We start from the raw sequence: 135,898 nt of genomic DNA, 5'->3' as shown, positions 1-135,898 counted from the left end.
GCCGGGCCTCTCGCACTCGCGACCTCTGGTGACGAGCCGCCAGCGCGCGCGCATCGCCCGGCTGTCGAGGTGTCTGCCCCGCCCCCCCTTTCCTCACTCTGCCGCCGAGCTGGCGGTGCCCGCGTGTCCACCTGCCGGCCGGGCCTCCCCCACTCGCGACCTGTGCCGCCGAGCCGCCGGCGCGCGCGCATCGCCCGGCTGTCAGGGAGTCTGCCCCTCCCCCCCTCCTTCCCCAACTCGGCCGCAGAGCCGCCAGGAGCCGCGGGTCGACGAGCCCGACGGGGCTCTATCCCCTCCCCCCACTTCCCTGACTCTGCCGCCGAGCCGGCGGTGCCCGCGTGTCCACCTGCCGGCCGGGCCTCTCGCACTCGCGATCTCTGGTGACGAGACGCCAGCGCGCGCGCGTCGCCCGCCTGGCTTGGAATCCGCCCCTCCCCCTCCTTCCCTCACTCTGCCGCCGAGCTGGCGGTGCCCGCGGGTCCACCTGCCGGCCGTTGCTCCCCTACACGCGACCTCTGGTCACGAGCCGCCGGCGCGCGCGCGTCGCCCGGCTGTCTAGGTGTCTGCCCCTCCCCCCCCTTTCCTCACTCTGCCGCCGAGCTGGCGGTGCCCGCGTGTCCACCTGCCGGCCGGGCCTCCCCCACTCGCGACCTGTGCCGCCGAGCCGCCGGCGCGCGCGCATCGCCCGGCTGTCAGGGAGTCTGCCCCTCCCCCCCTCCTTCCCTAACTCGGCCGCAGAGCCGCCAGGAGCCGCGGGTCGACGAGCCCGACGGGGCTCTATCCCCTCCCCCCACTTCCCTAACTCTGTCGACGAGCTGCGGGTGCCCGCGGGGCCACCTGCGACCGGGGCTCTCCCACTCGCGACCTCGCCCGCCGAGCCGCCAGCGCGCGCCCGTCGCCCGGCTGTCAGGCTGTCTGCCCCTCCCCCGCTCCTCCCCTCACTCTGCCGCCCAGCTGGCGTTGCCCGCGGGCACCTGCCGGCCGGGCCTCTCCCACTGGCGACCTCGCCCGCCCAGCCGCCAGCGCGCGCCCGTCGCCCGCCTGGCAGTGCCCGCGGGTCGACCAGCCGGACGGGGCTCTATCCCCTCCCCCCCTTCCCTAACCCTGCCGACGAGCTGCGGGTGCCCGCGTGTCCACCTGCCGGCCTGGCCTCTCGCACTCCCGACCTCTGGTGACGAGCCGCCAGCGCGCGCGCGTCGCCCGGCTGTCGAGGTGTCTGCCCCGCCCCCCCTTTCCTCACTCTGCCGCCGAGCTGGCGGTGCCCGCGTGTCCACCTGCCGGCCGGGCCTCCCCCACTCGCGACCTGTGCCGCCGAGCCGCCGGCGCGCGCGCATCGCCCGGCTGTCAGGGAGTCTGCCCCTCCCCCCCTCCTTCCCCAACTCGGCCGCAGAGCCGCCAGGAGCCGCGGGTCGACGAGCCCGACGGGGCTCTATCCCCTCCCCCCACTTCCCTGACTCTGCCGCCGAGCCGGCGGTGCCCCCGTGTCCACCTGCCGGCCGGGCCTCTCGCACTCGCGACCTCTGGTGACGAGCCGCCAGCGCGCGCGCGTCGCCCGGCTGTCGAGGTGTCTGCCCCGCCCCCCCTTTCCTCACTCTGCCGCCGAGCTGGCGGTGCCCGCGTGTCCACCTGCCGGCCGGGCCTCCCCCACTCGCGACCTGTGCCGCCGAGCCGCCGGCGCGCGCGCATCGCCCGGCTGTCAGGGAGTCTGCCCCTCCCCCCCTCCTTCCCCAACTCGGCCGCAGAGCCGCCAGGAGCCGCGGGTCGACGAGCCCGACGGGGCTCTATCCCCTCCCCCCACTTCCCTGACTCTGCCGCCGAGCCGGCGGTGCCCGCGTGTCCACCTGCCGGCCGGGCCTCTCGCACTCGCGATCTCTGGTGACGAGACGCCAGCGCGCGCGCGTCGCCCGCCTGGCTTGGAATCCGCCCCTCCCCCTCCTTCCCTCACTCTGCCGCCGAGCTGGCGGTGCCCGCGGGTCCACCTGCCGGCCGTTGCTCCCCTACAGCGACCTCTGGTCACGAGCCGCCGGCGCGCGCGCGTCGCCCGGCTGTCTAGGTGTCTGCCCCTCCCCCCCTTTCCTCACTCTGCCGCCGAGCTGGCGGTGCCCGCGTGTCCACCTGCCGGCCGGGCCTCCCCCACTCGCGACCTGTGCCGCCGAGCCGCCGGCGCGCGCGCATCGCCCGGCTGTCAGGGAGTCTGCCCCTCCCCCCTCCTTCCCTAACTCGGCCGCAGAGCCGCCAGGAGCCGCGGGTCGACGAGCCCGACGGGGCTCTATCCCCTCCCCCCACTTCCCTAACTCTGTCGACGAGCTGCGGGTGCCCGCGGGGCCACCTGCGACCGGGGCTCTCCCACTCGCGACCTCGCCCGCCGAGCCGCCAGCGCGCGCCCGTCGCCCGGCTGTCAGGCTGTCTGCCCCTCCCCCGCTCCTCCCCTCACTCTGCCGCCCAGCTGGCGTTGCCCGCGGGCACCTGCCGGCCGGGCCTCTCCCACTGGCGACCTCGCCCGCCCAGCCGCCAGCGCGCGCCCGTCGCCCGCCTGGCAGTGCCCGCGGGTCGACCAGCCGGACGGGGCTCTATCCCCTCCCCCCCTTCCCTAACCCTGCCGACGAGCTGCGGGTGCCCGCGTGTCCACCTGCCGGCCTGGCCTCTCGCACTCCCGACCTCTGGTGACGAGCCGCCAGCGCGCGCGCGTCGCCCGGCTGTCGAGGTGTCTGCCCCGCCCCCCCTTTCCTCACTCTGCCGCCGAGCTGGCGGTGCCCGCGTGTCCACCTGCCGGCCGGGCCTCCCCCACTCGCGACCTGTGCCGCCGAGCCGCCGGCGCGCGCGCATCGCCCGGCTGTCAGGGAGTCTGCCCCTCCCCCCCTCCTTCCCCAACTCGGCCGCAGAGCCGCCAGGAGCCGCGGGTCGACGAGCCCGACGGGGCTCTATCCCCTCCCCCCACTTCCCTGACTCTGCCGCCGAGCCGGCGGTGCCCCCGTGTCCACCGGCCGGCCGGGCCTCTCGCACTCGCGACCTCTGGTGATGAGCCGCCAGCGCGCGCGCATCGCCCGGCTGTCGAGGTGTCTGCCCCGCCCCCCCTTTCCTCACTCTGCCGCCGAGCTGGCGGTGCCCGCGTGTCCACCTGCCGGCCGGGCCTCCCCCACTCGCGACCTGTGCCGCCGAGCCGCCGGCGCGCGCGCATCGCCCGGCTGTCAGGGAGTCTGCCCCTCCCCCCCTCCTTCCCCAACTCGGCCGCAGAGCCGCCAGGAGCCGCGGGTCGACGAGCCCGACGGGGCTCTATCCCCTCCCCCCACTTCCCTGACTCTGCCGCCGAGCCGGCGGTGCCCGCGTGTCCACCTGCCGGCCGGGCCTCTCGCACTCGCGATCTCTGGTGACGAGACGCCAGCGCGCGCGCGTCGCCCGCCTGGCTTGGAATCCGCCCCTCCCCCTCCTTCCCTCACTCTGCCGCCGAGCTGGCGGTGCCCGCGGGTCCACCTGCCGGCCGTTGCTCCCCTACACGCGACCTCTGGTCACGAGCCGCCGGCGCGCGCGCGTCGCCCGGCTGTCTAGGTGTCTGCCCCTCCCCCCCCTTTCCTCACTCTGCCGCCGAGCTGGCGGTGCCCGCGTGTCCACCTGCCGGCCGGGCCTCCCCCACTCGCGACCTGTGCCGCCGAGCCGCCGGCGCGCGCGCATCGCCCGGCTGTCAGGGAGTCTGCCCCTCCCCCCCTCCTTCCCTAACTCGGCCGCAGAGCCGCCAGGAGCCGCGGGTCGACGAGCCCGACGGGGCTCTATCCCCTCCCCCCACTTCCCTAACTCTGTCGACGAGCTGCGGGTGCCCGCGGGGCCACCTGCGACCGGGGCTCTCCCACTCGCGACCTCGCCCGCCGAGCCGCCAGCGCGCGCCCGTCGCCCGGCTGTCAGGCTGTCTGCCCCTCCCCCGCTCCTCCCCTCACTCTGCCGCCCAGCTGGCGTTGCCCGCGGGCACCTGCCGGCCGGGCCTCTCCCACTGGCGACCTCGCCCGCCCAGCCGCCAGCGCGCGCCCGTCGCCCGCCTGGCAGTGCCCGCGGGTCGACCAGCCGGACGGGGCTCTATCCCCTCCCCCCCTTCCCTAACCCTGCCGACGAGCTGCGGGTGCCCGCGTGTCCACCTGCCGGCCTGGCCTCTCGCACTCCCGACCTCTGGTGACGAGCCGCCAGCGCGCGCGCGTCGCCCGGCTGTCGAGGTGTCTGCCCCGCCCCCCCTTTCCTCACTCTGCCGCCGAGCTGGCGGTGCCCGCGTGTCCACCTGCCGGCCGGGCCTCCCCCACTCGCGACCTGTGCCGCCGAGCCGCCGGCGCGCGCGCATCGCCCGGCTGTCAGGGAGTCTGCCCCTCCCCCCCTCCTTCCCCAACTCGGCCGCAGAGCCGCCAGGAGCCGCGGGTCGACGAGCCCGACGGGGCTCTATCCCCTCCCCCCACTTCCCTGACTCTGCCGCCGAGCCGGCGGTGCCCCCGTGTCCACCTGCCGGCCGGGCCTCTCGCACTCGCGACCTCTGGTGACGAGCCGCCAGCGCGCGCGCATCGCCCGGCTGTCGAGGTGTCTGCCCCGCCCCCCCTTTCCTCACTCTGCCGCCGAGCTGGCGGTGCCCGCGTGTCCACCTGCCGGCCGGGCCTCCCCCACTCGCGACCTGTGCCGCCGAGCCGCCGGCGCGCGCGCATCGCCCGGCTGTCAGGGAGTCTGCCCCTCCCCCCCTCCTTCCCCAACTCGGCCGCAGAGCCGCCAGGAGCCGCGGGTCGACGAGCCCGACGGGGCTCTATCCCCTCCCCCCACTTCCCTGACTCTGCCGCCGAGCCGGCGGTGCCCGCGTGTCCACCTGCCGGCCGGGCCTCTCGCACTCGCGATCTCTGGTGACGAGACGCCAGCGCGCGCGCGTCGCCCGCCTGGCTTGGAATCCGCCCCTCCCCCTCCTTCCCTCACTCTGCCGCCGAGCTGGCGGTGCCCGCGGGTCCACCTGCCGGCCGTTGCTCCCCTACACGCGACCTCTGGTCACGAGCCGCCGGCGCGCGCGCGTCGCCCGGCTGTCTAGGTGTCTGCCCCTCCCCCCCCTTTCCTCACTCTGCCGCCGAGCTGGCGGTGCCCGCGTGTCCACCTGCCGGCCGGGCCTCCCCCACTCGCGACCTGTGCCGCCGAGCCGCCGGCGCGCGCGCATCGCCCGGCTGTCAGGGAGTCTGCCCCTCCCCCCCTCCTTCCCTAACTCGGCCGCAGAGCCGCCAGGAGCCGCGGGTCGACGAGCCCGACGGGGCTCTATCCCCTCCCCCCACTTCCCTAACTCTGTCGACGAGCTGCGGGTGCCCGCGGGGCCACCTGCGACCGGGGCTCTCCCACTCGCGACCTCGCCCGCCGAGCCGCCAGCGCGCGCCCGTCGCCCGGCTGTCAGGCTGTCTGCCCCTCCCCCGCTCCTCCCCTCACTCTGCCGCCCAGCTGGCGTTGCCCGCGGGCACCTGCCGGCCGGGCCTCTCCCACTGGCGACCTCGCCCGCCCAGCCGCCAGCGCGCGCCCGTCGCCCGCCTGGCAGTGCCCGCGGGTCGACCAGCCGGACGGGGCTCTATCCCCTCCCCCCCTTCCCTAACCCTGCCGACGAGCTGCGGGTGCCCGCGTGTCCACCTGCCGGCCTGGCCTCTCGCACTCGCGACCTCTGGTGACGAGCCGCCAGCGCGCGCGCGTCGCCCGGCTGTCGAGGTGTCTGCCCCGCCCCCCCTTTCCTCACTCTGCCGCCGAGCTGGCGGTGCCCGCGTGTCCACCTGCCGGCCGGGCCTCCCCCACTCGCGACCTGTGCCGCCGAGCCGCCGGCGCGCGCGCATCGCCCGGCTGTCAGGGAGTCTGCCCCTCCCCCCCTCCTTCCCCAACTCGGCCGCAGAGCCGCCAGGAGCCGCGGGTCGACGAGCCCGACGGGGCTCTATCCCCTCCCCCCACTTCCCTGACTCTGCCGCCGAGCCGGCGGTGCCCCCGTGTCCACCTGCCGGCCGGGCCTCTCGCACTCGCGACCTCTGGTGACGAGCCGCCAGCGCGCGCGCATCGCCCGGCTGTCGAGGTGTCTGCCCCGCCCCCCCTTTCCTCACTCTGCCGCCGAGCTGGCGGTGCCCGCGTGTCCACCTGCCGGCCGGGCCTCCCCCACTCGCGACCTGTGCCGCCGAGCCGCCGGCGCGCGCGCATCGCCCGGCTGTCAGGGAGTCTGCCCCTCCCCCCTCCTTCCCCAACTCGGCCGCAGAGCCGCCAGGAGCCGCGGGTCGACGAGCCCGACGGGGCTCTATCCCCTCCCCCCACTTCCCTGACTCTGCCGCCGAGCCGGCGGTGCCCGCGTGTCCACCTGCCGGCCGGGCCTCTCGCACTCGCGATCTCTGGTGACGAGACGCCAGCGCGCGCGCGTCGCCCGCCTGGCTTGGAATCCGCCCCTCCCCCTCCTTCCCTCACTCTGCCGCCGAGCTGGCGGTGCCCGCGGGTCCACCTGCCGGCCGTTGCTCCCCTACACGCGACCTCTGGTCACGAGCCGCCGGCGCGCGCGCGTCGCCCGGCTGTCTAGGTGTCTGCCCCTCCCCCCCCTTTCCTCACTCTGCCGCCGAGCTGGCGGTGCCCGCGTGTCCACCTGCCGGCCGGGCCTCCCCCACTCGCGACCTGTGCCGCCGAGCCGCCGGCGCGCGCGCATCGCCCGGCTGTCAGGGAGTCTGCCCCTCCCCCCCTCCTTCCCTAACTCGGCCGCAGAGCCGCCAGGAGCCGCGGGTCGACGAGCCCGACGGGGCTCTATCCCCTCCCCCCACTTCCCTAACTCTGTCGACGAGCTGCGGGTGCCCGCGGGGCCACCTGCGACCGGGGCTCTCCCACTCGCGACCTCGCCCGCCGAGCCGCCAGCGCGCGCCCGTCGCCCGGCTGTCAGGCTGTCTGCCCCTCCCCCGCTCCTCCCCTCACTCTGCCGCCCAGCTGGCGTTGCCCGCGGGCACCTGCCGGCCGGGCCTCTCCCACTGGCGACCTCGCCCGCCCAGCCGCCAGCGCGCGCCCGTCGCCCGCCTGGCAGTGCCCGCGGGTCGACCAGCCGGACGGGGCTCTATCCCCTCCCCCCCTTCCCTAACCCTGCCGACGAGCTGCGGGTGCCCGCGTGTCCACCTGCCGGCCTGGCCTCTCGCACTCCCGACCTCTGGTGACGAGCCGCCAGCGCGCGCGCGTCGCCCGGCTGTCGAGGTGTCTGCCCCGCCCCCCCTTTCCTCACTCTGCCGCCGAGCTGGCGGTGCCCGCGTGTCCACCTGCCGGCCGGGCCTCCCCCACTCGCGACCTGTGCCGCCGAGCCGCCGGCGCGCGCGCATCGCCCGGCTGTCAGGGAGTCTGCCCCTCCCCCCCTCCTTCCCCAACTCGGCCGCAGAGCCGCCAGGAGCCGCGGGTCGACGAGCCCGACGGGGCTCTATCCCCTCCCCCCACTTCCCTGACTCTGCCGCCGAGCCGGCGGTGCCCCCGTGTCCACCTGCCGGCCGGGCCTCTCGCACTCGCGACCTCTGGTGACGAGCCGCCAGCGCGCGCGCATCGCCCGGCTGTCGAGGTGTCTGCCCCGCCCCCCCTTTCCTCACTCTGCCGCCGAGCTGGCGGTGCCCGCGTGTCCACCTGCCGGCCGGGCCTCCCCCACTCGCGACCTGTGCCGCCGAGCCGCCGGCGCGCGCGCATCGCCCGGCTGTCAGGGAGTCTGCCCCTCCCCCCCTCCTTCCCCAACTCGGCCGCAGAGCCGCCAGGAGCCGCGGGTCGACGAGCCCGACGGGGCTCTATCCCCTCCCCCCACTTCCCTGACTCTGCCGCCGAGCCGGCGGTGCCCGCGTGTCCACCTGCCGGCCGGGCCTCTCGCACTCGCGATCTCTGGTGACGAGACGCCAGCGCGCGCGCGTCGCCCGCCTGGCTTGGAATCCGCCCCTCCCCCTCCTTCCCTCACTCTGCCGCCGAGCTGGCGGTGCCCGCGGGTCCACCTGCCGGCCGTTGCTCCCCTACACGCGACCTCTGGTCACGAGCCGCCGGCGCGCGCGCGTCGCCCGGCTGTCTAGGTGTCTGCCCCTCCCCCCCCTTTCCTCACTCTGCCGCCGAGCTGGCGGTGCCCGCGTGTCCACCTGCCGGCCGGGCCTCCCCCACTCGCGACCTGTGCCGCCGAGCCGCCGGCGCGCGCGCATCGCCCGGCTGTCAGGGAGTCTGCCCCTCCCCCCCTCCTTCCCTAACTCGGCCGCAGAGCCGCCAGGAGCCGCGGGTCGACGAGCCCGACGGGGCTCTATCCCCTCCCCCCACTTCCCTAACTCTGTCGACGAGCTGCGGGTGCCCGCGGGGCCACCTGCGACCGGGGCTCTCCCACTCGCGACCTCGCCCGCCGAGCCGCCAGCGCGCGCCCGTCGCCCGGCTGTCAGGCTGTCTGCCCCTCCCCCGCTCCTCCCCTCACTCTGCCGCCCAGCTGGCGTTGCCCGCGGGCACCTGCCGGCCGGGCCTCTCCCACTGGCGACCTCGCCCGCCCAGCCGCCAGCGCGCGCCCGTCGCCCGCCTGGCAGTGCCCGCGGGTCGACCAGCCGGACGGGGCTCTATCCCCTCCCCCCCTTCCCTAACCCTGCCGACGAGCTGCGGGTGCCCGCGTGTCCACCTGCCGGCCTGGCCTCTCGCACTCCCGACCTCTGGTGACGAGCCGCCAGCGCGCGCGCGTCGCCCGGCTGTCGAGGTGTCTGCCCCGCCCCCCCTTTCCTCACTCTGCCGCCGAGCTGGCGGTGCCCGCGTGTCCACCTGCCGGCCGGGCCTCCCCCACTCGCGACCTGTGCCGCCGAGCCGCCGGCGCGCGCGCATCGCCCGGCTGTCAGGGAGTCTGCCCCTCCCCCCCTCCTTCCCCAACTCGGCCGCAGAGCCGCCAGGAGCCGCGGGTCGACGAGCCCGACGGGGCTCTATCCCCTCCCCCCACTTCCCTGACTCTGCCGCCGAGCCGGCGGTGCCCCCGTGTCCACCTGCCGGCCGGGCCTCTCGCACTCGCGACCTCTGGTGACGAGCCGCCAGCGCGCGCGCATCGCCCGGCTGTCGAGGTGTCTGCCCCGCCCCCCCTTTCCTCACTCTGCCGCCGAGCTGGCGGTGCCCGCGTGTCCACCTGCCGGCCGGGCCTCCCCCACTCGCGACCTGTGCCGCCGAGCCGCCGGCGCGCGCGCATCGCCCGGCTGTCAGGGAGTCTGCCCCTCCCCCCCTCCTTCCCCAACTCGGCCGCAGAGCCGCCAGGAGCCGCGGGTCGACGAGCCCGACGGGGCTCTATCCCCTCCCCCCACTTCCCTGACTCTGCCGCCGAGCCGGCGGTGCCCGCGTGTCCACCTGCCGGCCGGGCCTCTCGCACTCGCGATCTCTGGTGACGAGACGCCAGCGCGCGCGCGTCGCCCGCCTGGCTTGGAATCCGCCCCTCCCCCTCCTTCCCTCACTCTGCCGCCGAGCTGGCGGTGCCCGCGGGTCCACCTGCCGGCCGTTGCTCCCCTACACGCGACCTCTGGTCACGAGCCGCCGGCGCGCGCGCGTCGCCCGGCTGTCTAGGTGTCTGCCCCTCCCCCCCCTTTCCTCACTCTGCCGCCGAGCTGGCGGTGCCCGCGTGTCCACCTGCCGGCCGGGCCTCCCCCACTCGCGACCTGTGCCGCCGAGCCGCCGGCGCGCGCGCATCGCCCGGCTGTCAGGGAGTCTGCCCCTCCCCCCCTCCTTCCCTAACTCGGCCGCAGAGCCGCCAGGAGCCGCGGGTCGACGAGCCCGACGGGGCTCTATCCCCTCCCCCCACTTCCCTAACTCTGTCGACGAGCTGCGGGTGCCCGCGGGGCCACCTGCGACCGGGGCTCTCCCACTCGCGACCTCGCCCGCCGAGCCGCCAGCGCGCGCCCGTCGCCCGGCTGTCAGGCTGTCGGCCCCTCCCCCGCTCCTCCCCTCACTCTGCCGCCCAGCTGGCGTTGCCCGCGGGCACCTGCCGGCCGGGCCTCTCCCACTGGCGACCTCGCCCGCCCAGCCGCCAGCGCGCGCCCGTCGCCCGCCTGGCAGTGCCCGCGGGTCGACCAGCCGGACGGGGCTCTATCCCCTCCCCCCATTCCCTAACCCTGCCGACGAGCTGCGGGTGCCCGCGTGTCCACCTGCCGGCCTGGCCTCTCGCAGTCGCGACCTCTGGTGACGAGCCGCCAGCGCGCGCGCGTCGCCCGGCTGTCGAGGTGTCTGCCCCGCCCCCCCTTTCCTCACTCTGCCGCCGAGCTGGCGGTGCCCGCGTGTCCACCTGCCGGCCGGGCCTCCCCCACTCGCGACCTGTGCCGCCGAGCCGCAGGCGCGCGCGCATCGCCCGGCTGTCAGGGAGTCTGCCCCTCCCCCCCTCCTTCCCCAACTCGGCCGCAGAGCCGCCAGGAGCCGCGGGTCGACGAGCCCGACGGGGCTCTATCCCCTCCCCCCACTTCCCTGACTCTGCCGCCGAGCCGGCGGTGCCCGCGTGTCCACCTGCCGGCCGGGCCTCTCGCACTCGCGATCTCTGGTGACGAGACGCCAGCGCGCTCGCGTCGCCCGCCTGGCTTGGAATCCGCCCCTCCCCCTCCTTCCCTCACTCTGCCGCCGAGCTGGCGCTGCCCGCGGGTCCACCTGCCGGCCGGTGCTCCCATACACGCGACCTCTGGTCACGAGCCGCCGGCGCGCGCGCGTCGCCCGGCTGTCTAGGTGTCTGCCCCTCCCCCCCCTTTCCTCACTCTGCCGCCGAGCTGGCGGTGCCCGCGTGTCCACCTGCCGGCCGGGCCTCCCCCACTCGCGACCTGTGCCGCCGAGCCGCCGGCGCGCGCGCATCGCCCGGATGTCAGGGAGTCTGCCCCTCCCCCCCTCCTTCCCTAACTCGGCCGCAGAGCCGCCAGGAGCCGCGGGTCGACGAGCCCGACGGGGCTCTATCCCCTCCCCCCACTTCCCTAACTCTGTCGACGAGCTGCGGGTGCCCGCGGGGCCACCTGCGACCGGGGCTCTCCCACTCGCGACCTCGCCCGCCGAGCCGCCAGCGCGCGCCCGTCGCCCGGCTGTCAGGCTGTCTGCCCCTCCCCCGCTCCTCCCCTCACTCTGCCGCCCAGCTGGCGTTGCCCGCGGGCACCTGCCGGCCGGGCCTCTCCCACTGGCGACCTCGCCCGCCCAGCCGCCAGCGCGCGCCCGTCGCCCGCCTGGCAGTGCCCGCGGGTCGACCAGCCGGACGGGGCTCTATCCCCTCCCCCCCCTTCCCTAACCCTGCCGACGAGCTGCGGGTGCCCGCGTGTCCACCTGCCGGCCGGGCCTGTCGCACTCGCGACCTCTGGTGACGAGCCGCCAGCGCGCGCGCGTCGCCCGGCTGTCGAGGTGTCTGCCCCGCCCCCCCTTTCCTCACTCTGCCGCCGAGCTGGCGGTGCCCGCGTGTCCACCTGCCGGCCGGGCCTCCCCCACTCGCGACCTGTGCCGCCGAGCCGCCGGCGCGCGCGCATCGCCCGGCTGTCAGGGAGTCTGCCCCTCCCCCCCTCCTTCCCCAACTCGGCCGCAGAGCCGCCAGGAGCCGCGGGTCGACGAGCCCGACGGGGCTCTATCCCCTCCCCCCACTTCCCTGACTCTGCCGCCGAGCCGGCGGTGCCCCCGTGTCCACCTGCCGGCCGGGCCTCTCGCACTCGCGACCTCTGGTGACGAGCCGCCAGCGCGCGCGCGTCGCCCGGCTGTCGAGGTGTCTGCCCCGCCCCCCCTTTCCTCACTCTGCCGCCGAGCTGGCGGTGCCCGCGTGTCCACCTGCCGGCCGGGCCTCCCCCACTCGCGACCTGTGCCGCCGAGCCGCCGGCGCGCGCGCATCGCCCGGCTGTCAGGGAGTCTGCCCCTCCCCCCCTCCTTCCCCAACTCGGCCGCAGAGCCGCCAGGAGCCGCGGGTCGACGAGCCCGACGGGGCTCTATCCCCTCCCCCCACTTCCCTGACTCTGCCGCCGAGCCGGCGGTGCCCGCGTGTCCACCTGCCGGCCGGGCCTCTCGCACTCGCGATCTCTGGTGACGAGACGCCAGCGCGCGCGCGTCGCCTGCCTGGCTTGGAATCCGCCCCTCCCCCTCCTTCCCTCACTCTGCCGCCGAGCTGGCGGTGCCCGCGGGTCCACCTGCCGGCCGGTGCTCCCCTACACGCGACCTCTGGTCACGAGCCGCCGGCGCGCGCGCGTCGCCCGGCTGTCTAGGTGTCTGCCCCTCCCCCCCCTTTCCTCACTCTGCCGCCGAGCTGGCGGTGCCCGCGTGTCCACCTGCCGGCCGGGCCTCCCCCACTCGCGACCTGTGCCGCCGAGCCGCCGGCGCGCGCGCATCGCCCGGCTGTCAGGGAGTCTGCCCCTCCCCCCCTCCTTCCCTAACTCGGCCGCAGAGCCGCCAGGAGCCGCGGGTCGACGAGCCCGACGGGGCTCTATCCCCTCCCCCCACTTCCCTAACTCTGTCGACGAGCTGCGGGTGCCCGCGGGGCCACCTGCGACCGGGGCTCTCCCACTCGCGACCTCGCCCGCCGAGCCGCCAGCGCGCGCCCGTCGCCCGGCTGTCAGGCTGTCTGCCCCTCCCCCGCTCCTCCCCTCACTCTGCCGCCCAGCTGGCGTTGCCCGCGGGCACCTGCCGGCCGGGCCTCTCCCACTGGCGACCTCGCCCGCCCAGCCGCCAGCGCGCGCCCGTCGCCCGCCTGGCAGTGCCCGCGGGTCGACCAGCCGGACGGGGCTCTATCCCCTCCCCCCCCTTCCCTAACCCTGCCGACGAGCTGCGGGTGCCCGCGTGTCCACCTGCCGGCCGGGCCTGTCGCACTCGCGACCTCTGGTGACGAGCCGCCAGCGCGCGCGCGTCGCCCGGCTGTCGAGGTGTCTGCCCCGCCCCCCCTTTCCTCACTCTGCCGCCGAGCTGGCGGTGCCCGCGTGTCCACCTGCCGGCCGGGCCTCCCCCACTCGCGACCTGTGCCACCGAGCCGCCGGCGCGCGCGCATCGCCCGGCTGTCAGGGAGTCTGCCCCTCCCCCCCTCCTTCCCCAACTCGGCCGCAGAGCCGCCAGGAGCCGCGGGTCGACGAGCCCGACGGGGCTCTATCCCCTCCCCCCACTTCCCTGACTCTGCCGCCGAGCCGGCGGTGCCCCCGTGTCCACCTGCCGGCCGGGCCTCTCGCACTCGCGACCTCTGGTGACGAGCCGCCAGCGCGCGCGCGTCGCCCGGCTGTCGAGGTGTCTGCCCCGCCCCCCCTTTCCTCACTCTGCCGCCGAGCTGGCGGTGCCCGCGTGTCCACCTGCCGGCCGGGCCTCTCGCACTCGCGACCTCTGGTGACGAGCCGCCAGCGCGCGCGCATCGCCCGGCTGTCGAGGTGTCTGCCCCGCCCCCCCTTTCCTCACTCTGCCGCCGAGCTGGCGGTGCCCGCGTGTCCACCTGCCGGCCGGGCCTCCCCCACTCGCGACCTGTGCCGCCGAGCCGCCGGCGCGCGCGCATCGCCCGGCTGTCAGGGAGTCTGCCCCTCCCCCCCTCCTTCCCCAACTCGGCCGCAGAGCCGCCAGGAGCCGCGGGTCGACGAGCCCGACGGGGCTCTATCCCCTCCCCCCACTTCCCTGACTCTGCCGCCGAGCCGGCGGTGCCCGCGTGTCCACCTGCCGGCCGGGCCTCTCGCACTCGCGATCTCTGGTGACGAGACGCCAGCGCGCGCGCGTCGCCCGCCTGGCTTGGAATCCGCCCCTCCCCCTCCTTCCCTCACTCTGCCGCCGAGCTGGCGGTGCCCGCGGGTCCACCTGCCGGCCGGTGCTCCCCTACACGCGACCTCTGGTCACGAGCCGCCGGCGCGCGCGCGTCGCCCGGCTGTCTAGGTGTCTGCCCCTCCCCCCCCTTTCCTCACTCTGCCGCCGAGCTGGCGGTGCCCGCGTGTCCACCTGCCGGCCGGGCCTCCCCCACTCGCGACCTGTGCCGCCGAGCCGCCGGCGCGCGCGCATCGCCCGGCTGTCAGGGAGTCTGCCCCTCCCCCCCTCCTTCCCTAACTCGGCCGCAGAGCCGCCAGGAGCCGCGGGTCGACGAGCCCGACGGGGCTCTATCCCCTCCCCCCACTTCCCTAGCTCTGTCGACGAGCTGCGGGTGCCCGCGGGTCCACCTGCGACCGGGGCTCTCCCACTCGCGACCTCGCCCGCCGAGCCGCCAGCGCGCGCCCGTCGCCCGGCTGTCAGGCTGTCTGCCCCTCCCCCGCTCCTCCCCTCACTCTGCCGCCCAGCTGGCGTTGCCCGCGGGCACCTGCCGGCCGGGCCTCTCCCACTGGCGACCTCGCCCGCCCAGCCGCCAGCGCGCGCCCGTCGCCCGCCTGGCAGTGCCCGCGGGTCGACCAGCCGGACGGGGCTCTATCCCCTCCCCCCCTTCCCTAACCCTGCCGACGAGCTGCGGGTGCCCGCGTGTCCACCTGCCGGCCTGGCCTCTCGCACTCGCGACCTCTGGTGACGAGCCGCCAGCGCGCGCGCGTCGCCCGGCTGTCGAGGTGTCTGCCCCGCCCCCCCTTTCCTCACTCTGCCGCCGAGCTGGCGGTGCCCGCGTGTCCACCTGCCGGCCGGGCCTCCCCCACTCGCGACCTGTGCCGCCGAGCCGCCGGCGCGCGCGCATCGCCCGGCTGTCAGGGAGTCTGCCCCTCCCCCCCTCCTTCCCCAACTCGGCCGCAGAGCCGCCAGGAGCCGCGGGTCGACGAGCCCGACGGGGCTCTATCCCCTCCCCCCACTTCCCTGACTCTGCCGCCGAGCCGGCGGTGCCCGCGTGTCCACCTGCCGGCCGGGCCTCTCGCACTCGCGATCTCTGGTGACGAGACGCCAGCGCGCGCGCGTCGCCCGCCTGGCTTGGAATCCGCCCCTCCCCCTCCTTCCCTCACTCTGCCGCCGAGCTGGCGGTGCCCGCGGGTCCACCTGCCGGCCGTTGCTCCCCTACACGCGACCTCTGGTCACGAGCCGCCGGCGCGCGCGCGTCGCCCGGCTGTCTAGGTGTCTGCCCCTCCCCCCCCTTTCCTCACTCTGCCGCCGAGCTGGCGGTGCCCGCGTGTCCACCTGCCGGCCGGGCCTCCCCCACTCGCGACCTGTGCCGCCGAGCCGCCGGCGCGCGCGCATCGCCCGGCTGTCAGGGAGTCTGCCCCTCCCCCCCTCCTTCCCTAACTCGGCCGCAGAGCCGCCAGGAGCCGCGGGTCGACGAGCCCGACGGGGCTCTATCCCCTCCCCCCACTTCCCTAACTCTGTCGACGAGCTGCGGGTGCCCGCGGGGCCACCTGCGACCGGGGCTCTCCCACTCGCGACCTCGCCCGCCGAGCCGCCAGCGCGCGCCCGTCGCCCGGCTGTCAGGCTGTCTGCCCCTCCCCCGCTCCTCCCCTCACTCTGCCGCCCAGCTGGCGTTGCCCGCGGGCACCTGCCGGCCGGGCCTCTCCCACTGGCGACCTCGCCCGCCCAGCCGCCAGCGCGCGCCCGTCGCCCGCCTGGCAGTGCCCGCGGGTCGACCAGCCGGACGGGGCTCTATCCCCTCCCTCCCTTCCCTAACCCTGCCGACGAGCTGCGGGTGCCCGCGTGTCCACCTGCCGGCCTGGCCTCTCGCACTCCCGACCTCTGGTGACGAGCCGCCAGCGCGCGCGCGTCGCCCGGCTGTCGAGGTGTCTGCCCCGCCCCCCCTTTCCTCACTCTGCCGCCGAGCTGGCGGTGCCCGCGTGTCCACCTGCCGGCCGGGCCTCCCCCACTCGCGACCTGTGCCGCCGAGCCGCCGGCGCGCGCGCATCGCCCGGCTGTCAGGGAGTCTGCCCCTCCCCCCCTCCTTCCCCAACTCGGCCGCAGAGCCGCCAGGAGCCGCGGGTCGACGAGCCCGACGGGGCTCTATCCCCTCCCCCCACTTCCCTGACTCTGCCGCCGAGCCGGCGGTGCCCCCGTGTCCACCTGCCGGCCGGGCCTCTCGCACTCGCGACCTCTGGTGACGAGCCGCCAGCGCGCGCGCATCGCCCGGCTGTCGAGGTGTCTGCCCCGCCCCCCCTTTCCTCACTCTGCCGCCGAGCTGGCGGTGCCCGCGTGTCCACCTGCCGGCCGGGCCTCCCCCACTCGCGACCTGTGCCGCCGAGCCGCCGGCGCGCGCGCATCGCCCGGCTGTCAGGGAGTCTGCCCCTCCCCCCCTCCTTCCCCAACTCGGCCGCAGAGCCGCCAGGAGCCGCGGGTCGACGAGCCCGACGGGGCTCTATCCCCTCCCCCCACTTCCCTGACTCTGCCGCCGAGCCGGCGGTGCCCGCGTGTCCACCTGCCGGCCGGGCCTCTCGCACTCGCGATCTCTGGTGACGAGACGCCAGCGCGCGCGCGTCGCCCGCCTGGCTTGGAATCCGCCCCTCCCCCTCCTTCCCTCACTCTGCCGCCGAGCTGGCGGTGCCCGCGGGTCCACCTGCCGGCCGTTGCTCCCCTACACGCGACCTCTGGTCACGAGCCGCCGGCGCGCGCGCGTCGCCCGGCTGTCTAGGTGTCTGCCCCTCCCCCCCCTTTCCTCACTCTGCCGCCGAGCTGGCGGTGCCCGCGTGTCCACCTGCCGGCCGGGCCTCCCCCACTCGCGACCTGTGCCGCCGAGCCGCCGGCGCGCGCGCATCGCCCGGCTGTCAGGGAGTCTGCCCCTCCCCCCTCCTTCCCTAACTCGGCCGCAGAGCCGCCAGGAGCCGCGGGTCGACGAGCCCGACGGGGCTCTATCCCCTCCCCCCACTTCCCTAACTCTGTCGACGAGCTGCGGGTGCCCGCGGGGCCACCTGCGACCGGGGCTCTCCCACTCGCGACCTCGCCCGCCGAGCCGCCAGCGCGCGCCCGTCGCCCGGCTGTCAGGCTGTCTGCCCCTCCCCCGCTCCTCCCCTCACTCTGCCGCCCAGCTGGCGTTGCCCGCGGGCACCTGCCGGCCGGGCCTCTCCCACTGGCGACCTCGCCCGCCCAGCCGCCAGCGCGCGCCCGTCGCCCGCCTGGCAGTGCCCGCGGGTCGACCAGCCGGACGGCGCTCTATCCCCTCCCCCCCTTCCCTAACCCTGCCGACGAGCTGCGGGTGCCCGCGTGTCCACCTGCCGGCCTGGCCTCTCGCACTCGCGACCTCTGGTGACGAGCCGCCAGCGCGCGCGCGTCGCCCGGCTGTCGAGGTGTCTGCCCCGCCCCCCCTTTCCTCACTCTGCCGCCGAGCTGGCGGTGCCCGCGTGTCCACCTGCCGGCCGGGCCTCCCCCACTCGCGACCTGTGCCGCCGAGCCGCCGGCGCGCGCGCATCGCCCGGCTGTCAGGGAGTCTGCCCCTCCCCCCCTCCTTCCCCAACTCGGCCGCAGAGCCGCCAGGAGCCGCGGGTCGACGAGCCCGACGGGGCTCTATCCCCTCCCCCCACTTCCCTGACTCTGCCGCCGAGCCGGCGGTGCCCCCGTGTCCACCTGCCGGCCGGGCCTCTCGCACTCGCGACCTCTGGTGACGAGCCGCCAGCGCGCGCGCATCGCCCGGCTGTCGAGGTGTCTGCCCCGCCCCCCCTTTCCTCACTCTGCCGCCGAGCTGGCGGTGCCCGCGTGTCCACCTGCCGGCCGGGCCTCCCCCACTCGCGACCTGTGCCGCCGAGCCGCCGGCGCGCGCGCATCGCCCGGCTGTCAGGGAGTCTGCCCCTCCCCCCCTCCTTCCCCAACTCGGCCGCAGAGCCGCCAGGAGCCGCGGGTCGACGAGCCCGACGGGGCTCTATCCCCTCCCCCCACTTCCCTGACTCTGCCGCCGAGCCGGCGGTGCCCGCGTGTCCACCTGCCGGCCGGGCCTCTCGCACTCGCGATCTCTGGTGACGAGACGCCAGCGCGCGCGCGTCGCCCGCCTGGCTTGGAATCCGCCCCTCCCCCTCCTTCCCTCACTCTGCCGCCGAGCTGGCGGTGCCCGCGGGTCCACCTGCCGGCCGTTGCTCCCCTACACGCGACCTCTGGTCACGAGCCGCCGGCGCGCGCGCGTCGCCCGGCTGTCTAGGTGTCTGCCCCTCCCCCCCCTTTCCTCACTCTGCCGCCGAGCTGGCGGTGCCCGCGTGTCCACCTGCCGGCCGGGCCTCCCCCACTCGCGACCTGTGCCGCCGAGCCGCCGGCGCGCGCGCATCGCCCGGCTGTCAGGGAGTCTGCCCCTCCCCCCCTCCTTCCCTAACTCGGCCGCAGAGCCGCCAGGAGCCGCGGGTCGACGAGCCCGACGGGGCTCTATCCCCTCCCCCCACTTCCCTAACTCTGTCGACGAGCTGCGGGTGCCCGCGGGTCCACCTGCGACCGGGGCTCTCCCACTCGCGACCTCGCCCGCCGAGCCGCCAGCGCGCGCCCGTCGCCCGGCTGTCAGGCTGTCTGCCCCTCCCCCGCTCCTCCCCTCACTCTGCCGCCCAGCTGGCGTTGCCCGCGGGCACCTGCCGGCCGGGCCTCTCCCACTGGCGACCTCGCCCGCCCAGCCGCCAGCGCGCGCCCGTCGCCCGCCTGGCAGTGCCCGCGGGTCGACCAGCCGGACGGGGCTCTATCCCCTCCCCCCCTTCCCTAACCCTGCCGACGAGCTGCGGGTGCCCGCGTGTCCACCTGCCGGCCTGGCCTCTCGCACTCGCGACCTCTGGTGACGAGCCGCCAGCGCGCGCGCGTCGCCCGGCTGTCGAGGTGTCTGCCCCGCCCCCCCTTTCCTCACTCTGCCGCCGAGCTGGCGGTGCCCGCGTGTCCACCTGCCGGCCGGGCCTCCCCCTCTCGCGACCTGTGCCGCCGAGCCGCCGGCGCGCGCGCATCGCCCGGCTGTCAGGGAGTCTGCCCCTCCCCCCCTCCTTCCCCAACTCGGCCGCAGAGCCGCCAGGAGCCGCGGGTCGACGAGCCCGACGGGGCTCTATCCCCTCCCCCCACTTCCCTGACTCTGCCGCCGAGCCGGCGGTGCCCCCGTGTCCACCTGCCGGCCGGGCCTCTCGCACTCGCGACCTCTGGTGACGAGCCGCCAGCGCGCGCGCATCGCCCGGCTGTCGAGGTGTCTGCCCCGCCCCCCCTTTCCTCACTCTGCCGCCGAGCTGGCGGTGCCCGCGTGTCCACCTGCCGGCCGGGCCTCCCCCACTCGCGACCTGTGCCGCCGAGCCGCCGGCGCGCGCGCATCGCCCGGCTGTCAGGGAGTCTGCCCCTCCCCCCCTCCTTCCCCAACTCGGCCGCAGAGCCGCCAGGAGCCGCGGGTCGACGAGCCCGACGGGGCTCTATCCCCTCCCCCCACTTCCCTGACTCTGCCGCCGAGCCGGCGGTGCCCGCGTGTCCACCTGTCGGCCGGGCCTCTCGCTCTCGTGATCTCTGGTGACGAGACGCCAGCGCGCGCGCGTCGCCCGCCTGGCTTGGAATCCGCCCCTCCCCCTCCTTCCCTCACTCTGCCGCCGAGCTGGCGGTGCCCGCGGGTCCACCTGCCGGCCGTTGCTCCCCTACACGCGACCTCTGGTCACGAGCCGCCGGCGCGCGCGCGTCGCCCGGCTGTCTAGGTGTCTGCCCCTCCCCCCCCTTTCCTCACTCTGCCGCCGAGCTGGCGGTGCCCGCGTGTCCACCTGCCGGCCGGGCCTCCCCCACTCGCGACCTGTGCCGCCGAGCCGCCGGCGCGCGCGCATCGCCCGGCTGTCAGGGAGTCTGCCCCTCCCCCCCTCCTTCCCTAACTCGGCCGCAGAGCCGCCAGGAGCCGCGGGTCGACGAGCCCGACGGGGCTCTATCCCCTCCCCCCACTTCCCTAACTCTGTCGACGAGCTGCGGGTGCCCGCGGGGCCACCTGCGACCGGGGCTCTCCCACTCGCGACCTCGCCCGCCGAGCCGCCAGCGCGCGCCCGTCGCCCGGCTGTCAGGCTGTCGGCCCCTCCCCCGCTCCTCCCCTCACTCTGCCGCCCAGCTGGCGTTGCCCGCGGGCACCTGCCGGCCGGGCCTCTCCCACTGGCGACCTCGCCCGCCCAGCCGCCAGCGCGCGCCCGTCGCCCGCCTGGCAGTGCCCGCGGGTCGACCAGCCGGACGGGGCTCTATCCCCTCCCCCCATTCCCTAACCCTGCCGAAGAGCTGCGGGTGCCCGCGTGTCCACCTGCCGGCCTGGCCTCTCGCACTCGCGACCTCTGGTGACGAGCCGCCAGCGCGCGCGCGTCGCCCGGCTGTCGAGGTGTCTGCCCCGCCCCCCCTTTCCTCACTCTGCCGCCGAGCTGGCGGTGCCCGCGTGTCCACCTGCCGGCCGGGCCTCCCCCACTCGCGACCTGTGCCGCCGAGCCGCCGGCGCGCGCGCATCGCCCGGCTGTCAGGGAGTCTGCCCCTCCCCCCCTCCTTCCCCAACTCGGCCGCAGAGCCGCCAGGAGCCGCGGGTCGACGAGCCCGACGGGGCTCTATCCCCTCCCCCCACTTCCCTGACTCTGCCGCCGAGCCGGCGGTGCCCGCGTGTCCACCTGCCGGCCGGGCCTCTCGCACTCGCGATCTCTGGTGACGAGACGCCAGCGCGCTCGCGTCGCCCGCCTGGCTTGGAATCCGCCCCTCCCCCTCCTTCCCTCACTCTGCCGCCGAGCTGGCGCTGCCCGCGGGTCCACCTGCCGGCCGGTGCTCCCATACACGCGACCTCTGGTCACGAGCCGCCGGCGCGCGCGCGTCGCCCGGCTGTCTAGGTGTCTGCCCCTCCCCCCCTTTCCTCACTCTGCCGCCGAGCTGGCGGTGCCCGCGTGTCCACCTGCCGGCCGGGCCTCCCCCACTCGCGACCTGTGCCGCCGAGCCGCCGGCGCGCGCGCATCGCCCGGCTGTCAGGGAGTCTGCCCCTCCCCCCCTCCTTCCCTAACTCGGCCGCAGAGCCGCCAGGAGCCGCGGGTCGACGAGCCCGACGGGGCTCTATCCCCTCCCCCCACTTCCCTAACTCTGTCGACGAGCTGCGGGTGTCCGCGGGGCCACCTGCGACCGGGGCTCTCCCACTCGCGACCTCGCCCGCCGAGCCGCCAGCGCGCGCCCGTCGCCCGGCTGTCAGGCTGTCTGCCCCTCCCCCGCTCCTCCCCTCACTCTGCCGCCCAGCTGGCGTTGCCCGCGGGCACCTGCCGGCCGGGCCTCTCCCACTGGCGACCTCGCCCGCCCAGCCGCCAGCGCGCGCCCGTCGCCCGCCTGGCAGTGCCCGCGGGTCGACCAGCCGGACGGGGCTCTATCCCCTCCCCCCACTTCCCTAACCCTGCCGACGAGCTGCGGGTGCCCGCGTGTCCACCTGCCGGCCTGGCCTCTCGCACTCCCGACCTCTGGTGACGAGCCGCCAGCGCGCGCGCGTCGCCCGGCTGTCGAGGTGTCTGCCCCGCCCCCCCTTTCCTCACTCTGCCGCCGAGCTGGCGGTGCCCGCGTGTCCACCTGCCGGCCGGGCCTCCCCCACTCGCGACCTGTACCGCCGAGCCGCCGGCGCGCGCGCATCGCCCGGCTGTCAGGGAGTCTGCCCCTCCCCCCCTCCTTCCCCAACTCGGCCGCAGAGCCGCCAGGAGCCGCGGGTCGACGAGCCCGACGGGGCTCTATCCCCTCCCCCCACTTCCCTGACTCTGCCGCCGAGCCGGCGGTGCCCCCGTGTCCACCTGCCGGCCGGGCCTCTCGCACTCGCGACCTCTGGTGACGAGCCGCCAGCGCGCGCGCATCGCCCGGCTGTCGAGGTGTCTGCCCCGCCCCCCCTTTCCTCACTCTGCCGCCGAGCTGGCGGTGCCCGCGTGTCCACCTGCCGGCCGGGCCTCCCCCACTCGCGACCTGTGCCGCCGAGCCGCCGGCGCGCGCGCATCGCCCGGCTGTCAGGGAGTCTGCCCCTCCCCCCCTCCTTCCCCAACTCGGCCGCAGAGCCGCCAGGAGCCGCGGGTCGACGAGCCCGACGGGGCTCTATCCCCTCCCCCCACTTCCCTGACTCTGCCGCCGAGCCGGCGGTGCCCGCGTGTCCACCTGCCGGCCGGGCCTCTCGCACTCGCGATCTCTGGTGACGAGACGCCAGCGCGCGCGCGTCGCCCGCCTGGCTTGGAATCCGCCCCTCCCCCTCCTTCCCTCACTCTGCCGCCGAGCTGGCGGTGCCCGCGGGTCCACCTGCCGGCCGTTGCTCCCCTACACGCGACCTCTGGTCACGAGCCGCCGGCGCGCGCGCGTCGCCCGGCTGTCTAGGTGTCTGCCCCTCCCCCCCCTTTCCTCACTCCGCCGCCGAGCTGGCGGTGCCCGCGTGTCCACCTGCCGGCCGGGCCTCCCCCACTCGCGACCTGTGCCGCCGAGCCGCCGGCGCGCGCGCATCGCCCGGCTGTCAGGGAGTCTGCCCCTCCCCCCCTCCTTCCCTAACTCGGCCGCAGAGCCGCCAGGAGCCGCGGGTCGACGAGCCCGACGGGGCTCTATCCCCTCCCCCCACTTCCCTAACTCTGTCGACGAGCTGCGGGTGCCCGCGGGTCCACCTGCGACCGGGGCTCTCCCACTCGCGACCTCGCCCGCCGAGCCGCCAGCGCGCGCCCGTCGCCCGGCTGTCAGGCTGTCTGCCCCTCCCCCGCTCCTCCCCTCACTCTGCCGCCCAGCTGGCGTTGCCCGCGGGCACCTGCCGGCCGGGCCTCTCCCACTGGCGACCTCGCCCGCCCAGCCGCCAGCGCGCGCCCGTCGCCCGCCTGGCAGTGCCCGCGGGTCGACCAGCCGGACGGGGCTCTATCCCCTCCCCCCCTTCCCTAACCCTGCCGACGAGCTGCGGGTGCCCGCGTGTCCACCTGCCGGCCTGGCCTCTCGCACTCGCGACCTCTGGTGACGAGCCGCCAGCGCGCGCGCGTCGCCCGGCTGTCGAGGTGTCTGCCCCGCCCCCCCTTTCCTCACTCTGCCGCCGAGCTGGCGGTGCCCGCGTGTCCACCTGCCGGCCGGGCCTCCCCCACTCGCGACCTGTGCCGCCGAGCCGCCGGCGCGCGCGCATCGCCCGGCTGTCAGGGAGTCTGCCCCTCCCCCCCTCCTTCCCCAACTCGGCCGCAGAGCCGCCAGGAGCCGCGGGTCGACGAGCCCGACGGGGCTCTATCCCCTCCCCCCACTTCCCTGACTCTGCCGCCGAGCCGGCGGTGCCCCCGTGTCCACCTGCCGGCCGGGCCTCTCGCACTCGCGACCTCTGGTGACGAGCCGCCAGCGCGCGCGCATCGCCCGGCTGTCGAGGTGTCTGCCCCGCCCCCCCTTTCCTCACTCTGCCGCCGAGCTGGCGGTGCCCGCGTGTCCACCTGCCGGCCGGGCCTCCCCCACTCGCGACCTGTGCCGCCGAGCCGCCGGCGCGCGCGCATCGCCCGGCTGTCAGGGAGTCTGCCCCTCCCCCCCTCCTTCCCCAACTCGGCCGCAGAGCCGCCAGGAGCCGCGGGTCGACGAGCCCGACGGGGCTCTATCCCCTCCCCCCACTTCCCTGACTCTGCCGCCGAGCCGGCGGTGCCCGCGTGTCCACCTGCCGGCCGGGCCTCTCGCTCTCGCGATCTCTGGTGACGAGACGCCAGCGCGCGCGCGTCGCCCGCCTGGCTTGGAATCCGCCCCTCCCCCTCCTTCCCTCACTCTGCCGCCGAGCTGGCGGTGCCCGCGGGTCCACCTGCCGGCCGTTGCTCCCCTACACGCGACCTCTGGTCACGAGCCGCCGGCGCGCGCGCATCGCCCGGCTGTCTAGGTGTCTGCCCCTCCCCCCCCTTTCCTCACTCTGCCGCCGAGCTGGCGGTGCCCGCGTGTCCACCTGCCGGCCGGGCCTCCCCCACTCGCGACCTGTGCCGCCGAGCCGCCGGCGCGCGCGCAACGCCCGGCTGTCAGGGAGTCTGCCCCTCCCCCCCTCCTTCCCTAACTCGGCCGCAGAGCCGCCAGGAGCCGCGGGTCGACGAGCCCGACGGGGCTCTATCCCCTCCCCCCACTTCCCTAACTCTGTCGACGAGCTGCGGGTGCCCGCGGGGCCACCTGCGACCGGGGCTCTCCCACTCGCGACCTCGCCCGCCGAGCCGCCAGCGCGCGCCCGTCGCCCGGCTGTCAGGCTGTCGGCCCCTCCCCCGCTCCTCCCCTCACTCTGCCGCCCAGCTGGCGTTGCCCGCGGGCACCTGCCGGCCGGGCCTCTCCCACTGGCGACCTCGCCCGCCCAGCCGCCAGCGCGCGCCCGTCGCCCGCCTGGCAGTGCCCGCGGGTCGACCAGCCGGACGGGGCTCTATCCCCTCCCCCCATTCCCTAACCCTGCCGACGAGCTGCGGGTGCCCGCGTGTCCACCTGACGGCCTGGCCTCTCGCACTCGCGACCTCTGGTGACGAGCCGCCAGCGCGCGCGCGTCGCCCGGCTGTCGAGGTGTCTGCCCCGCCCCCCCTTTCCTCACTCTGCCGCCGAGCTGGCGGTGCCCGCGTGTCCACCTGCCGGCCGGGCCTCCCCCACTCGCGACCTGTGCCGCCGAGCCGCCGGCGCGCGCGCATCGCCCGGCTGTCAGGGAGTCTGCCCCTCCCCCCCTCCTTCCCCAACTCGGCCGCAGAGCCGCCAGGAGCCGCGGGTCGACGAGCCCGACGGGGCTCTATCCCCTCCCCCCACTTCCCTGACTCTGCCGCCGAGCCGGCGGTGCCCGCGTGTCCACCTGCCGGCCGGGCCTCTCGCACTCGCGATCTCTGGTGACGAGACGCCAGCGCGCTCGCGTCGCCCGCCTGGCTTGGAATCCGCCCCTCCCCCTCCTTCCCTCACTCTGCCGCCGAGCTGGCGCTGCCCGCGGGTCCACCTGCCGGCCGGTGCTCCCATACACGCGACCTCTGGTCACGAGCCGCCGGCGCGCGCGCGTCGCCCGGCTGTCTAGGTGTCTGCCCCTCCCCCCCCTTTCCTCACTCTGCCGCCGAGCTGGCGGTGCCCGCGTGTCCACCTGCCGGCCGGGCCTCCCCCACTCGCGACCTGTGCCGCCGAGCCGCCGGCACGCGCGCATCGCCCGGCTGTCAGGGAGTCTGCCCCTCCCCCCCTCCTTCCCTAACTCGGCCGCAGAGCCGCCAGGAGCCGCGGGTCGACGAGCCCGACGGGGCTCTATCCCCTCCCCCCACTTCCCTAACTCTGTCGACGAGCTGCGGGTGCCCGCGGGGCCACCTGCGACCGGGGCTCTCCCACTCGCGACCTCGCCCGCCGAGCCGCCAGCGCGCGCCCGTCGCCCGGCTGTCAGGCTGTCTGCCCCTCCCCCGCTCCTCCCCTCACTCTGCCGCCCAGCTGGCGTTGCCCGCGGGCACCTGCCGGCCGGGCCTCTCCCACTGGCGACCTCGCCCGCCCAGCCGCCAGCGCGCGCCCGTCGCCCGCCTGGCAGTGCCCGCGGGTCGACCAGCCGGACGGGGCTCTATCCCCTCCCCCCCCTTCCCTAACCCTGCCGACGAGCTGCGGGTGCCCGCGTGTCCACCTGCCGGCCGGGCCTGTCGCACTCGCGACCTCTGGTGACGAGCCGCCAGCGCGCGCGCGTCGCCCGGCTGTCGAGGTGTCTGCCCCGCCCCCCCTTTCCTCACTCTGCCGCCGAGCTGGCGGTGCCCGCGTGTCCACCTGCCGGCCGGGCCTCCCCCACTCGCGACCTGTGCCGCCGAGCCGCCGGCGCGCGCGCATCGCCCGGCTGTCAGGGAGTCTGCCCCTCCACCCCTCCTTCCCCAACTCGGCCGCAGAGCCGCCAGGAGCCGCGGGTCGACGAGCCCGACGGGGCTCTATCCCCTCCCCCCACTTCCCTGACTCTGCCGCCGAGCCGGCGGTGCCCGCGTGTCCACCTGCCGGCCGGGCCTCTCGCACTCGCGATCTCTGGTGACGAGACGCCAGCGCGCGCGCGTCGCCCGCCTGGCTTGGAATCCGCCCCTCCCCCTCCTTCCCTCACTCTGCCGCCGAGCTGGCGCTGCCCGCGGGTCCACCTGCCGGCCGGTGCTCCCATACACGCGACCTCTGGTCACGAGCCGCCGGCGCGCGCGCGTCGCCCGGCTGTCTAGGTGTCTGCCCCTCCCCCCCCTTTCCTCACTCTGCCGCCGAGCTGGCGGTGCCCGCGTGTCCACCTGCCGGCCGGGCCTCCCCCACTCGCGACCTGTGCCGCCGAGCCGCCGGCACGCGCGCATCGCCCGGCTGTCAGGGAGTCTGCCCCTCCCCCCCTCCTTCCCTAACTCGGCCGCAGAGCCGCCAGGAGCCGCGGGTCGACGAGCCCGACGGGGCTCTATCCCCTCCCCCCACTTCCCTAACTCTGTCGACGAGCTGCGGGTGCCCGCGGGGCCACCTGCGACCGGGGCTCTCCCACTCGCGACCTCGCCCGCCGAGCCGCCAGCGCGCGCCCGTCGCCCGGCTGTCAGGCTGTCTGCCCCTCCCCCGCTCCTCCCCTCACTCTGCCGCCCAGCTGGCGTTGCCCGCGGGCACCTGCCGGCCGGGCCTCTCCCACTGGCGACCTCGCCCGCCCAGCCGCCAGCGCGCGCCCGTCGCCCGCCTGGCAGTGCCCGCGGGTCGACCAGCCGGACGGGGCTCTATCCCCTCCCCCCCCTTCCCTAACCCTGCCGACGAGCTGCGGGTGCCCGCGTGTCCACCTGCCGGCCGGGCCTGTCGCACTCGCGACCTCTGGTGACGAGCCGCCAGCGCGCGCGCGTCGCCCGGCTGTCGAGGTGTCTGCCCCGCCCCCCCTTTCCTCACTCTGCCGCCGAGCTGGCGGTGCCCGCGTGTCCACCTGCCGGCCGGGCCTCCCCCACTCGCGACCTGTGCCGCCGAGCCGCCGGCGCGCGCGCATCGCCCGGCTGTCAGGGAGTCTGCCCCTCCCCCCCTCCTTCCCCAACTCGGCCGCAGAGCCGCCAGGAGCCGCGGGTCGACGAGCCCGACGGGGCTCTATCCCCTCCCCCCACTTCCCTGACTCTGCCGCCGAGCCGGCGGTGCCCCCGTGTCCACCTGCCGGCCGGGCCTCTCGCACTCGCGACCTCTGGTGACGAGCCGCCAGCGCGCGCGCGTCGCCCGGCTGTCGAGGTGTCTGCCCCGCCCCCCCTTTCCTCACTCTGCCGCCGAGCTGGCGGTGCCCGCGTGTCCACCTGCCGGCCGGGCCTCCCCCACTCGCGACCTGTGCCGCCGAGCCGCCGGCGCGCGCGCATCGCCCGGCTGTCAGGGAGTCTGCCCCTCCCCCCCTCCTTCCCCAACTCGGCCGCAGAGCCGCCAGGAGCCGCGGGTCGACGAGCCCGACGGGGCTCTATCCCCTCCCCCCACTTCCCTGACTCTGCCGCCGAGCCGGCGGTGCCCGCGTGTCCACCTGCCGGCCGGGCCTCTCGCACTCGCGATCTCTGGTGACGAGACGCCAGCGCGCGCGCGTCGCCCGCCTGGCTTGGAATCCGCCCCTCCCCCTCCTTCCCTCACTCTGCCGCCGAGCTGGCGGTGCCCGCGGGTCCACCTGCCGGCCGGTGCTCCCCTACACGCGACCTCTGGTCACGAGCCGCCGGCGCGCGCGCGTCGCCCGGCTGTCTAGGTGTCTGCCCCTCCCCCCCCTTTCCTCACTCTGCCGCCGAGCTGGCGGTGCCCGCGTGTCCACCTGCCGGCCGGGCCTCCCCCACTCGCGACCTGTGCCGCCGAGCCGCCGGCGCGCGCGCATCGCCCGGCTGTCAGGGAGTCTGCCCCTCCCCCCTCCTTCCCTAACTCGGCCGCAGAGCCGCCAGGAGCCGCGGGTCGACGAGCCCGACGGGGCTCTATCCCCTCCCCCCACTTCCCTAACTCTGTCGACGAGCTGCGGGTGCCCGCGGGGCCACCTGCGACCGGGGCTCTCCCACTCGCGACCTCGCCCGCCGAGCCGCCAGCGCGCGCCCGTCGCCCGGCTGTCAGGCTGTCTGCCCCTCCCCCGCTCCTCCCCTCACTCTGCCGCCCAGCTGGCGTTGCCCGCGGGCACCTGCCGGCCGGGCCTCTCCCACTGGCGACCTCGCCCGCCCAGCCGCCAGCGCGCGCCCGTCGCCCGCCTGGCAGTGCCCGCGGGTCGACCAGCCGGACGGGGCTCTATCCCCTCCCCCCCCTTCCCTAACCCTGCCGACGAGCTGCGGGTGCCCGCGTGTCCACCTGCCGGCCGGGCCTGTCGCACTCGCGACCTCTGGTGACGAGCCGCCAGCGCGCGCGCGTCGCCCGGCTGTCGAGGTGTCTGCCCCGCCCCCCCTTTCCTCACTCTGCCGCCGAGCTGGCGGTGCCCGCGTGTCCACCTGCCGGCCGGGCCTCCCCCACTCGCGACCTGTGCCGCCGAGCCGCCGGCGCGCGCGCATCGCCCGGCTGTCAGGGAGTCTGCCCCTCCCCCCCTCCTTCCCCAACTCGGCCGCAGAGCCGCCAGGAGCCGCGGGTCGACGAGCCCGACGGGGCTCTATCCCCTCCCCCCACTTCCCTGACTCTGCCGCCGAGCCGGCGGTGCCCCCGTGTCCACCTGCCGGCCGGGCCTCTCGCACTCGCGACCTCTGGTGACGAGCCGCCAGCGCGCGCGCGTCGCCCGGCTGTCGAGGTGTCTGCCCCGCCCCCCCTTTCCTCACTCTGCCGCCGAGCTGGCGGTGCCCGCGTGTCCACCTGCCGGCCGGGCCTCCCCCACTCGCGACCTGTGCCGCCGAGCCGCCGGCGCGCGCGCATCGCCCGGCTGTCAGGGAGTCTGCCCCTCCCCCCTCCTTCCCCAACTCGGCCGCAGAGCCGCCAGGAGCCGCGGGTCGACGAGCCCGACGGGGCTCTATCCCCTCCCCCCACTTCCCTGACTCTGCCGCCGAGCCGGCGGTGCCCGCGTGTCCACCTGCCGGCCGGGCCTCTCGCACTCGCGATCTCTGGTGACGAGACGCCAGCGCGCGCGCGTCGCCCGCCTGGCTTGGAATCCGCCCCTCCCCCTCCTTCCCTCACTCTGCCGCCGAGCTGGCGGTGCCCGCGGGTCCACCTGCCGGCCGGTGCTCCCATACACGCGACCTCTGGTCACGAGCCGCCGGCGCGCGCGCGTCGCCCGGCTGTCTAGGTGTCTGCCCCTCCCCCCCCTTTCCTCACTCTGCCGCCGAGCTGGCGGTGCCCGCGTGTCCACCTGCCGGCCGGGCCTCCCCCACTCGCGACCTGTGCCGCCGAGCCGCCGGCGCGCGCGCATCGCCCGGCTGTCAGGGAGTCTGCCCCTCCCCCCCTCCTTCCCTAACTCGGCCGCAGAGCCGCCAGGAGCCGCGGGTCGACGAGCCCGACGGGGCTCTATCCCCTCCCCCCACTTCCCTAACTCTGTCGACGAGCTGCGGGTGCCCGCGGGGCCACCTGCGACCGGGGCTCTCCCACTCGCGACCTCGCCCGCCGAGCCGCCAGCGCGCGCCCGTCGCCCGGCTGTCAGGCTGTCTGCCCCTCCCCCGCTCCTCCCCTCACTCTGCCGCCCAGCTGGCGTTGCCCGCGGGCACCTGCCGGCCGGGCCTCTCCCACTGGCGACCTCGCCCGCCCAGCCGCCAGCGCGCGCCCGTCGCCCGCCTGGCAGTGCCCGCGGGTCGACCAGCCGGACGGGGCTCTATCCCCTCCCCCCCTTCCCTAACCCTGCCGACGAGCTGCGGGTGCCCGCGTGTCCACCTGCCGGCCTGGCCTCTCGCACTCCCGACCTCTGGTGACGAGCCGCCAGCGCGCGCGCGTCGCCCGGCTGTCGAGGTGTCTGCCCCGCCCCCCCTTTCCTCACTCTGCCGCCGAGCTGGCGGTGCCCGCGTGTCCACCTGCCGGCCGGGCCTCCCCCACTCGCGACCTGTGCCGCCGAGCCGCCGGCGCGCGCGCATCGCCCGGCTGTCAGGGAGTCTGCCCCTCCCCCCCTCCTTCCCCAACTCGGCCGCAGAGCCGCCAGGAGCCGCGGGTCGACGAGCCCGACGGGGCTCTATCCCCTCCCCCCACTTCCCTGACTCTGCCGCCGAGCCGGCGGTGCCCCCGTGTCCACCTGCCGGCCGGGCCTCTCGCACTCGCGACCTCTGGTGACGAGCCGCCAGCGCGCGCGCATCGCCCGGCTGTCGAGGTGTCTGCCCCGCCCCCCCTTTCCTCACTCTGCCGCCGAGCTGGCGGTGCCCGCGTGTCCACCTGCTGGCCGGGCCTCCCCCACTCGCGACCTGTGCCGCCGAGCCGCCGGCGCGCGCGCATCGCCCGGCTGTCAGGGAGTCTGCCCCTCCCCCCCTCCTTCCCCAACTCGGCCGCAGAGCCGCCAGGAGCCGCGGGTCGACGAGCCCGACGGGGCTCTATCCCCTCCCCCCACTTCCCTGACTCTGCCGCCGAGCCGGCGGTGCCCGCGTGTCCACCTGCCGGCCGCGCCTCTCGCACTCGCGATCTCTGGTGACGAGACGCCAGCGCGCGCGCGTCGCCCGCCTGGCTTGGAATCCGCCCCTCCCCCTCCTTCCCTCACTCTGCCGCCGAGCTGGCGGTGCCCGCGGGTCCACCTGCCGGCCGTTGCTCCCCTACACGCGACCTCTGGTCACGAGCCGCCGGCGCGCGCGCGTCGCCCGGCTGTCTAGGTGTCTGCCCCTCCCCCCCCCTTTCCTCACTCTGCCGCCGAGCTGGCGGTGCCCGCGTGTCCACCTGCCGGCCGGGCCTCCCCCACTCGCGACCTGTGCCGCCGAGCCGCCGGCGCGCGCGCATCGCCCGGCTGTCAGGGAGTCTGCCCCTCCCCCCCTCCTTCCCTAACTCGGCCGCAGAGCCGCCAGGAGCCGCGGGTCGACGAGCCCGACGGGGCTCTATCACCTCCCCCCACTTCCCTAGCTCTGTCGACGAGCTGCGGGTGCCCGCGGGTCCACCTGCGACCGGGGCTCTCCCACTCGCGACCTCGCCCGCCGAGCCGCCAGCGCGCGCCCGTCGCCCGGCTGTCAGGCTGTCTGCCCCTCCCCCGCTCCTCCCCTCACTCTGCCGCCCAGCTGGCGTTGCCCGCGGGCACCTGCCGGCCGGGCCTCTCCCACTGGCGACCTCGCCCGCCCAGCCGCCAGCGCGCGCCCGTCGCCCGCCTGGCAGTGCCCGCGGGTCGACCAGCCGGACGGGGCTCTATCCCCTCCCCCCCTTCCCTAACCCTGCCGACGAGCTGCGGGTGCCCGCGTGTCCACCTGCCGGCCTGGCCTCTCGCACTCGCGACCTCTGGTGACGAGCCGCCAGCGCGCGCGCGTCGCCCGGCTGTCGAGGTGTCTGCCCCGCCCCCCCTTTCCTCACTCTGCCGCCGAGCTGGCGGTGCCCGCGTGTCCACCTGCCGGCCGGGCCTCCCCCACTCGCGACCTGTGCCGCCGAGCCGCCGGCGCGCGCGCATCGCCCGGCTGTCAGGGAGTCTGCCCCTCCCCCCCTCCTTCCCCAACTCGGCCGCAGAGCCGCCAGGAGCCGCGGGTCGACGAGCCCGACGGGGCTCTATCCCCTCCCCCCACTTCCCTGACTCTGCCGCCGAGCCGGCGGTGCCCGCGTGTCCACCTGCCGGCCGGGCCTCTCGCACTCGCGATCTCTGGTGACGAGACGCCAGCGCGCGCGCGTCGCCCGCCTGGCTTGGAATCCGCCCCTCCCCCTCCTTCCCTCACTCTGCCGCCGAGCTGGCGGTGCCCGCGGGTCCACCTGCCGGCCGTTGCTCCCCTACACGCGACCTCTGGTCACGAGCCGCCGGCGCGCGCGCGTCGCCCGGCTGTCTAGGTGTCTGCCCCTCCCCCCCCTTTCCTCACTCTGCCGCCGAGCTGGCGGTGCCCGCGTGTCCACCTGCCGGCCGGGCCTCCCCCACTCGCGACCTGTGCCGCCGAGCCGCCGGCGCGCGCGCATCGCCCGGCTGTCAGGGAGTCTGCCCCTCCCCCCCTCCTTCCCTAACTCGGCCGCAGAGCCGCCAGGAGCCGCGGGTCGACGAGCCCGACGGGGCTCTATCCCCTCCCCCCACTTCCCTAACTCTGTCGACGAGCTGCGGGTGCCCGCGGGGCCACCTGCGACCGGGGCTCTCCCACTCGCGACCTCGCCCGCCGAGCCGCCAGCGCGCGCCCGTCGCCCGGCTGTCAGGCTGTCTGCCCCTCCCCCGCTCCTCCCCTCACTCTGCCGCCCAGCTGGCGTTGCCCGCGGGCACCTGCCGGCCGGGCCTCTCCCACTGGCGACCTCGCCCGCCCAGCCGCCAGCGCGCGCCCGTCGCCCGCCTGGCAGTGCCCGCGGGTCGACCAGCCGGACGGGGCTCTATCCCCTCCCCCCCTTCCCTAACCCTGCCGACGAGCTGCGGGTGCCCGCGTGTCCACCTGCCGGCCTGGCCTCTCGCACTCCCGACCTCTGGTGACGAGCCGCCAGCGCGCGCGCGTCGCCCGGCTGTCGAGGTGTCTGCCCCGCCCCCCCTTTCCTCACTCTGCCGCCGAGCTGGCGGTGCCCGCGTGTCCACCTGCCGGCCGGGCCTCCCCCACTCGCGACCTGTGCCGCCGAGCCGCCGGCGCGCGCGCATCGCCCGGCTGTCAGGGAGTCTGCCCCTCCCCCCCTCCTTCCCCAACTCGGCCGCAGAGCCGCCAGGAGCCGCGGGTCGACGAGCCCGAAGGGGCTCTATCCCCTCCCCCCACTTCCCTGACTCTGCCGCCGAGCCGGCGGTGCCCCCGTGTCCACCTGCCGGCCGGGCCTCTCGCACTCGCGACCTCTGGTGACGAGCCGCCAGCGCGCGCGCATCGCCCGGCTGTCGAGGTGTCTGCCCCGCCCCCCCTTTCCTCACTCTGCCGCCGAGCTGGCGGTGCCCGCGTGTCCACCTGCCGGCCGGGCCTCCCCCACTCGCGACCTGTGCCGCCGAGCCGCCGGCGCGCGCGCATCGCCCGGCTGTCAGGGAGTCTGCCCCTCCCCCCCTCCTTCCCCAACTCGGCCGCAGAGCCGCCAGGAGCCGCGGGTCGACGAGCCCGACGGGGCTCTATCCCCTCCCCCCACTTCCCTGACTCTGCCGCCGAGCCGGCGGTGCCCGCGTGTCCACCTGCCGGCCGGGCCTCTCGCACTCGCGATCTCTGGTGACGAAACGCCAGCGCGCGCGCGTCGCCCGCCTGGCTTGGAATCCGCCCCTCCCCCTCCTTCCCTCACTCTGCCGCCGAGCTGGCGGTGCCCGCGGGTCCACCTGCCGGCCGTTGCTCCCCTACACGCGACCTCTGGTCACGAGCCGCCGGCGCGCGCGCGTCGCCCGGCTGTCTAGGTGTCTGCCCCTCCCCCCCCTTTCCTCACTCTGCCGCCGAGCTGGCGGTGCCCGCGTGTCCACCTGCCGGCCGGGCCTCCCCCACTCGCGACCTGTGCCGCCGAGCCGCCGGCGCGCGCGCATCGCCCGGCTGTCAGGGAGTCTGCCCCTCCCCCCTCCTTCCCTAACTCGGCCGCAGAGCCGCCAGGAGCCGCGGGTCGACGAGCCCGACGGGGCTCTATCCCCTCCCCCCACTTCCCTAACTCTGTCGACGAGCTGCGGGTGCCCGCGGGTCCACCTGCGACCGGGGCTCTCCCACTCGCGACCTCGCCCGCCGAGCCGCCAGCGCGCGCCCGTCGCCCGGCTGTCAGGCTGTCTGCCCCTCCCCCGCTCCTCCCCTCACTCTGCCGCCCAGCTGGCGTTGCCCGCGGGCACCTGCCGGCCGGGCCTCTCCCACTGGCGACCTCGCCCGCCCAGCCGCCAGCGCGCGCCCGTCGCCCGCCTGGCAGTGCCCGCGGGTCGACCAGCCGGACGGGGCTCTATCCCCTCCCCCCCTTCCCTAACCCTGCCGACGAGCTGCGGGTGCCCGCGTGTCCACCTGCCGGCCTGGCCTCTCGCACTCGCGACCTCTGGTGACGAGCCGCCAGCGCGCGCGCGTCGCCCGGCTGTCGAGGTGTCTGCCCCGCCCCCCCTTTCCTCACTCTGCCGCCGAGCTGGCGGTGCCCGCGTGTCCACCTGCCGGCCGGGCCTCCCCCACTCGCGACCTGTGCCGCCGAGCCGCCGGCGCGCGCGCATCGCCCGGCTGTCAGGGAGTCTGCCCCTCCCCCCCTCCTTCCCCAACTCGGCCGCAGAGCCGCCAGGAGCCGCGGGTCGACGAGCCCGACGGGGCTCTATCCCCTCCCCCCACTTCCCTGACTCTGCCGCCGAGCCGGCGGTGCCCCCGTGTCCACCTGCCGGCCGGGCCTCTCGCACTCGCGACCTCTGGTGACGAGCCGCCAGCGCGCGCGCATCGCCCGGCTGTCGAGGTGTCTGCCCCGCCCCCCCTTTCCTCACTCTGCCGCCGAGCTGGCGGTGCCCGCGTGTCCACCTGCCGGCCGGGCCTCCCCCACTCGCGACCTGTGCCGCCGAGCCGCCGGCGCGCGCGCATCGCCCGGCTGTCAGGGAGTCTGCCCCTCCCCCCCTCCTTCCCCAACTCGGCCGCAGAGCCGCCAGGAGCCGCGGGTCGACGAGCCCGACGGGGCTCTATCCCCTCCCCCCACTTCCCTGACTCTGCCGCCGAGCCGGCGGTGCCCGCGTGTCCACCTGCCGGCCGGGCCTCTCGCACTCGCGATCTCTGGTGACGAGACGCCAGCGCGCGCGCGTCGCCCGCCTGGCTTGGAATCCGCCCCTCCCCCTCCTTCCCTCACTCTGCCGCCGAGCTGGCGGTGCCCGCGGGTCCACCTGCCGGCCGTTGCTCCCCTACACGCGACCTCTGGTCACGAGCCGCCGGCGCGCGCGCGTCGCCCGGCTGTCTAGGTGTCTGCCCCTCCCCCCCCTTTCCTCACTCTGCCGCCGAGCTGGCGGTGCCCGCGTGTCCACCTGCCGGCCGGGCCTCCCCCACTCGCGACCTGTGCCGCCGAGCCGCCGGCGCGCGCGCATCGCCCGGCTGTCAGGGAGTCTGCCCCTCCCCCCCTCCTTCCCTAACTCGGCCGCAGAGCCGCCAGGAGCCGCGGGTCGACGAGCCCGACGGGGCTCTATCCCCTCCCCCCACTTCCCTAACTCTGTCGACGAGCTGCGCGTGCCCGCGGGGCCACCTGCGACCGGGGCTCTCCCACTCGCGACCTCGCCCGCCGAGCCGCCAGCGCGCGCCCGTCGCCCGGCTGTCAGGCTGTCTGCCCCTCCCCCGCTCCTCCCCTCACTCTGCCGCCCAGCTGGCGTTGCCCGCGGGCACCTGCCGGCCGGGCCTCTCCCACTGGCGACCTCGCCCGCCCAGCCGCCAGCGCGCGCCCGTCGCCCGCCTGGCAGTGCCCGCGGGTCGACCAGCCGGACGGGGCTCTATCCCCTCCCCCCCTTCCCTAACCCTGCCGACGAGCTGCGGGTGCCCGCGTGTCCACCTGCCGGCCTGGCCTCTCGCACTCCCGACCTCTGGTGACGAGCCGCCAGCGCGCGCGCGTCGCCCGGCTGTCGAGGTGTCTGCCCCGCCCCCCCTTTCCTCACTCTGCCGCCGAGCTGGCGGTGCCCGCGTGTCCACCTGCCGGCCGGGCCTCCCCCACTCGCGACCTGTGCCGCCGAGCCGCCGGCGCGCGCGCATCGCCCGGCTGTCAGGGAGTCTGCCCCTCCCCCCTCCTTCCCCAACTCGGCCGCAGAGCCGCCAGGAGCCGCGGGTCGACGAGCCCGACGGGGCTCTATCCCCTCCCCCCACTTCCCTGACTCTGCCGCCGAGCCGGCGGTGCCCCCGTGTCCACCTGCCGGCCGGGCCTCTCGCACTCGCGACCTCTGGTGACGAGCCGCCAGCGCGCGCGCGTCGCCCGGCTGTCGAGGTGTCTGCCCCGCCCCCCCTTTCCTCACTCTGCCGCCGAGCTGGCGGTGCACGCGTGTCCACCTGCCGGCCGGGCCTCCCCCACTCGCGACCTGTGCCGCCGAGCCGCCGGCGCGCGCGCATCGCCCGGCTGTCAGGGAGTCTGCCCCTCCCCCCTCCTTCCCCAACTCGGCCGCAGAGCCGCCAGGAGCCGCGGGTCGACGAGCCCGACGGGGCTCTATCCCCTCCCCCCACTTCCCTGACTCTGCCGCCGAGCCGGCGGTGCCCGCGTGTCCACCTGCCGGCCGGGCCTCTCGCACTCGCGATCTCTGGTGACGAGACGCCAGCGCGCGCGCGTCGCCCGCCTGGCTTGGAATCCGCCCCTCCCCCTCCTTCCCTCACTCTGCCGCCGAGCTGGCGGTGCCCGCGGGTCCACCTGCCGGCCGTTGCTCCCCTACACGCGACCTCTGGTCACGAGCCGCCGGCGCGCGCGCGTCGCCCGGCTGTCTAGGTGTCTGCCCCTCCCCCCCCTTTCCTCACTCTGCCGCCGAGCTGGCGGTGCCCGCGTGTCCACCTGCCGGCCGGGCCTCCCCCACTCGCGACCTGTGCCGCCGAGCCGCCGGCGCGCGCGCATCGCCCGGCTGTCAGGGAGTCTGCCCCTCCCCCCCTCCTTCCCTAACTCGGCCGCAGAGCCGCCAGGAGCCGCGGGTCGACGAGCCCGACGGGGCTCTATCCCCTCCCCCCACTTCCCTAACTCTGTCGACGAGCTGCGGGTGCCCGCGGGGCCACCTGCGACCGGGGCTCTCCCACTCGCGACCTCGCCCGCCGAGCCGCCAGCGCGCGCCCGTCGCCCGGCTGTCAGGCTGTCTGCCCCTCCCCCGCTCCTCCCCTCACTCTGCCGCCCAGCTGGCGTTGCCCGCGGGCACCTGCCGGCCGGGCCTCTCCCACTGGCGACCTCGCCCGCACAGCCGCCAGCGCGCGCCCGTCGCCCGCCTGGCAGTGCCCGCGGGTCGACCAGCCGGACGGGGCTCTATCCCCTCCCCCCCTTCCCTAACCCTGCCGACGAGCTGCGGGTGCCCGCGTGTCCACCTGCCGGCCTGGCCTCTCGCACTCCCGACCTCTGGTGACGAGCCGCCAGCGCGCGCGCGTCGCCCGGCTGTCGAGGTGTCTGCCCCGCCCCCCCTTTCCTCACTCTGCCGCCGAGCTGGCGGTGCCCGCGTGTCCACCTGCCGGCCGGGCCTCCCCCACTCGCGACCTGTGCCGCCGAGCCGCCGGCGCGCGCGCATCGCCCGGCTGTCAGGGAGTCTGCCCCTCCCCCCCTCCTTCCCCAACTCGGCCGCAGAGCCGCCAGGAGCCGCGGGTCGACGAGCCCGACGGGGCTCTATCCCCTCCCCCCACTTCCCTGACTCTGCCGCCGAGCCGGCGGTGCCCCCGTGTCCACCTGCCGGCCGGGCCTCTCGCACTCGCGACCTCTGGTGACGAGCCGCCAGCGCGCGCGCATCGCCCGGCTGTCGAGGTGTCTGCCCCGCCCCCCCTTTCCTCACTCTGCCGCCGAGCTGGCGGTGCCCGCGTGTCCACCTGCCGGCCGGGCCTCCCCCACTCGCGACCTGTGCCGCCGAGCCGCCGGCGCGCGCGCATCGCCCGGCTGTCAGGGAGTCTGCCCCTCCCCCCCTCCTTCCCCAACTCGGCCGCAGAGCCGCCAGGAGCCGCGGGTCGACGAGCCCGACGGGGCTCTATCCCCTCCCCCCACTTCCCTGACTCTGCCGCCGAGCCGGCGGTGCCCGCGTGTCCACCTGCCGGCCGGGCCTCTCGCACTCGCGATCTCTGGTGACGAGACGCCAGCGCGCGCGCGTCGCCCGCCTGGCTTGGAATCCGCCCCTCCCCCTCCTTCCCTCACTCTGCCGCCGAGCTGGCGGTGCCCGCGGGTCCACCTGCCGGCCGTTGCTCCCCTACACGCGACCTCTGGTCACGAGCCGCCGGCGCGCGCGCGTCGCCCGGCTGTCTAGGTGTCTGCCCCTCCCCCCCCTTTCCTCACTCTGCCGCCGAGCTGGCGGTGCCCGCGTGTCCACCTGCCGGCCGGGCCTCCCCCACTCGCGACCTGTGCCGCCGAGCCGCCGGCGCGCGCGCATCGCCCGGCTGTCAGGGAGTCTGCCCCTCCCCCCCTCCTTCCCTAACTCGGCCGCAGAGCCGCCAGGAGCCGCGGGTCGACGAGCCCGACGGGGCTCTATCCCCTCCCCCCACTTCCCTAACTCTGTCGACGAGCTGCGGGTGCCCGCGGGGCCACCTGCGACCGGGGCTCTCCCACTCGCGACCTCGCCCGCCGAGCCGCCAGCGCGCGCCCGTCGCCCGGCTGTCAGGCTGTCTGCCCCTCCCCCGCTCCTCCCCTCACTCTGCCGCCCAGCTGGCGTTGCCCGCGGGCACCTGCCGGCCGGGCCTCTCCCACTGGCGACCTCGCCCGCCCAGCCGCCAGCGCGCGCCCGTCGCCCGCCTGGCAGTGCCCGCGGGTCGACCAGCCGGACGGGGCTCTATCCCCTCCCCCCCTTCCCTAACCCTGCCGACGAGCTGCGGGTGCCCGCGTGTCCACCTGCCGGCCTGGCCTCTCGCACTCCCGACCTCTGGTGACGAGCCGCCAGCGCGCGCGCGTCGCCCGGCTGTCGAGGTGTCTGCCCCGCCCCCCCTTTCCTCACTCTGCCGCCGAGCTGGCGGTGCCCGCGTGTCCACCTGCCGGCCGGGCCTCCCCCACTCGCGACCTGTGCCGCCGAGCCGCCGGCGCGCGCGCATCGCCCGGCTGTCAGGGAGTCTGCCCCTCCCCCCCTCCTTCCCCAACTCGGCCGCAGAGCCGCCAGGAGCCGCGGGTCGACGAGCCCGACGGGGCTCTATCCCCTCCCCCCACTTCCCTGACTCTGCCGCCGAGCCGGCGGTGCCCCCGTGTCCACCTGCCGGCCGGGCCTCTCGCACTCGCGACCTCTGGTGACGAGCCGCCAGCGCGCGCGCGTCGCCCGGCTGTCGAGGTGTCTGCCCCGCTCCCCCTTTCCTCACTCTGCCGCCGAGCTGGCGGTGCCCGCGTGTCCACCTGCCGGCCGGGCCTCCCCCACTCGCGACCTGTGCCGCCGAGCCGCCGGCGCGCGCGCATCGCCCGGCTGTCAGGGAGTCTGCCCCTCCCCCCCTCCTTCCCCAACTCGGCCGCAGAGCCGCCAGGAGCCGCGGGTCGACGAGCCCGACGGGGCTCTATCCCCTCCCCCCACTTCCCTGACTCTGCCGCCGAGCCGGCGGTGCCCGCGTGTCCACCTGCCGGCCGGGCCTCTCGCACTCGCGATCTCTGGTGACGAGACGCCAGCGCGCGCGCGTCGCCCGCCTGGCTTGGAATCCGCCCCTCCCCCTCCTTCCCTCACTCTGCCGCCGAGCTGGCGGTGCCCGCGGGTCCACCTGCCGGCCGTTGCTCCCCTACACGCGACCTCTGGTCACGAGCCGCCGGCGCGCGCGCGTCGCCCGGCTGTCTAGGTGTCTGCCCCTCCCCCCTTTCCTCACTCTGCCGCCGAGCTGGCGGTGCCCGCGTGTCCACCTGCCGGCCGGGCCTCCCCCACTCGCGACCTGTGCCGCCGAGCCGCCGGCGCGCGCGCATCGCCCGGCTGTCAGGGAGTCTGCCCCTCCCCCCCTCCTTCCCTAACTCGGCCGCAGAGCCGCCAGGAGCCGCGGGTCGACGAGCCCGACGGGGCTCTATCCCCTCCCCCCACTTCCCTAACTCTGTCGACGAGCTGCGGGTGCCCGCGGGGCCACCTGCGACCGGGGCTCTCCCACTCGCGACCTCGCCCGCCGAGCCGCCAGCGCGCGCCCGTCGCCCGGCTGTCAGGCTGTCTGCCCCTCCCCCGCTCCTCCCCTCACTCTGCCGCCCAGCTGGCGTTGCCCGCGGGCACCTGCCGGCCGGGCCTCTCCCACTGGCGACCTCGCCCGCCCAGCCGCCAGCGCGCGCCCGTCGCCCGCCTGGCAGTGCCCGCGGGTCGACCAGCCGGACGGGGCTCTATCCCCTCCCCCCCTTCCCTAACCCTGCCGACGAGCTGCGGGTGCCCGCGTGTCCACCTGCCGGCCTGGCCTCTCGCACTCCCGACCTCTGGTGACGAGCCGCCAGCGCGCGCGCGTCGCCCGGCTGTCGAGGTGTCTGCCCCGCCCCCCCTTTCCTCACTCTGCCGCCGAGCTGGCGGTGCCCGCGTGTCCACCTGCCGGCCGGGCCTCCCCCACTCGCGACCTGTGCCGCCGAGCCGCCGGCGCGCGCGCATCGCCCGGCTGTCAGGGAGTCTGCCCCTCCCCCCCTCCTTCCCCAACTCGGCCGCAGAGCCGCCAGGAGCCGCGGGTCGACGAGCCCGACGGGGCTCTATCCCCTCCCCCCACTTCCCTGACTCTGCCGCCGAGCCGGCGGTGCCCCCGTGTCCACCTGCCGGCCGGGCCTCTCGCACTCGCGACCTCTGGTGACGAGCCGCCAGCGCGCGCGCGTCGCCCGGCTGTCGAGGTGTCTGCCCCGCCCCCCCTTTCCTCACTCTGCCGCCGAGCTGGCGGTGCCCGCGTGTCCACCTGCCGGCCGGGCCTCCCCCACTCGCGACCTGTGCCGCCGAGCCGCCGGCGCGCGCGCATCGCCCGGCTGTCAGGGAGTCTGCCCCTCCCCCCCTCCTTCCCCAACTCGGCCGCAGAGCCGCCAGGAGCCGCGGGTCGACGAGCCCGACGGGGCTCTATCCCCTCCCCCCACTTCCCTGACTCTGCCGCCGAGCCGGCGGTGCCCGCGTGTCCACCTGCCGGCCGGGCCTCTCGCACTCGCGATCTCTGGTGACGAGACGCCAGCGCGCGCGCGTCGCCCGCCTGGCTTGGAATCCGCCCCTCCCCCTCCTTCCCTCACTCTGCCGCCGAGCTGGCGGTGCCCGCGGGTCCACCTGCCGGCCGTTGCTCCCCTACACGCGACCTCTGGTCACGAGCCGCCGGCGCGCGCGCGTCGCCCGGCTGTCTAGGTGTCTGCCCCTCCCCCCCCTTTCCTCACTCTGCCGCCGAGCTGGCGGTGCCCGCGTGTCCACCTGCCGGCCGGGCCTCCCCCACTCGCGACCTGTGCCGCCGAGCCGCCGGCGCGCGCGCATCGCCCGGCTGTCAGGGAGTCTGCCCCTCCCCCCCTCCTTCCCTAACTCGGCCGCAGAGCCGCCAGGAGCCGCGGGTCGACGAGCCCGACGGGGCTCTATCCCCTCCCCCCACTTCCCTAACTCTGTCGACGAGCTGCGGGTGCCCGCGGGGCCACCTGCGACCGGGGCTCTCCCACTCGCGACCTCGCCCGCCGAGCCGCCAGCGCGCGCCCGTCGCCCGGCTGTCAGGCTGTCTGCCCCTCCCCCGCTCCTCCCCTCACTCTGCCGCCCAGCTGGCGTTGCCCGCGGGCACCTGCCGGCCGGGCCTCTCCCACTGGCGACCTCGCCCGCCCAGCCGCCAGCGCGCGCCCGTCGCCCGCCTGGCAGTGCCCGCGGGTCGACCAGCCGGACGGGGCTCTATCCCCTCCCCCCCTTCCCTAACCCTGCCGACGAGCTGCGGGTGCCCGCGTGTCCACCTGCCGGCCTGGCCTCTCGCACTCGCGACCTCTGGTGACGAGCCGCCAGCGCGCGCGCGTCGCCCGGCTGTCGAGGTGTCTGCCCCGCCCCCCCTTTCCTCACTCTGCCGCCGAGCTGGCGGTGCCCGCGTGTCCACCTGCCGGCCGGGCCTCCCCCACTCGCGACCTGTGCCGCCGAGCCGCCGGCGCGCGCGCATCGCCCGGCTGTCAGGGAGTCTGCCCCTCCCCCCCTCCTTCCCCAACTCGGCCGCAGAGCCGCCAGGAGCCGCGGGTCGACGAGCCCGACGGGGCTCTATCCCCTCCCCCCACTTCCCTGACTCTGCCGCCGAGCCGGCGGTGCCCCCGTGTCCACCTGCCGGCCGGGCCTCTCGCACTCGCGACCTCTGGTGACGAGCCGCCAGCGCGCGCGCATCGCCCGGCTGTCGAGGTGTCTGCCCCGCCCCCCCTTTCCTCACTCTGCCGCCGAGCTGGCGGTGCCCGCGTGTCCACCTGCCGGCCGGGCCTCCCCCACTCGCGACCTGTGCCGCCGAGCCGCCGGCGCGCGCGCATCGCCCGGCTGTCAGGGAGTCTGCCCCTCCCCCCCTCCTTCCCCAACTCGGCCGCAGAGCCGCCAGGAGCCGCGGGTCGACGAGCCCGACGGGGCTCTATCCCCTCCCCCCACTTCCCTGACTCTGCCGCCGAGCCGGCGGTGCCCGCGTGTCCACCTGCCGGCCGGGCCTCTCGCACTCGCGATCTCTGGTGACGAGACGCCAGCGCGCGCGCGTCGCCCGCCTGGCTTGGAATCCGCCCCTCCCCCTCCTTCCCTCACTCTGCCGCCGAGCTGGCGGTGCCCGCGGGTCCACCTGCCGGCCGTTGCTCCCCTACACGCGACCTCTGGTCACGAGCCGCCGGCGCGCGCGCGTCGCCCGGCTGTCTAGGTGTCTGCCCCTCCCCCCCCTTTCCTCACTCTGCCGCCGAGCTGGCGGTGCCCGCGTGTCCACCTGCCGGCCGGGCCTCCCCCACTCGCGACCTGTGCCGCCGAGCCGCCGGCGCGCGCGCATCGCCCGGCTGTCAGGGAGTCTGCCCCTCCCCCCTCCTTCCCTAACTCGGCCGCAGAGCCGCCAGGAGCCGCGGGTCGACGAGCCCGACGGGGCTCTATCCCCTCCCCCCACTTCCCTAACTCTGTCGACGAGCTGCGGGTGCCCGCGGGGCCACCTGCGACCGGGGCTCTCCCACTCGCGACCTCGCCCGCCGAGCCGCCAGCGCGCGCCCGTCGCCCGGCTGTCAGGCTGTCTGCCCCTCCCCCGCTCCTCCCCTCACTCTGCCGCCCAGCTGGCGTTGCCCGCGGGCACCTGCCGGCCGGGCCTCTCCCACTGGCGACCTCGCCCGCCCAGCCGCCAGCGCGCGCCCGTCGCCCGCCTGGCAGTGCCCGCGGGTCGACCAGCCGGACGGGGCTCTATCCCCTCCCCCCCTTCCCTAACCCTGCCGACGAGCTGCGGGTGTCCGCGTGTCCACCTGCCGGCCTGGCCTCTCGCACTCCCGACCTCTGGTGACGAGCCGCCAGCGCGCGCGCGTCGCCCGGCTGTCGAGGTGTCTGCCCCGCCCCCCCTTTCCTCACTCTGCCGCCGAGCTGGCGGTGCCCGCGTGTCCACCTGCCGGCCGGGCCTCCCCCACTCGCGACCTGTGCCGCCGAGCCGCCGGCGCGCGCGCATCGCCCGGCTGTCAGGGAGTCTGCCCCTCCCCCCCTCCTTCCCCAACTCGGCCGCAGAGCCGCCAGGAGCCGCGGGTCGACGAGCCCGACGGGGCTCTATCCCCTCCCCCCACTTCCCTGACTCTGCCGCCGAGCCGGCGGTGCCCCCGTGTCCACCTGCCGGCCGGGCCTCTCGCACTCGCGACCTCTGGTGACGAGCCGCCAGCGCGCGCGCATCGCCCGGCTGTCGAGGTGTCTGCCCCGCCCCCCCTTTCCTCACTCTGCCGCCGAGCTGGCGGTGCCCGCGTGTCCACCTGCCGGCCGGGCCTCCCCCACTCGCGACCTGTGCCGCCGAGCCGCCGGCGCGCGCGCATCGCCCGGCTGTCAGGGAGTCTGCCCCTCCCCCCCTCCTTCCCCAACTCGGCCGCAGAGCCGCCAGGAGCCGCGGGTCGACGAGCCCGACGGGGCTCTATCCCCTCCCCCCACTTCCCTGACTCTGCCGCCGAGCCGGCGGTGCCCGCGTGTCCACCTGCCGGCCGGGCCTCTCGCACTCGCGATCTCTGGTGACGAGACGCCAGCGCGCGCGCGTCGCCCGCCTGGCTTGGAATCCGCCCCTCCCCCTCCTTCCCTCACTCTGCCGCCGAGCTGGCGGTGCCCGCGGGTCCACCTGCCGGCCGTTGCTCCCCTACACGCGACCTCTGGTCACGAGCCGCCGGCGCGCGCGCGTCGCCCGGCTGTCTAGGTGTCTGCCCCTCCCCCCCCTTTCCTCACTCTGCCGCCGAGCTGGCGGTGCCCGCGTGTCCACCTGCCGGCCGGGCCTCCCCCACTCGCGACCTGTGCCGCCGAGCCGCCGGCGCGCGCGCATCGCCCGGCTGTCAGGGAGTCTGCCCCTCCCCCCCTCCTTCCCTAACTCGGCCGCAGAGCCGCCAGGAGCCGCGGGTCGACGAGCCCGACGGGGCTCTATCCCCTCCCCCCACTTCCCTAACTCTGTCGACGAGCTGCGGGTGCCCGCGGGGCCACCTGCGACCGGGGCTCTCCCACTCGCGACCTCGCCCGCCGAGCCGCCAGCGCGCGCCCGTCGCCTGGCTGTCAGGCTGTCTGCCCCTCCCCCGCTCCTCCCCTCACTCTGCCGCCCAGCTGGCGTTGCCCGCGGGCACCTGCCGGCCGGGCCTCTCCCACTGGCGACCTCGCCCGCCCAGCCGCCAGCGCGCGCCCGTCGCCCGCCTGGCAGTGCCCGCGGGTCGACCAGCCGGACGGGGCTCTATCCCCTCCCCCCCTTCCCTAACCCTGCCGACGAGCTGCGGGTGCCCGCGTGTCCACCTGCCGGCCTGGCCTCTCGCACTCCCGACCTCTGGTGACGAGCCGCCAGCGCGCGCGCGTCGCCCGGCTGTCGAGGTGTCTGCCCCGCCCCCCCTTTCCTCACTCTGCCGCCGAGCTGGCGGTGCCCGCGTGTCCACCTGCCGGCCGGGCCTCCCCCACTCGCGACCTGTGCCGCCGAGCCGCCGGCGCGCGCGCATCGCCCGGCTGTCAGGGAGTCTGCCCCTCCCCCCCTCCTTCCCCAACTCGGCCGCAGAGCCGCCAGGAGCCGCGGGTCGACGAGCCCGACGGGGCTCTATCCCCTCCCCCCACTTCCCTGACTCTGCCGCCGAGCCGGCGGTGCCCCCGTGTCCACCTGCCGGCCGGGCCTCTCGCACTCGCGACCTCTGGTGACGAGCCGCCAGCGCGCGCGCGTCGCCCGGCTGTCGAGGTGTCTGCCCCGCCCCCCCTTTCCTCACTCTGCCGCCGAGCTGGCGGTGCCCGCGTGTCCACCTGCCGGCCGGGCCTCCCCCACTCGCGACCTGTGCCGCCGAGCCGCCGGCGCGCGCGCATCGCCCGGCTGTCAGGGAGTCTGCCCCTCCCCCCCTCCTTCCCCAACTCGGCCGCAGAGCCGCCAGGAGCCGCGGGTCGACGAGCCCGACGGGGCTCTATCCCCTCCCCCCACTTCCCTGACTCTGCCGCCGAGCCGGCGGTGCCCGCGTGTCCACCTGCCGGCCGGGCCTCTCGCACTCGCGATCTCTGGTGACGAGACGCCAGCGCGCGCGCGTCGCCCGCCTGGCTTGGAATCCGCCCCTCCCCCTCCTTCCCTCACTCTGCCGCCGAGCTGGCGGTGCCCGCGGGTCCACCTGCCGGCCGTTGCTCCCCTACACGCGACCTCTGGTCACGAGCCGCCGGCGCGCGCGCGTCGCCCGGCTGTCTAGGTGTCTGCCCCTCCCCCCCCTTTCCTCACTCTGCCGCCGAGCTGGCGGTGCCCGCGTGTCCACCTGCCGGCCGGGCCTCCCCCACTCGCGACCTGTGCCGCCGAGCCGCCGGCGCGCGCGCATCGCCCGGCTGTCAGGGAGTCTGCCCCTCCCCCCCTCCTTCCCTAACTCGGCCGCAGAGCCGCCAGGAGCCGCGGGTCGACGAGCCCGACGGGGCTCTATCCCCTCCCCCCACTTCCCTAACTCTGTCGACGAGCTGCGGGTGCCCGCGGGGCCACCTGCGACCGGGGCTCTCCCACTCGCGACCTCGCCCGCCGAGCCGCCAGCGCGCGCCCGTCGCCCGGCTGTCAGGCTGTCTGCCCCTCCCCCGCTCCTCCCCTCACTCTGCCGCCCAGCTGGCGTTGCCCGCGGGCACCTGCCGGCCGGGCCTCTCCCACTGGCGACCTCGCCCGCCCAGCCGCCAGCGCGCGCCCGTCGCCCGCCTGGCAGTGCCCGCGGGTCGACCAGCCGGACGGGGCTCTATCCCCTCCCCCCCTTCCCTAACCCTGCCGACGAGCTGCGGGTGCCCGCGTGTCCACCTGCCGGCCTGGCCTCTCGCACTCGCGACCTCTGGTGACGAGCCGCCAGCGCGCGCGCGTCGCCCGGCTGTCGAGGTGTCTGCCCCGCCCCCCCTTTCCTCACTCTGCCGCCGAGCTGGCGGTGCCCGCGTGTCCACCTGCCGGCCGGGCCTCCCCCACTCGCGACCTGTGCCGCCGAGCCGCCGGCGCGCGCGCATCGCCCGGCTGTCAGGGAGTCTGCCCCTCCCCCCCTCCTTCCCCAACTCGGCCGCAGAGCCGCCAGGAGCCGCGGGTCGACGAGCCCGACGGGGCTCTATCCCCTCCCCCCACTTCCCTGACTCTGCCGCCGAGCCGGCGGTGCCCCCGTGTCCACCTGCCGGCCGGGCCTCTCGCACTCGCGACCTCTGGTGACGAGCCGCCAGCGCGCGCGCATCGCCCGGCTGTCGAGGTGTCTGCCCCGCCCCCCCTTTCCTCACTCTGCCGCCGAGCTGGCGGTGCCCGCGTGTCCACCTGCCGGCCGGGCCTCCCCCACTCGCGACCTGTGCCGCCGAGCCGCCGGCGCGCGCGCATCGCCCGGCTGTCAGGGAGTCTGCCCCTCCCCCCCTCCTTCCCCAACTCGGCCGCAGAGCCGCCAGGAGCCGCGGGTCGACGAGCCCGACGGGGCTCTATCCCCTCCCCCCACTTCCCTGACTCTGCCGCCGAGCCGGCGGTGCCCGCGTGTCCACCTGCCGGCCGGGCCTCTCGCACTCGCGATCTCTGGTGACGAGACGCCAGCGCGCGCGCGTCGCCCGCCTGGCTTGGAATCCGCCCCTCCCCCTCCTTCCCTCACTCTGCCGCCGAGCTGGCGGTGCCCGCGGGTCCACCTGCCGGCCGTTGCTCCCCTACACGCGACCTCTGGTCACGAGCCGCCGGCGCGCGCGCGTCGCCCGGCTGTCTAGGTGTCTGCCCCTCCCCCCCCTTTCCTCACTCTGCCGCCGAGCTGGCGGTGCCCGCGTGTCCACCTGCCGGCCGGGCCTCCCCCACTCGCGACCTGTGCCGCCGAGCCGCCGGCGCGCGCGCATCGCCCGGCTGTCAGGGAGTCTGCCCCTCCCCCCCTCCTTCCCTAACTCGGCCGCAGAGCCGCCAGGAGCCGCGGGTCGACGAGCCCGACGGGGCTCTATCCCCTCGCCCCACTTCCCTAACTCTGTCGACGAGCTGCGGGTGCCCGCGGGGCCACCTGCGACCGGGGCTCTCCCACTCGCGACCTCGCCCGCCGAGCCGCCAGCGCGCGCCCGTCGCCCGGCTGTCAGGCTGTCTGCCCCTCCCCCGCTCCTCCCCTCACTCTGCCGCCCAGCTGGCGTTGCCCGCGGGCACCTGCCGGCCGGGCCTCTCCCACTGGCGACCTCGCCCGCCCAGCCGCCAGCGCGCGCCCGTCGCCCGCCTGGCAGTGCCCGCGGGTCGACCAGCCGGACGGGGCTCTATCCCCTCCCCCCCTTCCCTAACCCTGCCGACGAGCTGCGGGTGCCCGCGTGTCCACCTGCCGGCCTGGCCTCTCGCACTCCCGACCTCTGGTGACGAGCCGCCAGCGCGCGCGCGTCGCCCGGCTGTCGAGGTGTCTGCCCCGCCCCCCCTTTCCTCACTCTGCCGCCGAGCTGGCGGTGCCCGCGTGTCCACCTGCCGGCCGGGCCTCCCCCACTCGCGACCTGTGCCGCCGAGCCGCCGGCGCGCGCGCATCGCCCGGCTGTCAGGGAGTCTGCCCCTCCCCCCCTCCTTCCCCAACTCGGCCGCAGAGCCGCCAGGAGCCGCGGGTCGACGAGCCCGACGGGGCTCTATCCCCTCCCCCCACTTCCCTGACTCTGCCGCCGAGCCGGCGGTGCCCCCGTGTCCACCTGCCGGCCGGGCCTCTCGCACTCGCGACCTCTGGTGACGAGCCGCCAGCGCGCGCGCATCGCCCGGCTGTCGAGGTGTCTGCCCCGCCCCCCCTTTCCTCACTCTGCCGCCGAGCTGGCGGTGCCCGCGTGTCCACCTGCCGGCCGGGCCTCCCCCACTCGCGACCTGTGCCGCCGAGCCGCCGGCGCGCGCGCATCGCCCGGCTGTCAGGGAGTCTGCCCCTCCCCCCCTCCTTCCCCAACTCGGCCGCAGAGCCGCCAGGAGCCGCGGGTCGACGAGCCCGACGGGGCTCTATCCCCTCCCCCCACTTCCCTGACTCTGCCGCCGAGCCGGCGGTGCCCGCGTGTCCACCTGCCGGCCGGGCCTCTCGCACTCGCGATCTCTGGTGACGAGACGCCAGCGCGCGCGCGTCGCCCGCCTGGCTTGGAATCCGCCCCTCCCCCTCCTTCCCTCACTCTGCCGCCGAGCTGGCGGTGCCCGCGGGTCCACCTGCCGGCCGTTGCTCCCCTACACGCGACCTCTGGTCACGAGCCGCCGGCGCGCGCGCGTCGCCCGGCTGTCTAGGTGTCTGCCCCTCCCCCCCCTTTCCTCACTCTGCCGCCGAGCTGGCGGTGCCCGCGTGTCCACCTGCCGGCCGGGCCTCCCCCACTCGCGACCTGTGCCGCCGAGCCGCCGGCGCGCGCGCATCGCCCGGCTGTCAGGGAGTCTGCCCCTCCCCCCCTCCTTCCCTAACTCGGCCGCAGAGCCGCCAGGAGCCGCGGGTCGACGAGCCCGACGGGGCTCTATCCCCTCCCCCCACTTCCCTAACTCTGTCGACGAGCTGCGGGTGCCCGCGGGGCCACCTGCGACCGGGGCTCTCCCACTCGCGACCTCGCCCGCCGAGCCGCCAGCGCGCGCCCGTTGCCCGGCTGTCAGGCTGTCTGCCCCTCCCCCGCTCCTCCCCTCACTCTGCCGCCCAGCTGGCGTTGCCCGCGGGCACCTGCCGGCCGGGCCTCTCCCACTGGCGACCTCGCCCGCCCAGCCGCCAGCGCGCGCCCGTCGCCCGCCTGGCAGTGCCCGCGGGTCGACCAGCCGGACGGGGCTCTATCCCCTCCCCCCCTTCCCTAACCCTGCCGACGAGCTGCGGGTGCCCGCGTGTCCACCTGCCGGCCTGGCCTCTCGCACTCCCGACCTCTGGTGACGAGCCGCCAGCGCGCGCGCGTCGCCCGGCTGTCGAGGTGTCTGCCCCGCCCCCCCTTTCCTCACTCTGCCGCCGAGCTGGCGGTGCCCGCGTGTCCACCTGCCGGCCGGGCCTCCCCCACTCGCGACCTGTGCCGCCGAGCCGCCGGCGCGCGCGCATCGCCCGGCTGTCAGGGAGTCTGCCCCTCCCCCCCTCCTTCCCCAACTCGGCCGCAGAGCCGCCAGGAGCCGCGGGTCGACGAGCCCGACGGGGCTCTATCCCCTCCCCCCACTTCCCTGACTCTGCCGCCGAGCCGGCGGTGCCCCCGTGTCCACCTGCCGGCCGGGCCTCTCGCACTCGCGACCTCTGGTGACGAGCCGCCAGCGCGCGCGCATCGCCCGGCTGTCGAGGTGTCTGCCCCGCCCCCCCTTTCCTCACTCTGCCGCCGAGCTGGCGGTGCCCGCGTGTCCACCTGCCGGCCGGGCCTCCCCCACTCGCGACCTGTGCCGCCGAGCCGCCGGCGCGCGCGCATCGCCCGGCTGTCAGGGAGTCTGCCCCTCCCCCCCTCCTTCCCCAACTCGGCCGCAGAGCCGCCAGGAGCCGCGGGTCGACGAGCCCGACGGGGCTCTATCCCCTCCCCCCACTTCCCTGACTCTGCCGCCGAGCCGGCGGTGCCCGCGTGTCCACCTGCCGGCCGGGCCTCTCGCACTCGCGATCTCTGGTGACGAGACGCCAGCGCGCGCGCGTCGCCCGCCTGGCTTGGAATCCGCCCCTCCCCCTCCTTCCCTCACTCTGCCGCCGAGCTGGCGGTGCCCGCGGGTCCACCTGCCGGCCGTTGCTCCCCTACACGCGACCTCTGGTCACGAGCCGCCGGCGCGCGCGCGTCGCCCGGCTGTCTAGGTGTCTGCCCCTCCCCCCCCTTTCCTCACTCTGCCGCCGAGCTGGCGGTGCCCGCGTGTCCACCTGCCGGCCGGGCCTCCCCCACTCGCGACCTGTGCCGCCGAGCCGCCGGCGCGCGCGCATCGCCCGGCTGTCAGGGAGTCTGCCCCTCCCCCCCTCCTTCCCTAACTCGGCCGCAGAGCCGCCAGGAGCCGCGGGTCGACGAGCCCGACGGGGCTCTATCCCCTCCCCCCACTTCCCTAACTCTGTCGACGAGCTGCGGGTGCCCGCGGGGCCACCTGCGACCGGGGCTCTCCCACTCGCGACCTCGCCCGCCGAGCCGCCAGCGCGCGCCCGTCGCCCGGCTGTCAGGCTGTCTGCCCCTCCCCCGCTCCTCCCCTCACTCTGCCGCCCAGCTGGCGTTGCCCGCGGGCACCTGCCGGCCGGGCCTCTCCCACTGGCGACCTCGCCCGCCCAGCCGCCAGCGCGCGCCCGTCGCCCGCCTGGCAGTGCCCGCGGGTCGACCAGCCGGACGGGGCTCTATCCCCTCCCCCCCTTCCCTAACCCTGCCGACGAGCTGCGGGTGCCCGCGTGTCCACCTGCCGGCCTGGCCTCTCGCACTCCCGACCTCTGGTGACGAGCCGCCAGCGCGCGCGCGTCGCCCGGCTGTCGAGGTGTCTGCCCCGCCCCCCCTTTCCTCACTCTGCCGCCGAGCTGGCGGTGCCCGCGTGTCCACCTGCCGGCCGGGCCTCCCCCACTCGCGACCTGTGCCGCCGAGCCGCCGGCGCGCGCGCATCGCCCGGCTGTCAGGGAGTCTGCCCCTCCCCCCCTCCTTCCCCAACTCGGCCGCAGAGCCGCCAGGAGCCGCGGGTCGACGAGCCCGACGGGGCTCTATCCCCTCCCCCCACTTCCCTGACTCTGCCGCCGAGCCGGCGGTGCCCCCGTGTCCACCTGCCGGCCGGGCCTCTCGCACTCGCGACCTCTGGTGACGAGCCGCCAGCGCGCGCGCGTCGCCCGCCTGGCTTGGAATCCGCCCCTCCCCCTCCTTCCCTCACTCTGCCGCCGAGCTGGCGGTGCCCGCGGGTCCACCTGCCGGCCGTTGCTCCCCTACACGCGACCTCTGGTCACGAGCCGCCGGCGCGCGCGCGTCGCCCGGCTGTCTAGGTGTCTGCCCCTCCCCCCCCTTTCCTCACTCTGCCGCCGAGCTGGCGGTGCCCGCGTGTCCACCTGCCGGCCGGGCCTCCCCCACTCGCGACCTGTGCCGCCGAGCCGCCGGCGCGCGCGCATCGCCCGGCTGTCAGGGAGTCTGCCCCTCCCCCCCTCCTTCCCTAACTCGGCCGCAGAGCCGCCAGGAGCCGCGGGTCGACGAGCCCGACGGGGCTCTATCCCCTCCCCCCACTTCCCTAACTCTGTCGACGAGCTGCGGGTGCCCGCGGGGCCACCTGCGACCGGGGCTCTCCCACTCGCGACCTCGCCCGCCGAGCCGCCAGCGCGCGCCCGTCGCCCGGCTGTCAGGCTGTCTGCCCCTCCCCCGCTCCTCCCCTCACTCTGCCGCCCAGCTGGCGTTGCCCGCGGGCACCTGCCGGCCGGGCCTCTCCCACTGGCGACCTCGCCCGCCCAGCCGCCAGCGCGCGCCCGTCGCCCGCCTGGCAGTGCCCGCGGGTCGACCAGCCGGACGGCGCTCTATCCCCTCCCCCCCTTCCCTAACCCTGCCGACGAGCTGCGGGTGCCCGCGTGTCCACCTGCCGGCCTGGCCTCTCGCACTCGCGACCTCTGGTGACGAGCCGCCAGCGCGCGCGCGTCGCCCGGCTGTCGAGGTGTCTGCCCCGCCCCCCCTTTCCTCACTCTGCCGCCGAGCTGGCGGTGCCCGCGTGTCCACCTGCCGGCCGGGCCTCCCCCACTCGCGACCTGTGCCGCCGAGCCGCCGGCGCGCGCGCATCGCCCGGCTGTCAGGGAGTCTGCCCCTCCCCCCCTCCTTCCCCAACTCGGCCGCAGAGCCGCCAGGAGCCGCGGGTCGACGAGCCCGACGGGGCTCTATCCCCTCCCCCCACTTCCCTGACTCTGCCGCCGAGCCGGCGGTGCCCCCGTGTCCACCTGCCGGCCGGGCCTCTCGCACTCGCGACCTCTGGTGACGAGCCGCCAGCGCGCGCGCATCGCCCGGCTGTCGAGGTGTCTGCCCCGCCCCCCCTTTCCTCACTCTGCCGCCGAGCTGGCGGTGCCCGCGTGTCCACCTGCCGGCCGGGCCTCCCCCACTCGCGACCTGTGTCGCCGAGCCGCCGGCGCGCGCGCATCGCCCGGCTGTCAGGGAGTCTGCCCCTCCCCCCCTCCTTCCCCAACTCGGCCGCAGAGCCGCCAGGAGCCGCGGGTCGACGAGCCCTACGGGGCTCTATCCCCTCCCCCCACTTCCCTGACTCTGCCGCCGAGCCGGCGGTGCCCGCGTGTCCACCTGCCGGCCGGGCCTCTCGCACTCGCGATCTCTGGTGACGAGACGCCAGCGCGCGCGCGTCGCCCGCCTGGCTTGGAATCCGCCCCTCCCCCTCCTTCCCTCACTCTGCCGCCGAGCTGGCGGTGCCCGCGGGTCCACCTGCCGGCCGTTGCTCCCCTACACGCGACCTCTGGTCACGAGCCGCCGGCGCGCGCGCGTCGCCCGGCTGTCTAGGTGTCTGCCCCTCCCCCCCCTTTCCTCACTCTGCCGCCGAGCTGGCGGTGCCCGCGTGTCCACCTGCCGGCCGGGCCTCCCCCACTCGCGACCTGTGCCGCCGAGCCGCCGGCGCGCGCGCATCGCCCGGCTGTCAGGGAGTCTGCCCCTCCCCCCCTCCTTCCCTAACTCGGCCGCAGAGCCGCCAGGAGCCGCGGGTCGACGAGCCCGACGGGGCTCTATCCCCTCCCCCCACTTCCCTAACTCTGTCGACGAGCTGCGGGTGCCCGCGGGTCCACCTGCGACCGGGGCTCTCCCACTCGCGACCTCGCCCGCCGAGCCGCCAGCGCGCGCCCGTCGCCCGGCTGTCAGGCTGTCTGCCCCTCCCCCGCTCCTCCCCTCACTCTGCCGCCCAGCTGGCGTTGCCCGCGGGCACCTGCCGGCCGGGCCTCTCCCACTGGCGACCTCGCCCGCCCAGCCGCCAGCGCGCGCCCGTCGCCCGCCTGGCAGTGCCCGCGGGTCGACCAGCCGGACGGGGCTCTATCCCCTCCCCCCCTTCCCTAACCCTGCCGACGAGCTGCGGGTGCCCGCGTGTCCACCTGCCGGCCTGGCCTCTCGCACTCGCGACCTCTGGTGACGAGCCGCCAGCGCGCGCGCGTCGCCCGGCTGTCGAGGTGTCTGCCCCGCCCCCCCTTTCCTCACTCTGCCGCCGAGCTGGCGGTGCCCGCGTGTCCACCTGCCGGCCGGGCCTCCCCCACTCGCGACCTGTGCCGCCGAGCCGCCGGCGCGCGCGCATCGCCCGGCTGTCAGGGAGTCTGCCCCTCCCCCCCTCCTTCCCCAACTCGGCCGCAGAGCCGCCAGGAGCCGCGGGTCGACGAGCCCGACGGGGCTCTATCCCCTCCCCCCACTTCCCTGACTCTGCCGCCGAGCCGGCGGTGCCCCCGTGTCCACCTGCCGGCCGGGCCTCTCGCACTCGCGACCTCTGGTGACGAGCCGCCAGCGCGCGCGCATCGCCCGGCTGTCGAGGTGTCTGCCCCGCCCCCCCTTTCCTCACTCTGCCGCCGAGCTGGCGGTGCCCGCGTGTCCACCTGCCGGCCGGGCCTCCCCCACTCGCGACCTGTGCCGCCGAGCCGCCGGCGCGCGCGCATCGCCCGGCTGTCAGGGAGTCTGCCCCTCCCCCCCTCCTTCCCCAACTCGGCCGCAGAGCCGCCAGGAGCCGCGGGTCGACGAGCCCAACGGGGCTCTATCCCCTCCCCCCACTTCCCTGACTCTGCCGCCGAGCCGGCGGTGCCCGCGTGTCCACCTGCCGGCCGGGCCTCTCGCTCTCGCGATCTCTGGTGACGAGACGCCAGCGCGCGCGCGTCGCCCGCCTGGCTTGGAATCCGCCCCTCCCCCTCCTTCCCTCACTCTGCCGCCGAGCTGGCGGTGCCCGCGGGTCCACCTGCCGGCCGTTGCTCCCCTACACGCGACCTCTGGTCACGAGCCGCCGGCGCGCGCGCGTCGCCCGGCTGTCTAGGTGTCTGCCCCTCCCCCCCCTTTCCTCACTCTGCCGCCGAGCTGGCGGTGCCCGCGTGTCCACCTGCCGGCCGGGCCTCCCCCACTCGCGACCTGTGCCGCCGAGCCGCCGGCGCGCGCGCATCGCCCGGCTGTCAGGGAGTCTGCCCCTCCCCCCCTCCTTCCCTAACTCGGCCGCAGAGCCGCCAGGAGCCGCGGGTCGACGAGCCCGACGGGGCTCTATCCCCTCCCCCCACTTCCCTAACTCTGTCGACGAGCTGCGGGTGCCCGCGGGGCCACCTGCGACCGGGGCTCTCCCACTCGCGACCTCGCCCGCCGAGCCGCCAGCGCGCGCCCGTCGCCCGGCTGTCAGGCTGTCTGCCCCTCCCCCGCTCCTCCCCTCACTCTGCCGCCCAGCTGGCGTTGCCCGCGGGCACCTGCCGGCCGGGCCTCTCCCACTGGCGACCTCGCCCGCCCAGCCGCCAGCGCGCGCCCGTCGCCCGCCTGGCAGTGCCCGCGGGTCGACCAGCCGGACGGGGCTCTATCCCCTCCCCCCCCTTCCCTAACCCTGCCGACGAGCTGCGGGTGCCCGCGTGTCCACCTGCCGGCCGGGCCTGTCGCACTCGCGACCTCTGGTGACGAGCCGCCAGCGCGCGCGCGTCGCCCGGCTGTCGAGGTGTCTGCCCCGCCCCCCCTTTCCTCACTCTGCCGCCGAGCTGGCGGTGCCCGCGTGTCCACCTGCCGGCCGGGCCTCCCCCACTCGCGACCTGTGCCGCCGAGCCGCCGGCGCGCGCGCATCGCCCGGCTGTCAGGGAGTCTGCCCCTCCCCCCCTCCTTCCCCAACTCGGCCGCAGAGCCGCCAGGAGCCGCGGGTCGACGAGCCCGACGGGGCTCTATCCCCTCCCCCCACTTCCCTGACTCTGCCGCCGAGCCGGCGGTGCCCCCGTGTCCACCTGCCGGCCGGGCCTCTCGCACTCGCGACCTCTGGTGACGAGCCGCCAGCGCGCGCGCGTCGCCCGGCAGTCGAGGTGTCTGCCCCGCCCCCCCTTTCCTCACTCTGCCGCCGAGCTGGCGGTGCCCGCGTGTCCACCTGCCGGCCGGGCCTCCCCCACTCGCGACCTGTGCCGCCGAGCCGCCGGCGCGCGCGCATCGCCCGGCTGTCAGGGAGTCTGCCCCTCCCCCCTCCTTCCCCAACTCGGCCGCAGAGCCGCCAGGAGCCGCGGGTCGACGAGCCCGACGGGGCTCTATCCCCTCCCCCCACTTCCCTGACTCTGCCGCCGAGCCGGCGGTGCCCGCGTGTCCACCTGCCGGCCGGGCCTCTCGCACTCGCGATCTCTGGTGACGAGACGCCAGCGCGCGCGCGTCGCCCGCCTGGCTTGGAATCCGCCCCTCCCCCTCCTTCCCTCACTCTGCCGCCGAGCTGGCGGTGCCCGCGGGTCCACCTGCCGGCCGGTGCTCCCCTACACGCGACCTCTGGTCACGAGCCGCCGGCGCGCGCGCGTCGCCCGGCTGTCTAGGTGTCTGCCCCTCCCCCCCCTTTCCTCACTCTGCCGCCGAGCTGGCGGTGCCCGCGTGTCCACCTGCCGGCCGGGCCTCCCCCACTCGCGACCTGTGCCGCCGAGCCGCCGGCGCGCGCGCATCGCCCGGCTGTCAGGGAGTCTGCCCCTCCCCCCCTCCTTCCCTAACTCGGCCGCAGAGCCGCCAGGAGCCGCGGGTCGACGAGCCCGACGGGGCTCTATCCCCTCCCCCCACTTCCCTAACTCTGTCGACGAGCTGCGGGTGCCCGCGGGGCCACCTGCGACCGGGGCTCTCCCACTCGCGACCTCGCCCGCCGAGCCGCCAGCGCGCGCCCGTCGCCCGGCTGTCAGGCTGTCTGCCCCTCCCCCGCTCCTCCCCTCACTCTGCCGCCCAGCTGGCGTTGCCCGCGGGCACCTGCCGGCCGGGCCTCTCCCACTGGCGACCTCGCCCGCCCAGCCGCCAGCGCGCGCCCGTCGCCCGCCTGGCAGTGCCCGCGGGTCGACCAGCCGGACGGGGCTCTATCCCCTCCCCCCCCTTCCCTAACCCTGCCGACGAGCTGCGGGTGCCCGCGTGTCCACCTGCCGGCCGGGCCTGTCGCACTCGCGACCTCTGGTGACGAGCCGCCAGCGCGCGCGCGTCGCCCGGCTGTCGAGGTGTCTGCCCCGCCCCCCCTTTCCTCACTCTGCCGCCGAGCTGGCGGTGCCCGCGTGTCCACCTGCCGGCCGGGCCTCCCCCACTCGCGACCTGTGCCGCCGAGCCGCCGGCGCGCGCGCATCGCCCGGCTGTCAGGGAGTCTGCCCCTCCCCCCCTCCTTCCCCAACTCGGCCGCAGAGCCGCCAGGAGCCGCGGGTCGACGAGCCCGACGGGGCTCTATCCCCTCCCCCCACTTCCCTGACTCTGCCGCCGAGCCGGCGGTGCCCCCGTGTCCACCTGCCGGCCGGGCCTCTCGCACTCGCGACCTCTGGTGACGAGCCGCCAGCGCGCGCGCGTCGCCCGGCTGTCGAGGTGTCTGCCCCGCCCCCCCTTTCCTCACTCTGCCGCCGAGCTGGCGGTGCCCGCGTGTCCACCTGCCGGCCGGGCCTCCCCCACTCGCGACCTGTGCCGCCGAGCCGCCGGCGCGCGCGCATCGCCCGGCTGTCAGGGAGTCTGCCCCTCCCCCCCTCCTTCCCCAACTCGGCCGCAGAGCCACCAGGAGCCGCGGGTCGACGAGCCCGACGGGGCTCTATCCCCTCCCCCCACTTCCCTGACTCTGCCGCCGAGCCGGCGGTGCCCGCGTGTCCACCTGCCGGCCGGGCCTCTCGCACTCGCGATCTCTGGTGACGAGACGCCAGCGCGCGCGCGTCGCCCGCCTGGCTTGGAATCCGCCCCTCCCCCTCCTTCCCTCACTCTGCCGCCGAGCTGGCGGTGCCCGCGGGTCCACCTGCCGGCCGGTGCTCCCATACACGCGACCTCTGGTCACGAGCCGCCGGCGCGCGCGCGTCGCCCGGCTGTCTAGGTGTCTGCCCCTCCCCCCCCTTTCCTCACTCTGCCGCCGAGCTGGCGGTGCCCGCGTGTCCACCTGCCGGCCGGGCCTCCCCCACTCGCGACCTGTGCCGCCGAGCCGCCGGCGCGCGCGCATCGCCCGGCTGTCAGGGAGTCTGCCCCTCCCCCCCTCCTTCCCTAACTCGGCCGCAGAGCCGCCAGGAGCCGCGGGTCGACGAGCCCGACGGGGCTCTATCCCCTCCCCCCACTTCCCTAACTCTGTCGACGAGCTGCGGGTGCCCGCGGGGCCACCTGCGACCGGGGCTCTCCCACTCGCGACCTCGCCCGCCGAGCCGCCAGCGCGCGCCCGTCGCCCGGCTGTCAGGCTGTCTGCCCCTCCCCCGCTCCTCCCCTCACTCTGCCGCCCAGCTGGCGTTGCCCGCGGGCACCTGCCGGCCGGGCCTCTCCCACTGGCGACCTCGCCCGCCCAGCCGCCAGCGCGCGCCCGTCGCCCGCCTGGCAGTGCCCGCGGGTCGACCAGCCGGACGGGGCTCTATCCCCTCCCCCCCTTCCCTAACCCTGCCGACGAGCTGCGGGTGCCCGCGTGTCCACCTGCCGGCCTGGCCTCTCGCACTCCCGACCTCTGGTGACGAGCCGCCAGCGCGCGCGCGTCGCCCGGCTGTCGAGGTGTCTGCCCCGCCCCCCCTTTCCTCACTCTGCCGCCGAGCTGGCGGTGCCCGCGTGTCCACCTGCCGGCCGGGCCTCCCCCACTCGCGACCTGTGCCGCCGAGCCGCCGGCGCGCGCGCATCGCCCGGCTGTCAGGGAGTCTGCCCCTCCCCCCCTCCTTCCCCAACTCGGCCGCAGAGCCGCCAGGAGCCGCGGGTCGACGAGCCCGACGGGGCTCTATCCCCTCCCCCCACTTCCCTGACTCTGCCGCCGAGCCGGCGGTGCCCCCGTGTCCACCTGCCGGCCGGGCCTCTCGCACTCGCGACCTCTGGTGACGAGCCGCCAGCGCGCGCGCATCGCCCGGCTGTCGAGGTGTCTGCCCCGCCCCCCCTTTCCTCACTCTGCCGCCGAGCTGGCGGTGCCCGCGTGTCCACCTGCTGGCCGGGCCTCCCCCACTCGCGACCTGTGCCGCCGAGCCGCCGGCGCGCGCGCATCGCCCGGCTGTCAGGGAGTCTGCCCCTCCCCCCCTCCTTCCCCAACTCGGCCGCAGAGCCGCCAGGAGCCGCGGGTCGACGAGCCCGACGGGGCTCTATCCCCTCCCCCCACTTCCCTGACTCTGCCGCCGAGCCGGCGGTGCCCGCGTGTCCACCTGCCGGCCGCGCCTCTCGCACTCGCGATCTCTGGTGACGAGACGCCAGCGCGCGCGCGTCGCCCGCCTGGCTTGGAATCCGCCCCTCCCCCTCCTTCCCTCACTCTGCCGCCGAGCTGGCGGTGCCCGCGGGTCCACCTGCCGGCCGTTGCTCCCCTACACGCGACCTCTGGTCACGAGCCGCCGGCGCGCGCGCGTCGCCCGGCTGTCTAGGTGTCTGCCCCTCCCCCCCCTTTCCTCACTCTGCCGCCGAGCTGGCGGTGCCCGCGTGTCCACCTGCCGGCCGGGCCTCCCCCACTCGCGACCTGTGCCGCCGAGCCGCCGGCGCGCGCGCATCGCCCGGCTGTCAGGGAGTCTGCCCCTCCCCCCCTCCTTCCCTAACTCGGCCGCAGAGCCGCCAGGAGCCGCGGGTCGACGAGCCCGACGGGGCTCTATCACCTCCCCCCACTTCCCTAGCTCTGTCGACGAGCTGCGGGTGCCCGCGGGTCCACCTGCGACCGGGGCTCTCCCACTCGCGACCTCGCCCGCCGAGCCGCCAGCGCGCGCCCGTCGCCCGGCTGTCAGGCTGTCTGCCCCTCCCCCGCTCCTCCCCTCACTCTGCCGCCCAGCTGGCGTTGCCCGCGGGCACCTGCCGGCCGGGCCTCTCCCACTGGCGACCTCGCCCGCCCAGCCGCCAGCGCGCGCCCGTCGCCCGCCTGGCAGTGCCCGCGGGTCGACCAGCCGGACGGGGCTCTATCCCCTCCCCCCCTTCCCTAACCCTGCCGACGAGCTGCGGGTGCCCGCGTGTCCACCTGCCGGCCTGGCCTCTCGCACTCGCGACCTCTGGTGACGAGCCGCCAGCGCGCGCGCGTCGCCCGGCTGTCGAGGTGTCTGCCCCGCCCCCCCTTTCCTCACTCTGCCGCCGAGCTGGCGGTGCCCGCGTGTCCACCTGCCGGCCGGGCCTCCCCCACTCGCGACCTGTGCCGCCGAGCCGCCGGCGCGCGCGCATCGCCCGGCTGTCAGGGAGTCTGCCCCTCCCCCCCTCCTTCCCCAACTCGGCCGCAGAGCCGCCAGGAGCCGCGGGTCGACGAGCCCGACGGGGCTCTATCCCCTCCCCCCACTTCCCTGACTCTGCCGCCGAGCCGGCGGTGCCCGCGTGTCCACCTGCCGGCCGGGCCTCTCGCACTCGCGATCTCTGGTGACGAGACGCCAGCGCGCGCGCGTCGCCCGCCTGGCTTGGAATCCGCCCCTCCCCCTCCTTCCCTCACTCTGCCGCCGAGCTGGCGGTGCCCGCGGGTCCACCTGCCGGCCGTTGCTCCCCTACACGCGACCTCTGGTCACGAGCCGCCGGCGCGCGCGCGTCGCCCGGCTGTCTAGGTGTCTGCCCCTCCCCCCCCTTTCCTCACTCTGCCGCCGAGCTGGCGGTGCCCGCGTGTCCACCTGCCGGCCGGGCCTCCCCCACTCGCGACCTGTGCCGCCGAGCCGCCGGCGCGCGCGCATCGCCCGGCTGTCAGGGAGTCTGCCCCTCCCCCCCTCCTTCCCTAACTCGGCCGCAGAGCCGCCAGGAGCCGCGGGTCGACGAGCCCGACGGGGCTCTATCCCCTCCCCCCACTTCCCTAACTCTGTCGACGAGCTGCGGGTGCCCGCGGGGCCACCTGCGACCGGGGCTCTCCCACTCGCGACCTCGCCCGCCGAGCCGCCAGCGCGCGCCCGTCGCCCGGCTGTCAGGCTGTCTGCCCCTCCCCCGCTCCTCCCCTCACTCTGCCGCCCAGCTGGCGTTGCCCGCGGGCACCTGCCGGCCGGGCCTCTCCCACTGGCGACCTCGCCCGCCCAGCCGCCAGCGCGCGCCCGTCGCCCGCCTGGCAGTGCCCGCGGGTCGACCAGCCGGACGGGGCTCTATCCCCTCCCCCCCTTCCCTAACCCTGCCGACGAGCTGCGGGTGCCCGCGTGTCCACCTGCCGGCCTGGCCTCTCGCACTCCCGACCTCTGGTGACGAGCCGCCAGCGCGCGCGCGTCGCCCGGCTGTCGAGGTGTCTGCCCCGCCCCCCCTTTCCTCACTCTGCCGCCGAGCTGGCGGTGCCCGCGTGTCCACCTGCCGGCCGGGCCTCCCCCACTCGCGACCTGTGCCGCCGAGCCGCCGGCGCGCGCGCATCGCCCGGCTGTCAGGGAGTCTGCCCCTCCCCCCCTCCTTCCCCAACTCGGCCGCAGAGCCGCCAGGAGCCGCGGGTCGACGAGCCCGAAGGGGCTCTATCCCCTCCCCCCACTTCCCTGACTCTGCCGCCGAGCCGGCGGTGCCCCCGTGTCCACCTGCCGGCCGGGCCTCTCGCACTCGCGACCTCTGGTGACGAGCCGCCAGCGCGCGCGCATCGCCCGGCTGTCGAGGTGTCTGCCCCGCCCCCCCTTTCCTCTCTCTGCCGCCGAGCTGGCGGTGCCCGCGTGTCCACCTGCCGGCCGGGCCTCCCCCACTCGCGACCTGTGCCGCCGAGCCGCCGGCGCGCGCGCATCGCCCGGCTGTCAGGGAGTCTGCCCCTCCCCCCCTCCTTCCCCAACTCGGCCGCAGAGCCGCCAGGAGCCGCGGGTCGACGAGCCCGACGGGGCTCTATCCCCTCCCCCCACTTCCCTGACTCTGCCGCCGAGCCGGCGGTGCCCGCGTGTCCACCTGCCGGCCGGGCCTCTCGCACTCGCGATCTCTGGTGACGAAACGCCAGCGCGCGCGCGTCGCCCGCCTGGCTTGGAATCCGCCCCTCCCCCTCCTTCCCTCACTCTGCCGCCGAGCTGGCGGTGCCCGCGGGTCCACCTGCCGGCCGTTGCTCCCCTACACGCGACCTCTGGTCACGAGCCGCCGGCGCGCGCGCGTCGCCCGGCTGTCTAGGTGTCTGCCCCTCCCCCCCCTTTCCTCACTCTGCCGCCGAGCTGGCGGTGCCCGCGTGTCCACCTGCCGGCCGGGCCTCCCCCACTCGCGACCTGTGCCGCCGAGCCGCCGGCGCGCGCGCATCGCCCGGCTGTCAGGGAGTCTGCCCCTCCCCCCCTCCTTCCCTAACTCGGCCGCAGAGCCGCCAGGAGCCGCGGGTCGACGAGCCCGACGGGGCTCTATCCCCTCCCCCCACTTCCCTAACTCTGTCGACGAGCTGCGGGTGCCCGCGGGGCCACCTGCGACCGGGGCTCTCCCACTCGCGACCTCGCCCGCCGAGCCGCCAGCGCGCGCCCGTCGCCCGGCTGTCAGGCTGTCTGCCCCTCCCCCGCTCCTCCCCTCACTCTGCCGCCCAGCTGGCGTTGCCCGCGGGCACCTGCCGGCCGGGCCTCTCCCACTGGCGACCTCGCCCGCCCAGCCGCCAGCGCGCGCCCGTCGCCCGCCTGGCAGTGCCCGCGGGTCGACCAGCCGGACGGGGCTCTATCCCCTCCCCCCCTTCCCTAACCCTGCCGACGAGCTGCGGGTGCCCGCGTGTCCACCTGCCGGCCTGGCCTCTCGCACTCCCGACCTCTGGTGACGAGCCGCCAGCGCGCGCGCGTCGCCCGGCTGTCGAGGTGTCTGCCCCGCCCCCCCTTTCCTCACTCTGCCGCCGAGCTGGCGGTGCCCGCGTGTCCACCTGCCGGCCGGGCCTCCCCCACTCGCGACCTGTGCCGCCGAGCCGCCGGCGCGCGCGCATCGCCCGGCTGTCAGGGAGTCTGCCCCTCCCCCCCTCCTTCCCCAACTCGGCCGCAGAGCCGCCAGGAGCCGCGGGTCGACGAGCCCGACGGGGCTCTATCCCCTCCCCCCACTTCCCTGACTCTGCCGCCGAGCCGGCGGTGCCCCCGTGTCCACCTGCCGGCCGGGCCTCTCGCACTCGCGACCTCTGGTGACGAGCCGCCAGCGCGCGCGCATCGCCCGGCTGTCGAGGTGTCTGCCCCGCCCCCCCTTTCCTCACTCTGCCGCCGAGCTGGCGGTGCCCGCGTGTCCACCTGCCGGCCGGGCCTCCCCCACTCGCGACCTGTGCCGCCGAGCCGCCGGCGCGCGCGCATCGCCCGGCTGTCAGGGAGTCTGCCCCTCCCCCCCTCCTTCCCCAACTCGGCCGCAGAGCCGCCAGGAGCCGCGGGTCGACGAGCCCGACGGGGCTCTATCCCCTCCCCCCACTTCCCTGACTCTGCCGCCGAGCCGGCGGTGCCCGCGTGTCCACCTGCCGGCCGGGCCTCTCGCACTCGCGATCTCTGGTGACGAGACGCCAGCGCGCGCGCGTCGCCCGCCTGGCTTGGAATCCGCCCCTCCCCCTCCTTCCCTCACTCTGCCGCCGAGCTGGCGGTGCCCGCGGGTCCACCTGCCGGCCGTTGCTCCCCTACACGCGACCTCTGGTCACGAGCCGCCGGCGCGCGCGCGTCGCCCGGCTGTCTAGGTGTCTGCCCCTCCCCCCCCTTTCCTCACTCTGCCGCCGAGCTGGCGGTGCCCGCGTGTCCACCTGCCGGCCGGGCCTCCCCCACTCGCGACCTGTGCCGCCGAGCCGCCGGCGCGCGCGCATCGCCCGGCTGTCAGGGAGTCTGCCCCTCCCCCCCTCCTTCCCTAACTCGGCCGCAGAGCCGCCAGGAGCCGCGGGTCGACGAGCCCGACGGGGCTCTATCCCCTCCCCCCACTTCCCTAACTCTGTCGACGAGCTGCGGGTGCCCGCGGGTCCACCTGCGACCGGGGCTCTCCCACTCGCGACCTCGCCCGCCGAGCCGCCAGCGCGCGCCCGTCGCCCGGCTGTCAGGCTGTCTGCCCCTCCCCCGCTCCTCCCCTCACTCTGCCGCCCAGCTGGCGTTGCCCGCGGGCACCTGCCGGCCGGGCCTCTCCCACTGGCGACCTCGCCCGCCCAGCCGCCAGCGCGCGCCCGTCGCCCGCCTGGCAGTGCCCGCGGGTCGACCAGCCGGACGGGGCTCTATCCCCTCCCCCCCTTCCCTAACCCTGCCGACGAGCTGCGGGTGCCCGCGTGTCCACCTGCCGGCCTGGCCTCTCGCACTCGCGACCTCTGGTGACGAGCCGCCAGCGCGCGCGCGTCGCCCGGCTGTCGAGGTGTCTGCCCCGCCCCCCCTTTCCTCACTCTGCCGCCGAGCTGGCGGTGCCCGCGTGTCCACCTGCCGGCCGGGCCTCCCCCACTCGCGACCTGTGCCGCCGAGCCGCCGGCGCGCGCGCATCGCCCGGCTGTCAGGGAGTCTGCCCCTCCCCCCCTCCTTCCCCAACTCGGCCGCAGAGCCGCCAGGAGCCGCGGGTCGACGAGCCCGACGGGGCTCTATCCCCTCCCCCCACTTCCCTGACTCTGCCGCCGAGCCGGCGGTGCCCCCGTGTCCACCTGCCGGCCGGGCCTCTCGCACTCGCGACCTCTGGTGACGAGCCGCCAGCGCGCGCGCATCGCCCGGCTGTCGAGGTGTCTGCCCCGCCCCCCCTTTCCTCACTCTGCCGCCGAGCTGGCGGTGCCCGCGTGTCCACCTGCCGGCCGGGCCTCCCCCACTCGCGACCTGTGCCGCCGAGCCGCCGGCGCGCGCGCATCGCCCGGCTGTCAGGGAGTCTGCCCCTCCCCCCCTCCTTCCCCAACTCGGCCGCAGAGCCGCCAGGAGCCGCGGGTCGACGAGCCCGACGGGGCTCTATCCCCTCCCCCCACTTCCCTGACTCTGCCGCCGAGCCGGCGGTGCCCGCGTGTCCACCTGCCGGCCGGGCCTCTCGCACTCGCGATCTCTGGTGACGAGACGCCAGCGCGCGCGCGTCGCCCGCCTGGCTTGGAATCCGCCCCTCCCCCTCCTTCCCTCACTCTGCCGCCGAGCTGGCGGTGCCCGCGGGTCCACCTGCCGGCCGTTGCTCCCCTACACGCGACCTCTGGTCACGAGCCGCCGGCGCGCGCGCGTCGCCCGGCTGTCTAGGTGTCTGCCCCTCCCCCCCCTTTCCTCACTCTGCCGCCGAGCTGGCGGTGCCCGCGTGTCCACCTGCCGGCCGGGCCTCCCCCACTCGCGACCTGTGCCGCCGAGCCGCCGGCGCGCGCGCATCGCCCGGCTGTCAGGGAGTCTGCCCCTCCCCCCCTCCTTCCCTAACTCGGCCGCAGAGCCGCCAGGAGCCGCGGGTCGACGAGCCCGACGGGGCTCTATCCCCTCCCCCCACTTCCCTAACTCTGTCGACGAGCTGCGCGTGCCCGCGGGGCCACCTGCGACCGGGGCTCTCCCACTCGCGACCTCGCCCGCCGAGCCGCCAGCGCGCGCCCGTCGCCCGGCTGTCAGGCTGTCTGCCCCTCCCCCGCTCCTCCCCTCACTCTGCCGCCCAGCTGGCGTTGCCCGCGGGCACCTGCCGGCCGGGCCTCTCCCACTGGCGACCTCGCCCGCCCAGCCGCCAGCGCGCGCCCGTCGCCCGCCTGGCAGTGCCCGCGGGTCGACCAGCCGGACGGGGCTCTATCCCCTCCCCCCCTTCCCTAACCCTGCCGACGAGCTGCGGGTGCCCGCGTGTCCACCTGCCGGCCTGGCCTCTCGCACTCCCGACCTCTGGTGACGAGCCGCCAGCGCGCGCGCGTCGCCCGGCTGTCGAGGTGTCTGCCCCGCCCCCCCTTTCCTCACTCTGCCGCCGAGCTGGCGGTGCCCGCGTGTCCACCTGCCGGCTGGGCCTCCCCCACTCGCGACCTGTGCCGCCGAGCCGCCGGCGCGCGCGCATCGCCCGGCTGTCAGGGAGTCTGCCCCTCCCCCCCTCCTTCCCCAACTCGGCCGCAGAGCCGCCAGGAGCCGCGGGTCGACGAGCCCGACGGGGCTCTATCCCCTCCCCCCACTTCCCTGACTCTGCCGCCGAGCCGGCGGTGCCCCCGTGTCCACCTGCCGGCCGGGCCTCTCGCACTCGCGACCTCTGGTGACGAGCCGCCAGCGCGCGCGCGTCGCCCGGCTGTCGAGGTGTCTGCCCCGCCCCCCCTTTCCTCACTCTGCCGCCGAGCTGGCGGTGCACGCGTGTCCACCTGCCGGCCGGGCCTCCCCCACTCGCGACCTGTGCCGCCGAGCCGCCGGCGCGCGCGCATCGCCCGGCTGTCAGGGAGTCTGCCCCTCCCCCCCTCCTTCCCCAACTCGGCCGCAGAGCCGCCAGGAGCCGCGGGTCGACGAGCCCGACGGGGCTCTATCCCCTCCCCCCACTTCCCTGACTCTGCCGCCGAGCCGGCGGTGCCCGCGTGTCCACCTGCCGGCCGGGCCTCTCGCACTCGCGATCTCTGGTGACGAGACGCCAGCGCGCGCGCGTCGCCCGCCTGGCTTGGAATCCGCCCCTCCCCCTCCTTCCCTCACTCTGCCGCCGAGCTGGCGGTGCCCGCGGGTCCACCTGCCGGCCGTTGCTCCCCTACACGCGACCTCTGGTCACGAGCCGCCGGCGCGCGCGCGTCGCCCGGCTGTCTAGGTGTCTGCCCCTCCCCCCCCTTTCCTCACTCTGCCGCCGAGCTGGCGGTGCCCGCGTGTCCACCTGCCGGCCGGGCCTCCCCCACTCGCGACCTGTGCCGCCGAGCCGCCGGCGCGCGCGCATCGCCCGGCTGTCAGGGAGTCTGCCCCTCCCCCCTCCTTCCCTAACTCGGCCGCAGAGCCGCCAGGAGCCGCGGGTCGACGAGCCCGACGGGGCTCTATCCCCTCCCCCCACTTCCCTAACTCTGTCGACGAGCTGCGGGTGCCCGCGGGGCCACCTGCGACCGGGGCTCTCCCACTCGCGACCTCGCCCGCCGAGCCGCCAGCGCGCGCCCGTCGCCCGGCTGTCAGGCTGTCTGCCCCTCCCCCGCTCCTCCCCTCACTCTGCCGCCCAGCTGGCGTTGCCCGCGGGCACCTGCCGGCCGGGCCTCTCCCACTGGCGACCTCGCCCGCACAGCCGCCAGCGCGCGCCCGTCGCCCGCCTGGCAGTGCCCGCGGGTCGACCAGCCGGACGGGGCTCTATCCCCTCCCCCCCTTCCCTAACCCTGCCGACGAGCTGCGGGTGCCCGCGTGTCCACCTGCCGGCCTGGCCTCTCGCACTCCCGACCTCTGGTGACGAGCCGCCAGCGCGCGCGCGTCGCCCGGCTGTCGAGGTGTCTGCCCCGCCCCCCCTTTCCTCACTCTGCCGCCGAGCTGGCGGTGCCCGCGTGTCCACCTGCCGGCCGGGCCTCCCCCACTCGCGACCTGTGCCGCCGAGCCGCCGGCGCGCGCGCATCGCCCGGCTGTCAGGGAGTCTGCCCCTCCCCCCCTCCTTCCCCAACTCGGCCGCAGAGCCGCCAGGAGCCGCGGGTCGACGAGCCCGACGGGGCTCTATCCCCTCCCCCCACTTCCCTGACTCTGCCGCCGAGCCGGCGGTGCCCCCGTGTCCACCTGCCGGCCGGGCCTCTCGCACTCGCGACCTCTGGTGACGAGCCGCCAGCGCGCGCGCATCGCCCGGCTGTCGAGGTGTCTGCCCCGCCCCCCCTTTCCTCACTCTGCCGCCGAGCTGGCGGTGCCCGCGTGTCCACCTGCCGGCCGGGCCTCCCCCACTCGCGACCTGTGCCGCCGAGCCGCCGGCGCGCGCGCATCGCCCGGCTGTCAGGGAGTCTGCCCCTCCCCCCCTCCTTCCCCAACTCGGCCGCAGAGCCGCCAGGAGCCGCGGGTCGACGAGCCCGACGGGGCTCTATCCCCTCCCCCCACTTCCCTGACTCTGCCGCCGAGCCGGCGGTGCCCGCGTGTCCACCTGCCGGCCGGGCCTCTCGCACTCGCGATCTCTGGTGACGAGACGCCAGCGCGCGCGCGTCGCCCGCCTGGCTTGGAATCCGCCCCTCCCCCTCCTTCCCTCACTCTGCCGCCGAGCTGGCGGTGCCCGCGGGTCCACCTGCCGGCCGTTGCTCCCCTACACGCGACCTCTGGTCACGAGCCGCCGGCGCGCGCGCGTCGCCCGGCTGTCTAGGTGTCTGCCCCTCCCCCCCCTTTCCTCACTCTGCCGCCGAGCTGGCGGTGCCCGCGTGTCCACCTGCCGGCCGGGCCTCCCCCACTCGCGACCTGTGCCGCCGAGCCGCCGGCGCGCGCGCATCGCCCGGCTGTCAGGGAGTCTGCCCCTCCCCCCTCCTTCCCTAACTCGGCCGCAGAGCCGCCAGGAGCCGCGGGTCGACGAGCCCGACGGGGCTCTATCCCCTCCCCCCACTTCCCTAACTCTGTCGACGAGCTGCGGGTGCCCGCGGGGCCACCTGCGACCGGGGCTCTCCCACTCGCGACCTCGCCCGCCGAGCCGCCAGCGCGCGCCCGTCGCCCGGCTGTCAGGCTGTCTGCCCCTCCCCCGCTCCTCCCCTCACTCTGCCGCCCAGCTGGCGTTGCCCGCGGGCACCTGCCGGCCGGGCCTCTCCCACTGGCGACCTCGCCCGCCCAGCCGCCAGCGCGCGCCCGTCGCCCGCCTGGCAGTGCCCGCGGGTCGACCAGCCGGACGGGGCTCTATCCCCTCCCCCCCTTCCCTAACCCTGCCGACGAGCTGCGGGTGCCCGCGTGTCCACCTGCCGGCCTGGCCTCTCGCACTCCCGACCTCTGGTGACGAGCCGCCAGCGCGCGCGCGTCGCCCGGCTGTCGAGGTGTCTGCCCCGCCCCCCCTTTCCTCACTCTGCCGCCGAGCTGGCGGTGCCCGCGTGTCCACCTGCCGGCCGGGCCTCCCCCACTCGCGACCTGTGCCGCCGAGCCGCCGGCGCGCGCGCATCGCCCGGCTGTCAGGGAGTCTGCCCCTCCCCCCCTCCTTCCCCAACTCGGCCGCAGAGCCGCCAGGAGCCGCGGGTCGACGAGCCCGACGGGGCTCTATCCCCTCCCCCCACTTCCCTGACTCTGCCGCCGAGCCGGCGGTGCCCCCGTGTCCACCTGCCGGCCGGGCCTCTCGCACTCGCGACCTCTGGTGACGAGCCGCCAGCGCGCGCGCATCGCCCGGCTGTCGAGGTGTCTGCCCCGCCCCCCCTTTCCTCACTCTGCCGCCGAGCTGGCGGTGCCCGCGTGTCCACCTGCCGGCCGGGCCTCCCCCACTCGCGACCTGTGCCGCCGAGCCGCCGGCGCGCGCGCATCGCCCGGCTGTCAGGGAGTCTGCCCCTCCCCCCTCCTTCCCCAACTCGGCCGCAGAGCCGCCAGGAGCCGCGGGTCGACGAGCCCGACGGGGCTCTATCCCCTCCCCCCACTTCCCTGACTCTGCCGCCGAGCCGGCGGTGCCCGCGTGTCCACCTGCCGGCCGGGCCTCTCGCACTCGCGATCTCTGGTGACGAGACGCCAGCGCGCGCGCGTCGCCCGCCTGGCTTGGAATCCGCCCCTCCCCCTCCTTCCCTCACTCTGCCGCCGAGCTGGCGGTGCCCGCGGGTCCACCTGCCGGCCGTTGCTCCCCTACACGCGACCTCTGGTCACGAGCCGCCGGCGCGCGCGCGTCGCCCGGCTGTCTAGGTGTCTGCCCCTCCCCCCCCTTTCCTCACTCTGCCGCCGAGCTGGCGGTGCCCGCGTGTCCACCTGCCGGCCGGGCCTCCCCCACTCGCGACCTGTGCCGCCGAGCCGCCGGCGCGCGCGCATCGCCCGGCTGTCAGGGAGTCTGCCCCTCCCCCCCTCCTTCCCTAACTCGGCCGCAGAGCCGCCAGGAGCCGCGGGTCGACGAGCCCGACGGGGCTCTATCCCCTCCCCCCACTTCCCTAACTCTGTCGACGAGCTGCGGGTGCCCGCGGGGCCACCTGCGACCGGGGCTCTCCCACTCGCGACCTCGCCCGCCGAGCCGCCAGCGCGCGCCCGTCGCCCGGCTGTCAGGCTGTCTGCCCCTCCCCCGCTCCTCCCCTCACTCTGACGCCCAGCTGGCGTTGCCCGCGGGCACCTGCCGGCCGGGCCTCTCCCACTGGCGACCTCGCCCGCCCAGCCGCCAGCGCGCGCCCGTCGCCCGCCTGGCAGTGCCCGCGGGTCGACCAGCCGGACGGGGCTCTATCCCCTCCCCCCCTTCCCTAACCCTGCCGACGAGCTGCGGGTGCCCGCGTGTCCACCTGCCGGCCTGGCCTCTCGCACTCCCGACCTCTGGTGACGAGCCGCCAGCGCGCGCGCGTCGCCCGGCTGTCGAGGTGTCTGCCCCGCCCCCCCTTTCCTCACTCTGCCGCCGAGCTGGCGGTGCCCGCGTGTCCACCTGCCGGCCGGGCCTCCCCCACTCGCGACCTGTGCCGCCGAGCCGCCGGCGCGCGCGCATCGCCCGGCTGTCAGGGAGTCTGCCCCTCCCCCCCTCCTTCCCCAACTCGGCCGCAGAGCCGCCAGGAGCCGCGGGTCGACGAGCCCGACGGGGCTCTATCCCCTCCCCCCACTTCCCTGACTCTGCCGCCGAGCCGGCGGTGCCCCCGTGTCCACCTGCCGGCCGGGCCTCTCGCACTCGCGACCTCTGGTGACGAGCCGCCAGCGCGCGCGCGTCGCCCGGCTGTCGAGGTGTCTGCCCCGCCCCCCCTTTCCTCACTCTGCCGCCGAGCTGGCGGTGCCCGCGTGTCCACCTGCCGGCCGGGCCTCCCCCACTCGCGACCTGTGCCGCCGAGCCGCCGGCGCGCGCGCATCGCCCGGCTGTCAGGGAGTCTGCCCCTCCCCCCCTCCTTCCCCAACTCGGCCGCAGAGCCGCCAGGAGCCGCGGGTCGACGAGCCCGACGGGGCTCTATCCCCTCCCCCCACTTCCCTGACTCTGCCGCCGAGCCGGCGGTGCCCGCGTGTCCACCTGCCGGCCGGGCCTCTCGCACTCGCGATCTCTGGTGACGAGACGCCAGCGCGCGCGCGTCGCCCGCCTGGCTTGGAATCCGCCCCTCCCCCTCCTTCCCTCACTCTGCCGCCGAGCTGGCGGTGCCCGCGGGTCCACCTGCCGGCCGTTGCTCCCCTACACGCGACCTCTGGTCACGAGCCGCCGGCGCGCGCGCGTCGCCCGGCTGTCTAGGTGTCTGCCCCTCCCCCCCCTTTCCTCACTCTGCCGCCGAGCTGGCGGTGCCCGCGTGTCCACCTGCCGGCCGGGCCTCCCCCACTCGCGACCTGTGCCGCCGAGCCGCCGGCGCGCGCGCATCGCCCGGCTGTCAGGGAGTCTGCCCCTCCCCCCCTCCTTCCCTAACTCGGCCGCAGAGCCGCCAGGAGCCGCGGGTCGACGAGCCCGACGGGGCTCTATCCCCTCCCCCCACTTCCCTAACTCTGTCGACGAGCTGCGGGTGCCCGCGGGGCCACCTGCGACCGGGGCTCTCCCACTCGCGACCTCGCCCGCCGAGCCGCCAGCGCGCGCCCGTCGCCCGGCTGTCAGGCTGTCTGCCCCTCCCCCGCTCCTCCCCTCACTCTGCCGCCCAGCTGGCGTTGCCCGCGGGCACCTGCCGGCCGGGCCTCTCCCACTGGCGACCTCGCCCGCCCAGCCGCCAGCGCGCGCCCGTCGCCCGCCTGGCAGTGCCCGCGGGTCGACCAGCCGGACGGGGCTCTATCCCCTCCCCCCCTTCCCTAACCCTGCCGACGAGCTGCGGGTGCCCGCGTGTCCACCTGCCGGCCTGGCCTCTCGCACTCCCGACCTCTGGTGACGAGCCGCCAGCGCGCGCGCGTCGCCCGGCTGTCGAGGTGTCTGCCCCGCCCCCCCTTTCCTCACTCTGCCGCCGAGCTGGCGGTGCCCGCGTGTGCACCTGCCGGCCGGGCCTCCCCCACTCGCGACCTGTGCCGCCGAGCCGCCGGCGCGCGCGCATCGCCCGGCTGTCAGGGAGTCTGCCCCTCCCCCCCTCCTTCCCCAACTCGGCCGCAGAGCCGCCAGGAGCCGCGGGTCGACGAGCCCGACGGGGCTCTATCCCCTCCCCCCACTTCCCTGACTCTGCCGCCGAGCCGGCGGTGCCCCCGTGTCCACCTGCCGGCCGGGCCTCTCGCACTCGCGACCTCTGGTGACGAGCCGCCAGCGCGCGCGCATCGCCCGGCTGTCGAGGTGTCTGCCCCGCCCCCCCTTTCCTCACTCTGCCGCCGAGCTGGCGGTGCCCGCGTGTCCACCTGCCGGCCGGGCCTCCCCCACTCGCGACCTGTGCCGCCGAGCCGCCGGCGCGCGCGCATCGCCCGGCTGTCAGGGAGTCTGCCCCTCCCCCCCTCCTTCCCCAACTCGGCCGCAGAGCCGCCAGGAGCCGCGGGTCGACGAGCCCGACGGGGCTCTATCCCCTCCCCCCACTTCCCTGACTCTGCCGCCGAGCCGGCGGTGCCCGCGTGTCCACCTGCCGGCCGGGCCTCTCGCACTCGCGATCTCTGGTGACGAGACGCCAGCGCGCGCGCGTCGCCCGCCTGGCTTGGAATCCGCCCCTCCCCCTCCTTCCCTCACTCTGCCGCCGAGCTGGCGGTGCCCGCGGGTCCACCTGCCGGCCGTTGCTCCCCTACACGCGACCTCTGGTCACGAGCCGCCGGCGCGCGCGCGTCGCCCGGCTGTCTAGGTGTCTGCCCCTCCCCCCCCTTTCCTCACTCTGCCGCCGAGCTGGCGGTGCCCGCGTGTCCACCTGCCGGCCGGGCCTCCCCCACTCGCGACCTGTGCCGCCGAGCCGCCGGCGCGCGCGCATCGCCCGGCTGTCAGGGAGTCTGCCCCTCCCCCCCTCCTTCCCTAACTCGGCCGCAGAGCCGCCAGGAGCCGCGGGTCGACGAGCCCGACGGGGCTCTATCCCCTCCCCCCACTTCCCTAACTCTGTCGACGAGCTGCGGGTGCCCGCGGGGCCACCTGCGACCGGGGCTCTCCCACTCGCGACCTCGCCCGCCGAGCCGCCAGCGCGCGCCCGTTGCCCGGCTGTCAGGCTGTCTGCCCCTCCCCCGCTCCTCCCCTCACTCTGCCGCCCAGCTGGCGTTGCCCGCGGGCACCTGCCGGCCGGGCCTCTCCCACTGGCGACCTCGCCCGCCCAGCCGCCAGCGCGCGCCCGTCGCCCGCCTGGCAGTGCCCGCGGGTCGACCAGCCGGACGGGGCTCTATCCCCTCCCCCCCTTCCCTAACCCTGCCGACGAGCTGCGGGTGCCCGCGTGTCCACCTGCCGGCCTGGCCTCTCGCACTCCCGACCTCTGGTGACGAGCCGCCAGCGCGCGCGCGTCGCCCGGCTGTCGAGGTGTCTGCCCCGCCCCCCCTTTCCTCACTCTGCCGCCGAGCTGGCGGTGCCCGCGTGTCCACCTGCCGGCCGGGCCTCCCCCACTCGCGACCTGTGCCGCCGAGCCGCCGGCGCGCGCGCATCGCCCGGCTGTCAGGGAGTCTGCCCCTCCCCCCCTCCTTCCCCAACTCGGCCGCAGAGCCGCCAGGAGCCGCGGGTCGACGAGCCCGACGGGGCTCTATCCCCTCCCCCCACTTCCCTGACTCTGCCGCCGAGCCGGCGGTGCCCCCGTGTCCACCTGCCGGCCGGGCCTCTCGCACTCGCGACCTCTGGTGACGAGCCGCCAGCGCGCGCGCATCGCCCGGCTGTCGAGGTGTCTGCCCCGCCCCCCCTTTCCTCACTCTGCCGCCGAGCTGGCGGTGCCCGCGTGTCCACCTGCCGGCCGGGCCTCCCCCACTCGCGACCTGTGCCGCCGAGCCGCCGGCGCGCGCGCATCGCCCGGCTGTCAGGGAGTCTGCCCCTCCCCCCCTCCTTCCCCAACTCGGCCGCAGAGCCGCCAGGAGCCGCGGGTCGACGAGCCCGACGGGGCTCTATCCCCTCCCCCCACTTCCCTGACTCTGCCGCCGAGCCGGCGGTGCCCGCGTGTCCACCTGCCGGCCGGGCCTCTCGCACTCGCGATCTCTGGTGACGAGACGCCAGCGCGCGCGCGTCGCCCGCCTGGCTTGGAATCCGCCCCTCCCCCTCCTTCCCTCACTCTGCCGCCGAGCTGGCGGTGCCCGCGGGTCCACCTGCCGGCCGTTGCTCCCCTACACGCGACCTCTGGTCACGAGCCGCCGGCGCGCGCGCGTCGCCCGGCTGTCTAGGTGTCTGCCCCTCCCCCCCCTTTCCTCACTCTGCCGCCGAGCTGGCGGTGCCCGCGTGTGCACCTGCCGGCCGGGCCTCCCCCACTCGCGACCTGTGCCGCCGAGCCGCCGGCGCGCGCGCATCGCCCGGCTGTCAGGGAGTCTGCCCCTCCCCCCCTCCTTCCCTAACTCGGCCGCAGAGCCGCCAGGAGCCGCGGGTCGACGAGCCCGACGGGGCTCTATCCCCTCCCCCCACTTCCCTAACTCTGTCGACGAGCTGCGGGTGCCCGCGGGGCCACCTGCGACCGGGGCTCTCCCACTCGCGACCTCGCCCGCCGAGCCGCCAGCGCGCGCCCGTCGCCCGGCTGTCAGGCTGTCTGCCCCTCCCCCGCTCCTCCCCTCACTCTGCCGCCCAGCTGGCGTTGCCCGCGGGCACCTGCCGGCCGGGCCTCTCCCACTGGCGACCTCGCCCGCCCAGCCGCCAGCGCGCGCCCGTCGCCCGCCTGGCAGTGCCCGCGGGTCGACCAGCCGGACGGGGCTCTATCCCCTCCCCCCCTTCCCTAACCCTGCCGACGAGCTGCGGGTGCCCGCGTGTCCACCTGCCGGCCTGGCCTCTCGCACTCCCGACCTCTGGTGACGAGCCGCCAGCGCGCGCGCGTCGCCCGGCTGTCGAGGTGTCTGCCCCGCCCCCCCTTTCCTCACTCTGCCGCCGAGCTGGCGGTGCCCGCGTGTCCACCTGCCGGCCGGGCCTCCCCCACTCGCGACCTGTGCCGCCGAGCCGCCGGCGCGCGCGCATCGCCCGGCTGTCAGGGAGTCTGCCCCTCCCCCCCTCCTTCCCCAACTCGGCCGCAGAGCCGCCAGGAGCCGCGGGTCGACGAGCCCGACGGGGCTCTATCCCCTCCCCCCACTTCCCTGACTCTGCCGCCGAGCCGGCGGTGCCCCCGTGTCCACCTGCCGGCCGGGCCTCTCGCACTCGCGACCTCTGGTGACGAGCCGCCAGCGCGCGCGCGTCGCCCGCCTGGCTTGGAATCCGCCCCTCCCCCTCCTTCCCTCACTCTGCCGCCGAGCTGGCGGTGCCCGCGGGTCCACCTGCCGGCCGTTGCTCCCCTACACGCGACCTCTGGTCACGAGCCGCCGGCGCGCGCGCGTCGCCCGGCTGTCTAGGTGTCTGCCCCTCCCCCCCCTTTCCTCACTCTGCCGCCGAGCTGGCGGTGCCCGCGTGTCCACCTGCCGGCCGGGCCTCCCCCACTCGCGACCTGTGCCGCCGAGCCGCCGGCGCGCGCGCATCGCCCGGCTGTCAGGGAGTCTGCCCCTCCCCCCCTCCTTCCCTAACTCGGCCGCAGAGCCGCCAGGAGCCGCGGGTCGACGAGCCCGACGGGGCTCTATCCCCTCCCCCCACTTCCCTAACTCTGTCGACGAGCTGCGGGTGCCCGCGGGGCCACCTGCGACCGGGGCTCTCCCACTCGCGACCTCGCCCGCCGAGCCGCCAGCGCGCGCCCGTCGCCCGGCTGTCAGGCTGTCTGCCCCTCCCCCGCTCCTCCCCTCACTCTGCCGCCCAGCTGGCGTTGCCCGCGGGCACCTGCCGGCCGGGCCTCTCCCACTGGCGACCTCGCCCGCCCAGCCGCCAGCGCGCGCCCGTCGCCCGCCTGGCAGTGCCCGCGGGTCGACCAGCCGGACGGCGCTCTATCCCCTCCCCCCCTTCCCTAACCCTGCCGACGAGCTGCGGGTGCCCGCGTGTCCACCTGCCGGCCTGGCCTCTCGCACTCGCGACCTCTGGTGACGAGCCGCCAGCGCGCGCGCGTCGCCCGGCTGTCGAGGTGTCTGCCCCGCCCCCCCTTTCCTCACTCTGCCGCCGAGCTGGCGGTGCCCGCGTGTCCACCTGCCGGCCGGGCCTCCCCCACTCGCGACCTGTGCCGCCGAGCCGCCGGCGCGCGCGCATCGCCCGGCTGTCAGGGAGTCTGCCCCTCCCCCCCTCCTTCCCCAACTCGGCCGCAGAGCCGCCAGGAGCCGCGGGTCGACGAGCCCGACGGGGCTCTATCCCCTCCCCCCACTTCCCTGACTCTGCCGCCGAGCCGGCGGTGCCCCCGTGTCCACCTGCCGGCCGGGCCTCTCGCACTCGCGACCTCTGGTGACGAGCCGCCAGCGCGCGCGCATCGCCCGGCTGTCGAGGTGTCTGCCCCGCCCCCCCTTTCCTCACTCTGCCGCCGAGCTGGCGGTGCCCGCGTGTCCACCTGCCGGCCGGGCCTCCCCCACTCGCGACCTGTGCCGCCGAGCCGCCGGCGCGCGCGCATCGCCCGGCTGTCAGGGAGTCTGCCCCTCCCCCCCTCCTTCCCCAACTCGGCCGCAGAGCCGCCAGGAGCCGCGGGTCGACGAGCCCTACGGGGCTCTATCCCCTCCCCCCACTTCCCTGACTCTGCCGCCGAGCCGGCGGTGCCCGCGTGTCCACCTGCCGGCCGGGCCTCTCGCACTCGCGATCTCTGGTGACGAGACGCCAGCGCGCGCGCGTCGCCCGCCTGGCTTGGAATCCGCCCCTCCCCCTCCTTCCCTCACTCTGCCGCCGAGCTGGCGGTGCCCGCGGGTCCACCTGCCGGCCGTTGCTCCCCTACACGCGACCTCTGGTCACGAGCCGCCGGCGCGCGCGCGTCGCCCGGCTGTCTAGGTGTCTGCCCCTCCCCCCCCTTTCCTCACTCTGCCGCCGAGCTGGCGGTGCCCGCGTGTCCACCTGCCGGCCGGGCCTCCCCCACTCGCGACCTGTGCCGCCGAGCCGCCGGCGCGCGCGCATCGCCCGGCTGTCAGGGAGTCTGCCCCTCCCCCCTCCTTCCCTAACTCGGCCGCAGAGCCGCCAGGAGCCGCGGGTCGACGAGCCCGACGGGGCTCTATCCCCTCCCCCCACTTCCCTAACTCTGTCGACGAGCTGCGGGTGCCCGCGGGTCCACCTGCGACCGGGGCTCTCCCACTCGCGACCTCGCCCGCCGAGCCGCCAGCGCGCGCCCGTCGCCCGGCTGTCAGGCTGTCTGCCCCTCCCCCGCTCCTCCCCTCACTCTGCCGCCCAGCTGGCGTTGCCCGCGGGCACCTGCCGGCCGGGCCTCTCCCACTGGCGACCTCGCCCGCCCAGCCGCCAGCGCGCGCCCGTCGCCCGCCTGGCAGTGCCCGCGGGTCGACCAGCCGGACGGGGCTCTATCCCCTCCCCCCCTTCCCTAACCCTGCCGACGAGCTGCGGGTGCCCGCGTGTCCACCTGCCGGCCTGGCCTCTCGCACTCGCGACCTCTGGTGACGAGCCGCCAGCGCGCGCGCGTCGCCCGGCTGTCGAGGTGTCTGCCCCGCCCCCCCTTTCCTCACTCTGCCGCCGAGCTGGCGGTGCCCGCGTGTCCACCTGCCGGCCGGGCCTCCCCCACTCGCGACCTGTGCCGCCGAGCCGCCGGCGCGCGCGCATCGCCCGGCTGTCAGGGAGTCTGCCCCTCCCCCCCTCCTTCCCCAACTCGGCCGCAGAGCCGCCAGGAGCCGCGGGTCGACGAGCCCGACGGGGCTCTATCCCCTCCCCCCACTTCCCTGACTCTGCCGCCGAGCCGGCGGTGCCCCCGTGTCCACCTGCCGGCCGGGCCTCTCGCACTCGCGACCTCTGGTGACGAGCCGCCAGCGCGCGCGCATCGCCCGGCTGTCGAGGTGTCTGCCCCGCCCCCCCTTTCCTCACTCTGCCGCCGAGCTGGCGGTGCCCGCGTGTCCACCTGCCGGCCGGGCCTCCCCCACTCGCGACCTGTGCCGCCGAGCCGCCGGCGCGCGCGCATCGCCCGGCTGTCAGGGAGTCTGCCCCTCCCCCCCTCCTTCCCCAACTCGGCCGCAGAGCCGCCAGGAGCCGCGGGTCGACGAGCCCAACGGGGCTCTATCCCCTCCCCCCACTTCCCTGACTCTGCCGCCGAGCCGGCGGTGCCCGCGTGTCCACCTGCCGGCCGGGCCTCTCGCTCTCGCGATCTCTGGTGACGAGACGCCAGCGCGCGCGCGTCGCCCGCCTGGCTTGGAATCCGCCCCTCCCCCTCCTTCCCTCACTCTGCCGCCGAGCTGGCGGTGCCCGCGGGTCCACCTGCCGGCCGTTGCTCCCCTACACGCGACCTCTGGTCACGAGCCGCCGGCGCGCGCGCGTCGCCCGGCTGTCTAGGTGTCTGCCCCTCCCCCCCCTTTCCTCACTCTGCCGCCGAGCTGGCGGTGCCCGCGTGTCCACCTGCCGGCCGGGCCTCCCCCACTCGCGACCTGTGCCGCCGAGCCGCCGGCGCGCGCGCATCGCCCGGCTGTCAGGGAGTCTGCCCCTCCCCCTCTCCTTCCCTAACTCGGCCGCAGAGCCGCCAGGAGCCGCGGGTCGACGAGCCCGACGGGGCTCTATCCCCTCCCCCCACTTCCCTAACTCTGTCGACGAGCTGCGGGTGCCCGCGGGGCCACCTGCGACCGGGGCTCTCCCACTCGCGACCTCGCCCGCCGAGCCGCCAGCGCGCGCCCGTCGCCCGGCTGTCAGGCTGTCGGCCCCTCCCCCGCTCCTCCCCTCACTCTGCCGCCCAGCTGGCGTTGCCCGCGGGCACCTGCCGGCCGGGCCTCTCCCACTGGCGACCTCGCCCGCCCAGCCGCCAGCGCGCGCCCGTCGCCCGCCTGGCAGTGCCCGCGGGTCGACCAGCCGGACGGGGCTCTATCCCCTCCCCCCATTCCCTAACCCTGCCGACGAGCTGCGGGTGCCCGCGTGTCCACCTGCCGGCCTGGCCTCTCGCACTCGCGACCTCTGGTGACGAGCCGCCAGCGCGCGCGCGTCGCCCGGCTGTCGAGGTGTCTGCCCCGCCCCCCCTTTCCTCACTCTGCCGCCGAGCTGGCGGTGCCCGCGTGTCCACCTGCCGGCCGGGCCTCCCCCACTCGCGACCTGTGCCGCCGAGCCGCCGGCGCGCGCGCATCGCCCGGCTGTCAGGGAGTCTGCCCCTCCCCCCCTCCTTCCCCAACTCGGCCGCAGAGCCGCCAGGAGCCGCGGGTCGACGAGCCCGACGGGGCTCTATCCCCTCCCCCCACTTCCCTGACTCTGCCGCCGAGCCGGCGGTGCCCGCGTGTCCACCTGCCGGCCGGGCCTCTCGCACTCGCGATCTCTGGTGACGAGACGCCAGCGCGCTCGCGTCGCCCGCCTGGCTTGGAATCCGCCCCTCCCCCTCCTTCCCTCACTCTGCCGCCGAGCTGGCGCTGCCCGCGGGTCCACCTGCCGGCCGGTGCTCCCATACACGCGACCTCTGGTCACGAGCCGCCGGCGCGCGCGCGTCGCCCGGCTGTCTAGGTGTCTGCCCCTCCCCCCCCTTTCCTCACTCTGCCGCCGAGCTGGCGGTGCCCGCGTGTCCACCTGCCGGCCGGGCCTCCCCCACTCGCGACCTGTGCCGCCGAGCCGCCGGCGCGCGCGCATCGCCCGGCTGTCAGGGAGTCTGCCCCTCCCCCCCTCCTTCCCTAACTCGGCCGCAGAGCCGCCAGGAGCCGCGGGTCGACGAGCCCGACGGGGCTCTATCCCCTCCCCCCACTTCCCTAACTCTGTCGACGAGCTGCGGGTGTCCGCGGGGCCACCTGCGACCGGGGCTCTCCCACTCGCGACCTCGCCCGCCGAGCCGCCAGCGCGCGCCCGTCGCCCGGCTGTCAGGCTGTCTGCCCCTCCCCCGCTCCTCCCCTCACTCTGCCGCCCAGCTGGCGTTGCCCGCGGGCACCTGCCGGCCGGGCCTCTCCCACTGGCGACCTCGCCCGCCCAGCCGCCAGCGCGCGCCCGTCGCCCGCCTGGCAGTGCCCGCGGGTCGACCAGCCGGACGGGGCTCTATCCCCTCCCCCCCTTCCCTAACCCTGCCGACGAGCTGCGGGTGCCCGCGTGTCCACCTGCCGGCCTGGCCTCTCGCACTCCCGACCTCTGGTGACGAGCCGCCAGCGCGCGCGCGTCGCCCGGCTGTCGAGGTGTCTGCCCCGCCCCCCCTTTCCTCACTCTGCCGCCGAGCTGGCGGTGCCCGCGTGTCCACCTGCCGGCCGGGCCTCCCCCACTCGCGACCTGTGCCGCCGAGCCGCCGGCGCGCGCGCATCGCCCGGCTGTCAGGGAGTCTGCCCCTCCCCCCTCCTTCCCCAACTCGGCCGCAGAGCCGCCAGGAGCCGCGGGTCGACGAGCCCGACGGGGCTCTATCCCCTCCCCCCACTTCCCTGACTCTGCCGCCGAGCCGGCGGTGCCCCCGTGTCCACCTGCCGGCCGGGCCTCTCGCACTCGCGACCTCTGGTGACGAGCCGCCAGCGCGCGCGCATCGCCCGGCTGTCGAGGTGTCTGCCCCGCCCCCCCTTTCCTCACTCTGCCGCCGAGCTGGCGGTGCCCGCGTGTCCACCTGCCGGCCGGGCCTCCCCCACTCGCGACCTGTGCCGCCGAGCCGCCGGCGCGCGCGCATCGCCCGGCTGTCAGGGAGTCTGCCCCTCCCCCCCTCCTTCCCCAACTCGGCCGCAGAGCCGCCAGGAGCCGCGGGTCGACGAGCCCGACGGGGCTCTATCCCCTCCCCACACTTCCCTGACTCTGCCGCCGAGCCGGCGGTGCCCGCGTGTCCACCTGCCGGCCGGGCCTCTCGCTCTCGCGATCTCTGGTGACGAGACGCCAGCGCGCGCGCGTCGCCCGCCTGGCTTGGAATCCGCCCCTCCCCCTCCTTCCCTCACTCTGCCGCCGAGCTGGCGGTGCCCGCGGGTCCACCTGCCGGCCGTTGCTCCCCTACACGCGACCTCTGGTCACGAGCCGCCGGCGCGCGCGCGTCGCCCGGCTGTCTAGGTGTCTGCCCCTCCCCCCCCTTTCCTCACTCTGCCGCCGAGCTGGCGGTGCCCGCGTGTCCACCTGCCGGCTGGGCCTCCCCCACTCGCGACCTGTGCCGCCGAGCCGCCGGCGCGCGCGCATCGCCCGGCTGTCAGGGAGTCTGCCCCTCCCCCCCTCCTTCCCTAACTCGGCCGCAGAGCCGCCAGGAGCCGCGGGTCGACGAGCCCGACGGGGCTCTATCCCCTCCCCCCACTTCCCTAACTCTGTCGACGAGCTGCGGGTGCCCGCGGGGCCACCTGCGACCGGGGCTCTCCCACTCGCGACCTCGCCCGCCGAGCCGCCAGCGCGCGCCCGTCGCCCGGCTGTCAGGCTGTCGGCCCCTCCCCCGCTCCTCCCCTCACTCTGCCGCCCAGCTGGCGTTGCCCGCGGGCACCTGCCGGCCGGGCCTCTCCCACTGGCGACCTCGCCCGCCCAGCCGCCAGCGCGCGCCCGTCGCCCGCCTGGCAGTGCCCGCGGGTCGACCAGCCGGACGGGGCTCTATCCCCTCCCCCCATTCCCTAACCCTGCCGACGAGCTGCGGGTGCCCGCGTGTCCACCTGCCGGCCTGGCCTCTCGCACTCGCGACCTCTGGTGACGAGCCGCCAGCGCGCGCGCGTCGCCCGGCTGTCGAGGTGTCTGCCCCGCCCCCCCTTTCCTCACTCTGCCGCCGAGCTGGCGGTGCCCGCGTGTCCACCTGCCGGCCGGGCCTCCCCCACTCGCGACCTGTGCCGCCGAGCCGCCGGCGCGCGCGCATCGCCCGGCTGTCAGGGAGTCTGCCCCTCCCCCCCTCCTTCCCCAACTCGGCCGCAGAGCCGCCAGGAGCCGCGGGTCGACGAGCCCGACGGGGCTCTATCCCCTCCCCCCACTTCCCTGACTCTGCCGCCGAGCCGGCGGTGCCCCCGTGTCCACCTGCCGGCCGGGCCTCTCGCGCTCGCGACCTCTGGTGACGAGCCGCCAGCGCGCGCGCGTCGCCCGGCTGTCGAGGTGTCTGCCCCGCCCCCCCTTTCCTCACTCTGCCGCCGAGCTGGCGGTGCCCGCGTGTCCACCTGCCGGCCGGGCCTCCCCCACTCGCGACCTGTGCCGCCGAGCCGCCGGCGCGCGCGCATCGCCCGGCTGTCAGGGAGTCTGCCCCTCCCCCCCTCCTTCCCCAACTCGGCCGCAGAGCCGCCAGGAGCCGCGGGTCGACGAGCCCGACGGGGCTCTATCCCCTCCCCACACTTCCCTGACTCTGCCGCCGAGCCGGCGGTGCCCGCGTGTCCACCTGCCGGCCGGGCCTCTCGCACTCGCGATCTCTGGTGACGAGACGCCAGCGCGCGCGCGTCGCCCGCCTGGCTTGGAATCCGCCCCTCCCCCTCCTTCCCTCACTCTGCCGCCGAGCTGGCGGTGCCCGCGGGTCCACCTGCCGGCCGTTGCTCCCCTACACGCGACCTCTGGTCACGAGCCGCCGGCGCGCGCGCGTCGCCCGGCTGTCTAGGTGTCTGCCCCTCCCCCCCCTTTCCTCACTCTGCCGCCGAGCTGGCGGTGCCCGCGTGTCCACCTGCCGGCTGGGCCTCCCCCACTCGCGACCTGTGCCGCCGAGCCGCCGGCGCGCGCGCATCGCCCGGCTGTCAGGGAGTCTGCCCCTCCCCCCTCCTTCCCTAACTCGGCCGCAGAGCCGCCAGGAGCCGCGGGTCGACGAGCCCGACGGGGCTCTATCCCCTCCCCCCACTTCCCTAACTCTGTCGACGAGCTGCGGGTGCCCGCGGGGCCACCTGCGACCGGGGCTCTCCCACTCGCGACCTCGCCCGCCGAGCCGCCAGCGCGCGCCCGTCGCCCGGCTGTCAGGCTGTCTGCCCCTCCCCCGCTCCTCCCCTCACTCTGCCGCCCAGCTGGCGTTGCCCGCGGGCACCTGCCGGCCGGGCCTCTCCCACTGGCGACCTCGCCCGCCCAGCCGCCAGCGCGCGCCCGTCGCCCGCCTGGCAGTGCCCGCGGGTCGACCAGCCGGACGGGGCTCTATCCCCTCCCCCCATTCCCTAACCCTGCCGACGAGCTGCGGGTGCCCGCGTGTCCACCTGCCGGCCTGGCCTCTCGCACTCGCGACCTCTGGTGACGAGCCGCCAGCGCGCGCGCGTCGCCCGGCTGTCGAGGTGTCTGCCCCGCCCCCCCTTTCCTCACTCTGCCGCCGAGCTGGCGGTGCCCGCGTGTCCACCTGCCGGCCGGGCCTCCCCCACTCGCGACCTGTGCCGCCGAGCCGCCGGCGCGCGCGCATCGCCCGGCTGTCAGGGAGTCTGCCCCTCCCCCCCTCCTTCCCCAACTCGGCCGCAGAGCCGCCAGGAGCCGCGGGTCGACGAGCCCGACGGGGCTCTATCCCCTCCCCCCACTTCCCTGACTCTGCCGCCGAGCCGGCGGTGCCCCCGTGTCCACCTGCCGGCCGGGCCTCTCGCACTCGCGACCTCTGGTGACGAGCCGCCAGCGCGCGCGCGTCGCCCGGCTGTCGAGGTGTCTGCCCCGCCCCCCCTTTCCTCACTCTGCCGCCGAGCTGGCGGTGCCCGCGTGTCCACCTGCCGGCCGGGCCTCCCCCACTCGCGACCTGTGCCGCCGAGCCGCCGGCGCGCGCGCATCGCCCGGCTGTCAGGGAGTCTGCCCCTCCCCCCTCCTTCCCCAACTCGGCCGCAGAGCCGCCAGGAGCCGCGGGTCGACGAGCCCGACGGGGCTCTATCCCCTCCCCCCACTTCCCTGACTCTGCCGCCGAGCCGGCGGTGCCCGCGTGTCCACCTGCCGGCCGGGCCTCTCGCACTCGCGATCTCTGGTGACGAGACGCCAGCGCGCGCGCGTCGCCCGCCTGGCTTGGAATCCGCCCCTCCCCCTCCTTCCCTCACTCTGCCGCCGAGCTGGCGGTGCCCGCGGGTCCACCTGCCGGCCGGTGCTCCCCTACACGCGACCTCTGGTCACGAGCCGCCGGCGCGCGCGCGTCGCCCGGCTGTCTAGGTGTCTGCCCCTCCCCCCCCTTTCCTCACTCTGCCGCCGAGCTGGCGGTGCCCGCGTGTCCACCTGCCGGCCGGGCCTCCCCCACTCGCGACCTGTGCCGCCGAGCCGCCGGCGCGCGCGCATCGCCCGGCTGTCAGGGAGTCTGCCCCTCCCCCCCTCCTTCCCTAACTCGGCCGCAGAGCCGCCAGGAGCCGCGGGTCGACGAGCCCGACGGGGCTCTATCCCCTCCCCCCACTTCCCTAGCTCTGTCGACGAGCTGCGGGTGCCCGCGGGTCCACCTGCGACCGGGGCTCTCACACTCGCGACCTCGCCCGCCGAGCCGCCAGCGCGCGCCCGTCGCCCGGCTGTCAGGCTGTCTGCCCCTCCCCCGCTCCTCCCCTCACTCTGCCGCCCAGCTGGCGTTGCCCGCGGGCACCTGCCGGCCGGGCCTCTCCCACTGGCGACCTCGCCCGCCCAGCCGCCAGCGCGCGCCCGTCGCCCGCCTGGCAGTGCCCGCGGGTCGACCAGCCGGACGGGGCTCTATCCCCTCCCCCCTTCCCTAACCCTGCCGACGAGCTGCGGGTGCCCGCGTGTCCACCTGCCGGCCTGGCCTCTCGCACTCGCGACCTCTGGTGACGAGCCGCCAGCGCGCGCGCGTCGCCCGGCTGTCGAGGTGTCTGCCCCGCCCCCCCTTTCCTCACTCTGCCGCCGAGCTGGCGGTGCCCGCGTGTCCACCTGCCGGCCGGGCCTCCCCCACTCGCGACCTGTGCCGCCGAGCCGCCGGCGCGCGCGCATCGCCCGGCTGTCAGGGAGTCTGCCCCTCCCCCCCTCCTTCCCCAACTCGGCCGCAGAGCCGACAGGAGCCGCGGGTCGACGAGCCCGACGGGGCTCTATCCCCTCCCCCCACTTCCCTGACTCTGCCGCCGAGCCGGCGGTGCCCGCGTGTCCACCTGCCGGCCGGGCCTCTCGCACTCGCGATCTCTGGTGACGAGACGCCAGCGCGCGCGCGTCGCCCGCCTGGCTTGGAATCCGCCCCTCCCCCTCCTTCCCTCACTCTGCCGCCGAGCTGGCGGTGCCCGCGGGTCCACCTGCCGGCCGTTGCTCCCCTACACGCGACCTCTGGTCACGAGCCGCCGGCGCGCGCGCGTCGCCCGGCTGTCTAGGTGTCTGCCCCTCCCCCCCCTTTCCTCACTCTGCCGCCGAGCTGGCGGTGCCCGCGTGTCCACCTGCCGGCCGGGCCTCCCCCACTCGCGACCTGTGCCGCCGAGCCGCCGGCGCGCGCGCATCGCCCGGCTGTCAGGGAGTCTGCCCCTCCCCCCCTCCTTCCCTAACTCGGCCGCAGAGCCGCCAGGAGCCGCGGGTCGACGAGCCCATCGGGGCTCTATCCCCTCCCCCCACTTCCCTAACTCTGTCGACGAGCTGCGGGTGCCCGCGGGGCCACCTGCGACCGGGGCTCTCCCACTCGCGACCTCGCCCGCCGAGCCGCCAGCGCGCGCCCGTCGCCCGGCTGTCAGGCTGTCTGCCCCTCCCCCGCTCCTCCCCTCACTCTGCCGCCCAGCTGGCGTTGCCCGCGGGCACCTGCCGGCCGGGCCTCTCCCACTGGCGACCTCGCCCCCCCAGCCGCCAGCGCGCGCCCGTCGCCCGCCTGGCAGTGCCCGCGGGTCGACCAGCCGGACGGGGCTCTATCCCCTCCCCCCCTTCCCTAACCCTGCCGACGAGCTGCGGGTGCCCGCGTGTCCACCTGCCGGCCTGGCCTCTCGCACTCCCGACCTCTGGTGACGAGCCGCCAGCGCGCGCGCGTCGCCCGGCTGTCGAGGTGTCTGCCCCGCCCCCCCTTTCCTCACTCTGCCGCCGAGCTGGCGGTGCCCGCGTGTCCACCTGCCGGCCGGGCCTCCCCCACTCGCGACCTGTGCCGCCGAGCCGCCGGCGCGCGCGCATCGCCCGGCTGTCAGGGAGTCTGCCCCTCCCCCCCTCCTTCCCCAACTCGGCCGCAGAGCCGCCAGGAGCCGCGGGTCGACGAGCCCGAAGGGGCTCTATCCCCTCCCCCCACTTCCCTGACTCTGCCGCCGAGCCGGCGGTGCCCCCGTGTCCACCTGCCGGCCGGGCCTCTCGCACTCGCGACCTCTGGTGACGAGCCGCCAGCGCGCGCGCATCGCCCGGCTGTCGAGGTGTCTGCCCCGCCCCCCCTTTCCTCACTCTGCCGCCGAGCTGGCGGTGCCCGCGTGTCCACCTGCCGGCCGGGCCTCCCCCACTCGCGACCTGTGCCGCCGAGCCGCCGGCGCGCGCGCATCGCCCGGCTGTCAGGGAGTCTGCCCCTCCCCCCCTCCTTCCCCAACTCGGCCGCAGAGCCGCCAGGAGCCGCGGGTCGACGAGCCCGACGGGGCTCTATCCCCTCCCCCCACTTCCCTGACTCTGCCGCCGAGCCGGCGGTGCCCGCGTGTCCACCTGCCGGCCGGGCCTCTCGCACTCGCGATCTCTGGTGACGAGACGCCAGCGCGCGCGCGTCGCCCGCCTGGCTTGGAATCCGCCCCTCCCCCTCCTTCCCTCACTCTGCCGCCGAGCTGGCGGTGCCCGCGGGTCCACCTGCCGGCCGTTGCTCCCCTACACGCGACCTCTGGTCACGAGCCGCCGGCGCGCGCGCGTCGCCCGGCTGTCTAGGTGTCTGCCCCTCCCCCCCCTTTCCTCACTCTGCCGCCGAGCTGGCGGTGCCCGCGTGTCCACCTGCCGGCCGGGCCTCCCCCACTCGCGACCTGTGCTGCCGAGCCGCCGGCGCGCGCGCATCGCCCGGCTGTCAGGGAGTCTGCCCCTCCCCCCCTCCTTCCCTAACTCGGCCGCAGAGCCGCCAGGAGCCGCGGGTCGACGAGCCCGACGGGGCTCTATCCCCTCCCCCCACTTCCCTAACTCTGTCGACGAGCTGCGGGTGCCCGCGGGGCCACCTGCGACCGGGGCTCTCCCACTCGCGACCTCGCCCGCCGAGCCGCCAGCGCGCGCCCGTCGCCCGGCTGTCAGGCTGTCTGCCCCTCCCCCGCTCCTCCCCTCACTCTGCCGCCCAGCTGGCGTTGCCCGCGGGCACCTGCCGGCCGGGCCTCTCCCACTGGCGACCTCGCCCGCCCAGCCGCCAGCGCGCGCCCGTCGCCCGCCTGGCAGTGCCCGCGGGTCGACCAGCCGGACGGGGCTCTATCCCCTCCCCCCCTTCCCTAACCCTGCCGACGAGCTGCGGGTGCCCGCGTGTCCACCTGCCGGCCTGGCCTCTCGCACTCCCGACCTCTGGTGACGAGCCGCCAGCGCGCGCGCGTCGCCCGGCTGTCGAGGTGTCTGCCCCGCCCCCCCTTTCCTCACTCTGCCGCCGAGCTGGCGGTGCCCGCGTGTCCACCTGCCGGCCGGGCCTCCCCCACTCGCGACCTGTGCCGCCGAGCCGCCGGCGCGCGCGCATCGCCCGGCTGTCAGGGAGTCTGCCCCTCCCCCCCTCCTTCCCCAACTCGGCCGCAGAGCCGCCAGGAGCCGCGGGTCGACGAGCCCGACGGGGCTCTATCCCCTCCCCCCACTTCCCTGACTCTGCCGCCGAGCCGGCGGTGCCCCCGTGTCCACCTGCCGGCCGGGCCTCTCGCACTCGCGACCTCTGGTGACGAGCCGCCAGCGCGCGCGCATCGCCCGGCTGTCGAGGTGTCTGCCCCGCCCCCCCTTTCCTCACTCTGCCGCCGAGCTGGCGGTGCCCGCGTGTCCACCTGCCGGCCGGGCCTCCCCCACTCGCGACCTGTGCCGCCGAGCCGCCGGCGCGCGCGCATCGCCCGGCTGTCAGGGAGTCTGCCCCTCCCCCCCTCCTTCCCCAACTCGGCCGCAGAGCCGCCAGGAGCCGCGGGTCGACGAGCCCGACGGGGCTCTATCCCCTCCCCCCACTTCCCTGACTCTGCCGCCGAGCCGGCGGTGCCCGCGTGTCCACCTGCCGGCCGGGCCTCTCGCACTCGCGATCTCTGGTGACGAGACGCCAGCGCGCGCGCGTCGCCCGCCTGGCTTGGAATCCGCCCCTCCCCCTCCTTCCCTCACTCTGCCGCCGAGCTGGCGGTGCCCGCGGGTCCACCTGCCGGCCGGTGCTCCCCTACACGCGACCTCTGGTCACGAGCCGCCGGCGCGCGCGCGTCGCCCGGCTGTCTAGGTGTCTGCCCCTCCCCCCCTTTCCTCACTCTGCCGCCGAGCTGGCGGTGCCCGCGTGTCCACCTGCCGGCCGGGCCTCCCCCACTCGCGACCTGTGCCGCCGAGCCGCCGGCGCGCGCGCATCGCCCGGCTGTCAGGGAGTCTGCCCCTCCCCCCCTCCTTCCCTAACTCGGCCGCAGAGCCGCCAGGAGCCGCGGGTCGACGAGCCCGACGGGGCTCTATCCCCTCCCCCCACTTCCCTAACTCTGTCGACGAGCTGCGGGTGCCCGCGGGGCCACCTGCGACCGGGGCTCTCCCACTCGCGACCTCGCCCGCCGAGCCGCCAGCGCGCGCCCGTCGCCCGGCTGTCAGGCTGTCTGCCCCTCCCCCGCTCCTCCCCTCACTCTGCCGCCCAGCTGGCGTTGCCCGCGGGCACCTGCCGGCCGGGCCTCTCCCACTGGCGACCTCGCCCGCCCAGCCGCCAGCGCGCGCCCGTCGCCCGCCTGGCAGTGCCCGCGGGTCGACCAGCCGGACGGGGCTCTATCCCCTCCCCCCCTTACCTAACCCTGCCGACGAGCTGCGGGTGCCCGCGTGTCCACCTGCCGGCCTGGCCTCTCGCACTCCCGACCTCTGGTGACGAGCCGCCAGCGCGCGCGCGTCGCCCGGCTGTCGAGGTGTCTGCCCCGCCCCCCCTTTCCTCACTCTGCCGCCGAGCTGGCGGTGCCCGCGTGTCCACCTGCCGGCCGGGCCTCCCCCACTCGCGACCTGTGCCGCCGAGCCGCCGGCGCGCGCGCATCGCCCGGCTGTCAGGGAGTCTGCCCCTCCCCCCCTTCTTCCCCAACTCGGCCGCAGAGCCGCCAGGAGCCGCGGGTCGACGAGCCCGACGGGGCTCTATCCCCTCCCCCCACTTCCCTGACTCTGCCGCCGAGCCGGCGGTGCCCCCGTGTCCACCTGCCGGCCGGGCCTCTCGCACTCGCGACCTCTGGTGACGAGCCGCCAGCGCGCGCGCATCGCCCGGCTGTCGAGGTGTCTGCCCCGCCCCCCCTTTCCTCACTCTGCCGCCGAGCTGGCGGTGCCCGCGTGTCCACCTGCCGGCCGGGCCTCCCCCACTCGCGACCTGTGCCGCCGAGCCGCCGGCGCGCGCGCATCGCCCGGCTGTCAGGGAGTCTGCCCCTCCCCCCCTCCTTCCCCAACTCGGCCGCAGAGCCGCCAGGAGCCGCGGGTCGACGAGCCCGACGGGGCTCTATCCCCTCCCCCCACTTCCCTGACTCTGCCGCCGAGCCGGCGGTGCCCGCGTGTCCACCTGCCGGCCGGGCCTCTCGCACTCGCGATCTCTGGTGACGAGACGCCAGCGCGCGCGCGTCGCCCGCCTGGCTTGGAATCCGCCCCTCCCCCTCCTTCCCTCACTCTGCCGCCGAGCTGGCGGTGCCCGCGGGTCCACCTGCCGGCCGTTGCTCCCCTACACGCGACCTCTGGTCACGAGCCGCCGGCGCGCGCGCGTCGCCCGGCTGTCTAGGTGTCTGCCCCTCCCCCCCCTTTCCTCACTCTGCCGCCGAGCTGGCGGTGCCCGCGTGTCCACCTGCCGGCCGGGCCTCCCCCACTCGCGACCTGTGCCGCCGAGCCGCCGGCGCGCGCGCATCGCCCGGCTGTCAGGGAGTCTGCCCCTCCCCCCCTCCTTCCCTAACTCGGCCGCAGAGCCGCCAGGAGCCGCGGGTCGACGAGCCCGACGGGGCTCTATCCCCTCCCCCCACTTCCCTAACTCTGTCGACGAGCTGCGGGTGCCCGCGGGTCCACCTGCGACCGGGGCTCTCCCACTCGCGACCTCGCCCGCCGAGCCGCCAGCGCGCGCCCGTCGCCCGGCTGTCAGGCTGTCTGCCCCTCCCCCGCTCCTCCCCTCACTCTGCCGCCCAGCTGGCGTTGCCCGCGGGCACCTGCCGGCCGGGCCTCTCCCACTGGCGACCTCGCCCGCCCAGCCGCCAGCGCGCGCCCGTCGCCCGCCTGGCAGTGCCCGCGGGTCGACCAGCCGGACGGGGCTCTATCCCCTCCCCCCCTTCCCTAACCCTGCCGACGAGCTGCGGGTGCCCGCGTGTCCACCTGCCGGCCTGGCCTCTCGCACTCGCGACCTCTGGTGACGAGCCGCCAGCGCGCGCGCGTCGCCCGGCTGTCGAGGTGTCTGCCCCGCCCCCCCTTTCCTCACTCTGCCGCCGAGCTGGCGGTGCCCGCGTGTCCACCTGCCGGCCGGGCCTCCCCCACTCGCGACCTGTGCCGCCGAGCCGCCGGCGCGCGCGCATCGCCCGGCTGTCAGGGAGTCTGCCCCTCCCCCCCTCCTTCCCTAACTCGGCCGCAGAGCCGCCAGGAGCCGCGGGTCGACGAGCCCGACGGGGCTCTATCCCCTCCCCCCACTTCCCTAACTCTGTCGACGAGCTGCGGGTGCCCGCGGGGCCACCTGCGACCGGGGCTCTCCCACTCGCGACCTCGCCCGCCGAGCCGCCAGCGCGCGCCCGTCGCCCGGCTGTCAGGCTGTCGGCCCCTCCCCCGCTCCTCCCCTCACTCTGCCGCCCAGCTGGCGTTGCCCGCGGGCACCTGCCGGCCGGGCCTCTCCCACTGGCGACCTCGCCCGCCCAGCCGCCAGCGCGCGCCCGTCGCCCGCCTGGCAGTGCCCGCGGGTCGACCAGCCGGACGGGGCTCTATCACCTCCCCCCCCTTCCCTAACCATGCCGACGAGCTGCGGGTGCCCGCGTGTCCACCTGCCGGCCGGGCCTGTCGCACTCGCGACCTCTGGTGACGAGCCGCCAGCGCGCGCGCGTCGCCCGGCTGTCGAGGTGTCTGCCCCGCCCCCCCTTTCCTCACTCTGCCGCCGAGCTGGCGGTGCCCGCGTGTCCACCTGCCGGCCGGGCCTCCCCCACTCGCGACCTGTGCCGCCGAGCCGCCGGCGCGCGCGCATCGCCCGGCTGTCAGGGAGTCTGCCCCTCCCCCCCTCCTTCCCCAACTCGGCCGCAGAGCCGCCAGGAGCCGCGGGTCGACGAGCCCGACGGGGCTCTATCCCCTCCCCCCACTTCCCTGACTCTGCCGCCGAGCCGGCGGTGCCCCCGTGTCCACCTGCCGGCCGGGCCTCTCGCACTCGCGACCTCTGGTGACGAGCCGCCAGCGCGCGCGCGTCGCCCGGCTGTCGAGGTGTCTGCCCCGCCCCCCCTTTCCTCACTCTGCCGCCGAGCTGGCGGTGCCCGCGTGTCCACCTGCCGGCCGGGCCTCCCCCACTCGCGACCTGTGCCGCCGATCCGCCGGCGCGCGCGCATCGCCCGGCTGTCAGGGAGTCTGCCCCTCCCCCCCTCCTTCCCCAACTCGGCCGCAGAGCCGCCAGGAGCCGCGGGTCGACGAGCCCGACGGGGCTCTATCCCCTCCCCCCACTTCCCTGACTCTGCCGCCGAGCCGGCGGTGCCCGCGTGTCCACCTGCCGGCCGGGCCTCTCGCACTCGCGATCTCTGGTGACGAGACGCCAGCGCGCGCGCGTCGCCCGCCTGGCTTGGAATCCGCCCCTCCCCCTCCTTCCCTCACTCTGCCGCCGAGCTGGCGCTGCCCGCGGGTCCACCTGCCGGCCGGTGCTCCCATACACGCGACCTCTGGTCACGAGCCGCCGGCGCGCGCGCGTCGCCCGGCTGTCTAGGTGTCTGCCCCTCCCCCCCCTTTCCTCACTCTGCCGCCGAGCTGGCGGTGCCCGCGTGTCCACCTGCCGGCCGGGCCTCCCCCACTCGCGACCTGTGCCGCCGAGCCGCCGGCGCGCGCGCATCGCCCGGCTGGCAGGGAGTCTGCCCCTCCCCCCCTCCTTCCCTAACTCGGCCGCAGAGCCGCCAGGAGCCGCGGGTCGACGAGCCCGACGGGGCTCTATCCCCTCCCCCCACTTCCCTAACTCTGTCGACGAGCTGCGGGTGCCCGCGGGGCCACCTGCGACCGGGGCTCTCCCACTCGCGACCTCGCCCGCCGAGCTGCCAGCGCGCGCCCGTCGCCCGGCTGTCAGGCTGTCTGCCCCTCCCCCGCTCCTCCCCTCACTCTGCCGCCCAGCTGGCGTTGCCCGCGGGCACCTGCCGGCCGGGCCTCTCCCACTGGCGACCTCGCCCGCCCAGCCGCCAGCGCGCGCCCGTCGCCCGCCTGGCAGTGCCCGCGGGTCGACCAGCCGGACGGGGCTCTATCCCCTCCCCCCCCTTCCCTAACCCTGCCGACGAGCTGCGGGTGCCCGCGTGTCCACCTGCCGGCCGGGCCTGTCGCACTCGCGACCTCTGGTGACGAGCCGCCAGCGCGCGCGCGTCGCCCGGCTGTCGAGGTGTCTGCCCCGCCCCCCCTTTCCTCACTCTGCCGCCGAGCTGGCGGTGCCCGCGTGTCCACCTGCCGGCCGGGCCTCCCCCACTCGCGACCTGTGCCGCCGAGCCGCCGGCGCGCGCGCATCGCCCGGCTGTCAGGGAGTCTGCCCCTCCCCCCTCCTTCCCCAACTCGGCCGCAGAGCCGCCAGGAGCCGCGGGTCGACGAGCCCGACGGGGCTCTATCCCCTCCCCCCACTTCCCTGACTCTGCCGCCGAGCCGGCGGTGCCCGCGTGTCCACCTGCCGGCCGGGCCTCTCGCACTCGCGATCTCTGGTGACGAGACGCCAGCGCGCGCGCGTCGCCCGCCTGGCTTGGAATCCGCCCCTCCCCCTCCTTCCCTCACTCTGCCGCCGAGCTGGCGGTGCCCGCGGGTCCACCTGCCGGCCGTTGCTCCCCTACACGCGACCTCTGGTCACGAGCCGCCGGCGCGCGCGCGTCGCCCGGCTGTCTAGGTGTCTGCCCCTCCCCCCCCTTTCCTCACTCTGCCGCCGAGCTGGCGGTGCCCGCGTGTCCACCTGCCGGCCGGGCCTCCCCCACTCGCGACCTGTGCCGCCGAGCCGCCGGCGCGCGCGCATCGCCCGGCTGTCAGGGAGTCTGCCCCTCCCCCCCTCCTTCCCTAACTCGGCCGCAGAGCCGCCAGGAGCCGCGGGTCGACGAGCCCGACGGGGCTCTATCCCCTCCCCCCACTTCCCTAACTCTGTCGACGAGCTGCGGGTGCCCGCGGGGCCACCTGCGACCGGGGCTCTCCCACTCGCGACCTCGCCCGCCGAGCCGCCAGCGCGCGCCCGTCGCCCGGCTGTCAGGCTGTCTGCCCCTCCCCCGCTCCTCCCCTCACTCTGCCGCCCAGCTGGCGTTGCCCGCGGGCACCTGCCGGCCGGGCCTCTCCCACTGGCGACCTCGCCCGCCCAGCCGCCAGCGCGCGCCCGTCGCCCGCCTGGCAGTGCCCGCGGGTCGACCAGCCGGACGGAGCTCTATCCCCTCCCCCCCTTCCCTAACCCTGCCGACGAGCTGCGGGTGCCCGCGTGTCCACCTGCCGGCCTGGCCTCTCGCACTCCCGACCTCTGGTGACGAGCCGCCAGCGCGCGCGCGTCGCCCGGCTGTCGAGGTGTCTGCCCCGCCCCCCCTTTCCTCACTCTGCCGCCGAGCTGGCGGTGCCCGCGTGTCCACCTGCCGGCCGGGCCTCCCCCACTCGCGACCTGTGCCGCCGAGCCGCCGGCGCGCGCGCATCGCCCGGCTGTCAGGGAGTCTGCCCCTCCCCCCCTCCTTCCCCAACTCGGCCGCAGAGCCGCCAGGAGCCGCGGGTCGACGAGCCCGACGGGGCTCTATCCCCTCCCCCCACTTCCCTGACTCTGCCGCCGAGCCGGCGGTGCCCCCGTGTCCACCTGCCGGCCGGGCCTCTCGCACTCGCGACCTCTGGTGACGAGCCGCCAGCGCGCGCGCATCGCCCGGCTGTCGAGGTGTCTGCCCCGCCCCCCCTTTCCTCACTCTGCCGCCGAGCTGGCGGTGCCCGCGTGTCCACCTGCCGGCCGGGCCTCCCCCACTCGCGACCTGTGCCGCCGAGCCGCCGGCGCGCGCGCATCGCCCGGCTGTCAGGGAGTCTGCCCCTCCCCCCCTCCTTCCCCAACTCGGCCGCAGAGCCGCCAGGAGCCGCGGGTCGACGAGCCCGACGGGGCTCTATCCCCTCCCCCCACTTCCCTGACTCTGCCGCCGAGCCGGCGGTGCCCGCGTGTCCACCTGCCGGCCGGGCCTCTCGCACTCGCGATCTCTGGTGACGAGACGCCAGCGCGCGCGCGTCGCCCGCCTGGCTTGGAATCCGCCCCTCCCCCTCCTTCCCTCACTCTGCCGCCGAGCTGGCGGTGCCCGCGGGTCCACCTGCCGGCCGTTGCTCCCCTACACGCGACCTCTGGTCACGAGCCGCCGGCGCGCGCGCGTCGCCCGGCTGTCTAGGTGTCTGCCCCTCCCCCCCCTTTCCTCACTCTGCCGCCGAGCTGGCGGTGCCCGCGTGTCCACCTGCCGGCCGGGCCTCCCCCACTCGCGACCTGTGCCGCCGAGCCGCCGGCGCGCGCGCATCGCCCGGCTGTCAGGGAGTCTGCCCCTCCCCCCCTCCTTCCCTAACTCGGCCGCAGAGCCGCCAGGAGCCGCGGGTCGACGAGCCCGACGGGGCTCTATCCCCTCCCCCCACTTCCCTAACTCTGTCGACGAGCTGCGGGTGCCCGCGGGGCCACCTGCGACCGGGGCTCTCCCACTCGCGACCTCGCCCGCCGAGCCGCCAGCGCGCGCCCGTCGCCCGGCTGTCAGGCTGTCTGCCCCTCCCCCGCTCCTCCCCTCACTCTGCCGCCCAGCTGGCGTTGCCCGCGGGCACCTGCCGGCCGAGCCTCTCCCACTGGCGACCTCGCCCGCCCAGCCGCCAGCGCGCGCCCGTCGCCCGCCTGGCAGTGCCCGCGGGTCGACCAGCCGGACGGGGCTCTATCCCCTCCCCCCCCTTCCCTAACCCTGCCGACGAGCTGCGGGTGCCCGCGTGTCCACCTGCCGGCCGGGCCTGTCGCACTCGCGACCTCTGGTGACGAGCCGCCAGCGCGCGCGCGTCGCCCGGCTGTCGAGGTGTCTGCCCCGCCCCCCCTTTCCTCACTCTGCCGCCGAGCTGGCGGTGCCCGCGTGTCCACCTGCCGGCCGGGCCTCCCCCACTCGCGACCTGTGCCGCCGAGCCGCCGGCGCGCGCGCATCGCCCGGCTGTCAGGGAGTCTGCCCCTCCCCCCCTCCTTCCCCAACTCGGCCGCAGAGCCGCCAGGAGCCGCGGGTCGACGAGCCCGACGGGGCTCTATCCCCTCCCCCCACTTCCCTGACTCTGCCGCCGAGCCGGCGGTGCCCCCGTGTCCACCTGCCGGCCGGGCCTCTCGCACTCGCGATCTCTGGTGACGAGACGCCAGCGCGCGCGCGTCGCCCGCCTGGCTTGGAATCCGCCCCTCCCCCTCCTTCCCTCACTCTGCCGCCGAGCTGGCGGTGCCCGCGGGTCCACCTGCCGGCCGGTGCTCCCCTACACGCGACCTCTGGTCACGAGCCGCCGGCGCGCGCGCGTCGCCCGGCTGTCTAGGTGTCTGCCCCTCCCCCCCCTTTCCTCACTCTGCCGCCGAGCTGGCGGTGCCCGCGTGTCCACCTGCCGGCCGGGCCTCCCCCACTCGCGACCTGTGCCGCCGAGCCGCCGGCGCGCGCGCATCGCCCGGCTGTCAGGGAGTCTGCCCCTCCCCCCCTCCTTCCCTAACTCGGCCGCAGAGCCGCCAGGAGCCGCGGGTCGACGAGCCCGACGGGGCTCTATCCCCTCCCCCCACTTCCCTAGCTCTGTCGACGAGCTGCGGGTGCCCGCGGGTCCACCTGCGACCGGGGCTCTCCCACTCGCGACCTCGCCCGCCGAGCCGCCAGCGCGCGCCCGTCGCCCGGCTGTCAGGCTGTCTGCCCCTCCCCCGCTCATCCCCTCACTCTGCCGCCCAGCTGGCGTTGCCCGCGGGCACCTGCCGGCCGGGCCTCTCCCACTGGCGACCTCGCCCGCCCAGCCGCCAGCACGCGCCCGTCGCCCGCCTGGCAGTGCCCGCGGGTCGACCAGCCGGACGGGGCTCTATCCCCTCCCCCCCTTCCCTAACCCTGCCGACGAGCTGCGGGTGCCCGCGTGTCCACCTGCCGGCCTGGCCTCTCGCACTCGCGACCTCTGGTGACGAGCCGCCAGCGCGCGCGCGTCGCCCGGCTGTCGAGGTGTCTGCCCCGTCCCCCCTTTCCTCACTCTGCCGCCGAGCTGGCGGTGCCCGCGTGTCCACCTGCCGGCCGGGCCTCCCCCACTCGCGACCTGTGCCGCCGAGCCGCCGGCGCGCGCGCATCGCCCGGCTGTCAGGGAGTCTGCCCCTCCCCCCTCCTTCCCCAACTCGGCCGCAGAGCCGCCAGGAGCCGCGGGTCGACGAGCCCGACGGGGCTCTATCCCCTCCCCCCACTTCCCTGACTCTGCCGCCGAGCCGGCGGTGCCCGCGTGTCCACCTGCCGGCCGGGCCTCTCGCACTCGCGATCTCTGGTGACGAGACGCCAGCGCGCGCGCGTCGCCCGCCTGGCTTGGAATCCGCCCCTCCCCCTCCTTCCCTCACTCTGCCGCCGAGCTGGCGGTGCCCGCGGGTCCACCTGCCGGCCGTTGCTCCCCTACACGCGACCTCTGGTCACGAGCCGCCGGCGCGCGCGCGTCGCCCGGCTGTCTAGGTGTCTGCCCCTCCCCCCCCTTTCCTCACTCTGCCGCCGAGCTGGCGGTGCCCGCGTGTCCACCTGCCGGCCGGGCCTCCCCCACTCGCGACCTGTGCCGCCGAGCCGCCGGCGCGCGCGCATCGCCCGGCTGTCAGGGAGTCTGCCCCTCCCCACCTCCTTCCCTAACTCGGCCGCAGAGCCGCCAGGAGCCGCGGGTCGACGAGCCCGACGGGGCTCTATCCCCTCCCCCCACTTCCCTAACTCTGTCGACGAGCTGCGGGTGCCCGCGGGGCCACCTGCGACCGGGGCTCTCCCACTCGCGACCTCGCCTGCCGAGCCGCCAGCGCGCGCCCGTCGCCCGGCTGTCAGGCTGTCTGCCCCTCCCCCGCTCCTCCCCTCACTCTGCCGCCCAGCTGGCGTTGCCCGCGGGCACCTGCAGGCCGGGCCTCTCCCACTGGCGACCTCGCCCGCCCAGCCGCCAGCGCGCGCCCGTCGCCCGCCTGGCAGTGCCCGCGGGTCGACCAGCCGGACGGGGCTCTATCCCCTCCCCCCCTTCCCTAACCCTGCCGACGAGCTGCGGGTGCCCGCGTGTCCACCTGCCGGCCTGGCCTCTCGCACTCCCGACCTCTGGTGACGAGCCGCCAGCGCGCGCGCGTCGCCCGGCTGTCGAGGTGTCTGCCCCGCCCCCCCTTTCCTCACTCTGCCGCCGAGCTGGCGGTGCCCGCGTGTCCACCTGCCGGCCGGGCCTCCCCCACTCGCGACCTGTGCCGCCGAGCCGCCGGCGCGCGCGCATCGCCCGGCTGTCAGGGAGTCTGCCCCTCCCCCCCTCCTTCCCCAACTCGGCCGCAGAGCCGCCAGGAGCCGCGGGTCGACGAGCCCGACGGGGCTCTATCCCCTCCCCCCACTTCCCTGACTCTGCCGCCGAGCCGGCGGTGCCCCCGTGTCCACCTGCCGGCCGGGCCTCTCGCACTCGCGACCTCTGGTGACGAGCCGCCAGCGCGCGCGCATCACCCGGCTGTCGAGGTGTCTGCCCCGCCCCCCCTTTCCTCACTCTGCCGCCGAGCTGGCGGTGCCCGCGTGTCCACCTGCCGGCCGGGCCTCCCCCACTCGCGACCTGTGCCGCCGAGCCGCCGGCGCGCGCGCATCGCCCGGCTGTCAGGGAGTCTGCCCCTCCCCCCCTCCTTCCCCAACTCGGCCGCAGAGCCGCCAGGAGCCGCGGGTCGACGAGCCCGACGGGGCTCTATCCCCTCCCCCCACTTCCCTGACTCTGCCGCCGAGCCGGCGGTGCCCGCGTGTCCACCTGCCGGCCGGGCCTCTCGCACTCGCGATCTCTGGTGACGAGACGCCAGCGCGCGCGCGTCGCCCGCCTGGCTTGGAATCCGCCCCTCCCCCTCCTTCCCTCACTCTGCCGCCGAGCTGGCGGTGCCCGCGGGTCCACCTGCCGGCCGTTGCTCCCCTACACGCGACCTCTGGTCACGAGCCGCCGGCGCGCGCGCGTCGCCCGGCTGTCTAGGTGTCTGCCCCTCCCCCCCCTTTCCTCACTCTGCCGCCGAGCTGGCGGTGCCCGCGTGTCCACCTGCCGGCCGGGCCTCCCCCACTCGCGACCTGTGCCGCCGAGCCGCCGGCGCGCGCGCATCGCCCGGCTGTCAGGGAGTCTGCCCCTCCCCCCCTCCTTCCCTAACTCGGCCGCAGAGCCGCCAGGAGCCGCGGGTCGACGAGCCCGACGGGGCTCTATCCCCTCCCCCCACTTCCCTAACTCTGTCGACGAGCTGCGGGTGCCCGCGGGTCCACCTGCGACCGGGGCTCTCCCACTCGCGACCTCGCCCGCCGAGCCGCCAGCGCGCGCCCGTCGCCCGGCTGTCAGGCTGTCTGCCCCTCCCCCGCTCCTCCCCTCACTCTGCCGCCCAGCTGGCGTTGCCCGCGGGCACCTGCCGGCCGGGCCTCTCCCACTGGCGACCTCGCCCGCCCAGCCGCCAGCGCGCGCCCGTCGCCCGCCTGGCAGTGCCCGCGGGTCGACCAGCCGGACGGGGCTCTATCCCCTCCCCCCCTTCCCTAACCGTGCCGACGAGCTGCGGGTGCCCGCGTGTCCACCTGCCGGCCTGGCCTCTCGCACTCGCGACCTCTGGTGACGAGCCGCCAGCGCGCGCGCGTCGCCCGGCTGTCGAGGTGTCTGCCCCGCCCCCCCTTTCCTCACTCTGCCGCCGAGCTGGCGGTGCCCGCGTGTCCACCTGCCGGCCGGGCCTCCCCCACTCGCGACCTGTGCCGCCGAGCCGCCGGCGCGCGCGCATCGCCCGGCTGTCAGGGAGTCTGCCCCTCCCCCCCTCCTTCCCCAACTCGGCCGCAGAGCCGCCAGGAGCCGCGGGTCGACGAGCCCGACGGGGCTCTATCCCCTCCCCCCACTTCCCTGACTCTGCCGCCGAGCCGGCGGTGCCCCCGTGTCCACCTGCCGGCCGGGCCTCTCGCACTCGCGACCTCTGGTGACGAGCCGCCAGCGCGCGCGCATCGCCCGGCTGTCGAGGTGTCTGCCCCGCCCCCCCTTTCCTCACTCTGCCGCCGAGCTGGCGGTGCCCGCGTGTCCACCTGCCGGCCGGGCCTCCCCCACTCGCGACCTGTGCCGCCGAGCCGCCGGCGCGCGCGCATCGCCCGGCTGTCAGGGAGTCTGCCCCTCCCCCCCTCCTTCCCCAACTCGGCCGCAGAGCCACCAGGAGCCGCGGGTCGACGAGCCCGACGGGGCTCTATCCCCTCCCCCCACTTCCCTGACTCTGCCGCCGAGCCGGCGGTGCCCGCGTGTCCACCTGCCGGCCGGGCCTCTCGCACTCGCGATCTCTGGTGACGAGACGCCAGCGCGCGCGCGTCGCCCGCCTGGCTTGGAATCCGCCCCTCCCCCTCCTTCCCTCACTCTGCCGCCGAGCTGGCGGTGCCCGCGGGTCCACCTGCCGGCCGTTGCTCCCCTACACGCGACCTCTGGTCACGAGCCGCCGGCGCGCGCGCGTCGCCCGGCTGTCTAGGTGTCTGCCCCTCCCCCCCCTTTCCTCACTCTGCCGCCGAGCTGGCGGTGCCCGCGTGTCCACCTGCCGGCCGGGCCTCCCCCACTCGCGACCTGTGCCGCCGAGCCGCCGGCGCGCGCGCATCGCCCGGCTGTCAGGGAGTCTGCCCCTCCCCCCCTCCTTCCCTAACTCGGCCGCAGAGCCGCCAGGAGCCGCGGGTCGACGAGCCCGACGGGGCTCTATCCCCTCCCCCCACTTCCCTAACTCTGTCGACGAGCTGCGGGTGCCCGCGGGGCCACCTGCGACCGGGGCTCTCCCACTCGCCACCTCGCCCGCCGAGCCGCCAGCGCGCGCCCGTCGCCCGGCTGTCAGGCTGTCGGCCCCTCCCCCGCTCCTCCCCTCACTCTGCCGCCCAGCTGGCGTTGCCCGCGGGCACCTGCCGGCCGGGCCTCTCCCACTGGCGACCTCGCCCGCCCAGCCGCCAGCGCGCGCCCGTCGCCCGCCTGGCAGTGCCCGCGGGTCGACCAGCCGGACGGGGCTCTATCCCCTCCCCCCATTCCCTAACCCTGCCGACGAGCTGCGGGTGCCCGCGTGTCCACCTGCCGGCCGGGCCTCTCGCACTCGCGATCTCTGGTGACGAGACGCCAGCGCGCTCGCGTCGCCCGCCTGGCTTGGAATCCGCCCCTACCCCTCCTTCCCTCACTCTGCCGCCGAGCTGGCGCTGCCCGCGGGTCCACCTGCCGGCCGGTGCTCCCATACACGCGACCTCTGGTCACGAGCCGCCGGCGCGCGCGCGTCGCCCGGCTGTCTAGGTGTCTGCCCCTCCCCCCCCTTTCCTCACTCTGCCGCCGAGCTGGCGGTGCCCGCGTGTCCACCTGCCGGCCGGGCCTCCCCCACTCGCGACCTGTGCCGCCGAGCCGCCGGCGCGCGCGCATCGCCCGGCTGTCAGGGAGTCTGCCCCTCCCCCCCTCCTTCCCTAACTCGGCCGCAGAGCCGCCAGGAGCCGCGGGTCGACGAGCCCGACGGGGCTCTATCCCCTCCCCCCACTTCCCTAACTCTGTCGACGAGCTGCGGGTGCCCGCGGGGCCACCTGCGACCGGGGCTCTCCCACTCGCGACCTCGCCCGCCGAGCCGCCAGCGCGCGCCCGTCGCCCGGCTGTCAGGCTGTCTGCCCCTCCCCCGCTCCTCCCCTCACTCTGCCGCCCAGCTGACGTTGCCCGCGGGCACCTGCCGGCCGGGCCTCTCCCACTGGCGACCTCGCCCGCCCAGCCGCCAGCGCGCGCCCGTCGCCCGCCTGGCAGTGCCCGCGGGTCGACCAGCCGGACGGGGCTCTATCCCCTCCCCCCCCTTCCCTAACCCTGCCGACGAGCTGCGGGTGCCCGCGTGTCCACCTGCCGGCCGGGCCTGTCGCACTCGCGACCTCTGGTGACGAGCCGCCAGCGCGCGCGCGTCGCCCGGCTGTCGAGGTGTCTGCCCCGCCCCCCCTTTCCTCACTCTGCCGCCGAGCTGGCGGTGCCCGCGTGTCCACCTGCCGGCCGGGCCTCCCCCACTCGCGACCTGTGCCGCCGAGCCGCCGGCGCGCGCGCATCGCCCGGCTGTGAGGGAGTCTGCCCCTCCCCCCCTCCTTCCCCAACTCGGCCGCAGAGCCGCCAGGAGCCGCGGGTCGACGAGCCCGACGGGGCTCTATCCCCTCCCCCCACTTCCCTGACTCTGCCGCCGAGCCGGCGGTGCCCCCGTGTCCACCTGCCGGCCGGGCCTCTCGCACTCGCGACCTCTGGTGACGAGCCGCCAGCGCGCGCGCGTCGCCCGGCTGTCGAGGTGTCTGCCCCGCCCCCCCTTTCCTCACTCTGCCGCCGAGCTGGCGGTGCCCGCGTGTCCACCTGCCGGCCGGGCCTCCCCCACTCGCGACCTGTGCCGCCGAGCCGCCGGCGCGCGCGCATCGCCCGGCTGTCAGGGAGTCTGCCCCTCCCCCCCTCCTTCCCCAACTCGGCCGCAGAGCCGCCAGGAGCCGCGGGTCGACGAGCCCGACGGGGCTCTATCCCCTCCCCCCACTTCCCTGACTCTGCCGCCGAGCCGGCGGTGCCCCCGTGTCCACCTGCCGGCCGGGCCTCTCGCACTCGCGACCTCTGGTTACGAGGCGCCAGCGCGCGCGCATCGCCCGGCTGTCGAGGTGTCTGCCCCGCCCCCCCTTTCCTCACTCTGCCGCCGAGCTGGCGGTGCCCGCGTGTCCACCTGCCGGCCGGGCCTCCCCCACTCGCGACCTGTGCCGCCGAGCCGCCGGCGCGCGCGCATCGCCCGGCTGTCAGGGAGTCTGCCCCTCCCCCCCTCCTTCCCCAACTCGGCCGCAGAGCCGCCAGGAGCCGCGGGTCGACGAGCCCGACGGGGCTCTATCCCCTCCCCCCACTTCCCTGACTCTGCCGCCGAGCCGGCGGTGCCCGCGTGTCCACCTGCCGGCCGGGCCTCTCGCACTCGCGATCTCTGGTGACGAGACGCCAGCGCGCGCGCGTCGCCCGCCTGGCTTGGAATCCGCCCCTCCCCCTCCTTCCCTCACTCTGCCGCCGAGCTGGCGGTGCCCGCGGGTCCACCTGCCGGCCGTTGCTCCCCTACACGCGACCTCTGGTCACGAGCCGCCGGCGCGCGCGCGTCGCCCGGCTGTCTAGGTGTCTGCCCCTCCCCCCCCTTTCCTCACTCTGCCGCCGAGCTGGCGGTGCCCGCGTGTCCACCTGCCGGCCGGGCCTCCCCCACTCGCGACCTGTGCCGCCGAGCCGCCGGCGCGCGCGCATCGCCCGGCTGTCAGGGAGTCTGCCCCTCCCCCCCTCCTTCCCTAACTCGGCCGCAGAGCCGCCAGGAGCCGCGGGTCGACGAGCCCGACGGGGCTCTATCCCCTCCCCCCACTTCCCTAACTCTGTCGACGAGCTGCGGGTGCCCGCGGGGCCACCTGCGACCGGGGCTCTCCCACTCGCGACCTCGCCCGCCGAGCCGCCAGCGCGCGCCCGTCGCCCGGCTGTCAGGCTGTCTGCCCCTCCCCCGCTCCTCCCCTCACTCTGCCGCCCAGCTGGCGTTGCCCGCGGGCACCTGCCGGCCGGGCCTCTCCCACTGGCGACCTCGCCCGCCCAGCCGCCAGCGCGCGCCCGTCGCCCGCCTGGCAGTGCCCGCGGGTCGACCAGCCGGACGGGGCTCTATCCCCTCCCCCCCTTCCCTAACCCTGCCGACGAGCTGCGGGTGCCCGCGTGTCCACCTGCCGGCCTGGCCTCTCGCACTCCCGACCTCTGGTGACGAGCCGCCAGCGCGCGCGCGTCGCCCGGCTGTCGAGGTGTCTGCCCCGCCCCCCCTTTCCTCACTCTGCCGCCGAGCTGGCGGTGCCCGCGTGTCCACCTGCCGGCCGGGCCTCCCCCACTCGCGACCTGTGCCGCCGAGCCGCCGGCGCGCGCGCATCGCCCGGCTGTCAGGGAGTCTGCCCCTCCCCCCCTCCTTCCCCAACTCGGCCGCAGAGCCGCCAGGAGCCGCGGGTCGACGAGCCCGAAGGGGCTCTATCCCCTCCCCCCACTTCCCTGACTCTGCCGCCGAGCCGGCGGTGCCCCCGTGTCCACCTGCCGGCCGGGCCTTTCGCACTCGCGACCTCTGGTGACGAGCCGCCAGCGCGCGCGCATCGCCCGGCTGTCGAGGTGTCTGCCCCGCCCCCCCTTTCCTCACTCTGCCGCCGAGCTGGCGGTGCCCGCGTGTCCACCTGCCGGCCGGGCCTCCCCCACTCGCGACCTGTGCCGCCGAGCCGCCGGCGCGCGCGCATCGCCCGGCTGTCAGGGAGTCTGCCCCTCCCCCCCTCCTTCCCCAACTCGGCCGCAGAGCCGCCAGGAGCCGCGGGTCGACGAGCCCGACGGGGCTCTATCCCCTCCCCCCACTTCCCTGACTCTGCCGCCGAGCCGGCGGTGCCCGCGTGTCCACCTGCCGGCCGGGCCTCTCGCACTCGCGATCTCTGGTGACGAGACGCCAGCGCGCGCGCGTCGCCCGCCTGGCTTGGAATCCGCCCCTCCCCCTCCTTCCCTCACTCTGCCGCCGAGCTGGCGGTGCCCGCGGGTCCACCTGCCGGCCGTTGCTCCCCTACACGCGACCTCTGGTCACGAGCCGCCGGCGCGCGCGCGTCGCCCGGCTGTCTAGGTGTCTGCCCCTCCCCCCCCTTTCCTCACTCTGCCGCCGAGCTGGCGGTGCCCGCGTGTCCACCTGCCGGCCGGGCCTCCCCCACTCGCGACCTGTGCCGCCGAGCCGCCGGCGCGCGCGCATCGCCCGGCTGTCAGGGAGTCTGCCCCTCCCCCCCTCCTTCCCTAACTCGGCCGCAGAGCCGCCAGGAGCCGCGGGTCGACGAGCCCGACGGGGCTCTATCCCCTCCCCCCACTTCCCTAACTCTGTCGACGAGCTGCGGGTGCCCGCGGGGCCACCTGCGACCGGGGCTCTCCCACTCGCGACCTCGCCCGCCGAGCCGCCAGCGCGCGCCCGTCGCCCGGCTGTCAGGCTGTCTGCCCCTCCCCCGCTCCTCCCCTCACTCTGCCGCCCAGCTGGCGTTGCCCGCGGGCACCTGCCGGCCGGGCCTCTCCCACTGGCGACCTCGCCCGCCCAGCCGCCAGCGCGCGCCCGTCGCCCGCCTGGCAGTGCCCGCGGGTCGACCAGCCGGACGGGGCTCTATCCCCTCCCCCCCTTCCCTAACCCTGCCGACGAGCTGCGGGTGCCCGCGTGTCCACCTGCCGGCCTGGCCTCTCGCACTCCCGACCTCTGGTGACGAGCCGCCAGCGCGCGCGCGTCGCCCGGCTGTCGAGGTGTCTGCCCCGCCCCCCCTTTCCTCACTCTGCCGCCGAGCTGGCGGTGCCCGCGTGTCCACCTGCCGGCCGGGCCTCCCCCACTCGCGACCTGTGCCGCCGAGCCGCCGGCGCGCGCTCATCGCCCGGCTGTCAGGGAGTCTGCCCCTCCCCCCCTCCTTCCCCAACTCGGCCGCAGAGCCGCCAGGAGCCGCGGGTCGACGAGCCCGACGGGGCTCTATCCCCTCCCCCCACTTCCCTGACTCTGCCGCCGAGCCGGCGGTGCCCCCGTGTCCACCTGCCGGCCGGGCCTCTCGCACTCGCGACCTCTGGTGACGAGCCGCCAGCGCGCGCACGTCGCCCGGCTGTCGAGGTGTCTGCCCCGCCCCCCCTTTCCTCACTCTGCCGCCGAGCTGGCGGTGCCCGCGTGTCCACCTGCCGGCCGGGCCTCCCCCACTCGCGACCTGTGCCGCCGAGCCGCCGGCGCGCGCGCATCGCCCGGCTGTCAGGGAGTCTGCCCCTCCCCCCCTCCTTCCCCAACTCGGCCGCAGAGCCGCCAGGAGCCGCGGGTCGACGAGCCCGACGGGGCTCTATCCCCTCCCCCCACTTCCCTGACTCTGCCGCCGAGCCGGCGGTGCCCGCGTGTCCACCTGCCGGCCGGGCCTCTCGCACTCGCGATCTCTGGTGACGAGACGCCAGCGCGCGCGCGTCGCCCGCCTGGCTTGGAATCCGCCCCTCCCCCTCCTTCCCTCACTCTGCCGCCGAGCTGGCGGTGCCCGCGGGTCCACCTGCCGGCCGTTGCTCCCCTACACGCGACCTCTGGTCACGAGCCGCCGGCGCGCGCGCGTCGCCCGGCTGTCTAGGTGTCTGCCCCTCCCCCCCCTTTCCTCACTCTGCCGCCGAGCTGGCGGTGCCCGCGTGTCCACCTGCCGGCCGGGCCTCCCCCACTCGCGACCTGTGCCGCCGAGCCGCCGGCGCGCGCGCATCGCCCGGCTGTCAGGGAGTCTGCCCCTCCCCCCCTCCTTCCCTAACTCGGCCGCAGAGCCGCCAGGAGCCGCGGGTCGACGAGCCCGACGGGGCTCTATCCCCTCCCCCCACTTCCCTAACTCTGTCGACGAGCTGCGGGTGCCCGCGGGGCCACCTGCGACCGGGGCTCTCCCACTCGCGACCTCGCCCGCCGAGCCGCCAGCGCGCGCCCGTCGCCCGGCTGTCAGGCTGTCTGCCCCTCCCCCGCTCCTCCCCTCACTCTGCCGCCCAGCTGGCGTTGCCCGCGGGCACCTGCCGGCCGGGCCTCTCCCACTGGCGACCTCGCCCGCCCAGCCGCCAGCGCGCGCCCGTCGCCCGCCTGGCAGTGCCCGCGGGTCGACCAGCCGGACGGGGCTCTATCCCCTCCCCCCCTTCCCTAACCCTGCCGACGAGCTGCGGGTGCCCGCGTGTCCACCTGCCGGCCTGGCCTCTCGCACTCCCGACCTCTGGTGACGAGCCGCCAGCGCGCGCGCGTCGCCCGGCTGTCGAGGTGTCTGCCCCGCCCCCCCTTTCCTCACTCTGCCGCCGAGCTGGCGGTGCCCGCGTGTCCACCTGCCGGCCGGGCCTCCCCCACTCGCGACCTGTGCCACCGAGCCGCCGGCGCGCGCGCATCGCCCGGCTGTCAGGGAGTCTGCCCCTCCCCCCCTCCTTCCCCAACTCGGCCGCAGAGCCGCCAGGATCCGCGGGTCGACGAGCCCGAAGGGGCTCTATCCCCTCCCCCCACTTCCCTGACTCTGCCGCCGAGCCGGCGGTGCCCCCGTGTCCACCTGCCGGCCGGGCCTCTCGCACTCGCGACCTCTGGTGACGAGCCGCCAGCGCGCGCGCATCGCCCGGCTGTCGAGGTGTCTGCCCCGCCCCCCCTTTCCTCACTCTGCCGCCGAGCTGGCGGTGCCCGCGTGTCCACCTGCCGGCCGGGCCTCCCCCACTCGCGACCTGTGCCGCCGAGCCGCCGGCGCGCGCGCATCGCCCGGCTGTCAGGGAGTCTGCCCCTCCCCCCCTCCTTCCCCAACTCGGCCGCAGAGCCGCCAGGAGCCGCGGGTCGACGAGCCCGACGGGGCTCTATCCCCTCCCCCCACTTCCCTGACTCTGCCGCCGAGCCGGCGGTGCCCGCGTGTCCACCTGCCGGCCGGGCCTCTCGCACTCGCGATCTCTGGTGACGAGACGCCAGCGCGCGCGCGTCGCCCGCCTGGCTTGGAATCCGCCCCTCCCCCTCCTTCCCTCACTCTGCCGCCGAGCTGGCGGTGCCCGCGGGTCCACCTGCCGGCCGTTGCTCCCCTACACGCGACCTCTGGTCACGAGCCGCCGGCGCGCGCGCGTCGCCCGGCTGTCTAGGTGTCTGCCCCTCCCCCCCCTTTCCTCACTCTGCCGCCGAGCTGGCGGTGCCCGCGTGTCCACCTGCCGGCCGGGCCTCCCCCACTCGCGACCTGTGCCGCCGAGCCGCCGGCGCGCGCGCATCGCCCGGCTGTCAGGGAGTCTGCCCCTCCCCCCCTCCTTCCCTAACTCGGCCGCAGAGCCGCCAGGAGCCGCGGGTCGACGAGCCCGACGGGGCTCTATCCCCTCCCCCCACTTCCCTAACTCTGTCGACGAGCTGCGGGTGCCCGCGGGGCCACCTGCGACCGGGGCTCTCCCACTCGCGACCTCGCCCGCCGAGCCGCCAGCGCGCGCCCGTCGCCCGGCTGTCAGGCTGTCTGCCCCTCCCCCGCTCCTCCCCTCACTCTGCCGCCCAGCTGGCGTTGCCCGCGGGCACCTGCCGGCCGGGCCTCTCCCACTGGCGACCTCGCCCGCCCAGCCGCCAGCGCGCGCCCGTCGCCCGCCTGGCAGTGCCCGCGGGTCGACCAGCCGGACGGGGCTCTATCCCCTCCCCCCCTTCCCTAACCCTGCCGACGAGCTGCGGGTGCCCGCGTGTCCACCTGCCGGCCTGGCCTCTCGCACTCCCGACCTCTGGTGACGAGCCGCCAGCGCGCGCGCGTCGCCCGGCTGTCGAGGTGTCTGCCCCGCCCCCCCTTTCCTCACTCTGCCGCCGAGCTGGCGGTGCCCGCGTGTCCACCTGCCGGCCGGGCCTCCCCCACTCGCGACCTGTGCCGCCGAGCCGCCGGCGCGCGCGCATCGCCCGGCTGTCAGGGAGTCTGCCCCTCCCCCCCTCCTTCCCCAACTCGGCCGCAGAGCCGCCAGGAGCCGCGGGTCGACGAGCCCGACGGGGCTCTATCCCCTCCCCCCACTTCCCTGACTCTGCCGCCGAGCCGGCGGTGCCCCCGTGTCCACCTGCCGGCCGGGCCTCTCGCACTCGCGACCTCTGGTGACGAGCCGCCAGCGCGCGCGCATCGCCCGGCTGTCGAGGTGTCTGCCCCGCCCCCCCTTTCCTCACTCTGCCGCCGAGCTGGCGGTGCCCGCGTGTCCACCTGCCGGCCGGGCCTCCCCCACTCGCGACCTGTGCCGCCGAGCCGCCGGCGCGCGCGCATCGCCCGGCTGTCAGGGAGTCTGCCCCTCCCCCCCTCCTTCCCCAACTCGGCCGCAGAGCCGCCAGGAGCCGCGGGTCGACGAGCCCGACGGGGCTCTATCCCCTCCCCCCACTTCCCTGACTCTGCCGCCGAGCCGGCGGTGCCCGCGTGTCCACCTGCCGGCCGGGCCTCTCGCACTCGCGATCTCTGGTGACGAGACGCCAGCGCGCGCGCGTCGCCCGCCTGGCTTGGAATCCGCCCCTCCCCCTCCTTCCCTCACTCTGCCGCCGAGCTGGCGGTGCCCGCGGGTCCACCTGCCGGCCGTTGCTCCCCTACACGCGACCTCTGGTCACGAGCCGCCGGCGCGCGCGCGTCGCCCGGCTGTCTAGGTGTCTGCCCCTCCCCCCCCTTTCCTCACTCTGCCGCCGAGCTGGCGGTGCCCGCGTGTCCACCTGCCGGCCGGGCCTCCCCCACTCGCGACCTGTGCCGCCGAGCCGCCGGCGCGCGCGCATCGCCCGGCTGTCAGGGAGTCTGCCCCTCCCCCCCTCCTTCCCTAACTCGGCCGCAGAGCCGCCAGGAGCCGCGGGTCGACGAGCCCGACGGGGCTCTATCCCCTCCCCCCACTTCCCTAACTCTGTCGACGAGCTGCGGGTGCCCGCGGGTCCACCTGCGACCGGGGCTCTCCCACTCGCGACCTCGCCCGCCGAGCCGCCAGCGCGCGCCCGTCGCCCGGCTGTCAGGCTGTCTGCCCCTCCCCCGCTCCTCCCCTCACTCTGCCGCCCAGCTGGCGTTGCCCGCGGGCACCTGCCGGCCGGGCCTCTCCCACTGGCGACCTCGCCCGCCCAGCCGCCAGCGCGCGCCCGTCGCCCGCCTGGCAGTGCCCGCGGGTCGACCAGCCGGACGGGGCTCTATCCCCTCCCCCCCTTCCCTAACCCTGCCGACGAGCTGCGGGTGCCCGCGTGTCCACCTGCCGGCCTGGCCTCTCGCACTCCCGACCTCTGGTGACGAGCCGCCAGCGCGCGCGCGTCGCCCGGCTGTCGAGGTGTCTGCCCCGCCCCCCCTTTCCTCACTCTGCCGCCGAGCTGGCGGTGCCCGCGTGTCCACCTGCCGGCCGGGCCTCCCCCACTCGCGACCTGTGCCGCCGAGCCGCCGGCGCGCGCGCATCGCCCGGCTGTCAGGGAGTCTGCCCCTCCCCCCCTCCTTCCCCAACTCGGCCGCAGAGCCGCCAGGAGCCGCGGGTCGACGAGCCCGACGGGGCTCTATCCCCTCCCCCCACTTCCCTGACTCTGCCGCCGAGCCGGCGGTGCCCCCGTGTCCACCTGCCGGCCGGGCCTCTCGCACTCGCGACCTCTGGTGACGAGCCGCCAGCGCGCGCGCATCGCCCGGCTGTCGAGGTGTCTGCCCCGCCCCCCCTTTCCTCACTCTGCCGCCGAGCTGGCGGTGCCCGCGTGTCCACCTGCCGGCCGGGCCTCCCCCACTCGCGACCTGTGCCGCCGAGCCGCCGGCGCGCGCGCATCGCCCGGCTGTCAGGGAGTCTGCCCCTCCCCCCCTCCTTCCCCAACTCGGCCGCAGAGCCGCCAGGAGCCGCGGGTCGACGAGCCCGACGGGGCTCTATCCCCTCCCCCCACTTCCCTGACTCTGCCGCCGAGCCGGCGGTGCCCGCGTGTCCACCTGCCGGCCGGGCCTCTCGCACTCGCGATCTCTGGTGACGAGACGCCAGCGCGCGCGCGTCGCCCGCCTGGCTTGGAATCCGCCCCTCCCCCTCCTTCCCTCACTCTGCCGCCGAGCTGGCGGTGCCCGCGGGTCCACCTGCCGGCCGTTGCTCCCCTACACGCGACCTCTGGTCACGAGCCGCCGGCGCGCGCGCGTCGCCCGGCTGTCTAGGTGTCTGCCCCTCCCCCCCCTTTCCTCACTCTGCCGCCGAGCTGGCGGTGCCCGCGTGTCCACCTGCCGGCCGGGCCTCCCCCACTCGCGACCTGTGCCGCCGAGCCGCCGGCGCGCGCGCATCGCCCGGCTGTCAGGGAGTCTGCCCCTCCCCCCCTCCTTCCCTAACTCGGCCGCAGAGCCGCCAGGAGCCGCGGGTCGACGAGCCCGACGGGGCTCTATCCCCTCCCCCCACTTCCCTAACTCTGTCGACGAGCTGCGGGTGCCCGCGGGTCCACCTGCGACCGGGGCTCTCCCACTCGCGACCTCGCCCGCCGAGCCGCCAGCGCGCGCCCGTCGCCCGGCTGTCAGGCTGTCTGCCCCTCCCCCGCTCCTCCCCTCACTCTGCCGCCCAGCTGGCGTTGCCCGCGGGCACCTGCCGGCCGGGCCTCTCCCACTGGCGACCTCGCCCGCCCAGCCGCCAGCGCGCGCCCGTCGCCCGCCTGGCAGTGCCCGCGGGTCGACCAGCCGGACGGGGCTCTATCCCCTCCCCCCCTTCCCTAACCCTGCCGACGAGCTGCGGGTGCCCGCGTGTCCACCTGCCGGCCTGGCCTCTCGCACTCGCGACCTCTGGTGACGAGCCGCCAGCGCGCGCGCGTCGCCCGGCTGTCGAGGTGTCTGCCCCGCCCCCCCTTTCCTCACTCTGCCGCCGAGCTGGCGGTGCCCGCGTGTCCACCTGCCGGCCGGGCCTCCCCCACTCGCGACCTGTGCCGCCGAGCCGCCGGCGCGCGCGCATCGCCCGGCTGTCAGGGAGTCTGCCCCTCCCCCCCTCCTTCCCCAACTCGGCCGCAGAGCCGCCAGGAGCCGCGGGTCGACGAGCCCGACGGGGCTCTATCCCCTCCCCCCACTTCCCTGACTCTGCCGCCGAGCCGGCGGTGCCCCCGTGTCCACCTGCCGGCCGGGCCTCTCGCACTCGCGACCTCTGGTGACGAGCCGCCAGCGCGCGCGCATCGCCCGGCTGTCGAGGTGTCTGCCCCGCCCCCCCTTTCCTCACTCTGCCGCCGAGCTGGCGGTGCCCGCGTGTCCACCTGCCGGCCGGGCCTCCCCCACTCGCGACCTGTGCCGCCGAGCCGCCGGCGCGCGCGCATCGCCCGGCTGTCAGGGAGTCTGCCCCTCCCCCCCTCCTTCCCCAACTCGGCCGCAGAGCCGCCAGGAGCCGCGGGTCGACGAGCCCGACGGGGCTCTATCCCCTCCCCCCACTTCCCTGACTCTGCCGCCGAGCCGGCGGTGCCCGCGTGTCCACCTGCCGGCCGGGCCTCTCGCACTCGCGATCTCTGGTGACGAGACGCCAGCGCGCGCGCGTCGCCCGCCTGGCTTGGAATCCGCCCCTCCCCCTCCTTCCCTCACTCTGCCGCCGAGCTGGCGGTGCCCGCGGGTCCACCTGCCGGCCGTTGCTCCCCTACACGCGACCTCTGGTCACGAGCCGCCGGCGCGCGCGCGTCGCCCGGCTGTCTAGGTGTCTGCCCCTCCCCCCCCTTTCCTCACTCTGCCGCCGAGCTGGCGGTGCCCGCGTGTCCACCTGCCGGCCGGGCCTCCCCCACTCGCGACCTGTGCCGCCGAGCCGCCGGCGCGCGCGCATCGCCCGGCTGTCAGGGAGTCTGCCCCTCCCCCCCTCCTTCCCTAACTCGGCCGCAGAGCCGCCAGGAGCCGCGGGTCGACGAGCCCGACGGGGCTCTATCCCCTCCCCCCACTTCCCTAACTCTGTCGACGAGCTGCGGGTGCCCGCGGGGCCACCTGCGACCGGGGCTCTCCCACTCGCGACCTCGCCCGCCGAGCCGCCAGCGCGCGCCCGTCGCCCGGCTGTCAGGCTGTCTGCCCCTCCCCCGCTCCTCCCCTCACTCTGCCGCCCAGCTGGCGTTGCCCGCGGGCACCTGCCGGCCGGGCCTCTCCCACTGGCGACCTCGCCCGCCCAGCCGCCAGCGCGCGCCCGTCGCCCGCCTGGCAGTGCCCGCGGGTCGACCAGCCGGACGGGGCTCTATCCCCTCCCCCCCTTCCCTAACCCTGCCGACGAGCTGCGGGTGCCCGCGTGTCCACCTGCCGGCCTGGCCTCTCGCACTCCCGACCTCTGGTGACGAGCCGCCAGCGCGCGCGCGTCGCCCGGCTGTCGAGGTGTCTGCCCCGCCCCCCCTTTCCTCACTCTGCCGCCGAGCTGGCGGTGCCCGCGTGTCCACCTGCCGGCCGGGCCTCCCCCACTCGCGACCTGTGCCGCCGAGCCGCCGGCGCGCGCGCATCGCCCGGCTGTCAGGGAGTCTGCCCCTCCCCCCCTCCTTCCCCAACTCGGCCGCAGAGCCGCCAGGAGCCGCGGGTCGACGAGCCCGACGGGGCTCTATCCCCTCCCCCCACTTCCCTGACTCTGCCGCCGAGCCGGCGGTGCCCCCGTGTCCACCTGCCGGCCGGGCCTCTCGCACTCGCGACCTCTGGTGACGAGCCGCCAGCGCGCGCGCATCGCCCGGCTGTCGAGGTGTCTGCCCCGCCCCCCCTTTCCTCACTCTGCCGCCGAGCTGGCGGTGCCCGCGTGTCCACCTGCCGGCCGGGCCTCCCCCACTCGCGACCTGTGCCGCCGAGCCGCCGGCGCGCGCGCATCGCCCGGCTGTCAGGGAGTCTGCCCCTCCCCCCCTCCTTCCCCAACTCGGCCGCAGAGCCGCCAGGAGCCGCGGGTCGACGAGCCCGACGGGGCTCTATCCCCTCCCCCCACTTCCCTGACTCTGCCGCCGAGCCGGCGGTGCCCGCGTGTCCACCTGCCGGCCGGGCCTCTCGCACTCGCGATCTCTGGTGACGAGACGCCAGCGCGCGCGCGTCGCCCGCCTGGCTTGGAATCCGCCCCTCCCCCTCCTTCCCTCACTCTGCCGCCGAGCTGGCGGTGCCCGCGGGTCCACCTGCCGGCCGTTGCTCCCCTACACGCGACCTCTGGTCACGAGCCGCCGGCGCGCGCGCGTCGCCCGGCTGTCTAGGTGTCTGCCCCTCCCCCCCCTTTCCTCACTCTGCCGCCGAGCTGGCGGTGCCCGCGTGTCCACCTGCCGGCCGGGCCTCCCCCACTCGCGACCTGTGCCGCCGAGCCGCCGGCGCGCGCGCATCGCCCGGCTGTCAGGGAGTCTGCCCCTCCCCCCCTCCTTCCCTAACTCGGCCGCAGAGCCGCCAGGAGCCGCGGGTCGACGAGCCCGACGGGGCTCTATCCCCTCCCCCCACTTCCCTAACTCTGTCGACGAGCTGCGGGTGCCCGCGGGGCCACCTGCGACCGGGGCTCTCCCACTCGCGACCTCGCCCGCCGAGCCGCCAGCGCGCGCCCGTCGCCCGGCTGTCAGGCTGTCTGCCCCTCCCCCGCTCCTCCCCTCACTCTGCCGCCCAGCTGGCGTTGCCCGCGGGCACCTGCCGGCCGGGCCTCTCCCACTGGCGACCTCGCCCGCCCAGCCGCAAGCGCGCGCCCGTCGCCCGCCTGGCAGTGCCCGCGGGTCGACCAGCCGGACGGGGCTCTATCCCCTCCCCCCCCTTCCCTAACCCTGCCGACGAGCTGCGGGTGCCCGCGTGTCCACCTGCCGGCCGGGCCTGTCGCACTCGCGACCTCTGGTGACGAGCCGCCAGCGCGCGCGCGTCGCCCGGCTGTCGAGGTGTCTGCCCCGCCCCCCCTTTCCTCACTCTGCCGCCGAGCTGGCGGTGCCCGCGTGTCCACCTGCCGGCCGGGCCTCCCCCACTCGCGACCTGTGCCGCCGAGCCGCCGGCGCGCGCGCATCGCCCGGCTGTCAGGGAGTCTGCCCCTCCCCCCCTCCTTCCCCAACTCGGCCGCAGAGCCGCCAGGAGCCGCGGGTCGACGAGCCCGACGGGGCTCTATCCCCTCCCCCCACTTCCCTGACTCTGCCGCCGAGCCGGCGGTGCCCCCGTGTCCACCTGCCGGCCGGGCCTCTCGCACTCGCGACCTCTGGTGACGAGCCGCCAGCGCGCGCGCGTCGCCCGGCTGTCGAGGTGTCTGCCCCGCCCCCCCTTTCCTCACTCTGCCGCCGAGCTGGCGGTGCCCGCGTGTCCACCTGCCGGCCGGGCCTCCCCCACTCGCGACCTGTGCCGCCGAGCCGCCGGCGCGCGCGCATCGCCCGGCTGTCAGGGAGTCTGCCCCTCCCCCCCTCCTTCCCCAACTCGGCCGCAGAGCCGCCAGGAGCCGCGGGTCGACGAGCCCGACGGGGCTCTATCCCCTCCCCCCACTTCCCTGACTCTGCCGCCGAGCCGGCGGTGCCCGCGTGTCCACCTGCCGGCCGGGCCTCTCGCACTCGCGATCTCTGGTGACGAGACGCCAGCGCGCGCGCGTCGCCCGCCTGGCTTGGAATCCGCCCCTCCCCCTCCTTCCCTCACTCTGCCGCCGAGCTGGCGGTGCCCGCGGGTCCACCTGCCGGCCGGTGCTCCCCTACACGCGACCTCTGGTCACGAGCCGCCGGCGCGCGCGCGTCGCCCGGCTGTCTAGGTGTCTGCCCCTCCCCCCCCTTTCCTCACTCTGCCGCCGAGCTGGCGGTGCCCGCGTGTCCACCTGCCGGCCGGGCCTCCCCCACTCGCGACCTGTGCCGCCGAGCCGCCGGCGCGCGCGCATCGCCCGGCTGTCAGGGAGTCTGCCCCTCCCCCCCTCCTTCCCTAACTCGGCCGCAGAGCCGCCAGGAGCCGCGGGTCGACGAGCCCGACGGGGCTCTATCCCCTCCCCCCACTTCCCTAGCTCTGTCGACGAGCTGCGGGTGCCCGCGGGTCCACCTGCGACCGGGGCTCTCCCACTCGCGACCTCGCCCGCCGAGCCGCCAGCGCGCGCCCGTCGCCCGGCTGTCAGGCTGTCTGCCCCTCCCCCGCTCCTCCCCTCACTCTGCCGCCCAGCTGGCGTTGCCCGCGGGCACCTGCCGGCCGGGCCTCTCCCACTGGCGACCTCGCCCGCCCAGCCGCCAGCGCGCGCCCGTCGCCCGCCTGGCAGTGCCCGCGGGTCGACCAGCCGGACGGGTCTCTATCCCCTCCCCCCCTTCCCTAACCCTGCCGACGAGCTGCGGGTGCCCGCGTGTCCACCTGCCGGCCTGGCCTCTCGCACTCGCGACCTCTGGTGACGAGCCGCCAGCGCGCGCGCGTCGCCCGGCTGTCGAGGTGTCTGCCCCGCCCCCCCTTTCCTCACTCTGCCGCCGAGCTGGCGGTGCCCGCGTGTCCACCTGCCGGCCGGGCCTCCCCCACTCGCGACCTGTGCCGCCGAGCCGCCGGCGCGCGCGCATCGCCCGGCTGTCAGGGAGTCTGCCCCTCCCCCCCTCCTTCCCCAACTCGGCCGCAGAGCCGCCAGGAGCCGCGGGTCGACGAGCCCGACGGGGCTCTATCCCCTCCCCCCACTTCCCTGACTCTGCCGCCGAGCCGGCGGTGCCCGCGTGTCCACCTGCCGGCCGGGCCTCTCGCACTCGCGATCTCTGGTGACGAGACGCCAGCGCGCGCGCGTCGCCCGCCTGGCTTGGAATCCGCCCCTCCCCCTCCTTCCCTCACTCTGCCGCCGAGCTGGCGGTGCCCGCGGGTCCACCTGCCGGCCGTTGCTCCCCTACACGCGACCTCTGGTCACGAGCCGCCGGCGCGCGCGCGTCGCCCGGCTGTCTAGGTGTCTGCCCCTCCCCCCCCTTTCCTCACTCTGCCGCCGAGCTGGCGGTGCCCGCGTGTCCACCTGCCGGCCGGGCCTCCCCCACTCGCGACCTGTGCCGCCGAGCCGCCGGCGCGCGCGCATCGCCCGGATGTCAGGGAGTCTGCCCCTCCCCCCCTCCTTCCCTAACTCGGCCGCAGAGCCGCCAGGAGCCGCGGGTCGACGAGCCCGACGGGGCTCTATCCCCTCCCCCCACTTCCCTAACTCTGTCGACGAGCTGCGGGTGCCCGCGGGGCCACCTGCGACCGGGGCTCTCCCACTCGCGACCTCGCCCGCCGAGCCGCCAGCGCGCGCCCGTCGCCCGGCTGTCAGGCTGTCTGCCCCTCCCCCGCTCCTCCCCTCACTCTGCCGCCCAGCTGGCGTTGCCCGCGGGCACCTGCCGGCCGGGCCTCTCCCACTGGCGACCTCGCCCGCCCAGCCGCCAGCGCGCGCCCGTCGCCCGCCTGGCAGTGCCCGCGGGTCGACCAGCCGGACGGGGCTCTATCCCCTCCCCCCCTTCCCTAACCCTGCCGACGAGCTGCGGGTGCCCGCGTGTCCACCTGCCGGCCTGGCCTCTCGCACTCCCGACCTCTGGTGACGAGCCGCCAGCGCGCGCGCGTCGCCCGGCTGTCGAGGTGTCTGCCCCGCCCCCCCTTTCCTCACTCTGCCGCCGAGCTGGCGGTGCCCGCGTGTCCACCTGCCGGCCGGGCCTCCCCCACTCGCGACCTGTGCCGCCGAGCCGCCGGCGCGCGCGCATCGCCCGGCTGTCAGGGAGTCTGCCCCTCCCCCCCTCCTTCCCCAACTCGGCCGCAGAGCCGCCAGGAGCCGCGGGTCGACGAGCCCGACGGGGCTCTATCCCCTCCCCCCACTTCCCTGACTCTGCCGCCGAGCCGGCGGTGCCCCCGTGTCCACCTGCCGGCCGGGCCTCTCGCACTCGCGACCTCTGGTGACGAGCCGCAAGCGCGCGCGCATCGCCCGGCTGTCGAGGTGTCTGCCCCGCCCCCCCTTTCCTCACTCTGCCGCCGAGCTGGCGGTGCCCGCGTGTCCACCTGCCGGCCGGGCCTCCCCCACTCGCGACCTGTGCCGCCGAGCCGCCGGCGCGCGCGCATCGCCCGGCTGTCAGGGAGTCTGCCCCTCCCCCCCTCCTTCCCCAACTCGGCCGCAGAGCCGCCAGGAGCCGCGGGTCGACGAGCCCGACGGGGCTCTATCCCCTCCCCCCACTTCCCTGACTCTGCCGCCGAGCCGGCGGTGCCCGCGTGTCCACCTGCCGGCCGGGCCTCTCGCACTCGCGATCTCTGGTGACGAGACGCCAGCGCGCGCGCGTCGCCCGCCTGGCTTGGAATCCGCCCCTCCCCCTCCTTCCCTCACTCTGCCGCCGAGCTGGCGGTGCCCGCGGGTCCACCTGCCGGCCGTTGCTCCCCTACACGCGACCTCTGGTCACGAGCCGCCGGCGCGCGCGCGTCGCCCGGCTGTCTAGGTGTCTGCCCCTCCCCCCCCTTTCCTCACTCTGCCGCCGAGCTGGCGGTGCCCGCGTGTCCACCTGCCGGCCGGGCCTCCCCCACTCGCGACCTGTGCCGCCGAGCCGCCGGCGCGCGCGCATCGCCCGGCTGTCAGGGAGTCTGCCCCTCCCCCCCTCCTTCCCTAACTCGGCCGCAGAGCCGCCAGGAGCCGCGGGTCGACGAGCCCGACGGGGCTCTATCCCCTCCCCCCACTTCCCTAACTCTGTCGACGAGCTGCGGGTGCCCGCGGGGCCACCTGCGACCGGGGCTCTCCCACTCGCGACCTCGCCCGCCGAGCCGCCAGCGCGCGCCCGTCGCCCGGCTGTCAGGCTGTCTGCCCCTCCCCCGCTCCTCCCCTCACTCTGCCGCCCAGCTGGCGTTGCCCGCGGGCACCTGCCGGCCGGGCCTCTCCCACTGGCGACCTCGCCCGCCCAGCCGCCAGTGCGCGCCCGTCGCCCGCCTGGCAGTGCCCGCGGGTCGACCAGCCGGACGGGGCTCTATCCCCTCCCCCCCTTCCCTAACCCTGCCGACGAGCTGCGGGTGCCCGCGTGTCCACCTGCCGGCCGGGCCTGTCGCACTCGCGACCTCTGGTGACGAGCCGCCAGCGCGCGCGCGTCGCCCGGCTGTCGAGGTGTCTGCCCCGCCCCCCCTTTCCTCACTCTGCCGCCGAGCTGGCGGTGCCCGCGTGTCCACCTGCCGGCCGGGCCTCCCCCACTCGCGACCTGTGCCGCCGAGCCGCCGGCGCGCGCGCATCGCCCGGCTGTCAGGGAGTCTGCCCCTCCCCCCTCCTTCCCCAACTCGGCCGCAGAGCCGCCAGGAGCCGCGGGTCGACGAGCCCGACGGGGCTCTATCCCCTCCCCCCACTTCCCTGACTCTGCCGCCGAGCCGGCGGTGCCCCCGTGTCCACCTGCCGGCCGGGCCTCTCGCACTCGCGACCTCTGGTGACGAGCCGCCAGCGCGCGCGCATCGCCCGGCTGTCGAGGTGTCTGCCCCGCCCCCCCTTTCCTCACTCTGCCGCCGAGCTGGCGGTGCCCGCGTGTCCACCTGCCGGCCGGGCCTCCCCCACTCGCGACCTGTGCCGCCGAGCCGCCGGCGTGCGCGCATCGCCCGGCTGTCAGGGAGTCTGCCCCTCCCCCCCTCCTTCCCCAACTCGGCCGCAGAGCCGCCAGGAGCCGCGGGTCGACGAGCCCGACGGGGCTCTATCCCCTCCCCCCACTTCCCTGACTCTGCCGCCGAGCCGGCGGTGCCCGCGTGTCCACCTGCCGGCCGGGCCTCTCGCACTCGCGATCTCTGGTGACGAGACGCCAGCGCGCGCGCGTCGCCCGCCTGGCTTGGAATCCGCCCCTCCCCCTCCTTCCCTCACTCTGCCGCCGAGCTGGCGCTGCCCGCGGGTCCACCTGCCGGCCGGTGCTCCCATACACGCGACCTCTGGTCACGAGCCGCCGGCGCGCGCGCGTCGCCCGGCTGTCTAGGTGTCTGCCCCTCCCCCCCCTTTCCTCACTCTGCCGCCGAGCTGGCGGTGCCCGCGTGTCCACCTGCCGGCCGGGCCTCCCCCACTCGCGACCTGTGCCGCCGAGCCGCCGGCGCGCGCGCATCGCCCGGCTGTCAGGGAGTCTGCCCCTCCCCCCCTCCTTCCCTAACTCGGCCGCAGAGCCGCCAGGAGCCGCGGGTCGACGAGCCCGACGGGGCTCTATCCCCTCCCCCCACTTCCCTAACTCTGTCGACGAGCTGCGGGTGCCCGCGGGGCCACCTGCGACCGGGGCTCTCCCACTCGCGACCTCGCCCGCCGAGCCGCCAGCGCGCGCCCGTCGCCCGGCTGTCAGGCTGTCTGCCCCTCCCCCGCTCCTCCCCTCACTCTGCCGCCCAGCTGGCGTTGCCCGCGGGCACCTGCCGGCCGGGCCTCTCCCACTGGCGACCTCGCCCGCCCAGCCGCCAGCGCGCGCCCGTCGCCCGCCTGGCAGTGCCCGCGGGTCGACCAGCCGGACGGGGCTCTATCCCCTCCCCCCCCTTCCCTAACCCTGCCGACGAGCTGCGGGTGCCCGCGTGTCCACCTGCCGGCCGGGCCTGTCGCACTCGCGACCTCTGGTGACGAGCCGCCAGCGCGCGCGCGTCGCCCGGCTGTCGAGGTGTCTGCCCCGCCCCCCCTTTCCTCACTCTGCCGCCGAGCTGGCGGTGCCCGCGTGTCCACCTGCCGGCCGGGCCTCCCCCACTCGCGACCTGTGCCGCCGAGCCGCCGGCGCGCGCGCATCGCCCGGCTGTCAGGGAGTCTGCCCCTCCCCCCCTCCTTCCCCAACTCGGCCGCAGAGCCGCCAGGAGCCGCGGGTCGACGAGCCCGACGGGGCTCTATCCCCTCCCCCCACTTCCCTGACTCTGCCGCCGAGCCGGCGGTGCCCCCGTGTCCACCTGCCGGCCGGGCCTCTCGCACTCGCGACCTCTGGTGACGAGCCGCCAGCGCGCGCGCGTCGCCCGGCTGTCGAGGTGTCTGCCCCGCCCCCCCTTTCCTCACTCTGCCGCCGAGCTGGCGGTGCCCGCGTGTCCACCTGCCGGCCGGGCCTCCCCCACTCGCGACCTGTGCCGCCGAGCCGCCGGCGCGCGCGCATCGCCCGGCTGTCAGGGAGTCTGCCCCTCCCCCCCTCCTTCCCCAACTCGGCCGCAGAGCCGCCAGGAGCCGCGGGTCGACGAGCCCGACGGGGCTCTATCCCCTCCCCCCACTTCCCTGACTCTGCCGCCGAGCCGGCGGTGCCCCCGTGTCCACCTGCCGGCCGGGCCTCTCGCACTCGCGACCTCTGGTGACGAGCCGCCAGCGCGCGCGCATCGCCCGGCTGTCGAGGTGTCTGCCCCGCCCCCCCTTTCCTCACTCTGCCGCCGAGCTGGCGGTGCCCGCGTGTCCACCTGCCGGCCGGGCCTCCCCCACTCGCGACCTGTGCCGCCGAGCCGCCGGCGCGCGCGCATCGCCCGGCTGTCAGGGAGTCTGCCCCTCCCCCCCTCCTTCCCCAACTCGGCCGCAGAGCCGCCAGGAGCCGCGGGTCGACGAGCCCGACGGGGCTCTATCCCCTCCCCCCACTTCCCTGACTCTGCCGCCGAGCCGGCGGTGCCCGCGTGTCCACCTGCCGGCCGGGCCTCTCGCACTCGCGATCTCTGGTGACGAGACGCCAGCGCGCGCGCGTCGCCCGCCTGGCTTGGAATCCGCCCCTCCCCCTCCTTCCCTCACTCTGCCGCCGAGCTGGCGGTGCCCGCGGGTCCACCTGCCGGCCGGTGCTCCCCTACACGCGACCTCTGGTCACGAGCCGCCGGCGCGCGCGCGTCGCCCGGCTGTCTAGGTGTCTGCCCCTCCCCCCCCTTTCCTCACTCTGCCGCCGAGCTGGCGGTGCCCGCGTGTCCACCTGCCGGCCGGGCCTCCCCCACTCGCGACCTGTGCCGCCGAGCCGCCGGCGCGCGCGCATCGCCCGGCTGTCAGGGAGTCTGCCCCTCCCCCCCTCCTTCCCTAACTCGGCCGCAGAGCCGCCAGGAGCCGCGGGTCGACGAGCCCGACGGGGCTCTATCCCCTACCCCCACTTCCCTAGCTCTGTCGACGAGCTGCGGGTGCCCGCGGGGCCACCTGCGACCGGGGCTCTCCCACTCGCGACCTCGCCCGCCGAGCCGCCAGCGCGCGCCCGTCGCCCGGCTGTCAGGCTGTCTGCCCCTCCCCCGCTCCTCCCCTCACTCTGCCGCCCAGCTGGCGTTGCCCGCGGGCACCTGCCGGCCGGGCCTCTCCCACTGGCGACCTCGCCCGCCCAGCCGCCAGCGCGCGCCCGTCGCCCGCCTGGCAGTGCCCGCGGGTCGACCAGCCGGACGGGGCTCTATCCCCTCCCCCACTTCCCTAACCCTGCCGACGAGCTGCGGGTGCCCGCGTGTCCACCTGCCGGCCTGGCCTCTCGCACTCGCGACCTCTGGTGACGAGCCGCCAGCGCGCGCGCGTCGCCCGGCTGTCGAGGTGTCTGCCCCTCCCCCCCTTTCCTCACTCTGCCGCCGAGCTGGCGGTGCCCGCGTGTCCACCTGCCGGCCGGGCCTCCCCCACTCGCGACCTGTGCCGCCGAGCCGCCGGCGCGCGCGCATCGCCCGGCTGTCAGGGAGTCTGCCCCTCCCCCCCTCCTTCCCCAACTCGGCCGCAGAGCCGCCAGGAGCCGCGGGTCGACGAGCCCGACGGGGCTCTATCCCCTCCCCCCACTTCCCTGACTCTGCCGCCGAGCCGGCGGTGCCCGCGTGTCCACCTGCCGGCCGGGCCTCTCGCACTCGCGATCTCTGGTGACGAGACGCCAGCGCGCGCGCGTCGCCCGCCTGGCTTGGAATCCGCCCCTCCCCCTCCTTCCTTCACTCTGCCGCCGAGCTGGCGGTGCCCGCGGGTCCACCTGCCGGCCGGGCCTGTCGCACTCGCGACCTCTGGTCACGAGCCGCCAGCGCGCGCGCGTCGCCCGGCTGTCGAGGTGTCTGCCCCGCCCCCCCTTTCCTCACTCTGCCGCCGAGCTGGCGGTGCCCGCGTGTCCACCTGCCGGCCGGGCCTCCCCCACTCGCGACCTGTGCCGCCGAGCCGCCGGCGCGCGCGCATCGCCCGGCTGTCAGGGAGTCTGCCCCTCCCCCCCTCCTTCCCCAACTCGGCCGCAGAGCCGCCAGGAGCCGCGGGTCGACGAGCCCGACGGGGCTCTATCCCCTCCCCCCACTTCCCTGACTCTGCCGCCGAGCCGGCGGTGCCCCCGTGTCCACCTGCCGGCCGGGCCTCTCGCACTCGCGACCTCTGGTGACGAGCCGCCAGCGCGCGCGCATCGCCCGGCTGTCGAGGTGTCTGCCCCGCCCCCCCTTTCCTCACTCTGCCGCCGAGCTGGCGGTGCCCGCGTGTCCACCTGCCGGCCGGGCCTCCCCCACTCGCGACCTGTGCCGCCGAGCCGCCGGCTCGCGCGCATCGCCCGGCTGTCAGGGAGTCTGCCCCTCCCCCCCTCCTTCCCCAACTCGGCCGCAGAGCCGCCAGGAGCCGCGGGTCGACGAGCCCGACGGGGCTCTATCCCCTCCCCCCACTTCCCTGACTCTGCCGCCGAGCCGGCGGTGCCCGCGTGTCCACCTGCCGGCCGGGCCTCTCGCACTCGCGATCTCTGGTGACGAGACGCCAGCGCGCGCGCGTCGCCCGCCTGGCTTGGAATCCGCCCCTCCCCCTCCTTCCCTCACTCTGCCGCCGAGCTGGCGGTGCCCGCGGGTCCACCTGCCGGCCGGTGCTCCCCTACACGCGACCTCTGGTCACGAGCCGCCGGCGCGCGCGCGTCGCCCGGCTGTCTAGGTGTCTGCCCCTCCCCCCCCTTTCCTCACTCTGCCGCCGAGCTGGCGGTGCCCGCGTGTCCACCTGCCGGCCGGGCCTCCCCCACTCGCGACCTGTGCCGCCGAGCCGCCGGCGCGCGCGCATCGCCCGGCTGTCAGGGAGTCTGCCCCTCCCCCCCTCCTTCCCTAACTCGGCCGCAGAGCCGCCAGGAGCCGCGGGTCGACGAGCCCGACGGGGCTCTATCCCCTCCCCCCACTTCCCTAACTCTGTCTACGAGCTGCGGGTGCCCGCGGGGCCACCTGCGACCGGGGCTCTCCCACTCGCGACCTCGCCCGCCGAGCCGCCAGCGCGCGCCCGTCGCCCGGCTGTCAGGCTGTCTGCCCCTCCCCCGCTCCTCCCCTCACTCTGCCGCCCAGCTGGCGTTGCCCGCGGGCACCTGCCGGCCGGGCCTCTCCCACTGGCGACCTCGCCCGCCCAGCCGCCAGCGCGCGCCCGTCGCCCGCCTGGCAGTGCCCGCGGGTCGACCAGCCGGACGGGGCTCTATCCCCTCCCCCCCTTCCCTGACTCTGCCGCCGAGCTGGCGGTGCCCGCGTGTCCACCTGCCGGCCGGGCCTCTCGCACTCGCGACCTCTGGTGACGAGCCGCCAGCGCGCGCGCGTCGCCCGGCTGTCGAGGTGTCTGCCCCGCCCCCCCTTTCCTCACTCTGCCGCCGAGCTGGCGGTGCCCGCGTGTCCACCTGCCGGCCGGGCCTCCCCCACTCGCGACCTGTGCCGCCGAGCCGCCGGCGCGCGCGCATCGCCCGGCTGTCAGGGAGTCTGCCCCTCCCCCCCTCCTTCCCTAACTCGGCCGCAGAGCCGCCAGGAGCCGCGGGTCGACGAGCCCGACGGGGCTCTATCCCCTCCCCCCACTTCCCTGACTCTGCCGCCGAGCCGGCGGTGCCCGCGTGTCCACCTGCCGGCCGGGCCTCTCGCACTCGCGATCTCTGGTGACGAGACGCCAGCGCGCGCGCGTCGCCCGCCTGGCTTGGAATCCGCCCCTCCCCCTCCTTCCCTCACTCTGCCGCCGAGCTGGCGGTGCCCGCGGGTCCACCTGCCGGCCGGTGCTCCCCTACACGCGACCTCTGGTCACGAGCCGCCAGCGCGCGCGCGTCGCCCGGCTGTCTAGGTGTCTGCCCCTCCCCCCCCTTTCCTCACTCTGCCGCCGAGCTGGCGGTGCCCGCGTGTCCACCTGCCGGCCGGGCCTCCCCCACTCGCGACCTGTGCCGCCGAGCCGCCGGCGCGCGCGCATCGCCCGGCTGTCATGGAGTCTGCCCCTCCCCCCCTCCTTCCCTCTCTGGGCCGCAGAGCGGCCAGCGCCCGCGGGTCGAGCACCCGGACGGACCTCTCCCACTCGCGACCTCTGCCCCCGAGCTGCCGTGTTGATCCCGCTCGACCTCACCCGAGTGGTCTCTCGGCTCGCCCTGCCTTCCGGAGTTGATCTGGTCTGGGCGGACCGAGCCGCCAGATCGACCCGTTCTCTTCCGTTTGCGTTTTCTTTTTCAGGTGCGTCGGGTTTGTTGGTTGCGGTTATGTGAGGGACGAGTGCGTGCTTTTGCTCTTGAGGCGCTGCAATGTGAACGCGTCGTTTCAAATCCAAGTGTCTTCATTTGTGCCGTTGCTCAACGTTGCTTTTGCCGAAAGAGCCGTCGTCCGGGTCACAAAAGGGCTTTCTCCTGGCGTGCCCAAAGATGATGACGAGGACACGGACGGGGATGCTGGCGAGTTGTTGTTCTGGGGCGTGTGCTCACACCGTCTGACGTGGGCCTGCGATCCCCCTCGGATGGGAGTGCATTCCGCTGCTCCGTGGGTGGGGAGTCAAGAATCCTTCCCGTCCCGTCCGTCCGTGCGTCCGTCATCCCTCGCCCAGGGACGTTCTCGAGAAGTGTTGGCGGATCCCGTTCTCCTGTCTGCGCCGTTGACTGAGTGGAGAAACGCGAACTAGGATGGGCTCCGTCTGGCAACGAGTCCCCGTCGGTCGCCCACTAAGCTCCTATGCTGGGGCTGGCTCACTGGATAGCTGGTTGGGGGTCGGGCGCTTTTTCAGAGGGTCTTGGGGCGGGGCGACCACGGATGGAGCCGGCCCGGGCCGGCTAACTCTTGAAAGCCTTGAGGCTGTGGAAGGAGGCAGTGTGGGTGGGGCACCTTGGGACAGAGGTCAAGGGGGCGGGGATGGGTAGCCACTTCGGCTTTTCGGTTTGGGTGGGAAATCTTGACGAAACTTAACTGGATTCCAGAAAACGGGCATTGGATCCCAAGGGAATCGACTTCCTTCTCTCTGGCCTGGTCACTTCGCATGGGGGAATCTTAGTTCTCCCGCCAAAGATGTTGAAACCAAGACGTGACAGGTCACGCGGGTCCAGTCGCTCCAGTGAGGTTCAGGGGCAGAACACAAGGGTCAAAGTTCGCCTCGTGACAACGAAACCCTGCGCACCCACCCCACTCCTCCGCCACGCCCCCCCCCCCCCGCGCCGGCCAAATCGGAACACTCCCTTGTCTGCCCAAGACAGGTGCTGGCTGGTGGTGGCTGAGGTGAGGGGGGCAGACTCCCGTTGCACGGGAGTGAGCTTGATCCCGGAGGTGATGAGCTCAGAAAACACAAGCAAATATTCAGAAGAATATCCGTGCACGTTGTCCTTTGCTGACTGTGGCTTTCTGTCTCTGCCTGCACCACCTACACACGCTGCCCACGCCCCCAACGCGTACACACACAGCGCACGCACTCCCCCACGGCCCTACGCAGCACCCGCACACACGCCGGCCACACCCACTCACACACACACACAGCGTTGTCCTTGGACTGGCTCTCTCTGCCTGCCCCCCCACACACCCACGTGGCGCACAGACACACCACCACCCCGACACTGGCCCCCTACACACACGGCCCTATGCGCCACCGCACACAGGCACACACCCCGCAGGCACACTCCCACCCCCCCCGACCCCCCCCCACTATGTTGTCCTTGGCCTGGCTGTGTGTGCCCCTGCCTCTGCCTCTGCCCCTCCCCCCACTCACAACTACGTGGGACCTGCACACAGCACAGACACCCCCCCACACACACACTGCCCTCCCCCACACGGTCCTATGGGCCACCGCACACACGCACACACCCGGCACCCACACTCCTTCTCACCCCCGCCCTTCCCCCACACACTATGTCGTCCTTGGCCTGGCTGTGTGTCTCTCTGCCCGCCCCCCCTTAACAACCACGTGGCACCCGCACACAGCACAGACACACCCCCACCCACCCCCGCCCCTCCCCCTCCACACACTATGTTGTCCTTGGCCTGGCTGTGTGTCTCTCTGCCCGCCGCCCCCCTCACACCCACGTGGCACCCGCACACAGCAGAGACACACACCCCTACACACACACTGCCCCCCGCGCGCGGTCCTAGGCGCCTCCGCACAACACGCACACACCCCGCACGCACACTCCCCACCCCGCACCCCGAACCCGCCCACCCACACTACGTTGTCCTTGGCCTGGCTGTCTCTCTCTGCCTCTGTCACTGCCCGCCCCTCCCACACCCGCACCCACAGGCGCACACACCCCCGTGGCATTCGCACACAGCACAGACACAATACCCCCCCCCACTGCCCCCCTACACACACGGTCCTATGTGCCATCGCACACACCCCGCACCCACACTCCCACCCCCCGCCCCGCCCCCCCCACACTATGTTGTCCTTGGCCTGGCTGTGTCTCTTTGCCTCTGCCTCTGCCCCTCCCCCCACTCACACCTCCGTGGGACCTGCACACAGCACAGACACCCCCCCCACACACACACACTGCCCCCACCACGGTCCTATGGGCCACCGCACACACCCCGCACCCACACTCCCACCCCCCCGCCCCCTCCCCCACACACGACGTTGTCCTTGGCCTGGCTGTCTCTCTCTGCCGCTGTCACTGCCCGCTCCCCTCCCCCACACCCGCACCCACAGGCGCACACACCCACGTGGCACCCGCACACAGCACAGACACAACACCCCCCACACACTGCCCGCCCCCCCGCACGGTCCTAGGCGCCTCCGCACACACCCTGCACGCACACTCCCACCCCGCACCCCGACCCCGCCCACACACACTACGTTGCCCTTGGCCTGGCTGTCTCTCTCTGCCTCTGTCACTGCCCGCCCCCCCCACACCCGGACACACCCCCGTGGCATTCGCACACAGCACAGACACAACACCCCACACACGGTCCTATGCGCCGTCGCACACACGCAACACCCCACACACGGTCCGATGCGCCATCGCACACACGCACACACCCCGCACGCACACTCGCACCCCCCACCCCGACCCTCCCCCAAACTACGTTGTCCTTGGCCTGGCTGTGTCTCTCTGCCTCTGCCTCTGCCCCTCCCCCCACTCACACCTCCGTGGGACCTGCACACAGCACAGACACCCCCCCACACACACACACTGCCCCCCCCACGGTCCTATGGGCCACCGCACACACGCACACACCCCACACCCACACTCCCACCCCCCGCCCCCTCCCCCACACACTACGTTGTCCTTGGCCTGGCTGTCTCTCTCTGCCGCTGTCACTGCCCGCTCCCCTCCCCCACACCCGCACCCACAGGCGCACACACCCACGTGGCACCCGCACACAGCACAGACACACCACCCCCCAACACACTGCCCGCCCCCACGCACAGTCCTAGGCGCCATCGCACACACGCACACACCCCGCACGCACACTCGCACCTCCCACCCCGACCCTCCCCCAAACTATGTTGTCCTTGGCCTGGCTGTGTCTCTCTGCCTCTGCCTCTGCCCCTCCCCTCACTCACACTTACGTGGGACCTGCACACAGCACAGACCCACACCCCCACACACACACTGCCCCCCCCACGGTCCTATGGGGCACCGCACACACGCACACACCCCGCACCCACACTCCCACCCACCCCCCGCCCCCTCCGCCACACAGTACGTTGTCCTTGGCCCGGGTGTGTGTGTCTCTCTGCCCGCCCCCCCCCCCCCGCTTAACAACCACGTGGCACCCGCACACAGCACAGACACCCCCCCACACACCCACTTGCCCCCCACACACTGCCCTCCTTCACACACGGTCCTGTGCGCCATCCCCCCCACGCACACACCACGCACGCACGCACCCACCCACCCCCGCCCCTCCCCCCACACACATTATGTTGTCCTTGACCTGGCTGTGTGTCTCCCTGCCTCTGCCTCTGCCCGCCTCCCCTCACACCCGCACCCACAGGCGCACACACCCACGTGGAACCCACACACGGCACAGACACGCCCCCCACACACACTGTGTGGTGTCCCTGTCCCTCACTTTCTCCTTCCCTTCTTCATCGTCCCTCTGCCCCTTCCTCCCCACCTCCAGATTCACAGGACAGGGTGCCTCTAAGGTGCCTCTGCCTGTTAATACACCCTTGACAGGAAGATTTCTACAGTCTGACCCGTCACGCCTGTCACCTGGGGGGGGGGGGGCGGGGCGGGTGCGTGGTCAAGCATCCTTGGTATGCTAGGTAGAGCTTTCTCTGTGGAAGGTGGAAGCAAACGCTGTGTGCCACTTGGGGCATACCTTCCACGGTCCCTAGTGGTTGACACGCCACCCACTTCACTGAGCAAATCCTAGGAGCCTTCACCGAATCTCTTGCAAAATTCTTCAGAACTGTCAGTCTTCCAGTCACCCCCCATCATCATCAGGCGACGTGTAGAGGACCGATGGAAAAACGGGAGGATTGACTTCTTCCATGGGATCGGATGACCTGAGGAGTAGGATGCTCAAATGGATGCCTGACTTCTTGACGAAAATACGTTGGGGCGGGGAGGGGCAGGACGGTCCACTTAGGAGGTCGGGTTGAACGTGTACACATACGACATGTACATCATACAATCCACAAGCACCTACTAGGCAGCACAGGAAATGTAGGCTTCCTACTTTGGATTCACCTCTGAGGGAAAAGAATCTGAAAACCCGAAACGAGCACGACTTTGTAAACCCACTCTATACTTCATTTCTGCCATAAGGGTGGTGTCATCTGCATAGCTGAGGGGATTGCTATTTCTCCCAGCCATTTTGATTCCAGCTTGTGCTTCATCCAGCCCAGCGTGTCTCGTGATGCTGTACTCGGCATATAAGTTAAATAAGCAGGGTGATGATAGAGAGCCTTGATGGACTCCTTACCCTATTTGGAACCAGCCTGTTGTGTTCCATGTCTAGTTCTTACCTGTTGCTTCCTGACCTGCAGAAATACAGATTTCTCACTACTTTTGTTGTTGTTGTTGTGAATTCCCTAACCTGAGTGAAAAGCGCGAGAGACAGAGAGAAGAGGGGGAGGGACAGGCAGACAGGCAGGGGGGAAAAATAATCATAATCATAAAAAAAAAAAAAAAAAAGGACCTTACCGTTAACTCTGTTGCTTTCCAGATCCAAAGAGACCACAAAGGACCGGAAAGGACACAATGTTTAAAATGGGAATTGGAAAAGACGGACATCCACTTGGTCGCTTCAAACAATAATGCCCCTGTCAGCAGAATAGAATCGTTTCTCTTTTTCTCTCTACCTGGTCCTTCCAGACTTCAGAAACTCTCAGTGAGGATTCTTCTCTCCTTGGCGAGAGAGTGATTTCCATACGTTCCTTAGGGGCCCAGAGGATGTTTCTGTGAAACGGAGATATCCACTTCTGGATGGGAGATTCCTGGGCCACGTGTGTTTGGTCCTTTGCCTGTGGTGCTTCCCCCGAAAGTGGGACTGGATCCTGAAGTTTTCTGAGTTGCCTCCGATATCGGAAGCTCTGTCAGAGGGGACAACCCTCTCTGGGGGGACATTTGCCACCATCTCTTGCCCTTCTGACGGAGAACTCAAAAGGCCCTGTGCCTGAAGCTCTGCAGATGGAAGCTAGAGTGAAGGAGGAAACAGACAGAGCTAGACTCCATCTTAGGCCAGGCTGCGAACATGAGGCTACACGCACGGTCACCCTCCCAATGGACTCTGAACTTTGTGCCCGGTGTCTATAGAAGGGGCATACCAATGGAAAACCGGACACGCACACACACACACGCAGGCGCCCGCCCGCCCGCGCGCGCGCGCGCACACACACACACACACACCCGGATAAAACAGCCTTTGGGGCTTGTACTTGGACTCTCCGTGGCCTAAAAGAATATGCTAATTATCTCTGTCACAGAACAAAGCCATCAGTTCCATTATGTGTATCAGGATATGACCACAGGCCTGTGAATAAATGTCCACTGTGTATCTCGTCTTATAACACATGAATGATGGGGTTATCGGGATTGTCTTTACCCTTCCTTTGTTTAGGTAAGTCTCAAGGAATTTGGGGTGGTGGGTTCAGACACATACCCCTGAGGTATAAAAGATTTTCACGAATGCTGGTCGGGGTCCTTGGCTAAGAGAAGACTCTGCCTTGGGCCCGCTGGTGTAAGAAACTGCACTCCACTACCTGCATGGTCCTTCTGAGTGAGTTTGTTTCCCAGAACGCGTGGCTACAACAAGAGGACTCGGTGAACATTTCCAACAGAGCTTCCTTGGTGGCTCACACGGTCAAGAGTCTGCCTGCGATGCAGGAGACCCGGGTTCCATCCCCGGGCCAGGAAGGTCTCCTGGAGAAGGGCATGGCAACCCGCTCCAGGACCCGACCCTGACATCTAGAAATCTCCTTGACTGACTCCCCCTGCACCGACTGGTTTCGAATCCGCTCCAGGGATGAACCTGTGTGTTTCCTTGGTTTCCCTACAAGTGCCTCTGAGGAAATACCTGATTGCTTGCACCCCAGGCCTGCTTTCCCAAACCCGTCCATCGACATCACAGCCTCCTGAGAGGAGATATGAGAACTGGTTCACTGAACGGAGGATCTGTGCTCAGAGACTCTTTTCCATGACAGGGAGGCCCGTACTAACTAACCTATTTGGTCCCTCCCTCCTTCCCTCGTTCCTTCCTCCTTTCATTCTGGATTTTCTTTTCTTTTTCTTTCTTTCATTCTTTCTTTCTCTCTCTCTCTCCCCCTCCCTCCCTCCCTGTCTGTCTGTCTGTCTTCCTTTCTTTCTTTCTCTCTCTGTCTCTCTCTCTTTCTTTCTTTCCTTCTCTTTCTTTCTCTCTCTCTCTTTCTTTCTCTCCTTCCTTTTTCTCTTTTTCTCTCACGCACACGTGCCTTCTCTCACGGACACGCGCACATGCACGCATTCACACACACACACAGTCACCAGCTCAGCTTTTCATGGGTTCCAGGCAAGTGTCAGAGGAGGGAACGCCTGGGGTCCGGAGTAGGCCGCCGCCCCCACCCCACCCCACGCACGCACCCCTCCGTGCCCTATGGAGTGTTTTGGATTCAAGTGACTTAAGAACCGGCCAGCGCCAGCGGAACGCTCTGCCCCTCCCTCCTTTTCTGTCTCTCTGAAGGCAGGCAGGAAGGAAAAACGCCTCCCACGGAGGAAGATGTCAAGAGATGATGGCTGCTTCGACGCACGTCCGTGATCCTCACATGCATTAGCGGGGTTTCCTGGGTTACGAAAAGGAGGAGACTCCTTTGGCCTGACCCAAGGCGAGTTTGTCCCTCAGCCTCCCTCCCCACCCCACCCCCAGGCCCATTCCTCCGCGCGGTGCCGAAGGGGCAGCCTCAAGGTGGAGAAATGGGGGTGGGGTCGGGGCGGATCACCATTCAATAGGGAGAAGATCGAGGCAAAGTCCAAAGGCTCTTCCTTGACTGGAAAGCGTTCTGCATTTGAATGAAGCTATCCCACGAGGGGCCCTGCAGGGGGAGGGGAAGGGGAAGGGGAAGGGGAAGGGGGAGGGGGAGGGGGAGGGTGGAGGGTGGCGGTGGGGGTGGGGCCCACAGACAATAGCCCCGGCCAGCGGCCGGCCTTGCCTGGCTGAGGAAGCCCTCTGGCGGCGGCGGGGCCACGCCCCCGACTCCTGCAACTCGATCCCTTCAAGGAAACTTCTGCGGTGATTCCTGTCCAGGGGAATCATCAAAGTTGGCCTGTTTCTGAAAAAGGCCCGAGTCACAGCTGTGACAGATTCTCTGGCTCTCTTGACACATGGATTGACCTGCACCCTCCCACCCTGGCAGATCCTTTGGACACGCCTGAAGAGGTCTTTGGCCTCCGTCAGAAAACAAGCCAAGATAGACACACAAATACGTGCTCGTCTAGTCTTGTTGAACAGGCCGAAAACGATGCATGGCCTTGGATTGGAGAGAAATCTGCTCCTCTCACACGCCCGAAGGCAGGAAGTTCTCAGCGGGACAGAACCTGCCTTCACGTCTCAGCGGGACCACCGGGGACGGTCCCCTGGCCCTCACGCGCCCCCAACCCCTAGACCAGCTGCCCCGACTCCTCTCCCCACCCCCCACCACCCCAGCGCCCAGCCACCGAGGGGGGCCCGGGGAGGGATGGAGGTCTCAGCCGAGGTTCGGAGAGGTCACTTGTGAAACCGCCCTAGCTAGGCCGAGACGCCTAGGAGTAATTTTGTAAAACGTGAAAGATAACACAAAATGGACTGATGACTCTGAGAGAAGAATTGTAATTGGAGGAAATTTCAGGACTGGCTCTGATAGTGCATCCATGAAAAAGTAAAACTCATCCAGAGAGTAGAAAAGTGGTTACTAGGACTATGGGGAGAGGTTGGTAAAAGGGAACAAATGTTCAGCTATAAGATGAATAGAGTCTGAGGATCTAATGTAAAACATGGCACTCTTTTTGACATGTTTTGTATAAATGAAATCTTATGAAGATAAAAATCTAAGTAGGAAAGATGGAGGGAAGAAAAAAAAACAGAAAGTGAAATATGTGAGGTGATATTAATTAACTGGATGAGGAATCCTTTCACATCGTAAACACGTGAAATCACCACAGTTATATTTCAATTTCTTGCAATTTTGTATGTCAATTGTACCTCAAAAAAGTTGAAATTTTAAAAAAGATATTACAAGATCTATGAAAAACCGTGAAGATTGTGTCTGGCTTGATAACATTGAGAACCTAGAACTCAGGCGATCCAAAACGTCCCCCTGCCGAGGAGAGTGTTTGTGTCATCGATTACTCAATTCCGAATTATCATATGCTCCAGAATTGTCGGTTGGATGCAAGATTTCAAAGCAGCCACATGCTGGAAAACTTAGTTTTAATGAGTTTAGTTCTATTGTCTCAAAGTGGAGCGCTCTATTTAAAGATGATACTTTACGTGGACTTCCTTGATGTTTCGGACGTTGGATCGGAGACGGATGTAGTGAGATATCATGAAGTAATTCCCTGTTTTTCTGTTTATAATTTCCGCGACATGATCCTTCTAGTTAGTAAGAAGCATTTGTGTTGCCTTGAAGAGAATTAGATTATTATCATAATAATGGAAAGGGAAAGTAGTAGGTTTATGCTTGGCCCTCTTATATTTAAAATATACCTTTTTGGCTAGAGTGTGAGGCACAGGAGATCTAGATCCTGCAATCGAGGAATGAATCTGTGCCCTTTGCAATGGAAGCAAACTGTCTTAATCCCTGGAACCCTAAGGAAGTTCCTCAAAAGAGACGGTTTGCGACTAGGTCAGAAATGATAGTCTTCAAAGGCAATCCCTTTAACTTCAAAGGAACAAAATTTACTGACTGAAGAAAAGCCTCTGGGTAATAAGAATGAGGAGTCTCTGACCTATGAGCGGCACATCAATACTCCTATTGCCGGCAACAGGAGTAAAGAGGACATCCCATGACACAGAATGACCTGTCCCAGGAGAGAAGCCCAGGTTCATTCTGCCTGAGAGGAGAAGGCGGGCCGAGTGATGGTCTGGGAAGGGTTTAGAGACTCAGGGTGAGGGCACATGGCTACGCTTGCTGATGAGGGGTCAGATTCCCGATGAGATGAGACGACACGGCTCACCAGCATGGTGGGGCCGTCAAGAACCCCCTCGAATCTTGCAGACCCTCTGCGACCAATGAGAGAGAGCCAGGCACCACTGCTCAGGGGGCACAGCTTCTGCTCTGCTCTTGGCAGGTCCCGGTCACCTGCCACCTTCCTGTCTCCAGCAGAGGTAAAGTAAGGCCCAAATGCCGCCTGAGGATCTTTGAGCTCAGAACGGAAACTCCCTTTTTTTCAGTGGCCTGGAGTGTCGTAAGCAATCCAAAGGTGAGCGGAATTAACTGCAAGTAGTCAGAATAATGGTGAGAACAAAAGGAAATGGCAAGTCATTGTTAACAATCTATGTTGGACTTAAAGTTTTGTGAAGAGAGAGACGGAACCTAGCTTCAGAAGGGGAGGGAGGTCCCGCAAGGTCGAATGAGGCCCACTGGTGGCTGGGGACTCATCTGGAGGAACTTCTCTGAAGAAGGGCCTGGGATCCATCTGAAAGCTGGAGTGGGAACCCAGGCCCGGGAGTGAGCGTCCAGAGCTGGAACGAGAGCTCCCGGGAGACTGACTCGAGCGCGGCTGCTTTCCGGGGCACCCACCTCCCCTTCTCCTCAGCTGATGCCCGCAGGCTGGGTAACGGCCCTTGAGGGAGAAGCCTTGGCAGAAGGTCTCCCCACGGAGGGAGCCCATAGGTGTCTCAGTCTGTCAGTGGCAGTTGCTCATTTTCCCGGGCTGCCAGCCCATCTGAGCTGTTTCTGTTGGAGGGAAAATCTGCCTGAAGTTATGCCTGAGGCCTGAGCTCTCTTGTTATCAAATTAGGCGAATATCCGATACATACTGTGAATACCTGGCATACTGCCATGGAATTCCTAAATATCCGTGTGCCGAAAGCTAACTCCGTCCCCACGTGTGCAAGCTAATTCAGCTGAACTCGCTCGTGTCTGACCCGTGTGGTAGTAGTGGTGAGAGCAGGAGTGGATCGGGAGCGAAAGGACCAGGTGGAATTTCTCGATTCAAACCCATGAATCTCTGAGGACTTGGTGAGCACGTTACACTTTAAGTGTCATTCCTGGCCTGAGAGGTAGCACGAACAGTACTTTTCTGACGGCCTCATGGAGACGTGAGACAGGAGTCGAGATCCACAGTATGCAGCGAGCGGTATCTTTGGTTATAGGCAGATCCAGAAAAAGCTATCAGCTCACTGTTGGTTCTTTCAAAGCACGTATTAGCTGTGTGGTTGCCCGATAACGTGAGTGCCGCCCACCTAGACTGTACACGCACCTCACGCACCGAGTATCTGTCGGCCTTGTAGATGAGGAGGTGGCTGAGTGGCGTTTGCGCGAGTGACTGGGTTTGAATCTAGACAGCACCCTTTGCTGTGGGCTTGGTGAAGTGCCGGTCCTCAGCACACAGGATTCTCATCCTTCCTGGCCGGTTTCTGGCGCCTCTCTACTATCTGGGTTCCACCAGCCTCATCTTTAGCAGCACCGGTGTGCTCTTACCACAAACCTCCGAAACAGCACGTTCTTTCAAGGTGCCTCCTCGTCCTTCACCGCTGGTGCTGGGCTCAGACCGTCCCCTGCCCCACGGCCCTTTCCCGGGCCTTTCCTTTTCACTCTCCCGTGGCTAAAGCTCTGACCCGTCCTCCAAGCGCGAGGCCTCTTCTCACTATTTCGCATTCCAGGCAGGCCTACTTATTCTGGGAGTTATTCCCCCTTGATACTTTCTGTCTATAACCAGGACCAGGACCAAGCATACACATCTCTTTCCACGCAACCCCTTCTTGACGCTCAGCTCTGCCGGGCGTGTTGGTGCTGACTCTCGTACGGATGGTGAGTTGACAGGTGACCGGTGACGGGTGAGCTTTGCATGAACCACGTGAAAAGTATGGTTGGCAAGCCTCTGACACAGATTCCCCCATGGGAAATCGTCGTCACCTCCTGAGACAGTCCTGGGAACAAAGGCGATGAACAGAGGATTCAGTGCTTCCGGACAAATCGAGTGCTTGTTGCAGACACAACCTGCCCCAGAGCGTCCAAGATCAAGTGTGAGGAAAGGCCTAGGAGTAGCAGGACCGGGGACTGAACAAGTCGGCTCTGCTCCTCTCCCGGCTGCAGTCCAAAGAAACGCCAAACAGGATGCCTCTTTGTTGCCATCAAGTGTCCAATTCTACACTTTTGTTAACAATGTATATAATGTTAAGGAGCGGGAGAGCCAGCTTTACTGAAACTTGTGGATCATGCACTTCTCATCCCTGCTACTGTTTGATACAATTAGAGTTTAAGAGCAGCCTGTTTTCCAGGAAAGATACTATATAACCAAAAGGTGCGATTTCTAGTGCCACCTTAATTTCCCCAGTCTCTGGGTACGAGAACTGAACCAAATGTTCTCTAGTATATTTTCAGGGACATGACAAGCTATTCAGATCCTTCCTGATAGATGTTCTGAAAAAGAACTACTAGCTGCAAGAACTAAATCTCAGTTTCAACTCCGGTAGAGGAGAAGCTGCGTTGCTGGCAACAGTTAAAAGAAACACTGTATCTTCCCAAGAATAGACTGGGTACCCCCAGCATTTACCTTGAGGCTGCAGCGAGGAAGACTAAGTCTGCCACTGAACTAGGTCCGTTTCTTTGACTTTAACCTTTATACGTGATTCCTGATATCTTCAGTTTCCGTATGCTGCCTGTAGCCCGAGACGTACAGGGCGCACCCCTCGTCAAGGCTCAGATTTCAAGAGTCTAATACATTTCCATTCAGACACAGATAGAAATCTGCAGAAGAGAGAATAATATGTATCTTGTTGGAGCGTTACAGGAATATCACGACATGACACGTGTGGCCCCGCGCGCCCCCAACCACAAGCCCAGATCTCCCGTCTCCCCTCCGAAACCTCCCCCTCCTCCCCCCCATACCCAGCCACCGAGGGGGGGGGGGGCCCGGGGAGGGATGGCGGTCTCGGCCCCGGTTCCGAGAGGTCACTCGTGGAGCCGCCCTAGCTAGGCCGAGACGCCAGATGTGGCTGCCCTGCTGCTTCACGTCCATCTCCGTGAGCCATGCCCAAAAGGCACGTGAAATCATTGAGAGCAAATAGCGCCCCCAGAAAGCGCAAAATGATCCTCCTGAACCCCGCACGGCCGCCATCTTGGTGGATCCACGTTAGAGGTCGTTGGTAGGTATCCCCACTTGATGCCTGAATAGTACTCACGCGGACTCGATTTCTTTTCGCTTTTCCTGGGTGCCCTAGCCAGAGAGATCACGTGGGCCGGAGAGCAAACACGGAACAGAACAGAGCCCCGAACCACAGCCAAGTCGAGGGCGTGCGGAACCGCAGGAACTCACAGATCCTGTGAGGGGACCCAGATGGGGAAGAAGCGTCCGTGCTCACGTATCTCTGGGGAGGTTGGGAGGGGCGCTCGCCAGCGAGGCAGATGCCGCGCGAGTGGCCGGAGACGTTTCTCCGTGGGATCTCTCGGGATGTCGCAGGGTGCCGGGTGCAGGGGCACCCCGGGAGGCCCGGTCCACCGAAAAGCCCGAAAAGTCTTCATGTGGGGCAGGCCCGCCCGGAATGGTTTCTTGCAGGGCCGGGCGAGGAGAATTCGGGGGCCCATACCTCCAAGCCCCACACTCGTCTTGAGAGGGTTCCACGTGGCATTCTGAAAGGCCGGGCGACGGAGGGAAGGGGTTCGGGGCTGCGGACAACGCCTGGCTGGAGGAATTCTTTGTCTTTGGCGACGGTTCACCCCGTAGGTCAGGTCATGAGGTTCCTCGACACCTTCCGCGGGGCGGATGTTCACAGGAGGAGTGGGGACGGGACGGCGGACTCGCAGGCCACCCTCCTGTCCCCACTGCTCCCCTCCCTCCAGAACTGGAGTTCGAATCTAGATGGGCCTCTGACCGCACACATCGCTGGGTTTACATCGTGCCGGCTTCACCTTCGATTCTCACAAACGGGCACTCTTGCTGCTTCTAGAAGTGTCCTAGAGAAGAAGACACCGGGTTCCGTACGAGATCAGCTTCTTGGACGTGGCCCTCTGGAGCCCGTGGCTTTGGCTTCAGGGGAAGCGCGCTGCCTACGGTATAGCCTGGCCCGGAAGCTCATCCGAGGATTCCTAAGGAGTTCGCGGGCCTCGAGGATTCTGTTTCCGAAAAGCGTTTTCTGGAACCGGGCGACTTGGGAGAACGTGTCACTGGTCTGGAAAATGGAAGGCCGCTGTCCGAGGGTTCAGAGACCTTCACGCTCCCTCCTTTCACTTGAAAGGTGTCTTCTTTTTTTCTCCCCAACCCCCCCCAACCCCCCGCAACACACACACACCCGACAGCTTGCCTGACCGTTGTTGCTGGGGAGATGAAATCCCAGGAGACGGGAGGCAAAGTAAGTCTCTTTCACACCCCGGGGAAAACGAGAGGAA

The sequence above is a fragment of the Giraffa tippelskirchi genome, chromosome 8 (assembly GCF_054371585.1).
Source record: "Giraffa tippelskirchi isolate mGirTip1 chromosome 8, T2T-mGirTip1v1.2.pri, whole genome shotgun sequence".
Lineage (NCBI taxonomy): Eukaryota > Metazoa > Chordata > Mammalia > Artiodactyla > Giraffidae > Giraffa > Giraffa tippelskirchi.
This window is presented reverse-complemented; position numbering follows the sequence as displayed.